This window comes from Pygocentrus nattereri, chromosome 8, assembly GCF_015220715.1.
Source record: "Pygocentrus nattereri isolate fPygNat1 chromosome 8, fPygNat1.pri, whole genome shotgun sequence".
Lineage (NCBI taxonomy): Eukaryota > Metazoa > Chordata > Actinopteri > Characiformes > Serrasalmidae > Pygocentrus > Pygocentrus nattereri.
Genome location: NC_051218.1, coordinates 22,306,487 through 22,450,665, shown reverse-complemented (window position 1 = coordinate 22,450,665; position 144,179 = coordinate 22,306,487). Strand labels below are relative to the sequence as shown.

The 144,179-nt window shown below is 39.2% G+C and overlaps 2 protein-coding genes across 22 annotated transcripts; one reads left to right on the top strand and one right to left on the bottom strand.

The window, feature by feature from the left end:
- Positions 1-8,046: 8,046 nt before the first annotated feature.
- sh3tc2 (SH3 domain and tetratricopeptide repeats 2) lies at positions 8,047-25,984 on the bottom strand. Of its 12 annotated transcripts, none has more exons than XM_037540631.1 (19): positions 25,782-25,798; positions 22,026-22,137; positions 21,355-21,453; positions 20,553-20,684; positions 20,058-20,185; positions 19,147-19,252; positions 18,919-19,062; positions 17,904-18,099; positions 17,695-17,768; positions 17,308-17,503; positions 16,939-17,072; positions 16,782-16,832; positions 14,846-16,564; positions 13,827-14,004; positions 13,416-13,566; positions 13,127-13,249; positions 12,848-12,998; positions 11,765-11,961; positions 8,047-8,907 (listed from the first exon to the last, which is right to left on the bottom strand). In XM_037540631.1, the coding sequence occupies exons 2-19, from the start codon at positions 22,048-22,050 to the stop codon at positions 8,383-8,385; spliced, it is 4,329 nt and encodes a 1,442-aa protein (XP_037396528.1). In that variant the 5' UTR covers positions 22,051-22,137; positions 25,782-25,798; the 3' UTR covers positions 8,047-8,382. The 12 variants fall into 12 exon arrangements, with proteins under 12 accessions (XP_037396528.1, XP_017553882.1, XP_017553888.1 ...); XM_017698393.2 differs by lacking the exon at positions 25,782-25,798 and adding an exon at positions 25,120-25,694; XM_017698399.2 differs by lacking the exon at positions 22,026-22,137 and having other exon boundaries at positions 25,782-25,984.
- Positions 25,985-35,352: 9,368 nt separating this feature from the next.
- ablim3 (actin binding LIM protein family, member 3) lies at positions 35,353-143,819 on the top strand. Of its 10 annotated transcripts, none has more exons than XM_017698383.2 (22): positions 35,353-35,869; positions 43,447-43,587; positions 75,833-76,016; positions 84,994-85,109; positions 88,653-88,779; positions 91,873-91,966; positions 104,841-104,928; positions 108,489-108,619; positions 115,222-115,377; positions 116,986-117,015; positions 117,332-117,461; positions 117,911-118,009; positions 119,253-119,303; positions 129,008-129,142; positions 129,601-129,671; positions 130,256-130,409; positions 137,875-137,904; positions 138,270-138,325; positions 138,428-138,485; positions 138,621-138,628; positions 140,797-140,877; positions 142,223-143,819. In XM_017698383.2, the coding sequence occupies exons 1-22, from the start codon at positions 35,857-35,859 to the stop codon at positions 142,334-142,336; spliced, it is 2,067 nt and encodes a 688-aa protein (XP_017553872.1). In that variant the 5' UTR covers positions 35,353-35,856; the 3' UTR covers positions 142,337-143,819. The 10 variants fall into 10 exon arrangements, with proteins under 10 accessions (XP_017553872.1, XP_017553870.1, XP_037396490.1 ...); XM_017698381.2 differs by having other exon boundaries at positions 138,425-138,485; XM_017698382.2 differs by having other exon boundaries at positions 35,354-35,869; positions 43,450-43,587; positions 138,425-138,485.
- Positions 143,820-144,179: the final 360 nt, after the last annotated feature.

Here is a 144,179-nt window from a genome sequence, read left to right as displayed (position 1 = left end):
GCAGGACAATAACGAGGAGCAAAATAAATTAAGAATCAATATTACATTTTTTAATTTAACCCCTTTGTTCTGTGTAAATAAATACATTACGATCCATTCCGCCTTTAAAATATATTTTCATGTAAGTGAATATTATATACACTAGAATATAATAAAATATGATATATTTGTTTGACATATTCTCTTACATTCCTACTAAACACTCACCATTCACTTTATTAGAAATGCAAATCTGGTAGGTTCACTTTGCTGCTTGTGAATAGTGCTTGTGAATTTACCGAAGCTCAGATAAATATAGTTGTTGACCAAGAATAAAATGGTATTATTGCAAATAAACATTCATTTAAATACAATCCCATGTCAAAGTTTGAGCACACCCTGGTCATATTACATGTTTTGTTGATTTTCTAAGTGAAAATAAGTTATCACATCCTCTACAGGGACCAAATGGTTTGTTTACTGCAAAATTTAGTGCACAATTTTTATTTAACATATTGTAAAAAATATTGAATGTGTAATTTTGCACAGGTGCTTTATTTGCTTTATTTTTCCCAATATGTTAAATTTAGCAAATAAACAGCAATTGTATATTACAATGTGTGTTCTCTGTAGAGATTATCACAACAAAACAATTTGACTGGTGAGCCCAAACTTTTGCACATGATTTTACAAAAAAAGCAAAAAAATGTACAAAAAGTACAAAAGGCCAACAGGAAAACAGGGCAAATGATAAATATCTTCAGCATTTTAAGCACAAAAAAATTACTTAAATTTACTTAAATAGATTCATAATAAAGAAAATTGGCAAGTAGTAAATATTCACCTTCAGCATTGCAAGAGCAGAAAAGCAGGCTGTACTGCAAGTACTGATGAAAGACAACAATAGAAATAAAAAATCACGTAGACATGTCAACATATCTACATTAATACACAATCTCACTCAGAAAGCCTTAACTAAACAGTAAAAGCTAGTACAGGACCAGGATAAACCAGATCTTAAAACCTTTAGAAAAAGAAAGCAGTTATGCCTTTATGCAAATTATATGTAAATGAGACACACTAACAGCTAACTGCTGAATCATCATTACAGGAAAAAGGTATTATGATGGTGACTCTGATTATTATTAATAAACTGTTATAATGGTGACTTTGATTACTCTTATAAAACTATTATGACAGCAACAAAGAATAATTCTTGCAACCAAGCACAATGTCATTGGTTAAGCACAGTCAGCAAAGATGACATCTACAAGGTCTCTGATGTACATCAAAGTGATATCTGAAACAGTCATGTCCAAGGCCCGGAATGGCTTAAAAAAGTACACAAAAGTATACACTGACTGGTCACTTCATCAAGTACACCTCCTTATTTCTACACTCTTTTTCCATTTTATCAGCTCCACTTATCATAGAGCTGCACTTTGTAGTTCTACACTTACAGACCCGAAGTTCATCTGTCTCTCTGCATAATTAGTTAGCATTCCATCACCCTGTTCTTCAGTGGTCAGGATCCTCACAGGACCACCACAGGGCAGGTATTATTTGGGTGGTATTACATGACTTAACAGGGTCTTGGTTGGGTTGGAATATTTCAAATGAGAAGTGGATGTATGTTCTATAATATGAGCACTCTCTTACAGTATAAAACACCTGAATGTTGCATAAAAAATGTGAACATGTGTTCTGTTTCAGTGTTTGAAATACCACAAGTAATCACGTGTTCACATTAGGTGTTTTTAGACACTTATTGACTAGGACTGTATATAATGTGATGATTAACACAGTGACCAGGATAGAAGACCTCAAAAAATACATATTTACACTAAAACTATGCCAAACGTATGTGGACACCTAACCATCACACCTATATGAGCTTGTTGGACATCTCATTCCAAAACCATGGGCATTGATTAGGAGTTGCCCCCAGCTCTTTCACCCTCTTTCTTGCCGCTATCGCAGCTTTCACTCCTCTGGGTAGGCTGTCTACAAGATTTTGGGCTGTGTCTATGGGAATTTGTGCCCATTTAATCAAAAGAACACTGCACATTGTGATCATATACTTGTTTGCAGCTGTTCAGCCATGGAAACCTATTTCATGAAGTTCACAATGCACAGTTCTTGAGCTAACATTGCTTCCAAAAGCAGTTTGGAAGGAGAGCCTAGCTGACAAATTGCACATTAAGGACTACAGTTTCTAACTGTACATTTAGATAGTGAATTTGTGGATGGACAAAAAAGCATCCAATGTATATACGAGATAGGTGTTTGTGATCATTTCAATGGTTTTTGTATTTATAAGTGGCTCTGAGGTTAGGCATAGACATTCCGAACTTTTACAGCTTCATACTTTGAACTTCTGCCTGCTTAGATGAAACAACTTGCTCAGGAATGTGAGATGTAAGGTGAGGTCAGGCTTTGTTAAACAGATGTATTAATGAAATTGCTTAGCCAATCACAGTGCTCTATTTGCCTTGGCTTTGACAGCTGTACATGGAGAGTATGAAGCAACAACAGTCACAGCTGGACCCTCGAATGGCCCTCCAATGTCAACATCCGAAGCATGTTTAAATTTCACTCATTAAAGTAGATCTGCCTGCCTGCAGTGAGTGAAATAGAAGCCATCAGGTGGTGATACAAGACTAATGTACTAGGCATAATGAGGGTTCAGACAAAGCTAAAAGTAGGAGCTACTCAGATGATATGATTAGCGTTCTCCTCTATGAAGACACAGGGCAGTCATTACTGCAGAAAAACACTACTGATTTCCCCAGAGGAGAGACAATGAGGAAAGCGATAATATGGTACCTGTTCTTTTTTCCCCTCACTTCCCCCCAAAGCATCACCAGGGACAGAATGTGATCAACATGTCATCTGCTTGTTTATAGCATAAAAGACACAAAAACATATAAGGCAATAATCGGGAGATCCGCTGGATGTTCAAGGGTCATGGCAGGTTAGGTATTGAATGATGGGCTGAGATAAAGGTTAAAAAACTAGTCTATAAAACATTCATAGTGCATGGAAAAAAAAGACAATGTTACAATTGTTGTTATAGGATTGGTTGGACCCCTTGTCTCCATCCTTTGTCCTGGAGAGCTACCTACCTACAGAAACTAGTTCCAACCACAGTTTGCTACACTTGCTCAACCTCTTCCCAAGTCCCTGATTTACTGGATCATATATATGTATTAGCGTTAAGGGGGGCAGCTTATTGTATACAGTTTATAACTAAACCCTTCAAGAAGGTAGATCTCCAGGACCAGGGTTGGAGACCTTGCACAGGGAGGACATGCCCCCTCCAGTTTTTGACATTACAATAAGATGTTTTGTGTGTCTTGAAATGGTTGTCAAAAAGGTATGTAGCTGAGTTGCAAAAGAGATCTTAGATATCAGTTATTATATAGCTGTCAAATTAAATCTCAATATTGAATATGTATAATTTTCCTATGGCAGGGGAGAGGGAGGCCTGGGGCTTTTTGCTTAGGCTGTTGCCCCCCCGCGATCTGGACACAGATAAGCGGATGACAATGGATGGATGGATGGAAAAATAAACAGTAATTGTGCATTACAGTGTACAGTTATTTATACAGGATTTTCACTTATTTTCATTTAGAAACACAAAAAATGTGATTTGACCTGGCTGGCCAAACTTTTGCATACGACTTTATATAAGAGCCTGAAAAATATGTTATTTTTAATGTACATTGATGTAACACAATGTTATTCCAGGTAAAATTTTGGCCCATTTCTAATATGGGTAGTCTGGGAAGTCCTTAAATCTGGACATTGAATTATGTTTTATGCTGGTAGGTCGGTAGGTGGCCAGTCAGTTAACTATCAGTGATTACAGCATACTGGACTGGATACTAAATTTAAGGTTCATATTTGTAGACCACTCATTAGAGCTTCAGTTCTGGGAGTTCAAAATTCACGTTTTCCCAGAGTGTATCCAGTCCATTTAAATGACTGTTCACTGCTCATGTTTCAGCACATGCTTCCCATAGTGGTGCAAGATGTGCTACTGCATTAGGGAGTGTTGGCCAAGCTTTTGGTAACTACAGTTGCTTTGGTAACAATGGTTGGAAAAATAAAACCACAGAGATTGTCCTATTGAGTAGAGATTTACAACACCATTAATTTTCCTTTAGTCTGATAACAAGTCTACGGCTAATCTCTTGATGCTAATGCTGACACTTTTATGTGTCTTTGGCACATGAAAATGAGAAAACCAGTAAATGTTGACATCATCATGAAAATGGTAGACATTACTGTTCAAAAGTTTGAAATCACAATTCAACAGTTTGGAATCACTTTTTTCAATAATATAAAACCTATTTCATTGCAGGTAGAAAAAACTAAAATCATTCTTCTATGATGCTAATATTTTACACATTTAGCTTTAGTCGTTTGCAAGAAGCAGTAAAAACTGAAAAACTAGATCTGTCCAGAATAATGAACAGAGCTATAGATGGAAAGGCTTAAGTTAAAGTAATTTCATATTATATGCTTTAAATCTGCAAAGTGGTCATCAAATTTTGAGGCAGATAACTTATCAAGAAATGACATTAAATAGAAAATAACATTGTGCTTTATTACCATTTAATAACTCCTTGTTGGTATCAATAACTGAGAAATCATTAAAACATCAAGAATTAAGTTATATTAAAACTAATATCCAGAATGCCAGATCACATATTCAGACTGATACTAATGAGTATATTATTCATCACTGAGTAACTTCTTGATGTCAAAAAAGATGACTATTGAACTGAAATTACTTTCTTGTGTATAATTTATAATATTTTAATCTACACATAAAAAATAACTTTTGGAATGTTTGGAATCACTTGGAACATAAAAAGCAGAAAATCAACTTCCAAGACTGATCTTTGGAGGTATGGAAAAATATCCCTGCAAATTTCTTTGGAAAACTGAAAGCAAGTCTCCCGAAAAGAATGAAATGGAAGCTGTAATACAGGCCAGTATGGACACACTAAATACTGAAAAATGGGGTATTGTACTTAGTTGAGGCTTTTGAGTAATATGTTTTTTTAAATAACGTTTTCTGAGGCTGAAATGTTAATGACTTGTATTTAATGGCTATTTTCACTGGAAATTAAATCAAAGGAGTTTGGTCTCTGACTTGTGCACAGTACTGTATGTATATAGTTTGCTTCATGTGAGAATCAGTTCCCTAAAAGATACACTAGGAAAGGAAGTATCGGTACTTCAGTATTGGTCCAGTATTGTTTCACCTCCATGAAGTGGAATGCAGCAGCATTGGAAAAGTGCCCAAACTGGCTGACCCACAACATGCAGGCACAGACTTTCAGCTGGACTGACCGGCAGCCAACTCACTTTAAATGCAGGTCATGTGTACCTTGCTGTTAGAGGCCCAGGCTCTATGAAACAGCAACTTTGAGGTTGAGGGCTGATACTGTAGCATGATTTCAAAACTAAAGACACCAGAGACACTTTCTTCTCATCCACTGTTTCTTGCTGAAGACTGAACCTCTAAATTAAGCAGAACTAATGGAAGTTAGTGTTTACTGATGTGAAACAGGGAATGCTTGATTGAGGTTTCATGCAGAATTACACTGAGGGCCTGCAGAGATTCACAAAGGAACACAACACTCCGGCTTACTTAAACATTTCTGTGGGAACACATCCAGGACCCATGCAATGACACTGGGATGGCTTTCCGTTCTAGATGCCCAAATAGGCATTGTTCATTGGCACAAAAGCATACAACTACATGTGTAAACATAAACACAAAGAAGAGAATGTTAGGATAAGCTCACTTTATACCAGTGACCAGTTTATACCAGTGTATACCAGTACATTTCAAGTGAAAGCTCCTCTTTTGGAAATTAGTCTGACATGCTGAACATAGTGTGGTTCATTCTACAGAGGATATACAGTTATTCTAGCTCTGATACTTTTTGTAGGTCATTTTTGATCTCGTTCTTCAATAAAAATGAACTTCCTGAGCTAAAGTCATCTTTGAAAGAAAAGTATGCAAATAATCCCAAAAAGTCCTAATTTGGAAATGCTGAACTGCATTGTTTTGGCCACACTCAAGAATTATAATTGTTTCATCAACCAAAGCAAAAGTCCCGAGTATGAGTGGAATGCAGAGGAGCTCCCAACAATTAAAATGTTGAAAGCATAAATGTATAAATTCAAGCAAGCATGAAGTTTGGTAATTTCGTTTATTTGGTAATTACTTTTTTGAAAAGGTGAAATTCACCTAAATTTGCTTGTATGTATTATGCAAATATACAACATTTGTAATCAATTCCCTAATGTAGTCTGAGGTATGAAAGTATCCTTGCTGACATTGACATTGATTTTAGGGAGCTGGGGGTTGTCTTATAACATAATATTCTTATGTTAAAGGCTAGGTTTAGTCACACAAAGGTCACTAATTATTGGCACATTATCTGTGAAAATAGTGCCAAAACCATGGGTCATCATAGTGGCTGTTATTATAGGCCTACCAATATATCAGCAGGGCCTAATGCATGCATAGTTACAGTACTTCACATGTCTTCTGAGTTTCTGCATGTAATGTTGATACTAATAAAATAGTGGTAAAACTGAAAAGTTCTGTTTTGTATTCCAGTGCCCTGCATATACTCCATTAGCATGTACCTAAAACCATCTCAAAACTCTTAGAACAATGTTTTGGGCATAGGGCAGTGTATTCATAACCACTTCCATCTAGTAACTTTCTAAGTGATGTAGCTTTTAGAGGCATGAAACGTTCAAGATGTCTGATTCCTACCACTTCCTATGAACAATTCTGACTCAGAAAGCTCCTCTAAAACAACTCAAATTACATCAAATCACTCTGAATGACTTGTTTACATTGAGACAATTTAATTATGCTGAAAAGGAAAATCAGTGGAATTCCGCTAGTGGTTACGCTACGATTGGATGCAGAGCTCAAGATTTTGTTAATTTGGTCAGAAAGCCGCATGTCTCTTGATGGTATAAACAAATACCAGCAGAAGACAGGAATAAACAAAGCAGCCAAAGTGGGCTTTAGATGGAGCAGCACAAAATAAGAAAAAGCTTGTTTAACATTATTAATGCTAACACTACTACTATTACAGCTAAGAGTAATCGTGTTAAAAATCCTGTTAATGCAATTTTTTCATACCATTTATGACATCTAACTTGCTTAATCTAATATAGTCCTATATATATTTTCTTTTTTTTTATTGAATAAAGTGTATCAATGTGCTAGTTTCCCTTTCATTCAAAGATTTATAATCAACACTGACCTCTAGTGGCATTTCTCAAGAAGTGACCTCAACCTCTTAATGAACTGACCCACTCTGTGGGTCATCATAATTCAATCATTATAACACATTTTCTGCCTTACCATCTGAGTGCATGAGCGCTCAATGATAAGTGGTGTGTTGGGAAGTGAAACTTGATGTTACTGGTTAATATTATTTTCCCTGCCTGGTGGTCCATGAAGACAACCAAAACACAAAAGATGTATCAGAGTGTGCAAAAGTCACTTCACTTCAATCAAAGATTACTGGTAAACAAGATAATACACTGTGATGTAGCATGATTATCATGAACTAACAAGGTAAAAAAGGAACATTGTGATTTCCGGTTGACTGTAAGTGACATTTAACACAAATAAGCGGAAGACAAAGTGTTTCAGTACAAAGTGAACACAGCCTATTAAAGTTTGTTCACTTCTGGTCAAATGACATGATTTGTTAGGTTTGTAAGTGAAAATAAGTAAACATCCTCTACAGAGAACACACTGGTGCACATTTTAATACACAGTTACTGTTTATTTGTTCAATTTAACATATTGGCAAGAAATGCAAAAGTTACACCTTTTTTGTTTTACAATATGTTAAATTCAACAAATAATGTGTTATTGTTAGTGTTAACTTCTTTTTTAGAATATCAACAAAGCATATCATTTGAACAGGATTTTTTTTTTCAAATCTTTGCATATTGAGAAAAATTAGCAAGGAGAAAAATGGTGGGAAAAAAAACAGAATTTGATCTGGATTTTAATTCTTGATGACTTTAATAAGTCTTGTTTGTTCTCCATTGAAAAGTAGAAAAAAGATAAAATCATCCATTTAACTTCAAAATTATAATACAGATGCAAAACTCACTATCATATTTACATATTATATATTATGCTACAAATGCCATTGCCCTGAAAAAAAATCATAGTACTTAAACAATAGAAAATATTTCCTCCTAAATTCAGAGGAGAAATCAAATATATCACTAAACAATACTTAACAATATTAAGATATTTAAAATTTCATTGTCATAAAGAAGTGCTTTTGGAAAGGTATTCTGAGACATCACTAACCTTTGATCAACTCACTTCGGTCAAAACTTCGTATTTAGCTCGCTAGCATCTCTGTGGTTTGTTTGATTAAAGTAGCTTGTTTCTGCATCTGTAAGGTGTGCAGGCCCAGAGTACATCTCTTCTGAGCAAGTGTCCGTATCCTCTTGGTGGCTGTAGTCAGCAACAGCAGCCTCGTTGTGGTCGGCCAGTCTCTGAGCAGTGATTGTATGGCTAGTGTCTGTGGTGGTAGAGCCTACGAGAGTACTACTACCACTGCTCCCTGAGTCTGCATTGGAATAGCCGACAGACTTAGCATCAGCACATTCAGGATTACCATGGTCCATATTTTCATGCTCTGCTTCACTAGAATCTGTGTGTCCAGTGAGCTCCCTCTTTAGGCTTTGCGCGCTGTCCATGTATCTCTGGCTCAGCTCTGCATCAGGCAGGTGGTTGGCATGGATCTCTGCGAGCTTCATGTAAATAATATACAGGGCTTGAGGGTTTCCTCTGTCCTCCAGAGCTGCTGCCAGGGCCAAGTGGAAATAGCCCACTGCATCAAATGCATCCTGAGGAGCAGGCACACGAAGCATTTATATGCTTTATATACATATACAGAGGCTTATTATAGCTTGATCTAGTTAAATAAATGCAAAAGGACCTTGTGGTCAAATATAAAGTGCAGAAGTTGAGACAATATGTGAAATACAAATAAAACAGAAAGCAATGATTGGTAAATCTACCTAACATGTATTTAATGTTTTACCTTATCGACTTCAATGTTTTTCATAAATATACACTCACTTTCAAAATGATGCCTGGAACACATTCCAAAAAAGTTGAGATAGCAACAATTTAAGACAATTTAAGGAATGTTGTAAAATGTCCAAAAACATCTTATACAAGTGACGCAATCATGCTTGAGTATAAATGGAGGCTTATTCCTTTATAAGCATTATAAGCTAAACTCATCACTAAGACCAAAAAAGTATCAGCAAATATTCCCACACAAGAACAACATTCCTCGATGAGTGACTGCAATGATTTTAGTCTTTTCACAGTCTATGGCTCATAGTATCATCCAAATCACAAATAAATGCCCATGACCTTCGGTTCTAAGACACCACATGGACTTAGAAACCATTTGAAGATCATGTCAATAAATACCGTTCAATCACTGCATCCCCAAATGTAAGTTATGTCTGCACAGTAGAAGCCATGTTTTCACAGTGCCGAGAAAAGCAGCTGAATTCTCTGGGCGTAAGCTCTGAAATGAATTGAGCCACAGTGGAAATGTTTCTTTGTTTAAGTCAGTATGTCAGATGGTTTATAGAAATAACGTCTTCTCCAGGCCAAAGATCAAAAAACCCATTCACACTGTTACAAGTATAAAGTCCGAAAGCCAGGGTCATTAGACCCCAAATGATTATTAAGTGTTGTTTAAAGGAAAGATGAGGTAAACATGCTCCTGTCCCAACTTATATGTAAAATATAAAATATCATGGTCATGTACTTTATTCATTACAATATATACATGTCAGCTAAAATGTACTAATCACCACTTCCTGTTTTTATAAGCACTCTACATACTGTCCAAACCTTTTTGGAATGTATGTGTGCTTGATAATAGTAGTCATGATTTAGTGCATTTGACATATGCAATTACTTTTATGTTTGGTAATTTATCTTGTATGAACAGTAACTAGGTTCCTAAATATTCCTTTGCTTGGACATAAAATTTAAGCCAAGAGTCATACAACCCCAATTCCAATGAAGTTGGGACGTTGTGTAAAACATAAATAAAAACTGAATACGATGATTGGCAAATCCTTTTCAACCTATATTCAATTGAATACACTACAAAGACAAGATATTTAAATGTTCAAACGGATAAACTTTATTGTTTTTTGCAAATATTCGCTCATTTTGAATTTGATGCCTGCAACATGCTCCAAAGAAGTTGGGACAGGTGCATGTTTACCACTGTGTTACATCACCTTTCCTTTTAATAACACTCAATAAGTGTTTGGAAACTGAGGACACTAATTGTTGAAGCTTTGTAGGTGGAATTCCTTCCCATTCTTGCTTGATGTACAACTTCAGTTGCTCAACAGTCCGGGGTCTCCGTTGTCGTATTTTGCGCTTCATAATGCGCCACACATTTTCAATGGGAGACAGGTCTGGACTGTAGGCAGGTCAGTCTAGTACCCGCACTCTTTTACTACGAAGCCACGTTGTTGTAACACTTGCAGAATGTGGCTTGGCATTGTCTTGCTGAAATAAGCAGTGATGTCCCTGAAAAAGATGTTGCTTGGATGGCAGCATATGTTGCTCCAAAACCTGTATGTACCTTTCAGCATTAATGGTGCCTTCACAGATGTGCAAGTTAACCATGCCATGGGCACTGACACACCCCCATACTTTCAGAGAAGCTGGCTGATGCTGGAGTGACGAACTGTGTTCACTGACAATGGCTGAAGTGTTCCTGAGCCCATGTGGTAATACCCGTTACAAAATGATGTCAGTTTTTAATGCAGTGCCGCCTGAGGGATCGAAGGTCACGGGCATTCAGTGTTGGTTTTCTGCCTTGCTGCTTACTTGCAGAGATTTCTCCAGATTCTCTGAATCTTTCGATGATATTATGGACTGTAGATGATGAAATCCCTAAATTCCTTGCATTTACACACAAACATTGTTCATTGTACACACAAACTGTTGGACTATTTGCTCACACAGTTGTTCACAAAGTGGTGAACCTTGCCCCATTCTTGCTTGTGAACGACTGAGCCTTTCAGGGATGCTTCCTTTATACCAATCATGACACTCACCTGTTTCCATTTAACCTGTTCACCTGTGGAATATTCCAAACATGATTTTGATTCCTCAACTTTCCCAGTCTTTTGCTGCCCCTGTCCCAACCTCTTTGGAACGTGTTGCAGGCATCAAATTCACAATGAGTGAATATTTGCAAAAAACAATAAAGCTTGTCCATTTGAACATTAAATATCTTGTCTTTGTAGTGTATTAAATTGAATATAGGTTGAAAAGGATTTGCAAATCATGGTATTTGGTTTTTATTTATGTTTTACATAACGTCTCAACTTCATTGGAATTGGGGTTGTATAATGGGTATATAATAATAATAAATAAAATTTATGAGGAGGTTCTTTGAACCTAAAAAAGGTTGTCCACATTTGTGAATCTCTACCAAAATAATTCCCACCCAATGAAAGCTTAATTAGGGAACCAAAAGTGCTTCTTCTATAACTTTACTCCAAATAACCTTTATGTAGTGCATGTGCAAAATCAGTTTGATTTGTCTGCATGTGTGCGAATAACGAAGGATGATAATAGCTCTTACTGTGGTATTTAAAGTCAGCCAAAGACTTTAAATATCACAAACTCTCAGCACTGGCTGTGTCTCACCTTAAGCTTGTGCAGTGTTAGCTCAGCAAGTCTGCAGTAAACTTTAACATAGTAGTGGGCCTCAGCAGTATTCTCCAGAACAGTGGGAGACAGAGACAAAGCTTTCAAGAAGTAGTTCTCTGCCATCTCATACTGCTCCAGACAGAAGTAGACTGATGCCAGGCGGTGGTAGGCTACCCTTTCATTCAGACGTACACCTAAAATAAGTGGAGAGTACTATATTACCAGAAGGATACAGATGAAGATTTTATACATTCCTGTGCAGTTAAAAAAACAACATAAAATGCATTTTTAGAGATGTTTTAGATTGTGTATTATGACAGATTGGAACTGTGAGACAGAATGATTTATTTTTGTACATTAGTAAGTTTGTTAAAGTGGGTGACTGTTATATGTCGGCATACATATTTATTTAGTGCTTAAATCTTATTTGGAAAAAAGAGAGAACAAAGGAAGAATGAAACTGAAGAATAAAGCTGTGGTTAATAGGCTGTGGATGATTCAAAAAATTTACTACACTCACTACCACACTCCAACAGAAATGCTACATTAGCAGCAGGGGGCGACATAGTGTTGAGTTTGCAAAATGAATGCAAGTCACAATGTGTCCAAAAGTATACAGGCACCTTTTTTAATCAGCAAATTCTGCGACTTTAAGGCACCCACTGCTGACACAATTTCGCACAGCCTCAATAATCTCTGTAGACAAGCAATGCCAATAGCACTGTGTACAGCTTACATAATCTTTATGGAAATGCATTGCCACTAGTCGTCAATAGATAAGCCTAAAGTCAGCTAGAGAGATATATAACTCCCTAGCAATGGTCCATGTAGTGATGAAGCACCATCGAACACTTTGATACTAATACTGTTCTGATACTCCAGAACTCCAAAAATTAACATCAGTAGCTGACCTCACCAATGCACTTGTGGTTGAATGCAACAAAATCCTCAAAGCAGTGCACCAAGCAATTAGTATAAAAACTTCACAGAAGAGTAGTGGCTGTTACTCCTGCAGTTTTCATGCTGAATGCCTGTCAGCATACCAGAAGTTCTGGTTGAGGAACTGTTTAGCTGTCTTACCAGTGTCAGTGCTACTCTGCACTGCAAGTGTAGCATATTGCAGAGCCTCTTCATACTGGTTTTCCTTCAGCAGCAGTTCAGAGAGTTTACTCAAGAGCCTGAACTCTGAGTGCACATCCTTAATGCTCCTTGCAAATGGCAGACTCCCATCCTGCACACACAGCAGATTTACTCTACCACTGCCCAGTTAGAGCTTTCAACTGAAAACAAACTGTCAAAGTTCAAACTGTACATGGAATTATAAATATTGTTTACAGTGAAACATGAGGTGATACATACTCTAAAAAATGGCATGGCAGCCAGTCGATTTCTGTGTCCTTTGAAGAAAACGTCTCCAGCCTCTTCATAAATGCTCATGGCGAAGCGCGGATCGTTCATTCTCAAGGCTGTTTTTACTGCTGCCTGTAAAAGGTTGTTCACAGAAGCTGTGATTATGGAATCAGATGACAATTATAATAATAACGGATGATAAACATGCTCCCGTTATGAAAATACACAGCAATATCTGGTACTTGCAATAATTATTATTTGAGGAGACATCCACACTTTTTCACTGCCTGTCCCTCACCTGAAGGTACATGTCTGCCAGCTCATCCTCATGGATCAAGTAGTAGATGCGACCCACTTGCAGCCATGTTTCTGACTCCTCCTGTCTTTTCCCTAGGTCTATGGAAATCCTCAAGCTTTGCTTAGTGTAGTCCAGAGACTTCCTAGAAGACCTACAAAATATCCAAAAAAAGTTGATATACTTTTATGATTCATATAATTGTTAATTTATTGTTTAATATGTATATGTACCTAATGAATTAGCATAACCTAAAAAACAATCAATTCAGCTCAATTTACTTCATGCACTTCAATTTGATAATGTAAATGTACAGTATAATGAGCAGTTAGGTGTATAACAAAAGTACTGAAATTCGACAACTTCAGCAGAAGAACAATACTAGCAGCATACATGTTAGAAAATCTGTCTTACTTCTCAGTATTGAGTGAGAGGTATAGACTGCTAAGAATCTCCAGGTACTCTCCCTCCAGACGTTTATCCTTGAGCTCTCTAGACAGCCCCACACAGTGCTCATAGTAAATGATGCACTGTCCATACAGTAGCAAATCAGCATACAGACGACTGAGCACCTTCGCCACAACCATCTGACCTGTAATAGAGAGTTGAATGGTACAGCTTTTTTTAGATCAAATGCGTGGTTTGCCTTTTTTATTGTTTTATGGGGTATTCCACTACAGAAAGTATGTTGCCTGATGCCTGAGACACACTTTTACAGTAGTTTTAAGGTAAATTTTTGGACTTAAATGTACTTATAGAAATCCATTTCTGTGCCTTCAATGTATGGTGGTACACTGTTACAAATAAAGGTAATGTGCATATGCATTACAAGGTACAAAGAAAGTAAATGTACCCTTAAAGGTACAACAGTATTTTATTGCGCATTTGTGTAAATTTTAGTCCAGGTGAAAAGTACATATTTGTACCTTTTCATATCCTTATATTTTAAAACAATAAAATAAACAGCCTGCAGACAAGACAGGATGTGTGGAGTCAATACAAATTTAAAAATATAATTTCAATGGATTTTGCATGCAATTATGTTTCCTGACTAAAGGTGACTAAGGGAGGGGATAGAACTCAGAGAACTTGGCCTGGAGTTCTGCCTAGTGCTAGAAGGCCGGACCCTTCCTTTTATGGATGGTGGTAGGAAAAGGGACTAAGGAACAGGGAGGAGATGTCATGGTAGTGGTGAGGTTTGCGAAAACTTTGTCACAGGGATCAGAAGGTATAGACTGCAATTTATAAGGTGTTAGATTGCAAGGAGGTTTCAGACATTTCATGGCAGAGAAGTACATTTAATGCTAAAAACTCCAAATGAGTTTTTTATATCACCAGTTGATTAAAAAAGTAAAAATGATAAAGAGCATCTGAACAACCCAAGGAATCATCATCCCATATCATCTCAAAATCAAAGCATTTCTTCCACTCACTGTGCAGGTTCTTGGCACTCATGGCAATCAGAAGTCCTATCTCATAGCACAGCCTGACCTCTTGACTCCCTCCCCTATCTTTGTAACTCCTGCCTAGCCACAGCAGAGCCTGAACATGCTCTTCATCAAAGGGACTCTCAGAGAGAAACTGAAAAAGATGTAGGGATCTTAGCAGGAAACTCTCTGCCAGGCACGGAGCTCCTACTGACAAAGCAAGGCAGCCCATGTTAGCGAGAGCTAGTGCTTCATTATGCTTGTTCCCATTCTCCTGTGAGATCTTGAGAGCACAATAAAAGTTCTTGGTTGCTTCTGTAACCCTGCACTGTTTGCGAAGGCAAAGAGCCAGTAGGTTATAGACAACGCCACGTTGTGTTGGACTGTCTGTTTCATTCAAAGACTTAAGGAGAGGTTGTAGAGTAGACTGGGCTGTTTCTGGTTCCCCTGTCAGAACCAGAAGCCAAGCCAGAAGTACTGATGCCTCAAAGCTCTCCTCCTCATTTATGTGGCTCCTTGTCTGCACAGCCTGGTGTGCAAAAGGCACTGCCTTATCTAAGGCTCCGTACTGTTGGTAGACACTGGCCAGACAGAGGCACAGGTCTCTCTGTGTCTTCAGGTCCTCTCCATGGCTGGCTATGGACAAGGCTTGCTGCAAGTAAACTACCACTTGGGCTGGAAGCAGACTGGTACCATCCCTCCACCGAGGATTCAATCGGACTGAGTTCTTGATGAACAGTTCTATCTTCTGGAAAGCATCTTCCAAGGAATGGTCCTGAGCTGAATCCAAACTGAGAGAGGCTAAAGCAAGGTAAGGCAGATACTTCTTGTGGTAAAGCCTGCAGAGTATCCAGTTAAGGTCCACTGGCCCCATAGGCCTGCCTTCCTCTGCAGAGAGAGTGACAGTCAGGAACTGGAGTCTCTCTACAAAAGGTAAGGCCTCTTCAATCTTCCTTTGCTGCAGAAACAGACAAAGGATGAGATAGCAAGTCCGTGCCTCAAGGTGCTTGTCGTTGTCAACGATAGCTTTGCGAACAATGGGTTTGAGCAACTCAAACTCATCCAGAGAGCAGAAGTTGTGGCAGGGAAGGCACAGGATAAGAGCACTAGCTTTCTCCAATGTATAAGGAAGCTTGTCTGTCATCTTCTGCTTAAGGTAAACAGCAGTGAGATTGGTGTACAAGGCGATCAGCAAAAGTTTGTCGTCAAAGCCATCTACAGGAACCTTCAAGGCTTCCTCAAAGTAGACTCGAGCCTGCGAATACTTGAGCTTTTTAGCACACAGCCTGCCAAGAAGGAAACAGGCTCGCCGGTGGGCCCACAGCATCCTGCCTTTCTTTGCCCCCTCTCGCACGTTCTCCAGATGCAGGAGCACCTCGTCCTCTGGAATACCACCAAACACTGTGTCCAGGAAGGAGTAGGAGATGTCATAAAGTGGCTGAAAAGTGTCCTGAAAGTGGTCCAGATTCAGCAGGGTCAATATGGGGTCAACAAACTCAGCCTCTTCGGTTTCCCAGATGTTGTCGTCAATGTAGTTGGGTGGATCCTCTTCATATTCATCCATCTCTCGGAAGGTGTCCTCCAAACTGAAGGAGAAAGCCTCATGCTCCCTCTCCAGGTGACTCTGAGAAGCATAGAAGGAAGGCCGAGGGGAGGAATGGTAGGGTGGGGTTTCACTCTTCTCTGATATAGTGCTTTTCCTTGCATCCACTGGATTTTTGTGTTCTGGGGGATCACGACAAAAGAATTTTAATTTTGTAACACATCACATAATAAAAAGTGGATGGGTATATGTATAAGTACTCTGCTTCCAGAAGAAAAAACATTTCTAGAAAAATATTTATATATATGTGTGTATATATATATATATATATATATATATATATATATATATATATATATATATATATATATATATATATATTTCTAGAAAAATATTTACCTTGCTTGGGTTGGTTTCTGATGTAGGTAAAATCTGAGTCATCCAATCTATCTGTCAAAAAGTAAATAATATATTCTTTAAGCCATGTAAACCAAAGCTGCCTCCTCTTTAACAGTGTTTGCATATAACCTGAACAAATTCTATCTGTGTTTCATACCTAATCTGTACACAGTGCTGATGTCAGTGGAGAAGAGTCTGTCCAATAAGCCAGTGTGGCACTGTTCATGGCAGGGGTTAAACTGTGAGAGAGCCACTCTCTCCTCTTCACTCAGAAAGACCAATTGTCTGCTGCTGTTAGGGACCAACAAAGGAGGCATTATCAACCGCATGACTTCTATTCTGACCTCTTCATCACATCACATAACTGTGCTCCCCTCTACCCCCTACCAATGTCCAGGGACATAGAAACAGATTCGCTTAATGTAAACTGAAAAATACAATAAGGTCAAATGTTTTATAGCATTTGATCTCAGAAAAATCAAAAGGGAAACTGTGAACAAGTTTGATTTGTTATATTTGTTCTTACAGTGCTTTTACATTCTCGGGTCTCACATGGGCCTTGTGGACAAATCCTATGTGTCCACTAGAGAGGTGTCTTCCTATGAACATGTTCAAGGAGCTTATGAACAAGCCATCCACCTCTATCAAATCTCCTTGACTGAAGTGCAATTCATCTTTAACCATCGGGTAATGGTCCACCACTGCCACACAGGTGCCTGTTACTGTAGAGAGAAAAATTGATACCACAGTATTTTCAATTGTGAATAAACCATCGGTGTACATTTTAGTGCCTAGTACATAACATTTCAATCTGCACTATGTAAGTTAATACGGAATAACAATGTAATATACCAAGCGATTCCAAACCTTTGAGCAGTACTGTGTATATTTGTATGTTTGGGAGGAACCTCACCCATGGGCTGGTCAAATAGACCTTTTTCAGATGAAATCCCTCCAGTGCTGCCAGGGTACTTCCTAAGAAACCACCTTTTAAAACACAATAGACCTGTTTTGTTATGCTAATAATATCCTCCTTACATTTCAGATCTTCCAAATGAACAGTCTAACAGTGTTTTAGTGCTGTCATGTTATGTCTATGTGAGGAAAGTCAATGTCACTCACTGGTAGAAAGGGTAGGGCAAAGGCTGCATGCTGTGAACAGGTACTAGGCCATGCTGACCAGTGGACAGCAGTGTTCCCTCCCATGTGCCCTCCTGTCCAATATCTTTGACCATAACCAGGTCATTCTTCTTGTAGGTTAATTCTTCCTCCTCTTCTGTGCACTCACTGTTAAGCAGGGCTTTGGCAAAGAATGAACCTGCAAACAAACACACAAAAACTAAATAAAGTTTCCCAATCTCTCTCTCTCCCTCTCTCTCTCTCTCATATATATATATATATATATATATATATATATATATATATATATATATATATATATATATATATATATATATATATTCATTCCTTGGCCTGTTATCTTTGTGTCCTCAGACTACCCTGTGGATTTTCTGCATCTTTTCTGCTTTTCTGTTCCTTGTTTCCTTTTTCTAAAGCAAAAAATGAAAAACAGATTTTTGTTGCATAAGTGTTGTTCCATTTAGGAAAATGCTATAACATGTTGGTTGTTCCCAAACAACTTAAGTAATATGTGTAACAGAAATCAAATTAAATGTTCTCTGAAATCTTTATTTTTGTCTTGGTCATGGTCTTTATTGACCATGCTTAGCAGTAGGCCTGGGGCAATGTTCTGTATGACCCTGACACACTTCAGTTTACACCTGCTTTTAGCAGATCCCCAAGTGGAGAAAATAAATTATTTAGAACTAATTCTGCAACTAATGAGCCTTAACACATAATGGCAAGACTTAGGCTGTTGCCAGTAATGATTCTAGGAAGAAAGACAGAGCCTTTTTTATTTATGTTTACACACAGCAGAGAGAGAAACATTTGTCTACCAACTGGACAAGCTAATCCCTCTTCTTAGCATAAGAGTTTGAAAAGTTGTTACTTTTGTAAACAACATTTTTGTAAACAATATTTATTTCTGAGAACCAGCTGGACAAAAAAGGAAGTTCAGTGAGGTTTTCTGTTCCTGTTGAAAGCTGAACTTCATTATGGTTGATGGGACTCTCACCCTCTTGCAGCAGGAGCCCCAGATAAAGGGTGGCCAGGTGTTCCTCATCCACATTCACACAGATCTCCACGTCACTGAGCAGCACGGGGTCCAGCCAGAAAGACTGGTCACACAGGAAGTTCTCCAGGCACCTTGCCACATATCCTGAGATGCATCATGAGGAAGATGGTAAATGTTTAAGAGTAGAACATTAAGGTAATACACTGTAACAGCTCTGTGATGTCTTACCTAGAGCCAGGTAAGTGGAGAACTTCCAAATTTCCTCCACAGTCTTAAAGGTAATGACAAAATGGTCTTTTTCGGCATGCACTGAAACCAAACGTGCAGACAGATCCTGGAGAGACAGCATTGCAAACAAGGGCTTTGAACAAACACAAGAAATTGTGATTTATTGCATTCAAGGTTTTGGCTTTACAGGGTGAAACTATCATGTAACTAGTTGCATGTTGTTAGTTGCCTACAACGTGCTATCAAACTTAAGAGTCAAAAAAAGCCATTAAAAAATTCAAGTTGTATGCAACACAAACATAAGAAGTCAGTGGTCAATGACCCCCAGCCGAATTCATACTGATGTCATGGTGTTTTAATACTGTTAAGAACTATGGCTAAATACTGATCTTGAAATTTTTCTGTACTTTCTGGCTACAAAACAATAAATGCTGGCACAAGCAGCCATTTAAACAGCTGTTACCATTAGTTAGCTAGTTAATGCAGCTTGTTACAAAAACGTTAGTTTTAAGAAACCCGTTAGTTTTGTTGTCATGGCTCAGGAAACTGACAAAATGAAAAACTAGCAACATTGAGTTAGTTGGGGTTCCTCCTATAAATCATTATCTGTTTTATTTTCTTGTACATTTATACAATAAAATCAGTCATTTTCAAGTATGTTGTCCAATGTGATGTGATCATGTGATGTGTTATTAGCTTCTTGATTGGCCATTTCTTGAATGTATCTGAACAAATCTTTTATAGAGTTGAGCCACCTGCAACTGTTGAGGCTGAGTTTCAATTGAGTTGCAGTTACACCTTATGCAACTCAGGTGCAATTTAGTTTCATGTAGGTTTCAAGCAACTAAAGTTGCATGGAGGTTTAACCGTGTAAAGCCAGCCTAACAGTGTGAACAGATTTAACATCTTACCTTAAATAATTGAATAACATCTTGGCTGTTGCTCTCGACAACCCTCAGTCTGGTGCGCAGCGCCTCCTGCAGCTTACTGTCAGGCTCTGCACTGGACCGCCTTCTCCCACTGAACAGCAGTATCACATCTGGACCATATAGATGTAATGAGGACAGTAAGAAGTCCTGACTAGGCAAGGCCCAATTGTTTATTTACATAGATGACTTTTGCAGGTAAGGCATTATGCAGAGCCTATAATATCTATTTTGAGCAACTATGCTTTGGACTTTTGGCCATGACAATTTAATGCATTGACAGTACACTTCCCTTTATGGGCACAAAATCTCTTATACACTGAGCTGCCTGTGAGATGATATTACTAGACTGAGTGGAGACCTTATGGCAGGCTGAAAAGGCATTAGCTCAGAGAGTTTGCTGAATCAGACAGGCCATTACTGTCCATTATGGAGATGATCGCACACAGGTCTATATGACAGAAGACTTGATGCACATACCTGAAGAGAAGCGCTCTCCCACAGCTAAGGAGACAGTGCTGGCCCTATTAAAGGCTTCCTTCCTTTTCCAGTAACTCTCGCCAGTGATGCCCTCTCCCTCCACCTCAGCCTCTGTCTCCACTTCCTCCTCTCCTGCACAAAACAGAGGAAACCTGTCTCAGTGCAACATGTCCAGAAACAGCCACACACATTTTCTGGACTCTATCTTCAGTGAACGTGACCACACCGTTGAAAGCTACCCAAGTTTTCTGTTACTCAATAGTGTACAAACATTGAAAGACTGACCATTATGAAACTGATGAAAGCTGAAAGTGTTAGGAGAAGGTAGATAGATGACTTCTCAATAGTGAGATCCTTCATTATTAAGTGTAACAACAAATAAATTGGTTCTAAAGTCAGCTCATGTGTGGGGACAATAATCATTTGCGTGTTTACAGTGTAGGCTAATCAGAACAGTAGTTGTTCTGAACTTCCTACTGAGCAAAAACAGGAAGTTATGGCCATATCATAGTGGTTCTATAAATATGTCATGTGGTCTAAATAATAGCATCGTTTCTGTTCAGGATGGATATGACCTTCCCAGTTTTGTGCATTGTATAAGGAGGATGTTCAAACATACAGTCTTTAAAGGGAATATTTAAGTAAAACATTGTACCATGATGTTAAGTTGCCTAGTCTGTTAAGAAATTAGTCCAACATAAGTACAATCCGCAACCCTATCTGGACTAGCGATGATGATGATGAGGTACTTTCCAACATGTTTTAGAGAAAATCTAATGCATTTCAAATGTGACACTCTTACCAGTGGCCATGACATCATTTCCTGGAAATAGCTCATTGGCTCCTGTTAACGTGTATGGAGGCTCGTTCCATAAGGCATCGAGCTCAGCAGTTGATATGTCTATTGAAAGGGGAGGGGAGGCATTAGTAAGGCGTTAATGCAGATTAACTGTGTGAATACTCAAGCAGCTTTGAGACACAGTTTTGAACAGAATGGAATTGGTGGAAAGGGTGATTTTATCATGCATCTGGACAATAACCATGATTGCATCACAGCCCTCTCAAGGGATGGATACACATTAGACACAATACATTGACAGAGGGTGCATGCACTCTGTGGGAAAACCCATTTAGCTCCATTAGCTTCCATCTTATCAGTGCAATCTGAACCTGGACTAAAATCGTTTTTTATCCTCCAATCACCCAATAATTTGGGATAAGCTCCACTGATATGATCTCTGCAGGCAGCCCAGGCTTCAGTCAAAAACCAATCAAACTGACTATGATTAATGCATCAGTTAAAAGAACCCCAAAAACAATGTAAGTTACATTAATCACAGAGACAACACCGGACTTTATTATGCTAGAGACTGCACAACACAAAATTAGTTACAATCACTGGGGAGATGAACAATACAAACAGCAGAACACAAACAGCAGCCTTAGCAAAGGTCAGATTGTAATGTGCATTACCTTCATGGGTAGGACTATTACCCATGTTTCACTGAAAAACACTGAAGAGTGCTTCTGTAAATTACTCTTCTTTCTCATGGCAAAAATCTATGAGAACCAGGACGGGACCAACCTGAAAGCAAGAAGCAGTTTCTCAGACACTGAAATGGACAGCAGCAACATGCCATGTTGCGGACGACAAAGTCCCTTACTCCTCCGAATCAATGGCCCCAGCTCGAAGAGGCATCTACAGGATATTAGCCACTGGACTTACTCTCTGTTTCTCTTTCTCTCTCTCTCTCTCTCTCTCTCTCTCTCTCTCTCTGTATGCCTTCCTGTCTCTCTTCCTTTCTTCTGCACACTCCCTCTTATTCCTTTGTCCCATGCATACACATCTTCGGCGTTAATGCCAAGTAATTCACTTGCCCTTCACATCTGTGCATTTCCCCCTCTCGCTCTCTAGCTGGTCTGTGAGTGTAATGGACAAAGAGCGTTTTGCTGTTGGCATGCTGGCGTGGGTTGGTCAGTGTCTGTGCATGCCGTTGGTTGTGGGGTGGGGTGGGGGGCTTCCATTAAGCAAGTGTTGTGGTCCTAGCTCTCACATTAACACAATAAAACAAAAAGCTACAACCAAACAAATGACTGCTTTATAAGCATACCTATCCTTGCACATTTTATGAGTAAACCAAGTTTCTCCTGTTTTTCTCATTGATTTGTCCTGTCTGGGTGGGCAGTATTTAAATCGACAGCTCCAGGCTGACCACGCCAGCCTGTCTGGCCATGCGGGAGGGCTCAGCACTCCTGATGCCAGCAGATCCTCTTTCCTTTCACCCAGTTTCCTCTGTAAACATTCTGCATAAGGGAAAACGTGGGAATCACCCAGCTCTCCAGCATCATCTAGAGGCTTCAGTTTGTGGTGGTGCACAAGATTTTTTCTGTGTTTTCATGTGTGTTTATGTTTATGGGTGGGCAGAGTTTCTAAGAGGATCCTCATAATGCTGTTTTGCAAAAGTGTGCAAATAAGACTACAGAACATGTATGAATCCACAAAAATCCAATGATGCCACTGCCTTCCATTACTAGAAGTGCAGTGGCATTTATCCACTGGTGAGTGTGGTATGCTATGGTACGCTTACAAATCCACAATAACTCATCATTTCCACTCATGTGGCCATATTGTACTTGACTACCCAAGCAGAATTTGGTTACCCATCTGGGGAATGTCAAAACATAGTATGTTGCTAGTAATGTTGCAAACCATTCACTGATCAAATGCAGCTGTCACAGAATCATCACACAGTGATACTGTAGTCATAAAAACAGTAAAAAAAAAAATAATAATAATAACTAGTCAGAATTTCTGTCTGCATCTTCACCTAAAACCAAATGCAAAGTAATAGGTAAGTTAGAATTGAAGCTTCTCCCTTGTTGCCAATGTTCTTTATGTTTACTGGTAATGTTAGCTGCGCCCTAGGTTAGCTTTTTTAACTGTACCATGCGCAGTACTGCGCAGTGACAGCATGGCTGGTCTTGCTATCTCTAGGTGGGTAGGGTGGCCTTTCTCTTGATTCATCACTTAACAGAATGGAAGCCAGGGTGGGTGTCTGTTAGCTGAATTCTGTGTTCCATGTAGGAACCCTTATTTTTAAGTCTGTAACCACAAATCTCCAGTTATTCTTAGTAGCACTCTTTCATTTCTTCTTAACATTTTTTCTTAACTGAACTGAATCTCTCTGTCACTTGTTCTCTCTTGTGTCTTTTTGCTGATTATGGCTAAACAAATTAACTTGAGTAGAGTGTAATGCTCCCCACTTGGTCGTGTTGTGTGTGTGAGCAGAATCTATAAAGTCTTAATTGAATTTGTGACAGTCTTGTGAGTCTGGCCAGCTGTAAACAGCCAGCAGGCATGCCTCAGCATATCTCTTGAAAGTCATATCACACTTGTCCCTCTGGTCAGTCAAACTGTATTTTGATTATCTCAATCTAATAATAGTCTTTGAATGGCCGTGAAAATGCAGCTGACAAAGTTGTTCATTATACATTCATAAAGTTATTGAAATTCCTAGATATCAGCAAGCTTGTGGATGGAAGTATGGCCACAACGGCTGTGTTAGAATTAATAGGCCACAGTGTACAATACAGTACTATAGTTCTGTTGTCAAATTGGTGTCGTTATGAATACAACGTTATTTGACTATAAATTTGTTCTATCAAACTATTAAATCCAGTACAACCAGATATGCTAACAGCTTTTCCCCCCAGGGCTGTAGCTTTATCGGCAGTGGTCACCTTGCACTTTAAATTTAAACTGATTTAAACAAATCTCCCTTATTTGATTACAGCACAGCTTCTCTGTAACATAATGCTTATTTGCACAGCTGTATAATTCTATAATATTCTGTATATAATAGTCACTATATTATACATCTGCCCAGATCTGCATATGCACAGATATTCATATCTATATGTACAGATTTCTCTTTATCTCCTTTCACAGCTGCTCTTTATTATTCTTTATTCTATTTTCATTTCATTTTCTCCTTGGGTAAATGTTTGTCTGTGTTTTAGTCTGGCGTGTCCAGTATGTTACATGTTATACAGACAAGTTTCCTGTATGTGTAACATGCTTGGTGAAATAAAGTGCATCTGATCCTGAAAGGAATCTCGAAAATCCACCACTGATAAGAACCTTTGGTTTGAGTAGAGCGGTGTGCCGCAATGACAGAGAGGGAAGCCTGTAACCCGAGCACGAGGAAGGGGCACTAAGTTTAGAAAATCTCCGTCCTGGGTCAAAGTGGTCTCCCCACTCGACAAGCTAGCAAGCAAGTACTGAGAGGCTAACGCGTCAAACTTAATAACAGCTGAGTAGAAAAACATGATCCGTATGAGACAGAGAAAGAGGCAGATATGAGAGTATGTAAATGGAAGCTAGACAGGAGAGACAAGAAAAAAACAAAGTGAAAGAGAAGACTGAAAGCTGTGCTAACTGCGAGGTTAGCACACTATACAACTCCGTGTCCTTTCTGCCGTAAAGTTAAAATAAAAAATGCTCAAACGGCAAGTAAAGAATCCTCACTCACAAAAGACCTTAATGACCACCTGTCAAACACTGTACCTCTGTCCTGCTGGCTCCCACCTGTGAGTTCGTCCCTCATGGGAATGCCTGTAAGTTCAGTGAGGCACTGAGGAGTTCCTCCAAAGTAGAGACACTCATGCTCCTTCGATAAGCCACGGTAGGACGGGGTGGGGGTGTGTATGTGTATGTGTGTGTGTGTGTGTGTCCCTGTCGCATGCGTGTTAAACAGAAGGCAGGCTCTGCGCTGAGGAAGTGTACAAACTCCACCTCTAAATCTCACCCACTCTCTCCCACTTCGCTCTCTTCCTTAGCTATACGTGTCTCTCTAAATCTTGTCTGTTCTCTCCCAGACTCTCTTTCTCTCTCCTTGTCACCCACCCGGCTGTACTGTAGGTCAAGTCATAAGGTCTAGTTTGAGCTCTCAAGATAGTAGGTAGTGCTTACTGTGGAGGAAAACAGACCAAATCTCTCATAACATTTATAACATTTTCAAACAAACAATAATTCTCTGCTCACACACAACGTTAGACCTTCCATATTCGTTCACTACAGCCCTTCCTATTCAAATTCAATCCCACGTCTCTAAAAATATACAGTATGGAAGGAAACAGCAAGCGTTTTCCTCAACAAATAGCAGCCAATCCATCTGGTTCTATATGTTCTCCATACATAATAACCAAAGGAACTGGAGGCACAAGCACCTTCAACATTACAGTCAGATAAGTGTTTCTTCTTGCTCACGTCATGTTCTTCGTGCTTCTCCGTCCAGACAGACACCTTATAATGTCAGCATTCCAGTCATGCTTCTGCTGAGGTCCATTAGATTTTTCTTTTAGTGATGTGTGAACGGATCTTTCTGTGACATTCAGAGCCTTTTTCCCCTTTGCACGTCACAATTATAAGATTCCTAGTGCTGTTCATTGGACAACTCCCTTTCAACAACTGACCTCTGCCTTGCAAATTCTTGTACTTTATGGCTCTATCTTTCTACCTACAGGGCAGATAATAGGCTGCGCTCTGGCACTGCTAAGGCCATTCCTTGCATTTCCCTGCTGGTTAAATATAAACCCTGGAACAGTTCACGTATTCTGAGGCTTCTTGGTAAGCCATTAGAAAAGTCACCCTTAGCAGAAATATGGAGTAAAGCATGTGACTAGTCTCTTGGCTGGAGAGAGCATGTAGTATCTGACCCTGCTGTGGACTGAATATCACAACTGTGTGGTTACTTCCACACACAGAGGGCTCAGATGAGCTTGGGAAAGGGATTATACAGCTCACCACTCATAAAGACACAATCTATCCATACCAAGGCCGCCTGCAAGCCTCATTCTCAAAGAATGAGCATTGACTTCACATGGAATGCAGCTGGGTCAGTACTAACCAGTTTCCTTAAAATATACACCTCATTGTTAAATCTACATCTTTTTAGTCATTGACAGTTCCGGAGTCTAGCTGCTAATTCTGTTACATCAGCTTGCAAGATACCTGTGTTGACTAGCAAGGCACTGAGTGATGGGGAGATTGAGGGTCATTCTACTCCCAGAGAGTGAATGAGGCCACTTATCTGGGACTAAGTGCCCTGCAAATAGAAAAGACCTTTAATAAAACTTCCTTCTCGTATACCTAGAAGCTTCCCTTCACTTACCTAATTTTTCCTATTAGCTATGTTTTTGACTGCTGTTTTGTGTGAGCTATGAGATGCTCCCATAGGAATGGCATGTTGTGCAGCTGAGACATATGACAGTCTGATTTTACTATAAAGGAAGTGAAATAAGCTGAGGAGTTTACCTCAGGGCAAGAGACATGAATGGTGTTCAGGGAAGTACTGGGAGAGAACATTCTGGTGCCCCTGTGCACTAATGCTCTCAGGAAGAACAGTTTCCTGTTGTTTTGGGCTCCACAATATTTCAGCACGATAGCAAACCCACTGCCCTGCAGAGCCACTCAGCCCATGATATCCTTCAAAAACATACAGAACATGCTGAATACTGACCGTTTCGGAGCTTGGGGCAGGTTTTAATGTGAGCAGTAGGGTGGATTATCAAAGGTGAAATTGGCCTTCATAAACCAATAAATCTGATATTCAATGCAATAAGTGTGCACACATACACATATAAACGAACAAAAACAGTTCATATGGATAGATGTTAGCTAGCGATAACACACTAGGCCCCATTTCAATTGTTTTTTAACTTCCCCTTGCCCACTTCAACTCAGCTTAGATGTGCATCACACTTACATTAGGGACAGTGAGAAGTGGATTATTCAAACTGAATGCACTCATCCTTAGCAGGTTAGCTTGTGAGATTGCTGGCTATTCATTACAGCCTTGTTTTTGTGATGTTTTAGCATATCGTATATGATATTAGTGAGTAGTTGCTTGGACTATAAGCTATATATATAAGTTTTTTTTTGCTAGCTGTGTCCAGTATTAATGTATAAAACATGGAGTAGTTACCTGAAGCCTATCAAATTGAATGTTATAATTTCAAAATATTCAGCTATGGCTTATATACAGCTTTGTCCACAAATATTTTCATGTTTGAAAGGTAAAATGCATTAGGTGGCAATGATTTCTGGGCAAGTTCTTCTGCTGCACGCAGTGCTCATGTTCACCCTATTCCTGCCGAAGACCCACAAAGCACCCTTCACAAAAACTAAAAAAAAAAGTAACGGAACGTCCCTAAAGATTCCGATGGGGATTCCCCGGAGGGGAAATTTAAGGCTGCATTGACCAGGGCTTGTTAAAAACTGGTATTGAAACAGGTAGCTAGAATCCCATAATGACGCTAAAAGAAATTAGAATTATTATAGACGTTGGGGGGGTTCCTCAGTTTTTGAGCAGGCTTTTGTCATTTATGGCCTAAAGTGAAGCCCAAGCTGTAATAGTAAAAGTTTGCCACTGATACATAAACAAGGTAAGAAAGTGTAGCTGTGGACAGAACAATGCTGAGCTCTACCACATCTGTGTCAGGCACTAACCGTGTGGCCCTGTCAAAAGATCAGGCTCTACTGTAGATGGGTAATGCATCGTCAGACACAGTGTGAATGAGAGAGAGAGTTAGTAGGGAGGGTTTCTCATATCCCTCCATTGTCCTGTTTCCTCCCTTCCAGAGGGCCTTTGTTTTCCTCAGGACTGCAGACACATCACAGAACAGAAAAGTCATAGGGGCCTTAGTATAACATGTACAGAAAGACAAGAGCCAGCAGAATAAGGGCTTCCTGTTTAAGGCAATCCCTGCAGTCTGTCTCTACAGGGAGGCACAGAATGAAGAAGAGATGCTAAGGCATAAATACTGTATAGTCTGATAATGCTCGGAAAAAGAAAAAAAAAGAACACTGAATATGATCATCATAAACATTCTATATTCAGGTTTAAGTGCATGCCACTGATACAACTTACTGACCATTTCAAAAGGCTTTTTTTAGATCATGCCAGCCTACTTGTTTCTCTACAAGCCATTTCTGCACTTGTTGACCTTGGTCTATAATCAAGTATGAGAAGGTTATGTTCCCTTTATGAAAAGAGAAAACAAAACTAGGAGGATTAGAGCTACACTGTAAAAAAATGATTATTTAAAAAAATTAAAGCAACAAGTGCCACGTGATATCATTGATTTTACTTACCTAAACTTTGATTAAAATGTATTGTGCCCACAAATATTGAGTAAATACAAATTAATTTAACAAGGAAAATTTTGTAATATTTAACAAGTGTCTGAGCAAAATTACTATATACTTACTCAGTATCTGGGGAAAATGTATTTACATGTTCTAAATGTCTGGTAAAAACTGGTTTATATTTACTACACTTTACCATAGCTGTGGTTGCAAGATCTTCACATTAAACATATATAGTGGAAAAGTACAAGACATCATGGTATGCTTTTTTGCCAACCATACATTTCTCTGTTAAGAACTGTTGATTGTTTATGGTTACTTAATGTGACAAAAGCATATATTGTAAATCTGTATACAGCAAATTGTTTTTAAAACAACAGATATACTATTAAGATACAGTTTATCAGTGATAAACACAATACAACTGTGTGACACATTACAGTATTTTATTACAAAAGTTCAACTTTACAGTAAACTAGCGGAAGCTATAGTTGCCAGAATTTCACTGCAAAAAATACAGTACAGATACTCACAAAGCTATGTTGAGATGACAAAAAAAAACAGTCCATATTTATATATAAAGGATAATACTCAGTGGAATGAATAAAGATCATGAAAAGACTTGCCCTGGCTGATCAAGAATAATGAGTCACTGAGTCTAGACTTGACTGAAGAAGGTGCTCAACATAGGATAGAGTCTCACACGAACATGATGTTGGATGATTACCGGAACTTGTGTACTGCCACCAGTTCTGCATGAGAACTCACGTTCTCCATCAGGAGTTCACTAGGGACCTGCACAACTCTCTCTGTAGCCAGAAAACAAAAACAGTTAGCTTGATGCTTTGCTTGAGCATGATGCACAAACAAAGATAAACGCAGGGCCTTCTGCTATTAAACTGAGCTCCAATCTAGTAAATATACGAGAAACCAGCATTCAGCAATACACGTTACTTTGGCCACATTTACACAGCATGTAAAAGTGGCCCAAATCCGATCTCTTTCCTCATATATGACACAGATGTGTTCTTTGTGTGGCAGTGTGAACAGCAAAAAACCCATTGAACCCAACATTTTCGATTCCAATTTGAGACGGTTTCATATGTGGTACTGAAATCCGATATGTACAGCCAGAACAAAATTCATGCAACTTTTACGTCAGTCCAACTAGTAGAATATGTTTGGGAGAGAGAATGAACATCTGAATCCTACCTGTTAAAAATACTCAGCTCTTGACAGATGTGCAGGTCTCTGTTCAATTTCTTTGTCACTTGCAGTTTGTGAAGATGGATTCCTCATGACTGCATGTAAATGGAGAAATAAGTGAGCAAAATTAGTAATAAATACTCACCATACAAAACAGAATCCTGAACAAACAGTAACCAGTATCAAAAATAAATCTAAGAAAAAAAACAAAGGTATATGCAAAGCAATACAAGAGCAGGTTACTGTGAACAACACTGTACTGTCTTTTACAATAGCACACAATCTTTAAAAATCTATTATTTTCATACACGTTTTGCAAAGTAAAATTCTGCTAAAAGACAAAATATTTAGCATAATATGTAATAATATTACAAAGAGCAATACCATAAGATACTATAAATGAAAGCGCCTGGGACAATTCCTGTTCAGCTAAGAACCAGAAGCAGCAGTGGAAGGATGGCTGTAAAAGATACAACATTTGGTAAAGGTTTAAAAGACTAGCTTCAACAACTGAAACAGATACAGGCACATTTATGTTGACCAACCACATTTGTATAAGCATTCAAGCCTCTCGAATCTAGTAAACATGCTGCTTTTATAGCTTACAGATATTTTTCTGCCTTATTCTGGAGTTGGTAAGACAGGTGTTGGTAATTTGAGTAAAAGCAGAAATCCTCTTGGTTAAATATTACTTGTGAAAAGGTATTCAGTCAACATCTGAACTTGAGTCAACATGCACCCTCCATGAGAAAATATTTAAAAACGTCACAAAACTGTTTTTTCCCTAAGGTTCTTACAATCAGTCAACAGTCAGTCGTGAGAAGCACAGACATACTAATAACCATTACGTTTTAAACACTGACGTCAATTAAAGACACACATATTCATCTTAGACGATTACAAATGTAGAAAATGAGTGTAAACAAACCAGCAACAAAGAAGTTCCGTTGACCTTATTAAACTAATGTTTTATCTGTACCAGTCACTCCACATCTCTCCCTCAGATTTCTGCGTTTAACCTCTAAACTCCTGTGAGAGAAGCATCGAACAGGCTGTGGTGTGTGAGCCCGTTAGCTTGCTGGCCAACAGCCCAACACATCACAGCCTGTAGTTATATAACTCTAACTAGGTAAGCGAACTAACTAGCTAGTTTCTGCTTTTCTTTCATTCTAACACGAGTCAGTCTCTCGACATCTCCTATTCAGATTTAAGCCCATTATGGTCAGCACAGGTCAGCCGGAGTGAACGGGTCGTCCAGCAGAGATATTAACTTAGCCTAAGCTCGCGCAAACGTAACTAGCTAGGTTATTTAGTTAACTTATTCGCTAGCTAGTCACTCGCACAAGTGTACACACTAGTTTATTAAACCATAAATTCGACACCGTCTCACTTTAAAATTGTAATTTATCTAAAAATGTGCCTCCTATTTTGTGAGAGCAGTCATCTAAAAGAGGTGACTCGTTAGCGAACTAGTTCATATGTCGTTTTGACATATGAAGAGGTCAGCGTTCACAAATTACAGACTTATGTTTGAATAAATATTCGAAAAGCCGCTGCTACGTCAAACAAACCAATAATTTCTTCACCAAACGCATTTTGAATCCTTCCGAAGTTTCCAGAAGCGGCTCTAGGCGCGCAGTTATCTCTGGTGAAACGTTGGTGACTGCTTGGAGCTCAATACGGCTGGAATCGCCTCTCCTCAATACGGGTGGAATCTCCTCTCCTCAATACGAGTAGAATCTTCCCGTATGTTTTTTTTCCCGACACATCGGAGAGCCTCACCTTTATCCGTACCTCAACAGCAAATTCTGTAATTTCTATGCTAATCAAAAGTAAAATGCATTAGCTAGCTGCTAGCTTAATTTTGAAATTTAAATTTGACTTACCACACAGAAATTTCGACATATTTAGCCAGCTGCAGTAACTTAAAAGAATGAGGAACTGCTACAGCAACGTACTTGGAAATTGTTTCCTAGGAATAATTAAAAAGGTTTCTCTAAAAAGGTCGTGTAGTCACGGGCGTCCATGTGGCACAAAATGCATTAGGTGGAAGTGTGAGGTGATTAAAACCAGTGACCTCCCAATGAGTAAAATCTATTCATTTTCTGCATCGTTGTTGTTCCTGAAAAAACATAAGTAAATTCTACTCAGTGGTTCATAGCTAATTTTATTCAACGAAAACTGTGTAAAATGCAGTTAATAAAATTTGATTAAAGTGTGATTTCTAACTGAATAGTCTTTTTTATTATGTAGAGGTTACTAATAGTTATTTAGTAAATATTAATTAACACCAGTCCCACTTTTTACAGTGTAGGTCAGCTCACGCAGAAACCATGGACCTATACAAGCTGTCCTTCAAATGAAAAGTAATGAAACAGCGACCTCTGGCGTGCTTTGAAAGTAAGTGAAATAGGAGCTTTTTGTTGGATTGAATGAATTCGAAAAATAAATCAATTTATTTCAAGACATATGCAGTATGTACAACAGTGAAAAGACCGAAAGCTTCTTTATCAACACGTGAAACGAGGCTCACTAGACACTTTATTCGCCACACCTACCTTGCAGCTAGCAGTAACGCATTTTATATTAGTTTTACCTTTTATGTTAAATATTAAGATAATCCCCGTAGACTGTAAACCACAATTTTCAGTGTTCTCAGGTTCAGTCTCTCCCCGCTTCCTCGTACCTGTTTTTCTTAAGGAAAGTTCACAGATCTTACTCTATTTTTAGCAGTCCCAACGGCGGGGAGGGTCGCCAGATCAAATGTTTTCAAATGACTTTCAAACTATTTAAAAAGTAGCCCAATTTGGCGGGAAACCGACCTGACTGCAGGTGCGCAGACACTCCTATGGCAAGCCATCTGTAAATTCAGTTCATTTCTGCTTGTGAGACACGTGGTTGCGTAAACTAAGCGCCTGCTGCCGGCAGAAGAAAACACTTAAACGCCGCTCTGCTTAGCGTCTTTAAACATAACACGCTCTTTATACGCCGTCAAAACCCTGATGAATTCTGATCCTCTTGCTTTGCCATGTCTGCCGGCAGCAGGCGCTTAGTTAACGCCACCACGCGTCTCATAAGCAGAAATGAATTGAATTTACAGACCCCCTCCTTCCCCAACAGGTTCAGCCCTGGCTTCAGGGGGAGTGTCATACTGAGAGTCATAGTGAGTGCCATATACATAACTTATGTAAGAGCTCGTCCTGATCATAACTTGACATGGAGGGGGTTTATGTGGTACTTTATATTGGAAGGTGGCTGTCCCACAGCATAACCCCTAAATTATTATTATTATTATTTTATTTCTTTGTTAAGAAGTTTTTAAGATCTTTGTGATTTCCTTTAAAGAGAAACTGACAAATTTCTACATGCCCTACCAGTCATACGTTTGGACACAGCTGATTGTATTTATGTTCATTTTCTAGTGTATTCTTGGTTTAAAGTCTTGTCTTTAAATGTTTCAGAATTGAATATTGATTGCATAGCATAGTTCAATGCTACAGCCGTCCGTGGCTGGAAAACCAAGACAGCAGAGTTGTCCTGGCTCTCTCTGGGTGGGTGGAATTACACATTACCATATTACAGAGGAAATTGGAAAGAATTCTCAAAAAATAAAATTCAATGAAAAAATCAATGCCTATATGTGCATTTGTAGCCAAAATCAAACAAACAAGTAAAAATGTAAACCCTGCTTTGTAAAAAGTTTTAATTTAGGACTTCATCCCACCAATTCTCTCATGTAGAATAATCGTATGTGTTTCTCGTTAGAAGTTAATTATTGGAAATGTCTGTCCTTATTAATCCATTTCAGCAGCGGTCAGTGGTGCTGAGATGGGTTGAAGACTTGGTTTAAGTAGACGTATTTGATAAAAGACTAATATTTTCGATGCTATTAGCTCCAAATAAACTGTTAAGCACAGCACAGTGGGTCTGTCGTCTCACAGCAAGAAATCGCCTGGGTTCGATTCCCCGACTGAGTGGCCAGGGTCCTTTCTGTGTGGAATTTGCTTATTGTCTGTGTGGGTTTCCTCCCACAGCAGAAAATACTTGCATTCAGGTCAATTCTCCTGGGAGGCACTCCGGCGACTCAGGAGGATAAGTGGCTTAAATGATGAATGAATAGTGTATATTATTTTTATTATTAGTTTATTTTAAAAAAAACCTGTCTAATGTTTTTGTCACCATTGAAACACAAAGTTTTATTCCATAGGTGGAGCCTTAGTTTAGCCACACCACTGCATTTTACTCATGGCCACATGGTGAGCAGTCATCCATTTTTTGAGTTTGAAGTAAATGTGTCTGAAAATCAGTTTGTAACTTTAAGAATTGTCACCACCAAAACATATTTTCTGCAATTAAATTAATTTTTTGTTTGTTTGGTTTTGGCTTTCTAGTTGTTTGTGTCTGTCTTTTTTGAGTTATGCTCAAAATGAACTAAAATTGTCACTACCAAAACAAAGACACACACATTTGGTGAAGCTCAAGTAGTGTTATTATTGTTTGGCTGAGTAGTGACTAAATGAAATGTTCAATCATTTATTTAAATAAAATAAACAGAAGTGAAGTAAAGGGTCACTCAAAGCAGAACGACAATCTAAAGTCCAGGTAAAAGTCTGAAATGTGTTTTTAACTTTGAACAATTCAGTAGAATGAGCCATGACATTCATACTTATTTGTACAGTCTGCTCTTTTCACTGAGTATGACAACTGAGAAATAAGAGTTACTAAACCTATTAAGTCTTGATGTATCTTGACATTAATGAATCAGACAAAATACTACAAGCTAATCTATCCATACTTTTCCTATAAATTGTCATAAAAAAACATAATCCAAAGATTGACCTATTTGGGAACAAATTTGTTTTTAGTCTAAACAATGAAGTCCTTAATTTCACTGAAAGACAATTATACCATGTTGTTGATATTGGATTACAGTAGTGTAAAACAAAAATAAAATCTGATTGTTGGCCCCAAAGAGACGTAACTTGCTAAAAACAGTAAACATGTTGCTGTACATTACTGCATATAATAAATGTGAATAAATGTGATTTGGAGGTAGGTATAGGGTTAGTCCTACATAAATCTACAATACACTCTTACTTTCGGTGCGAGTGTGGGATTAGGGTCATTCTCTGTTGCCAAATCAAATGTCAAATCAAATGGTCACTGGGACATAACAGTCGCAGAAGGGTTCCTTCTAACTTACTGACTACCTAAAATAAATAAACAAATAAATGACAGGGGCCCAACTTTTAAATAAATAAATTAATGAATCAATAAACAAACGGCAGTTGTCCACCTAAATAAGTTGTTAAGTATATAAACAAACCCTCTTTAGCTGGGATTTTAGGCTGCATGTGTTTGTTCCGGACAGGGCAACAGGGGGCGCTGCACGCCTGGTTGATAGCTAAGCCCGTTGTAGTGAGTGAGGCAGTGAAAAACCCAGCCCTCTGTACTCGTCTGCTTTCCTTCTGCCGTTGACCCGAGGAAACTCGCTGCTCGGCGCTCTCTCGGTTGCCACTTCGCTGCGTGACGTCACTTCTCCGGTCGCCGCTCTGTCAGTGTAAAGCCTCGGCCACTGTGGGCACCGGCTGGGGTCTCTCAGCAGTCTCTCCCCTGAGGGAGGCACATCCACTAAAGCACGGAATGTGACTAGGTAACACTGCACCTTAAAACGCGGCCCTTTATTGAGCGCACGTTCAGCTGACACTGTCACACGAGGCGCAGCGCTGGTAATCGCCTCAGTGAGCGGGAACACCCCGCCGTCTCCACACCGAGTCCACGGCTTTTGGCAGTGCCAGCTTTGCTGAGGGGATTTTTATTTCTACTGATACTGATTTGAGTGATTCACATCACTTGAGGTGCTTTTCCAAGTTCCATCCGCAAGGACAATTCTGCTGAAACAACGCTGGCTCCAGGTTCTCTCGGATGTAGGCTAATTCTCTCAGCATCATGAGCGCGAGCGGTGAGTAAACGCTTTCCTTTCACCTGAGGTGAGGCTGTGCTGGGGCCGTTAACTTTAATGAATACGACAGAAGCAGACTGTAAGATGATGCAAAATAAGCGATGAAAAGTGTCCTTTAAACTCGTCTCGCCTATAAAAACGAAGAGGCTCACGTTCTGAGTCTTCCACGGTTTTGACCTTCCTTTTCGATATTGAAGAAGACCGCGCTCACTCAGCCTGCCTGTACTTTTTAGATGTGGCTTCGCATTTCTTTGCCATTTTAGTTTTGGGCAACAGAATAACTTCTCAGCACGTATACTTTATGAGTATAACTGGCAACTGTGTGCACATTGAGGTTTTTATGAATTTCACCTTTGGTCAGAGCTTTGCCTAAACACAGTGTATTTTTGATAAACTCTATGTAGATCATGGCGTATCAAATGTAATCAAATGAATACTTATGTCAGTTTGTGAGGCTGACATTAGTCACTGCTTTACTGTGATAAAGGGCTGGGCAATATGGCAGTTGGGGCAGTTTGATTTAAGCAGACATTATTAGTCTTGACTAACTGGATTTAGTGCTGCTTAGTATATCAAATATTGACTATAAATGACTGAATTTATCAAACAGTCAAAGTGTTTGATAGTATTTTTTTCTAAATTGTGGCCCTATTTTGTTCCAAAACAAGTATTATGACTTATCATGAATCGTATCGTGTAGTTTTGGAATCATCATGATTCTACATCTGTGCCATATTGCCAAGCTGTAGTATGATATCTATATGAATTCTCAAGGATAGCTGCTGCTTAATCATCTTGTTCAGCTTGATTTTAGTGCTGTCACGTTATATGCATTGACTTCTGCATTGGCAGTAATGATTTTACACACACACACACACACACACAGAGAGAGAGAGAGAGAGAGAGAGAGAGAGAGAGAGAGAGAGCGAGCATGCACAATCAAGTAATCTTTAGTGACCTACTCTCCAAAGATTGGTTCATGTGCTTCAGTCAGCTGATGTTGTCACTTGCCCAAAGGCAAGGGCACTTTCGCTTTATCTGATAATCAGTATTTTGTTCGGAAATTCTTTCCGCACTGCCTCAAAAAGCGCACTCTCTTGTTGGAAAGGCTGCGGCAGAATCAATAAGGAAATGACCTCACATCTGTAATTTTACTGAATGATGCTATTCATTCCCCTGTTTTCTCCCTGCTACCTTGGCTGCTTTCACATCAAATGTCTAACATTCCTATGTTAAGCTGCTGAATTCCATTCTCAGCTGATGAGGGCATGGCCTGGACATGCCCACGTGTGTGGGGCTGTCACATTCACACAAATGCGTGCCACTGTCCGAATAAAGTGCACCAGATTTGCGCAAACCTGCCATATTCACTCTCTCAAAGGCATTCACCTCTCAGCTGGAGCTGTGGCTGTCACCGGTCTGCAGCCGTATGGATAGCCCAGTGTCCTCAGCTTCAGACAGATGGCAAAAGGTACATGTGTCTGTGCTGTGGTTTGTGGCAAAAAGGCTAGCATAGAATATTCCAATAAACGAACAGTTCTACCCGGACCAGGAGAGGCTAGGATTGCTTTGTTCACCCCCTTGCGGAACATATTGCATGGCTAATGGAATAATAAAACAACACAAGGGCTTCACAGGGAGCCAATCAAGCTGAAGATGGACCTGAAAATACAAATTAAACATTTAGAAATGACCACTCAATTATACTGTAATATGTCATCATGTGTTTCTGCAAGATTCTATTTTCTATTGTTTTTATGATATCTTTTCTTAAGAAAGTAGTGCTCCTATGTTGCAGCCACTCTAAATTAGCCCCATCCGCCACAGCAGCAGGCAGTCTTTACCCAATTATGCGGATGACATGAGGTCTCAAACTTACCTGCCGCTCAGCCAGGTAGCCGCATGGCATTTCAGTGGAGCTGCTGTCTGCTCTGCTGCAATACTTTACACTACATTGGTCACGAATGCCTGGAGGCAACAGAAACACAGTGCAATTACACTGAGGTCATTTTGTCTTTCTTCATTTACTGCTCTCTCCATTTCTTATGGTCAGTGCCAAATCAGCTACCTCCTATTTTCTGCACCACTGCGAGAACAGCTGAGCAGAGAATTTCTCTTTTCTGCCTCTTTCGTTTTTCTGTCTTTACCATTGACAGATAGAGTTGTTTGCACAAGGGAAAGGTGGTAGAGGTGTTTTGTGGTGATACCATGATTTCATAGCTGCACATAAAATGTTGACTAGAAATGGAAATGTCTTTGGTAGACTGAGATGTAGCAGCTTGTAGTATCAAATCTTAGGAATGCATGTGGTTTATTTACACCAGTGAATGTTCACACAGGCAGTTGGTGAAATTGGTGGAATTCCAAACTAGTTTGAATAAAATCACACAAATTTTGTCATGTTTCACCACTGTGGCCTAATAAGGCTTCTTCCCTCTTTTGTGCGGTAACTTCTCATACTCAGTAGCTTCTCAGACAGTTCAAGTGGGTCAGCACTTGCCACTCAGCTCATGCACAGTCCACTGTGCTCCCTTGTACCTGAGCTTTCTAGACCTGTCTCGGTCCAATAGAGAACAGCTGTATACAGCATTTAGTGATTGCATTTTTGGCCTTGTACATCAATGACACTGTGATGTTTATGGAGGGAGCAGGGAACAGGGCCATACTTGGTGCAGCCAAGAAATGTAAGCCTGAAACATTGTCATGTTAGAAAACGAACACTGCTGATTTGTCATGGCATATTTGGCAAGTGTTAAATCCAAGAGAGTGACAGCCAGTACTCACTGTAGGCATTTCAGTCAGGCAGCCATAGGTGTGATAACAGGTTAAAAAAGAACATCAGTTTGATGCTTAGCCTATTCGTCTTCTATGTATTAGCACTTTTCTTTGACCTCTAGTTGGACTTCATGGTTATTCAAATTAAAATGGCTGTTTTGACCTTCACAATTAATGAGGCCTACAATTAATAAATTTCATTTAATATAATGCCCACTCCATCACAGTCCATCATTTCTGCTTAAGATCATCTCTACTAATGAAATGAGACCACATGATTGCACATATTCCCTTTAGATGTTCTGGTACAGCGTAATGCAGTTCAGTGTAGCTGTATATTATATATTATATATAAAGGACAATATTACACTGGAGTTTTCATACAGTAAACAGTCCTATCTGATAAGGCCCAAAACTGCCTTTTGCTGTTGAGTCAGTTTGAGGAGACACAGACTCACTGTGGCACTGGGGACATCTGGAGAGCAGTGCAGACCAGCTCTAGCACCCATTCATCTTCCCTGCAGCCCACCGTTGTGATTTAGCAGTGCTATGAACAAAAGAGAGAGGGAGAAGCATGTTGGCGCAATAACACCTGTCACCACGTTGTCTTCTGCAGATCCATTGTAAATATAGTGCCTACTCTACAAAGGAGCTGCTCCAAGACACACATGAAATTATATCCACTTCCCCCTGAAATTCCCCTCTTTAGTATATACAGGACATGCATGGAGCTATTTCTTTTGGACAAGATTGGGTGGGCAGTGACAGTGCCATCTGATGAAGCCTTAAGGTTGTTGTGATTGTTTTTTTCCCCTTCTTTTAGTCTGATTATTATGTCCCATGGGGATTGTGAATTTAAAGTAGCAGGTGTTTACTTTCAGTTTGATACAAGTAAAATATGCTCCTTGAGAGCACTTTTGCCTATTAACATTGCGTGCTACATTGTTTTCTACTTATAAAAATGCCAGACTGCATTTTATGGCTCTGTAATGAGCAGCGTTATTTATTTCTTTTATTGTTTCTCTCTGTTTTTATATAAGAAGGACCATGTCTCTTGTTAAGCCAGATAGAAACTTAAATTGGTCAGTTAGATATATCATACGAGCACTGAGTCTTCCAGCTCATTGGAAAATGCTTGAATCAGTTTTTCTGATACAAAAATGTGTACTGAAGCTTAACAATGCTTCTGCTTGCTTGGGGAATATGCTGTTCCTCCTGTGAGATCCCATGGGCATAGAACACATCGCTTATAAAGACAGGCTAATTTGTGCTTACAGTATATACGTGGAGCAGAACTAGAGCACTTGTCTAATCCTAGTTTCATAATACACACTCCATATGGCACCCACAGGATCACGACTCAGAAGGGTCTTTATATGACAAAGAGCCAGTCGCATTCATAGGCTATGAACAAAGAGTCTCCTGTGGAGAAGAGCTTGTGCTAAGAGTTTGATGTAGTCATGTACATCTTCAGCCATGCCTGATTGTGACTGGAGAGTAAAGATCATCTGTCAATAGCTTTGTAGTGAATCATCCCATCAAACATGTGTCTCAAACCTTATCAGCTGAAATACCAAACCATTAATAATCCTGAGTGTGGGCCGAAGGCTGGCCAGAGTCCTTGAGGGCTAACAGGTCACATCTTATTTGATCTGACCTTGAATTTCGTTGGTTTGAGCGATTGTTGAGACAGCAGGGCCAGTTTGGCTCTTGTCACCACAGCAACACAGGCTCTGATGTAAGTATAAGCATATATCACCTCTGGAAGGGTTCTCTGTAGGTACTGGCAGCAAAGTGAATACTCAGGGCCTGACTCAGAATAGATAAGTTCTTCAATAGACTGAGGGATGGTGCACTTAAAATAAGGGAGCTAGAGTTTATAGTTCTAATGTCATTCTAAATGCCTTTTGGACTGTAGCAGGTCCAACTGTAAGTTCTGGTCCTGGAGGTCTGGTGTCCAGTACAGTTTGGTGATTTCTTTTCTGCTCTAACACACCAACTAAACAGCTCAACCTTTTCTTTTTATTATCTATTCTACATTTCCTGGTTCAGAATTCTACTCAAGATTGACTACTTAAAGCCCACCTTAGCTCACATTTTAATGTATTTGTTGGTACTCAGTGAACTTAAGTCTTAATAAAAATAAGAACCAAGAAACACTCATTTCAGGCCATTTTTTCCATTTTATTTTAGCCATATAGGTGGGCTCTGTTCAGCCACTCTTGTTTACACCTCACTCTCTCCTCTTTGGCTATGAAGCAGCCTTGTCATCTCCACTCTCATACAATCCTCTGTGACTGTAATCCCTTTGGAGGCTTCTCAGCCCATGGCAGAAATAGCCTCAGCCCCTTAGGCCCAGTGGTTATCACCTTACACCTTGAGCCGGATGTCACTGGCTCTGCGCTAAATATTGCTCTTCATTGCCAGAAAGTCAGAAGCAAACTGACCTAAACTGTGTGCACTCTTCCGTTATTCTGTTTGCAAACATTATAAGTTATGATAAGGGCTTGATGTAGATCCAGCTAATTTTTTAAATTATTAAATTAGTGTGTTTTGTTAATGTGTCACTGTGAAGCTCTATGTATGTTCATTATAGGTAGTTTGAATAGGACATTTTCCTATTCAAACCTTATGCAAATGTATCTCTCCTTGTTGAGTTCTTCTGCTAAGTGTTATGCAGTAGCTTTCACTGGTTTATGAATGAAAGAAGTCTGCTTGGGAATTTGGGGAAAACTCATTTAGGTGCCTTGTGGGATTAAAAACCTTAATCCTGAATCTCTCTCTCTCTCTCTCTCTCTCTCTCTCTCTCTCTCTCTCTCTCTCTCTCTCTCTCTCTTACACATATCCAGAAATGCATTCATTGTTTCTTTGGGTGTAATAGTGCAGCTATGAGGGAACAGTGGGAGAATGTATCCTCTGTTGGTTATCAGGGATTACACAACCTCTCAGCCAGAGGCCCTGCACACACATCCTGCACACTTGCACTTGGCAATGACAGAAGAATGATGTCTATAAAACTGTATTTTATATGCCACACTTATTTATCTGAGCAGTTAAATCTTAGAGATTGTTAAATGTTTATCGGTCTCTGTTAATCAATGAAAAAGTCAGTTATTTGAAGAGGCTTGAAAGAGGCTGTTCAGTAGTCACATCCACATTTTTGTTTATGTTGCAAAAATGTACAGTTTGAAACCTAGCCTGTCTGTCTGAGTACATGGTTTGTTTGTGCTCAGAGAGATGTAGAACATACTGACTTTTATCTGCACCCTCTCTTGCATGTACATTCTGTTTGTGCGTAACTGAGAGCCAAAGCCTTTTACACATAGGTGACAGGCCGCACACATAATTCAGAAAACAATGTGGGCAGGTGTCCAGGTCAGGAGCAGATTCGCCAGAGGAATAAATGCTTACAATATTGCCAGTGTGAGCATGAGCCTGTGGGAGAATAGCCATGTTAATGGGTCATTGTACTTTGGCTTTGGAAGGATGAGAAGTCAATGGAACAGTGTTTTCCAGAAGACTTGAAAATTTGTAAAATGATTTGTTGAGCACAAGACATGGGTTGTTTCAGTGACAGCTCTGAAGGAGGAATTGTGGACTGGACGGCACTCTTCAGTTCTTAGATTGGAGTGTAGGGATTTCAAGAATGCTAAGCAACTTTATATCGTTGTCACAGACACTTGAGAATGTACATGGTAGTCTTAAACTGACCTGCTTTACTTGTAGAGATTATACAAGCTGTGTGCCTGCAAAAACACCAGTGTGAGCAATAGTTGCAGCTTAATGTAGTTGAATTCACTAATCATAAAAGGACATGTGGTTACTTTTGGACAAATATTGTGCCTTCGCCACCTGTGATAGAGTAAAGGGGACTAAATAAGACAGAGAAGAAGGCATGAAAAATCGGACCCAGCAAGCCAATTTCCCACTTCATTTTATCATATCAGTATCCTTCAAGCCAACACTTTAGTTGTTTATGTTTCTCTCATTCAAACCACAAAACTCTTATTAAGATGTTTGTACACACAATTTTTAAGCCCAGACACACTTTTTGTTTTTTCTGGCTTTCTTTCAGGATGCTGTGAAAACGTTGTTTAAGTGAGCTTTTTAGTGGGTACAGTGGTTCTGGTGTTGCCAGCATTGTAGCTGTAACAATGAGGCTCATATTAAAAGAATAAGGCTCCTTGAAGTCTGCAGAAGTGCCAGAGAAAATTACCGGTGTGCCCAAAGCACACATTTAAACCTTTGGGATAATTGATGGGAATCTTTTCTGGAGTTTAAACTAGAACATAGAGTTTAGGTAAGGATGGTCACTTTTCTATATTGAGTAAAACACCAGGTCACAAGTGATTGTGGCACGATAGAGACATTTTCTTTGGACCCTACAATGACTTCCTCCTTAGAATCGTTTGAAAATGTTTGTACTGCATGCCCTCACTTTTTCAGATAATTACCCAGTTAAATCCATTTAAAATTAAGAGTGGAAAAACACTTTCTGCAGTGGTTTCACAGTGATTGATTCACTTGCTGGCAGAATGTTTGAGTGAGTCTGATGCATCTTTAATAGGATAGAGATTAGTACAGAACTCTCAACCATCAATATAGTCAGCAGAGAGAGGGAAAGAGGCAGAGACACTAAAGGTTTAGATTGCAGGCTCTTGCCTCAAGCTCCATGTGTCACACACTGTGTATGTCATAAGGTGACAACAACACAAGTAGTTCCTTTTTCACCCAGTCACTATGGTTATTTACCCTTAATTACTGCTTAATGTTTCTTAGATGGCCGTCTCTCTTGTTCCCAGCAGTACCTTATCAGCACAGCTCCTCTGGCAACGATCGAAGCTCTGGACCAATCTACTGCTTCCGCTGCAGAGAACTGTGTAAAGGGGAGGTTGTACGAGTGCAAAGCATCCACTTCCATGTGAAGTGCTTCACTTGTCAAGGTAAGGCCTTCTAGTTCATGTATTTTACTAATACACTAAGCCTGCTCTTTGCCCGCAAATAAAACCTTCTAACTTCATTTCATTTGAACATTTGGAACATTTACTTATTCTTTTACATTTTGTAAATGTTTCATGATGAAAGGATCGATATAAATTCCTCAGAATTACTTATCTTCTTTTTTCATCTTTAATAAAGTTTCAAACCATTTTGGGTATGAAGGATATTATATTACATTGGTGATATTATTTTATGTTGTATTATATTTAAAAATCAGATAATTTAAGGCTTATTACATAATAAGGCTTATTATTCAGCAACGACTTCAGTGCAAACTGGCTGAGCTGACTTAGGTTATAGAAGTGTGTAATAAAACTTTGGGCCTGCCAGTGTGCCATGGCCATTTAAGGGGTTAATTTCAAAATGGCAATTAAATACAAGTTTTTCATTTTTGAGTAGATATAAGATAATCTAGTTATGTAAGGAAGGAGAAAATCAAAGGAAAATAAGTTTAAAAAACAGGAGCTTCTTCCAAAACTGGAGTTAAAAAATTATGAAAAGATATACAGAAAATGAGATTCCCAACAACTCCTGTGTAAGACCTGCTAGACCTGCCAAAATTGTCCCAATTAGATAATGTCACGCCTACTGGCCGTTCCTCCATCCAGAGATCAGCTTCTCCGGAGTATTGAGAGGCTGACTCCTCCAAACACACACACCTGCCTACAATCCACTCATCAGCACCCTTTATAACCCGGACTCTCACTCTGCCTCCTTGTGAGGTATTGCTACTCTCCATGTCACTACCGAGCTACCTTCACTGTGTTTTGGTTATTCCTGCTTTTTCTTGGTCTCTTTGCCTGTTAATTAGCTGTTTCTGATCTAGAGACTTTGTTTATTAAAGACTCTCTGCATGTGCATCTGACAACCCTGTCTGAGTGTTACAGATAAAACACTACTTAAAGCTCCACTCTTTCTTCAGAAAAATTTCACAGCTGTTACCATCAATCCTTTCACTGTGAAAGGACAATGCTTTGTGTCTGAAAGGACACGTAGCTCATTACTGAATCATTAATGTGAACAGGAAATTAATTAAATCAATGAGAAAAGAAGAAAATTTGCAAATTAGCCACAGAAGCTACTGGTGTTCTCAGAACTATTTGGGGCTGTCCAAGAGCCCAAACCCTCACATCATTGAGTGTGTTTATTCAATATTTAATTGGATTCTTAGAACCAGAAAATGTAACCAACTCCTACTGAACTCTGAAGGTGTTTACTAGAAGCATTGAAAAATATCTCTGCATGGCTATGTGATAAGGGCAAGGAGTTGACACACTAAATTCTGAAAAAAAGAAAATATGTTTAGCTGTTGAAGTGTCTGTGTATTTTTCTTCCTGAAGCTAAAAAATGAACTTAATGGCTTTTGACTGGAGATTAAATTAAGGGTGGTCTCTGACATTTGCAAAATAATGTGTAAAGTAAGGAGATCAGTTAATTGCTGCAGTACCTTTTAGTGGTTAAAGTTTTTTTGGCTCATGCAATAGAAGGAAAAATGGCTTTGCTGGCAGATTCTACTATTTAGCTCTTAATTTAGACGATGGGACAGTTCCTTGGAGCACAGTGCCATATTTTAAAATACCTTATTTTCAACCTAATAGCTGTTTCTATTTAGAGGGTAGCAGTGAACTGGATGTTTGAAGGATTCTGGCTGTGCTCTTGGGACCTTTTGGGAGTGTTTGTTTGCATCTGTCTCCCAGGCTGTCTGAAGCAGAGACCTATTGCAAAATAAGTTTATCTAGTCTTGCATCATACAAACTCAGGCTGAGTGACACTCCATGATCTCAGCGATGTCTGGTAACTTTCTCTATTTTTGCAGCAACACAAGTTTATATAGGTAAAACTCTGGTACCCAAACATGTTGCATGTTATGTATTTACAACCCCAATTCCAATGAAGTTGGAACAGAATACAATGATTTGCAAATCCTTTTTAACCTATATTCAATTGAATACACTACAAAGACAAGATATTTAATGTTCAAACAGATAAACTTTATTGTTTTTTGCAAATATTCACTCATTTTGAATTTGATGCCTGCAACATGTTCCAAAGAAGTTGGGACAGGGGGAACAAAAGACTGGGAAAGTTGAGGAATGCTCAAAAAACATTTGGAACATTCCACAGGTGAATGGGTAAATTGTGACAGTAACAGGTGAGTGTCATGATTGGGTATAAAGGGAGCATCCCTGAAAGGCTCAGTCTTTAACAAGCAAGGGTGGGGCGAGGTTCACCACTTTGTGAACAACTGCATGAGCAAATAGTCCAACAGTTTAAGAACAACGTTTCTCAACATGCAATTGCAAGAAATTTAGGGATTTCATCATCTACAGTCCATAATATCATCAAAGGATTCAGAGAATCTGGAGAAATCTCTGCAAGTAAGCGGCAAGGCAGAAAACCAACATTGAATGCCTGTGACCTTCGATCCCTCAGGTGGCACTGCATTAAAAATCGACATCATTCTGTAACGGATATTCCCACATGGGCTCAGGAACACTTCAGAAAACCATTGTCAGTGAACGCAGTTCGTCACTCCATCTACAAGTGCAAGTTAAAACTCTGCCATGCAAAGCGAAAGCCATATATCAACAACACCCAGTAATGCTGCCAGCTTCTCTGGGCCTGAGCTCATCTGAGATGGACTGACACAAAGTGGAAAAGTGTCCTGTGGTCTGACGAGTCCACATTTCAAATTGTTTTTGGAAATCATGGATGTCGTGTCCTCCGGGCCAAAGAGGAAAAGGACTGTCTGGATTGTTATCAGTGCAAAGTTCAAAAGCCAGCATCTCTGATGGTGTGGGGGTGTGTTAGTGCCCATGGCATGGGTCACTGACACATCTGTGAAGGCACCATTAATGCTGAAAGGTACATACAGGTTTTGGAGCAACATATGCTGCCATCCAACATTTGCTGCCATCTTTTTCAGGGACATCACTGCTTATTTCAGCAAGACAATGCCAAGCCACATTCTGCAAGTGTTACAACAGCATGGCTTCCTAGTGCAGGCATCAAATTCAAAATGAGTGAATATTTGCAAAAAACAATAAAGTTTATCTGTTTGAACATTAAATATCTTGTCTTTGTAGTCTATTCAATTGAATATAGGTTGAAAAGGATTTGCAAATCATTGTATTCTGTTTTTTTTTTTATGTTTTACACAACGTCCCAACTTTATTGGAATTGGGGTTGTAGTATATTGTGTAGGATTTAATATGTTGGGATATATTGTGTTTTTTTAATCCATTTTTAGTAAAATCATCATAGTATTAAAAAAACTTCACGATATGCATAAAATCTGAGTACAAGAAAAAATGTTTATTTTTATGCAGTCAGAACAGGAAGACCATTTGCACTTATCACAATCACTGCAGCTTCCAACATCATAGCACAATTTTTTGTGCCTTTGGAACAAAGATGGGGCAGTCATGGGCTGGAGGTTAGGGATCCAGCCTCGTGACCGGAAGGTCGCCGGTTCGATCCCCAGAGCCGACAGTACATGACTGAGGTGTCCTTGAGCAAGACACCTAACCCCTAACTGCTCCCCGGGTGCTGCGGATTGGGCTGCCCACCGCTCCGGGCAAGTGTGCTCACTGCCCCCTAGTGTGTGTGTGCTCACTAGTGTGTATGTGGTGGTTCACTTCACGGATGGGTTAAATGCAGAGGTGAAATTTCCCCGTTGTGGGACTAAATCTTAATCTTAACTGTAAAAAGATGAACAAAACCACCTGGCTGACAAAAAATGAGCAATGGATAAATGAATGAATGAATGAATGAATAACCAGGCCAAGTAATTATATCAATTATACAATTTTGAAATCTTTTTAAAAAAATGACATATTCTCCTGGGCCTTTGACTGGCCATCTCAAATATTGTATGGGAAAAAACTCTTGTATTCATCCACTTAGTCCATAGAATTGTTAGTGATCTAGCTTCAAAAAAAAAAAAAGCTTCATCATCGATGGACCATGAGCAGGAGAGAATGGACAAACTAGTAGTTTCGCTTTAGTAGACAGGTATAGTGAAGAGAAACAGGGTCAGAGAGCAACTATGCTTTAATAATAACTGTACGACTATACAGAAAAATAAGCCCAAAATCTCTTAGAATGAGCAGATTACAACACTTGCATGTAGTGGTTGGGGTTTTAAACACAATTAAAAATGAACTACGGTCTTCCACAAATCTTTGCATGTAGATCAGTACAGTGTTTTTGAGAAATGATACGGTATCACAAAACATAATACTGTGATACTCAAGTGTATCAATGTTATCTTACACTCCTATAAATGTCAGTGAATTATTCACACCAATATTTTTTAAACTTAGAGACCAACTCTGAATGAGCTAAGCTGTTCTAATTTTGTGTTGTATTAGGGCCTCTTACCATGAAGTTACACATCAGTAACAGGTTGTCCACCTTAAATTGGACACAGCTGAATTACACAGTTGGGGCTTTGCAAACACTTGTACTATAGCTTTGTTAGTTGCGTTCATGTGGTTTGCCTTGTTTTCCTGTTCTGTGGTTGTCTCCAAACTGCTGTTTCCACATGGTGCCTGCACTGCATTTGAGGGGTTGCTGTGGTAACTGTGTGAAGGGGCACCCTACCACTGGTTGGTGGTTATTCTCAGCAACACTATCAAACCAGCAGCCAATTGGAGCATTCCATTTCTAAACCGAGGGCACAAGTAGGGGGTGGAGGGGAGGGACATAGAGAGAGAGAGAGAGAGAGAGAGAGAGAGAGAGAGAAAGGTGGGGGCATAGTACCTCCCCATTGTTATTACATCAGGAGTTGCCTTGGATAGCAAGAACTTGCTCAGCAATAATATTTACTCCCCTTGTTTTTTTTTCACTCTCTCTCCCTCCCCTAATATTTTCCTACTTGAAGATTTCCTTTAGTAAATTGTATTTAACATCTTAGCCATCTTACCCGGTAAGTCTTTACAACTATAGTCCTTGCTTTAACCTTTACAGTTGCATAATTCTTACTTTTATTACATTGTTTTGTTGTCAAGAAATGACAAAACATTGTAAAAATATAAAGCATGCAAAGCAGCAATAGCCTGATGTAAATGTAAACTAATGTAAATCATAATAACACATCTCCTGTTCTATTTACGAATGCAAGTATGATTGAATTACAGTTCACAGTCTACATTTAATACAGAACTTATCATTATAACTTACAATTATTCTACTTTTGTTAAACTTATAACTAAGACTCCTAGGAGTGCTATGTACTGAGACAGTTTATATAGAGTTAGCTAGATGTCATATGGTGGTTTGTATATAGTTGCCAAACCCAACAGGTTTTCAGTCTCCGTCTGCCTCAGAACTGCAGTGACTGACAGTTTTGATTTAGTTTGTGGCATGTGCTGGTTGACTGGTGGAGCAGAACATGCTGATTCAAATAGAGGCTGCAGGGCTGTGGAGCTCAGCTAATTGGATAGAGATGCCACTCTTGTTCTAGAAGCATCCGCTCTCACCCAGTGTGTCCAGTCAAAGGTCAGTGATGCTACAGTGTGACCACAGATGCTTGCTTTCCTACATGCACTGCACTTTCAGACTCTTTGTGACAGCCTGCCTGACATGCAGATTGTTCCTCTCACAAACTCACATGTATGATCTTTATCACTTACTCATTCTTTCTCATTCAATTTGTTTTGTTTATGTTAGCATTCTGTAGTTGTGCATGGACTGAACTGAATTGATCAGTGTGTTTTGTGATTAGAGGATTAGATTGTGTTTACAATTTATGACATTTAGGGGCAATTTCCCAGTCAAGATTAGGGAAACTGGTTAGATGTATGTAAGGATAACTCCAAGGAGGATAATCAGCCCCGATTGTGTAATTTAGGCTTATCTTTGTCCCAGATTTATGTCTGGTCTCTTTTGGACCTTTGAATTACACTATATTGAAGTAAATAGTAAAAGTTGGTAGACACCTTGTTATCCAACTTTTCCTCTGAAATGTAGGTTATAAATAGGGAGTACCAGCAACACAAGCACTAATCACGAGGTCAGGTATTGATTTGGGATGATTAGTTATAGATCACATATGCCATTTCAACTCATCCCAAAGATAAGCCCAATACTGGGGAGACTTATATCTGTCTCTCTGTTGCTTGGCATGATGCATGGTAACCTAAGGCTCATGTGTGGCTGCTCCAGAGAATCTCAGTCTGTTGGGAGTCCTTTTCTATGGAGATCAAGCAAGCTGTGTCTGTGCAGTTGAACAGTGCCAGCAATTTGTGTGGTTTAAAGAAGCTGAATTCATTAATTATAAGGAGCTTTGGACAAACAGGGACTAGTACTAGTACTAGTACATGGGCCTAATGTAGTTTTAACCATGGGAATGGAAAAATGCATAAAACATTTATCTCCCTTATTAATATGTGTTGGAGGTAGGATGACGCATCAAGACATGACTGAAGATTATTCTGCTTGATACACTAAAGTTTTACCACCTGGCAACTAGGGCTGTTTTCAAACTAACAAGAAGGCAATATATCGTGTAGAAGCTTGTGGTGCTACAAATATCAATACAGTGGTGGCTTTATCAATATTTCTACATTTACAGATGCTGCATTCATGTCTGAGAGCATAACTTTTTACCAGTGCATGGTAAATATATGTCCTGATAGTTAGCTCTCTATTCACTCATTTGTATAGAAAGCTATGTTTATGAAAGAAAGCTGGTCTGGTCCAGCCCAGTTTCACACGTTCTAGAGAAACAGAGCACAAGGTGAAGTTTATTCAGTATTATTATTGTTTATTTTGTAGCTTTACTAAAAGCATGTTTGAGTTAGCTTCACCTTGACAGACATGATTTACTTTGCACTTGTAGTGAATTAATACTTTTAAGCTTACTTAAAGTTAGTGCTTAGCATTTTATTTTTGCACTTGTAGAGTTGTTGCATGTTGCCAGCCTTAGCAGTGCATGAATTTGCGTTTATTTTTCTCCACCTATTAAAAACAGGCATACGTTTGCATTGTCTTAAACTGTGTTGTTAGGAGAATTCTAAATAGCAGCACTCATATCTATGAAGGCACAAGTCTTGAAAACATACAGAAAGAATATTTGCCATCAAAATGACGAAAAAAACACTATTTTAATTCTACGAGCAGATGTGTATATGTGGGAAAAAGCACAAAATACACCATGATGTAGCTGCAATACGTGCTTTTCTTTGTATTCCTCAAATACACTGCTCAAAAAAATAAAGGGAACACTTAAACAACACAATATAACTCCAAGTAAATCAAACTTCTGTGAAATCAAACTGTCCACTTAGGAAGCAACACTGATTGACAATCAATTTCACTGCTGTTGTGCAAATGGAATAGACAACAGGTGCAAATCATTAGCGATTAGCACGACACACTCAATAAAGGAGTGGTTCTGCAGGTGGGGACCACAGACCACTTCTCAGTGTCACTTTTGAATGTTGAAATGATATATTTGTCAAGCAGTTGATTATCCTCGTCTGACTCAGACAAGGCTGCTGTATGAGTAGACATTAGCTTCAGGGCAGCCAATATCAGTATGTGAATTTGTGAAGGAATATGACTGGGATTTAGAGAAAGGACTGTTATTTTCTCTCCTTATCTGCTCTGTTTCTCTCCTGCTTCTTATCTTACACTCATCTCTCCATTATATTCCAGTACTTATTTGCTGTAGATGAAGGCATTGGATTTAAATTAATTCATTTTTCATGCATTAGTGGTTGAAAGGCTTGAGAATTAATCACTGTGATTAACCTCCTATTTAGAACCATTAAAAGCAGGTAATTAGAGTGCTTCAAAAAAGCATTGTAATTACAGTCCAAAAGGATAAGAAAATGGGCATGAGAAATGTACCATAATAAGCTTCTGTATAAAAGTGGCAGGCAAATTAAAGATCAGTGGGAAGATGTAGCATTTTGTGAAAGCATTCTCTTCTTGAAATGTAATCAGACCCTGAATTCGGGGTCTGTTATACTATCGTTTCTCCATGACACAAAATGACAGTCTGATTTTCTTGGCTTACTTTTTTCTCTCCAAACATACCCCATCTTTACTTTACCATGACTTATGATTCTTTGCAATCTAGATAATAGTAGGTCTACAGTGTTTTCTCCTAGTTCTCAAGTATATAGTTTGTTCATCTGTGCTTTTGCCACATCATGAAGAGCTCTTTTGACTTCACATGATTCTTTTATTTCCAATTCCTACATAGTTTTGCTTTTAGAAAGGAGAACCAGCAATTTGAGAATCTGGCCTGACTGAAGATTGAACTGGGGTGAAATGGAGCCGTAGTGGTTGTAGAAAATGTTCCGATCTGCTGTCCTAATGACATAATAACCACATTTTCCCTCTCTGATTCTGAGGTTTTGCTCCTGGTTTCAACAAGGAGCATCCGATGTTCCAGATGGACTGCTGGTTCATTCACATGATATGGAGACCAATAGTAATCCATGCTTATCCAATAAATCTCTCCGCTATGTGTCTCACTGTTCAGCAAACTAGCAATGTGCTTTATGTCTTAAGACTAGTCATTTCTCTAGGACTATCAAAGGATATTCTCTGTTGGCTCCTAAAAGAGTCTGCCTATAAATGGAACCTTCCATTGTTTGTACAACAGCTGTACTCCATAATCAATCAAGTCTGTGCCTGCCATATGGTAAATAAATCAGAAAATATGTGAATTTCAACTCACAAATAATTAATTTACATAGAATTACTTAACTTTGTAAGTCACAGCCTGGGTTTGTGGTGTGGGCTGCTGGAGCCTATCCCAGCGGTCATCGGGTGGAAGGCACGATACACCTCGGACAGGTCGCCAGTCCATCGCAGGACAGACAGACAGACATGCATAATCACACACACACACACACACACACACACACACACACACACACACACACACACCTAGGGGCAATGTAGCATGTCCAGTTGGCCTAACTGCATGTCTTTGGACTGCGGGAGGAAACCGGAGAACATGGAGGAAGTGCTAACATCATTGGATACTTTAAAACTTGTAACTTTTCTTTCAGACTTGTAACTTTTCTTTGACACTGCAGCTTTATTCTCCTACAGCTCTGTTTGGCCATTTCTTTCAAAATCTTTTCACACACGGAGGTGTTCTGGATAAGTCTTTTCTAATTTTTGTACAGAAATATCACCCCAAACGTTTATTAACAGCACAAAATTATGATGAATGTGGATTGACATAAAAGTCGTGTGAATTCTGATCTGGCTGTTGAGATGATTTACATTAAGATATGCAGAGCATATTTCCAGTACAGACTTTGTCAGTGAACTATGAGGGCAAAAAAACAATTCATTATTCAATATTCAAACATATACAAATTGATATTCATTTGGAGACATATTGCTGCAAATCAGATTATGCATTATACAACAGTTGGGCACTCTCTTATAGGTTGAGAAGCATTCTGTATGTGCTGTCATTTGTGATAGCATTTCTTTCACAATAACTATCATTTCACTAAGCACCAGTGGTGGCAGTAACTAAGTAAATGTAATTCGTTAATGTACTTAAGTAGTTTTTTCGGGTCTCTGTACTTTACTGAAGTATTTCCATTTTGGGTGACTTTTTATTTTCACTCCACTACATTTTAAAGTCAGTCTTTTTATTCCACTACATTGTTTTGCGAAATCTGTTGTTCCTTTTGGTTTATGTGTGTATAAACACCTAACATGTCAAAACAAAAGAAGCATGAAGGAAGCACACCAATCAGGGCACAGAGCGCACTTCGTTTTGAGCTTGTTTTTTGTTTTTTGTTGGACATACCGACCCAGTGCAAGCATACAGTTTAATGCTAGTACCTATTCAACAGAAATGATGGAACTAACCTAACTTTGTGTAAATATCAAATAGACCACAGTATAGAAATATCTACACATATGCAGTTTTGGCATGGTTTTGTTTTTTCTGAATTTATACAAACACTACTGCATTGTATAGTAAATTTCTTTTTGCTAGTTTATGAGACCTACAGATGCAATATAGTAAAGGTAAACACAATTGTGAACCTGTGTTTGAAGTTTTTATTAAATGTAAAGTTGTAACTAAGTTGCAATGAAATCTTTGCTTGTTTGCATTGGTTTATTGGTTTGCTTGTTTATCAATATTGGTTTACCAAGAGTGACACTCAAGTATATTCACCTAAAATAAGTTCATCAAGCAAGAGTCTTGTTACAAAAATGGTAATAGCACATTAGAGCCATTTTTACTTTTACTTTCGATACTTAAGTACATTTGAAGGCGAATCCTTTTGTACTTTTACTCAAGTGGAGGTCTAAAGGGAGGAACTTCTACTTTTACTGGAGTAATATTTTACCTTGGGTATCTCTACTTTAACTCAAGTACATGATTGTGTACTTCGTCCACCATTGCTAAGTAGTCTCAGTCTATGCTTCATCTAACTATTAATACATTTTACAATACGGACACATTGTGGCACATACAAAATACAAAAACTGAAAATTGCTACATTATATAATGTTTCTAGAATAATATTTGACCTATAGCCTTGCTGGTCAGATTCTGAAGAGTGTGATGACTAGAGACAAAAATTCTTTGCTGAAAGTGAAACAACAAAAAGTTTGAGAAATTCTGAGCCAAAAAAATAAAACCAGAAAAAGGAGACAATAAATTAAAACAAATAAAATAATCTTACTAAAATGATTACAGTATGTAGGCCATAGTATCCATGAAATCCATTGCCCTCAACAACAGAGAACATTTAGTCATCTAAGACAATGAATTAAAGTATTTTTATTTATACTTTGCACTTTGGCATTTTTAAAGCTACAGATGGGGTTAGCATGCTAGCAGGGACTTACATTTGTGCTTTTGTGCTTTTGTTGTTTTTCTGTATTCTACACATTGAGTGAGACATTATAAATGCCTTTTCTAATGTCCTTTGTACAAACCATGAAATAGTTCCACGCAACCAACATTTTCACTCTTTATCTGCTGATGCTGAATGCATGTGCATTGTCCAGTGCAAAAGAGTGAATGGAACAAATGGCACTTTTGATCACTATTTCTCATTTTCCTTGCTATAAACAAAACTTCTGAAGTCATAGATTTTGACACTTTATTGTAGGCCTGTTTAATCTTTATTATTTTTGACAGAAAAATTTTAGTGGCTGAAATTTCAGTCCATCCATAGTTAAATGGAGAACAGGACTACAAATTCCAAAAGTGTAATTACCTCTAAGTGAGCTTTTCAGGCAGCAGCTGTGATGGTGGAACAACTAAGAAAACTGGATTTACCCAGAAACAGAATACAGTTGAATAAACAAGATGGGCTAGTGCTGTGAAATGCTTTACAGACTGGCTGAAACAAAATGCTATGTGTATCAGAAAAGCTGAGCTCAACTGGATTTTGTGGCAGTTTTATGGTTCTGTTGGCAATGAAAAAGGGAACCGCTCCTTTTTGGTGGAAGGAATTGTAAATATTAAAGCACACTTGATGCAGTGTTTGGGGTTTCTTAAATAGCCCATCTCTTTTTGTGTTCTACTGCTGAAATAATGACTCTCTTTTTTGGAAGAGGCAGAGGTCACACAAACAAAAACAAGCCCTTGGCACAGTAGTAGGAATGTTATGCCTTTGAAAAATTGTGACTATAAAATTTTACTTTTTTCATCTTGCCATCGCTTCTTCCATGTGTTGTTGCTTTTTTGGTTGCTTTTTAGACGTACACCAGCAGCAACTACTGGTTTCAGGTCAGAGCTCCTGACACAGCCAGAACTTCTTTGGTCACAAACACATAATATCAAGCATGCCATGATAAGCTAGTACTGCCAAATGTGACCAATTTTCTCACAATTCTTTCTCAAATAATTTTTTCACAAATATTTGTGACAAATTGTAAATTGTTGACTGTAAACCTGCCTTTAAACAACAAGACCCAGAGTACACAGAGTTCTGCTTATCGGTTTTCATCAGCAGTGTAGCCTACTGGCAGTTACTTTCCTTTGTAAGAGTGAATGAAAGAATGCAGCTAATTTAGTAGATAAAGTTCTTCAGCAGAGGTGAGACAACTTGAGGAGTGGCAGCTTGTTAAGATGCCTGTCAGCAAGGAGGCCTCTGAGAAAGCTTAAAGTTAATTGTGTGTGTAAAATGACCCATTCCGCTGAGCATGTGCAGCTGCCAGGCGTGATACTTACGCTTTACTGGCCAGCCAGCTTTAGGTGCCAATCAAAAGAAAAATGCCCAAAATATGTCCTGCTCACTGTGTCTGTTGTGCTTTGTTTAAATATTGTTCCACTTATGCTGAAATGCATGAAATTGAGTAACTAATGAATGCTGACATCAGAAGAATCACTGGTGTGATGAGGGCCATTTCACTTGCACTCGAACCACGTTTTCTGGGTTTTACTTTACAAACTGTACTTATGTATACATTTTCTATTGTTGCTGAGCACGCCTAGACTTGTGGTAGGGAAAAAGGAAAAAAAAATAAAACAATAGCAAGCTTTTGGTCCATTCTGCAGACCCTGTATGAAAGGCATTTTTGCGTGTTCATGTTCAGTAAGCTTATACAGTGAGGAGACAGGAACATCCCTGGGTGCAATATGGAGAATGCTTTTTTTTTTTTTTGACTTGTCTGGCACTGTGGTGAAAAAGGCAGAGGGAACATGATGGGAGCTTCCAGTAGCTATGGCAACACGTGCTTGTCCAATCATTAAGCCCATGCAATGGTTGCTGGGGAGACATTCTCCCACAGATGAGGGACTCGGCAGAACGGCAGCATCAATGTGGTAGACGCAAAATTCCCTCAGTGTCTGCTGAGATGTTTGGGAGAGGTGTCGGGGATTAGCTCACTGCTTGCTAGCCTTGAAGGTTCCTGACTCTTAAGTGTTTTTTGGGTTTGATGCAAAGTTCTAGGAAAACATTTAACTGGTATAATACCAGTTACATTATGTGGGGGTTCCTTAAACTTTAAGATGGTTCTTTGCGCTTTCATGTCTCATTTATAAAATGGCCATTTGTTGAAAGGTTGTTTAGGAAACTAAAAGTTGTTATTCAATGGCAGCATTGCAGACAATCCTTTTAGCATCATTAATTGATATTTGAGCATGTGGTTTCAGTCAGTTTTGCACTGCATTGATACTCCATTAGATTCAGGAGGATCAGATATTGAAATGAAATGGTAGCCTGTGTAATCTAACATGTAACAATCTTGTATCATGACTGTGCAGAAAGATTTGTTGTGACACCATAGTCTTGTGTAGTCATTTACACTTAGTTTTCCTCCATTGACTCAACCTTGAGATCACTTAGATTTGGAGGTTGTTTGCAGGGGGGGGGTTATTATTGTCCATTAGAGTTTCTCCTTCTCACTGTTTTAAATGCAGAAGAGCTGCACCGTTAGATCGGAACAGGAAGGGGTTAATGAAACACAAGAAAGGACAGGGATGGTTTGATGGAATTCTAAACAGGTAAATGTCTACTGACAATAATGCATGACTTCATTTATAATCCCAATAAGTATAGAATATCTAAATTAATATTTGTATTTATTTAGCCTTACAGCACTTAAAAAAATAATTCTCCAAGCTAGTCAAAAGACATCTTCTAGGAAGATGAAACAAGAAACCTCAAGAAACAAGCATCAAGCCTAAGCAGGTGTAGTTTTTGCTGGCAGTAATTAAAACATGGTGTAATTTGATTAGGTCTGAAAGAAGTGTAGAAATTCTGTCAATAGTGCAGATTCAATCGATAGCACACTTGTGTTTATTAGTAAAAGAGAAGATATTATATTGTCATTTGGATTTGATTAAAAAAGTTGTTTTATGGAGTATTATTTGAAAAAAGAAAAAAAAAACATTTTACATTTTTATCAGATTTTTATCACTGAAAAAGTGCAGACTCATTCCTGTCAATGCAGAGTGCAAACCCAGTGAAAATATAATTAATTGTTTTCATTTTTGTAATTACATTTGAATAGTCTAGTATAATGAAAGTGCCTTGACTGAAGGTTAAATCAAGTGTGCTGTTTCAAAATTAGTGGGGCCAGAGGAAATGTTTTACTTCATCTTTTTCACTCCTGAATGAGCCCCTAACACCTTTTCATCTGACTTCTTTGAAGTGCCTCTATTTTCTGTTCTTGACCCTTTCTTTTGTGAAGTTCCAGTGGCTTCCATGAGAGACCATCTGGTGGCTTAGTGGATGGCCATGTAAGAGCCTGGGGAGGGTAATTGCTTAGTTAGTTGGTCCTTTTTTTCCGTTGACACCCCCCACCACCCCGGCCCCCAATCTTTTGGCTCTGTCTAAACAGCAAATTAATTACAGATGATGAGTACCTCATTAGTACCAGTGTGTTGCTAGCAGAGTGGGCAGGCAGTGCGATGGAGGGAAAGTACTACAGAGGCGCTGACAGATGTGGGCCTGAGGACGAAAGCACATCGACCCAGTGTATCGTGTCACTGACTTTTGTCATATGGTGTTTTCCCTTCATGAGCAAATGGCCTTGTCAAAAAACAGCAACCTGAGCAGTAGATGATGGATTAGCTGTTGACAGCTGTTGTTATATACTGCACTGGATAACGTTTAGCAATGCAGAGCTGTAAAGTGACTGTGACTTTCTTTTGATTTAAGTTAAATGAATACCCTTCTGGATGCAATCAGTTGTGGGGTAATATACTTTCAAAGTTTACAAAACCTTTTTGTTTTATTAAAAGCCTTCTTTTGTAGTTTTAGGATATTTGTACCATTTGTTATTCATATATAGCATGCCAGGAAATGAGATCCACAGTAGGTAGCTGTGGAACAGTGAGCATTTTTAATGATGCACTATGGTATAAAACTAGTATCAAAGTTAAAGTGTTAGTAGTGCCACTTTTTCAAACCCTCCGTAGTTCCAACCTTAAGTCAAGCTACCTGTGCACTGTTCCTGTGACTCCAAGACTGTGCTCCTCCTAATCAAATACAGCTTTTTAATAGCAAGTTCCACTGATGGCTCTGGTAAGAAAACCCCATTCATTTCCAGCTACTGCTGTGATGAATTTGTCTCACGCTGAAGCAGTCAAGTCAAAGTAACAAAGCACAGTGCTGATGCAGCAATATGAGTAATCTCTATGCTCTCACTAGGTGTCGGTAATTAAAACTAGATATTCACCCTATGTTCTTGTTAAGGGTGATATGTTCATGTATGATATGATATTCAGTAATAATGACAATGCATACAGTAAATATAATGAAAATAATGTTACAATGAAATTCTAGAATGAACTATAATGTTATAATATAATGCTATTTTATAATGAAGAGTGTTGTTGATATTTTTATGTTACACAATAAAGAAATACATTGAAGAAATACTGAATAAAAGATGCTCAATAAAAAAAATATTTCAATATATTATTTTTATTGACAGTGGTAAAACAGTGGTAATTTTGGTAGCTGATATCATGACAGACCTTCCCATCTCTAGCTGACTGATGAGAAAAAAGATTGAGTCAGCTCCAGAAGTAGCACTTTTTACATTTTGACTCTTTTCCAGCTCTTGTGAAATGACACGGTTACTGTTAGGGTCTGTTAGCTTTTTGATGTGATCTGATTTGTTCATTGGCTGTTATATGTGTTAAAAATGGTTTGCTTTTTCTAACAGAGTAATGTTGCTAACTAACTGATGGAAGTAAAATGAAATACAACATTAAAGGCTTCACAGAAATAGGCTAATAATGCTCTGATAGACTAAAGAGACCTGTTATGAAGAATCCCTGCATCACATGTATTCCAACAAATCAGGAAGGCTCTGTAGGTAGAGATGTGTCAAACCCTGTGCACTGGCACCACAGGAAGCAATCTGCAATCAAATCCCAACAGAAGAGCCACCTTTCTGCATCTTTCTAATTGGGGACAAGAAAGGAATATCAAGTTGTACATACGTGAGAAACGGAAATTGTGCATGGAAAAAACAGATCTTGCAAAGCATGTCTAAAGGTACTATGTGTGGCTTTCAGTTGAAATAGCTTGACAGTGTGTGCAGAAGGATTTACAAAGCTGTTGATGTAATTAAAATGACTGAGAATTAAGTAAATAAAAGTAACACACAGAAGACCTCATTTTTCAAAAGACATCAATTTTGTGTGCACATACAGTTTATTCTTCAGTGTCAGGAAAAAGCAGAAAATATATTTAACAGAATAATTACACAGAAGCCTCAGCAACTAAATGTAATAACATTTCTTTAGCATTTAGTAGTTTAGAGGTTTGTTTAGTTTTTTATTCTTTCAGTTTCAGTTAGTCTTAAAGATGCATTAATAGTTTTAGTTTAGTTGTTATTTTCTGAAAAGTAATTGTTTAGTCTTTATGTGTTTGCAGGTATTTGATAAGGATAGAATAAAATGAGCACAACAGTAAACTGAGCTCAGCTTGGCTCCAGCTTTCCTTAAAGACAGCCAAACACAGATGGGATCTGCTTGTGAATTCTCAGTGAAGTATTTATTGTAATGTATAGTACTGCAATTATGTATTGTATTGTATTGTATTGCACTACTATGTGTTCAACTCTGTTCCTTTTTCTCTGGGTATCAACAATGACTTTTTGTTTCTAGCAGTATCTGAGCTCAGGACTAGCTTTCTCTCTAACCTCTTGGTAACTAGCAAAGATACTTTCTCTAGATAGATACAAAGCGCTCTGGATAAGAGGATCTGCTAAATGCTGTAAATGTAAGTGTAAACTTGACATTTTGCATTTCCTCTTGTTTTTCTTTGACTTTCCCTTTCCTTGATACATTGAAATTTATTTGAATAGATAATACTTTATAGATGTTTGTCATGTAATAATTTCTTGCTTATAAAAAAACATTGAAACATTGAATGAAGCATCTCAAAATACCTTCTACCATCTAGGACTGGGCAATGAAACCATAACGATAATTTTATATATATATATATATATATATATATATATATATATATATATATATTTATTTATATATATATATATATAGAGAGAGAGAGAGAGAGATAATACTTTATATATGTTTGTATAGCTATATATAGCTATATAACTCTCCTCGATACAATTATAAGAAATGTTAGACACATTTTTCAATATAATATACAATCTCACACTTCCACATTCTAGTGACAGCCATAGTGATGTTTGAGTTTGACTCACATGAGTTTTTTGACAAGATTGGCGAGGGAGAGTGTTTCATCCTGTAAACAGACTGTTTTTGTAACTGTGTCTTCAATATTGATATACGACAAATTGACTTAACTAACTTTTTATTTTTCATTATTTTATATTTAAATTATTTTCCAGTGATATGGGCCCTTTTAGAGCACATGACAGTGGATTTTTAACATGCTAATAACAGGACAGGATAAGTGCAGTGCAGGCAGGGTACAGCATCATCAGGGAAGAAGTGTTTTCAGTAAGCTAAGGATGTGCAATGAGCTATGAACAAGTTTTCTTTGCTAAACATTTGTCTGTCTAAATTCTTGTAGTGTTGTCCCAGTGAATGGTTGTTATTCTTTTCATCTGATAATGCAAAAGTGGAAAAAAAAAAAAAAACATCTTATGTTGGCTACAAGTTTACAGGTCATTTCATCTATTAGCCAGAGTTGTTTTAACCAATGTTAATGTCTTGTATGCTGTAGCATCTACAGAAGCTGTACAAGGAGCTGCGGGCTGTACAGCAGCAGAAAGGGGAAGCCGATATTTGGATCAGAGATCCTGCTGAGCTACAGCATCTGGATTAGGGCACAGAGAAAGAGTGAGAGACACATAGACAGAGAAAGAGAGTGAGAGAGAGCGCGAGCGAGAGAGAGAGAGAGAAAGAGAGAAACGCCTGCATGTCTCTTTCAGGCCTGCATTAGTAGTCCACAAAGAGTTCTGTACATAAAGATGATAAAAAGTAATTGTGCCACTTGCTGAGAGGAAAAGTGGGATTTTAGGATCTTAGGGAAAAAATGGGAAGCAGAGGATCAGTTGCAGGGTGAAGGCAAGGAGAGGGAGAGGGAAGAGGGAGGGGAAGAAAGGAGAGGAGGGGTTCTTGGGGTACCGAGAAGTCCTACAAAAGGGAATTTTAATTGCGTCTGTTGGCTGCTGATAAATACATAATCAGCCATACCCCCTGCTGTGCTCTAATCAGTTCTATTTTAATGACCCCAGTGCTGAACTGCAGATGCTTAGAGAGAGAGAGAGAGAGAGAGAGAGAGAGAGAGAGAAAGTGTGCAGGCCACTCAATACACATGATTTATGTGGCTAAACAGGTAGGTGTGGCAGCATCACTTGATGACACTTGTTTCAGGAGTTTTAAAATACCTGTGAAAGTATTTTGGGACACATTAATGATAATGCATATTTTAAATTCTCGTACTGCTCTCTCATATTGTAAGAAATCCAACTTTCTGGACACACCCAGTATGTTGCTTTGATTGCTTTCAAATGTTTATTCGATTTTTTGAGGGTTCCCAGTTTTGGATCTCCAGGCATAGTTTATTATTGTTAATGACCACAAGTGAAGAATAAAAAGGTCAAAAGGCCCAAAGTAACATTAGGTTGTAAGATTACGCTCCGTTTTATAACACTGGTGTTAGGAGGCTAAAAATTCAGCAGCACATCAGAGGTCAACTGAGTAATTGAAGCTGCCTCTTCAGATGAACAGCAACCCAGTATTGATGAGGACTTTTCCTGTTCTACTCAATGTATTTTCCCCTCAGTGGACAGTCAGAGATATATATGTTCATTGTTTCTGGACCTAACTAACATCAGTAATAATAGAAAAGCCACACTGCAGCCACCTTCTCAGTCACATCAGTGTTCACGTTAAGTTACTTGTGAATTGTAGTAGCAAAGCATGACATAGTATACTTATGCACTCACAAATATGAACAATTCTATCACATTTTGCAGTCTTGTTAAAATATCTTAAAAATATAATCTCCATTTTCATTATTTGACCTTCTTTAAAAAGTCTGATTACTAAATTAACTATCAAAGTCATTTATTGTTTGATTACTAATGTAATTAATAGTAGCAGTCCTAATATTTATTGTTAATAGTAGCAGTCCTAATATTATGGTTTGTATGGTTGTATTCATTTAAAAAGGGCTGAACCTGCCTAAATGTGGTATTGAGCTGCGTAGGCATGGTTATTTCAAAGCTCATAGACAGGTTTGGAAGCCTTTTTCACAAGCAATGATCCCTGCTGCTTAATCTGAACCAGACCAAGCACATCTCTATTGCTGCCACTAAAACAGCAGCTAGAGAAGAGGTTCATGGTGAACTTCAGTGGTTTGTCAGGTTGTCTGGCTGTTATGCATATGAGCAGACAAGGTGTACATATTTTCACTCATAGGCTGTCATTCACTTTGCAAGGCTTGTTTAAGTGACTTTGACAAACACACAAATAACCAATCCTGTACCTCAGGCTTTTGTATGGGACCCTGCTGTCTCTAGGGCAACTGTGGAAGGTTCAGGATTCCTATGGCAACTGTGAAAGAGGTTGTCCCTCCCCGGCAGCCTTTCAGCCAATGGACTGCTTTTCAGAAACACTACTATCAACAGAGAAACACTTTCCTTAATTATAGTACTATAGCGCATTTAAAATGTGAATTATGTGTTTCGTCCTATCCCTTTTACTTAATTGGAAGTGCATTAGCTAAACACAAAATGTAAAATGCATTCTTTCCTCTTTGCTTCTAAGAAGATGGTATCAGATGAAATCCACATGTAATGCTGAGGGTGAAACTTGGTTCACACAACTTACACACAGTATCTGCTGTAGATGTTTTATATATATTTGCTAATAGATAATTGTCTGCAAATCTGTTGCTGCCTACACATTTCACATAATGGGCTAAAGGTCACTTGCCAAACTGATACTACTGGTTCTATATGAGATTATCATTCATAGCCCAAAGCAAAAAGTGATTCAAATCAGTGTCTTGTAACAGTCCTGCACAGTTTGCACTAAAGCTTTCTCTGCTAACTATCAAGCTACTAATGAACTGGGTTTGGTGTGTTGGCTAAGGAATAGCTAAACCTACTGATGCCCTGAAATGAAAATTCTTGACCAAAAGCGAAGTTTAGGACATATTCAGCCAAATATCAAAACATGAACATAATCGTACTGACAATACATCAAGGGCAAAAATTGCTGTATTTGGAAAAAGAACTGAAAAAGATCGAAAGAGGGTTAACTTAATAGTAAACCTTTACTAAATAATAGTTAAATAACATTAATATGAACATGTAATGTTTTGTTTCTTTTTTACTGTTTAAGCAATAGATTATCACAGGGCATTAAAAAGCCATTAGTCTCCACTGCTCAAAGTGCGGCAGACTGTCTGAGGTAAATTCTCAGCATTTCCTGATCCTTTAAAATGTCTCGATGGCTCAGAACAGTAGTAACACTTTGAAATGAAAATACTTAATTTCCCACAGGCATCTACAGCTGAATTCCTCAGTACTCCGTTGTAATGATGGCAATTCCACATTTTTTGTAATATGTAAAGTACATGTGATTTCAGGACGCTGATGTGTGACAGTCTCTCTGGTAGCATGCTCTACTATCAGCATGCAAGTCACCTTTGTGTGCATCATTTAAAGTGAAGAACTCCATGAGCGCATGTATGCAATAAAAACTTTGAAAACAAGAGGTGAGATTATTTTCTAAAGACATTTTGTTACACATTGTTGTGTTATTTAATATGTGATTTACATTAAAGATTTTCATTAAATCAAAAAAGTATGTAAGCTGAAGACCGAATAAAATGTAGGTCTAAGTTGCTGAAGACCATGTTGTGTTTATATCATTGTTAATTTGTTGTTGTCCGTGCTGTTAAGCTCAAGAGAGCAAGAGGGAAAAACAGCTGTTTTAATCGCTATTTCTAATTGATCTCATTCAATCTTTAACTCATTTCTCCTTATCATTCAAATCATTTGTTAAGTGATTTTGACCGTTTTTTTCTCCATTGTCACTGTCAACCATTTTCAAACTGCATTTTATTGCGTCCCTAGTCGAAACCTTGTAGTGCAGTGGGTCAGTGGGACTTGAGTTGAGGACCACTGTACTACAGGTGAACTTTGCTTCTATTGCACAGAGTAGAAGTGATGTGTAAGACACTATGAGCAAAGCTTCCACCAAAGCATCTTCGTGTTAGCTTATATATAAGGGTTCTTTTTTGTTACAAGCTTTGGTGCTTGTTGTTGGTACTGCATAGAACTCCTTTCAAAAATGTTCTTTTACTAAAGAACCCTTGAAGAACCATCTTTTTTAACCATCTTCCTTTCTGACTTTCATGCTTTTTCTTCACATCATGCCCCAGTAGTGACAGGCATCAAGAGAATTTGATCCATGTCATGACACTAATATGCCACTCGATGTTTAATTCCATGACCTTCCCCATCTTGATCAAATGGTTGACCAAGTGACTGAGAGCTAGCTTTGGTTCTTAGTCCAAAAGTGATGGCATTTTTCAGTCTCCAGTGAGATTTCCACTCTAAAAAGTTCTGGTTTTGCTGCAGTACGAAGACATGTTTGGGAACATTTGTTCTTAGTAAGCTGTGCAAGCATTTGAGCTTATATTCTCTGCCCTTTAGGACCAGTCAAATAGGAATCATGACTGAGTCATGCTCTTTTGAAGCAATGCTTGTTATAATGACCATGAAGAACCTTAGAGAGTTTGATAATCTTAATCCATTGTGTCAAACTCAGTACTGCCCTGTGGTATAGGAGAATGAGACAGTAGCTGCAGCTCTAGACCAGATCACATGACCCACTGGGTCTTTGTATCCACGCTGGAGGGGCAAGAGTAACCTCTGCTTGTCTCTCCCTTTTGGCCTTTTGTTATTTGCTGTGTCCGACCCATAAGCTGCCTGCGGCTCCAAATCTGTGACACAGCTCATCCACAGTCTCAGAGCAGCATGCTCAGCAGGCCGGCCTGTTGAACTGCAGCAACCAAACAGGACACTACCGAGAATCATCAGCCAACAACAGCCAGTCTGAGAGTTCTGAGGCAAAATGTTGAAAATGTCTGTGTTTTCTATGAAGACAAAGAAAGGGCAGCAAAGCTGAGCATACTGATCTCAGTAAGAAATGTAGAGTCGTTGTTTTCACTATTTGTCATCTGTTATCTGACAGCTGCAGAAATACAGTCATTGTATCACTGAAATAATGCACTACTTTGCCATTCCGATCCCAGTAATTCTGTCTGAATATGCAGTAAATTATTCCAAGGAATCTGGGTAGTTTTATTTGTTAGAAGCCATTGATCGTGTGTGAAAGGAAAACTTATCACTGTCTTTTCTAAGAGTTAGAGGGACTGAAATGTCTCTGAAATGAGGCAAACGGCTGTTATCCATTTTTCCTATGAACTCTGAAAGTCACATGCCTCAGAGTTTTCTGGTTTTCTTTCAGGGCTTCAGTACAGTTGGACCATTTGAAGCACTGTGCCATTGTTTTGTGGTTTATAAAATGTGGTTGGCATAGAATCAATCACACATGACTGCATATAGACAGACGCTCACACGCCTGCAGGCTTGAAATTTCCTTGCACATGTGGCCACATTGCCAAAGACCATAAAGACCTTTGGGAAAGTCTTAATTTTGTTAATTTTAGAACCAATACAGAGCTGTGAAAATTGTGTTCTCCAAATGTGACTTGCTCATGTATCAGTCATTGTGCCTATTTGCAATATGGTTATTGTGCCTTGCTCTTTTTGTGACTTGCAAGATGGAGAAGTTGCCAGGACATTTCCTCCAACTGCCAACTCACAGTCTTCCCCACTTCAGCACCAGTTTGATCTATCATGATGAAATTCATTCCTCCAGTACATCACTTTATCATTTCACATTCTGTAATCATTTACATTGACATTCGTGTTTATCAAACTTGCTCTTTCGGTTCTCTCTTTTGAGTATATGACATTGTTGCTCATTAAAACATAGCATTGATCTTTTATTATGCAGTAAAGTCAATAGTTCTCAGTTGTATAAACCGGTCTGGATTTAATTAGTCTCAGTGAAATGTGTGTTGCTTGCCAATGAAAAGCTTCATTAAATCTGTGAAGACTGGATGACAAGCAGACACCAGCATTTTGGTGCTGTATTTGAAGCATCGACTTAAAACTGTTATGACATGGCAATGATTGTGTCCACCATATTTGTGAATATTTTAATTTGTTCAGATGTGCTTCATTGGCATATAATACTGCATTAAACTGAATCAAAACTCAGTGCTTAACCTAGCACTGCGTTCATAAATGTTTTTCACATACAAGTATGGTACAGTTTAAATGGCCTGATCATGCCTACCAAGTGAACTGTACCATACATGAGTACCCATGCTGAATTTAGTTGCCCTTAATTATTACATAATCACCTGATCACAATTATTTACGCAGGCTGCCATTATTTTCACAGTTGTTAGCTTTTACAGTTATAATGAAGGGTGTATTTTCATCCACTGATTTGGAGCAAGAAAGCAGAAAGTACTTTTAATGCAACACATTGTGGTTCTTACTAAAAGTTCAAACAAAGAGAATTGCTGAGTACCGTTTGTTTATTTGAGCTGAGGCTTTGTCTGTCATCAGTTAGGAGCTACTAAGTATCAACAGCTAGAAAGCAGGATAGTCAGCCAGTCTGCCTGCTTTAGTACTGTACTGTAATAGTTGCAAACAATGAACAATGAAATTGCAATTATTTATTTGGCATTTAATTTCATGATTGTGACAGGATTGCATACCTTTCTTGGTCTTAAACATGCTGTGCTGGAACAGATGGATTGAGCTAGAAATGGTGCAGATTATTGATTGACTAAGTGCAAATTATTACACAATCGTCATGCAACAATTTCTTTGAAAAAAAACACTAGCTAGCTTGAATCACTGTCTGTGACTCTACATAAATCAAACACAGAGTAAAAGGTAAGTCAGAGCTTAAAACTGCTCCGCTGCTTTTATTTGTGCTTATTAGAGTGCTTGAAAAAGCACTCTATCGTTATCTCTCATAACTCTTCATCTTCATCTTTCACACTTCTCTGCGATTAATACAGCCCAAACCGCTTAACGTACGGACTCTGTTCAAACTGCGTTTCAAAGGTCTCCGCGCTGAAACTTGTGTTATGTATTTTTGGAGTCGATTGGATTGGTAGTTTTCAATAAAATTAAGTTTAAAAATTAAAAACCTCCCATAGGAATGAATGGCGGAATGTTCAGAACTTCACATTCTTACTGACATCGATGATGTCACAGCAGGCCACTCAGTCTCACAGTCACAGCTGTCACACAGGGAATCTGCTGTAAAATCCTTAAACTTTCACCTAGAAACTCCAGTTCAGTTTTAAATGTTAGAGAATCTTGTCCTTTCTGAAACTCAAATTCTCAAATTATCTCATAATTTTATCAATTAGCTTTAGAGTTATGAGCATTTCTTTGGCACTAGGCACAGAAAACTGCCCCATTCACTCCCATGTAAATTTCTCAAAATCAGAATCTTATTTCAAGGTTTTCTGTGTTTAACTTGTCATAACTCAGACATTTTCTTCTCAATACAAATACAATTCGCAAATCAATACAATTCAAATTGAAATCATGTGTGCCTGATCAGGTCTAATGATTAGAACATTCTCAATACACTTCTCAATACACACAACATTACACCAAAATAATCCTCACGGGGTCTTATCGCACACCATCAAGCCGGTTAAGTAAACATTTCCTAAGTTATGACTGTTTGTTCGGAGGGTGCAAATCGGGGTCAAACAAGGCTTCTCCACTAAGGGCTGCATAATAACAGAGTGACAGTTAATTTGAATGACTCCACCCCCCCTCACATACATCTCTCCCTCTCACACACACCACACACACACACAAAAACAGACACATACATAAGGAGGTGTTGTTCACCTACACAGAAACTCACACAAACACACACAGACTTGCAGCTCTTTTCAAGCACTCTTGCAGTTCCTTCATGAAATGCACATCTAGTTGTTAACACTATTGTCACGTTAGAAATCATATGACCACTACACTACCACTACAGAACACTTCAATGGTGTGCTGTGCATTCAGAGTTCTTTTGTTCAGTGGGAAATGGACACATAGTTCTGGGTTTGGGTTAGTAACTGTACCATGTTAGAAACAGCCCTACAACAGCCAAAAAAACAGCACCACTGTAGTAGTATGTCAGCACTACTGTAGTAATGCTCTTTGACACAAAAGGTATTTAGTAATTTAGATACAGTAATGTAAAGAAGTAAGTACACTCCGTTAAAAAAAAAAAAACTTTTTCAACATATTTGGAGAGACAGATATCAGATTTTCATTTAAACAGTGATGATAGATAAAGGTGATATAAAGTAAAAAGTGACACCTAAAATTAACATTATCGCATGCTTTAAATAATTGAAATGAACAAAAATGCAATTTTCTATGTGGAAAAAGTAAATACACCCCTAATTATATCACTAATTCAGATGTATCAAATTGAAATCATGTGTGCCTGATCAGGTCTAATGATTAGAACATTACTGGAGAATATCTTGGAGGAACTTGTCTTGTTTAAACCTCAGAAATCTGGCCTAGTTTGGCTTTTTGTTATTGGAGTATGTGGTATCATCCTGCCCATATCAGAATAGCTCTTTGAGTCCTTCAAAAAGGAAGTTGTAGTTTCCTGTGAATCTGGGAAGTGGTTTAAGAAGATATTCAAAATTGCACTGTCCGGAAGATCATCTACACATAGAAAAGATTTAAAACCACTGTCAACTTGTCCAGGCCAGGCTGCCCCAACAAATGTAACCTAAAAGCAAACCAAACCATGCTAAAATAAGTCACTAAGAGTCCTAGAATTTCGTCACAGTATCTGCAGGAAGCTCTTGCCGTAGATGAGTGCATGCATCTATCATTAGAAAAAGATTTGACATACGTTGGGTTTCACCAATAGAAAGCCTGTGCAGCCTAAAGGCAACATCGGGGCAAGACTGAAGTTTGCTGAAGAATATCTAAGCAAGGACCAGGATGTCTAGAACAATGTACTATGGATAGACAGTTGTCAGGCCATAGTACCAGAGGCTATGTTTGGCAAAAACAAAACAGCATTTGATCAGAAGAACCTCACACCAACTGTAAAGCATGGTGGTGAAAATGTTATAGTTTGGGGCAGCTTTGCTGCCTCAGGGCCTGGCCAACTTGCAATCATAGTATCATCTATGAATTCTCTTTCATACCAGAGAGTGCTTGAGAAGAATGTGAGACCGTGTGTAAAAAAGTTCAAGATAAAGAAGTGGGCCTTCCAACAGAATAAAGATCCCAATCGCACAAACAAATCCACCAAGGAATAGCCCAAAAGGAATATGTGGATGGTTGTGGGATGGTGTAGTCAAAGCCCAGATCCAATCCCAATAAAAGGCTGGGGGGATTTAAAATGGGCTGTACAAGCAAGTAACCCCTCAAACATTACAACGTTGAATGAATTGTTCATGGAGTAATGAACAGAAATGTCTCCCAGTAGATATCAGGCACTTGTAGACAGTTATAGGAAATATAACCTACAGAAAGGTTGTTTCTGCAGATGGGAGCTGTATCAGTTACTGAAGCTGGGGTGAATTTAGTTTTTCAACAAAAAAATGACATCTCACTTCTTTTTTTTTTCTTCTTTTTTTTAAATAAATGATTGCAAAGTCCTTCATTGTTATTTGTTTTATTGCATACCATTTATGTGCACACTTTAACTAAAGAGCAAATTCTGATAGGTCAATTTATATCAACAAAAAAGAAACATTTAATGAGGTGTATTTAGTTCTACATATGATTGTGTAAACTGAGATTGAACTTTTTTTAAATTCTTGCCTAGTACACCTTTAATATCAGGTGTAGAAATAGAATTAAGACTTTATTATTTCTTCCTTTGGTTGGTTTCAACCTTCTTAATGATTTTCTCCCACCTGTTTTAATCGTTAAGCATCAAGAACAGTTTCATCTTGTTTTATTTCCTGTGACTGCCTTTATTGTCCCTAATGGGCTGTTTATGTTTTGCAGGTGCAGCCCACACAAAGCAGCCGCATAGTCTTCATTTACAGTGTCTTAGTCGGTACCAAAATGAATTACGAGTGTAGGTGGCTTTGAATGAATGATTTACAGTGACACATTTTTCATAAGACAATCATGCCCAATTCTCTAGGCCAATAATAGCTGTCGGTGCTGGAATGATAGATGAAGGTGTGGGATATGTGGGTGTGTGTGTGCGTGTGTGTGTGAGAGAGCAGTATGCCAACATTATGTTGAGGGAGTACAGCTGAACTGAATGCAGAAAGAGATTTAAGGACATGATCACCAACCTGTTGAAATGTTGCTCATGTTAGACCTGTTCAGCACAAGGCAGGACTGTTGCCAGAGTTCTGGTTTTGTGTTTTCAAACAAAAGTGTACAAATTCATACAACATTCAAAATATTTGTATGTTTAGCAGATGCTTTTACACCTACCTTGTTTGGTGTGGACCTATCAAACAAGTCTTTAGTTTGGTTAGACCTCTACTCTGGTCCTCAATGAAGAATTGCACTGCAGTCTGGTAGAAATTGTGGGTTTTGATCTGCTCTCAAGTGATCCCTGGTTCAGTTCGCTGCTGGTGGGAAGACCTTTTGACAGAAGCCTATATCATTGTTTCAGCACAAGCTGCTGGTAATAACAACAGACAAGCAGCAAAATAATAGCGAAGGTATAAGATGGATTTTGACACATGGATCGCAGAGCATATTTTAAGCTTCAGACCTGGTTGGTTAAAAATCTGTCGTAAAGAAACATATTAAGTGAGATGTATTACTATTACTTTAATTGTGATACACAGAGACATTAAGCGTCTATGTGTTCCTTTTTATATTTTCATGGTGAGACTAACAGAGCGCTTGTATTTCTGGAAAATGTCTGACCAGTAAACGCCCACATGTATAATTTAGTGCAATTTAGTCGTTGCAGTGTGAAGAAAAAAAAAAAACAAATTAAAAAGATACAATGTCAGAAAAGCCCAAACTCTGGCATGGACAGCAACATTCTTTCCTATTTCGTTACTTTTATAATTAAAGTACTAAAACCAAAGAACTAAAATCATTTTCACTCAAAATATTGCAATACTATGTTCTATTGTTTTCCTACAAGCATCATTGTACTCTGCTAATGTCCATATGTACAATATGTAAATTCAGGCTATAGTGTACAATCAAATTAGGACCCATTGGCAGACCTCTGTGAGTATCTTGTTTTTCACAGAGCTTGATGATTGCTAAGTGTCTTTAAAGCAGATTATGCAATCACAGCACTTTCTCTGGCTTTCTCTTTCCATCTTGCACTCTCTTTATGCATCTCAATGCTGCGCTGAGTCACAAAGTCAGACTGGATATATTTGGCTCACTGCAGACTAAGGGCTCTTCGTGTGTGCATGTGTGAACTATGCATGTGTATGTGGATGGAATCTTACGTCAGCACAGGTTGGGTTTCTTTGAAAGTCAAGTACAGCAGGCTACTGCCACTAGTATTCTGGGTGAACTAGCCAGAAGGCAGTAGACAATGTTGTGAGACAGATTTACCTGCTCATGTGCTTTATTAGTTATACAGAACTTAGCCTCAGCGATAGGGTGATGTAATGGGATATCAGCAAGGACTGATAAGTAAGTCGATGGTGATGCTTTAAAGGTGAAGATCGGCATGTTGGGAAGGAGAACCGACAGAGAATTAGAGAGGACAGATTTAACTTTAAACAGCTTAATTAGTGTTAATATGTATTTTATTCCCTTTTCCTGTTAAAACAATGGGTTATTAGCAGAGCTTTCGATTTCCTTTGTACCTGTTTTCTTTTAATGTGTAACGTTAGTCAGTGTCCTGATATGTTGTCTGGCTTTCCAATATTGTGTGGCAATGCAGTGCGTGGGAAAGCTGCGGTGGATATCGATTAAGATGATCTTGGAGGGAAAACAGAAGGTGTTTTTGTTTTAAGCAATCCTCCTGCTTGCCTATGAAAAGGTTTCCAAAAAGAAGTTTTGCTTTTTAATGCCTGAATGTACATCTCTGGATTTTAAAAATACATTGAAGTCAAAACTTTATTGTGTGGTTGGTTAGTGTAGTAGGTAACACTTCTGCCTTCTACGCTGTAGACTGGGGTTCAATCCCCACCTGGGTAAACTCCCTATACCATACCAATAAGAGTCCTTGGGCAAGACTCCTAACACCACCTTCGCCTACCTGTGTATAAATGATCAAACTGTAAGTCGCTCTGGATAAGAGCATCTGCCAAATGCCATAAATGTAAATGTAAATCTTAAAGCAATGTCTCAGGCATCAGGCAGCATGGAGTACTAACTTTCTGTGTGGTAGCTTTTAGAGCCATTAAACTCTACTAAGAACTACCACTGTGAACAATTCTGATTTGGTAAATTTTGTTTAATTTTACATTAAACCACTCTGGATGACTTTCCTTACAACACAACAGGTTCAATATGAAGAAATGAAAAAAATAATTTCCATGTAATGTTAGTAGATATGGGGGAGGGTGCCAAAATTCTTAATTTTCCCAATTATTTAACAAGAAAATATTGTGTTCAGTGTGTGAGTGACTGTCTGTGTCTGTCTGTCTGCCCTGCGATGGACTGGCGACCTGTCCAGGGTGTATCCTGCTTTCCGCCCGAAGACTGCTGGGATAGGCTCCAGCATCCCCCCGCGACCCTGACGGAGAAGCGGCTTAGAAAATGGATGGATGGATGGATGGATATTGTGTTCATTATTTTAGGCCTATATAAAACATTATCATAGTATTTGAGTATTCGTCCCTGTACATTGCTACCGTTATAAGCGAAAAATGACAGAGCCCATCTTTCCGTTTTGAATTAGCCGTTAGCCAATTTCATACTTTTGGGGACTTTTTCTCCTTTGAATATGCTGAGGTGTTCAGTACTGTTTGTTTTGTTAGTTGATAGTTTAAAGAGAAAACAGTTGTCGCAGACATGATTGAGAAAGGGAAAAAGCCAAATGGAGGAACATCATTAGCTCCTAATGAGAAAGTGCAGCATGAGTCCTGTGCTGTTTCTTTTTGCTCAGATGAATTTTCCAGCGATTACATTCGCATCAGCACGAACTGACACATCTGCACTTCTCAGCTTTACTGGTAATGAACACTCCTCCATGTTTGAAAAACATTGTTTATGTTTTGCTTGTAATTCAAAGCGGATGCACTGTCTGCCTGACTTCACAGCAGAATCTAATCACGGCCAGAGCACAAAGGAGAGAGAGGCCTTCATAAAATATAATTGGTTCTACAACTGTTTACTGTCTGTGTGAAAGCAGTTTGCCTTGACATAAGGGCAAATGGTTGAAAATAACAGAACGCTATTTATTTTTATTTTGCCCATCTACATTACCATTTTATGATGTACTGTACTGTGCAAGAGACCGACTTTCACTTATTTCATTTCCAGTCAAAAAATCCTTTAAGTACAAATGTTTTATTTTTGAGTCTCAGAAAAAAAGCAGATTTAACAGAAAATTACAAATTCCCAAAATTCTAAATATAATATCAAATTGGTGTTTAATGTTTTCATTGTTTACTCTTCTGCAGCTATGCCAAAACTATTTCATCCTTCTAATTATAAAACCAGTGACCTCCCAACAACGGCTGTTCCTAAAAGTGTCACATTATTTTTGCTTTTAGAGAGACATTAAGCAACTACCCAAACACACCTTAGCTGCCTTGCACATTTCTTTCTCATGAGAATCTAAAATAGCTAGAGAATACACTTATGAGAATACACTTATCTGGGGATTAAAAAGTAATTAAATTGAAAAATTGAAAATGGGACTCCTAACTATGTGCAAGACCTGGTAGGCTACCAAAAGTACCACTATCAAATAAACAGTACTTAAAGTTTTCATTTGTGAGAGAGAGGAGAAAATTTAGCTGAACTGTTGCTTCAGATCTACAAAAGTCCACAAGTGTCTGTCCATCCTGTGAGAAGAGAACTGAACACGACACTCTCAGGAAAAAAAGGTACAGAGCTGTCACTGGGGTAGTACCCCTGTTGTCAGTGGGGTTCCCTCAAGGGAACATCTCAGTACCTTTAGTCAGGGAACATAACTGTGCAGTAATCCATTGACATTGTATTTTCTAAGTTGTATTGACTCAACACACCCCAACTAATTAACATGCTTTTTTATTTTATTCTTCTGTTTAAAAAAACATAAATATGTACTTTTCCTCTGGCAAAAACTAATTTAAGGTGCATAATTGGGCCTAACAAACACTGTTGATGACTATAATAAGGGAAAACATTGCACATGCTAGATACTAAAAAAAAAAGAAATTTCTATTTTGTTGCAGATTTTTTTTGCTTTTTTTTTTGGAAAATGAATAACTTTTACTCAATGGTTGTTTAGACTGGAAATGACATGGTGGAAATGAAAGGGTGGTCTCTGACTTTTCCCCAGTACTATACATAATACCACAGTGAACTACGTTCACTGTTATTAAATGCTGAGGGTGCTCGGTTAATCGACAACGAACAATTTATAGTACTAGATTGGGCTGGGTATCAAAATTTGATGCTTTATTGGACTGACTGATTTTTTTTTTGTCGATACTCCAAAATCTCAAATTTCATTCAATTCCAAATTTCAGTTGTTTATCATATCAGCATCTATAGGCCAATAGGCTTGCTTGTTTCAAAACCTACACTGGTGACTGGCTGTCTGTTTTACATTCTTTAAGCATGTTAATAATGTCAGTAAAAAAATAAATCAGTAAACAAAACCACTTCCAGCACCTCACATTCATTAGTGGTTTAAGCTCCACCTACTTTTGGTTGCATCAAAGTATCAAAGACATTGCTCAGGAATTTGTTTTAATGTCTTAGTATTGGTATTTTGATCGATCCCCAGCTCCTACTGCTGAGCAGTATGCTGTCTTTTCCGGTGTGTCACACAACAAAACTATTTTTAATTTTAGCATTACCAATAAATAAAACTTCATTGCAGTAAATTGCAGTGTGCGCCCTTTGTTGAGTGCACAAGCTTGTGTGGTTCATGTGAGTGAATTAATTTAATCTGCTAAGAATAAATTAATAAAGTTGTTGTTTTTGTTGCTCTCAAAAACATTAAAAATCTTTATTGGGACACCCCTAATTTACACAGTCCTGAATAGTGAAGCTCTGCTCCATCTCTCTCCACAGTGTGTGGCTGTGATCTGGCTCGTTCGGGATTCTTCCAGAAGAACGGCGAGTACATCTGCACGACAGACTACCAGCGGCTGTATGGTACGAAGTGCGACAGCTGTGGGGATTTTATCACAGGAGAGGTGGTCTCAGCGCTGGGCCGTGCATACCACCCAAAGTGCTTTGTCTGCAGTGTCTGCAGGTGAGTTTTTATGCCAAGGAGAGATTTCTTTACAAAATCACAATTAAAAAATCTTACACATGTGAAGTTGATCAGCCAAAACATGTCCCTTCTTTAGTTTTGCTCTGGAGCGATGAGGCTAATGTAGCTAGCAATTAATGGAGACAAACTGCATACCTAAATCATACCACACTGGTCTTAAACTGCAAAATGTTAGGTAAAATCACAGACTAGCTTATGCGTTTTTTTTTGTTTTTTTTTATACGGTAATTGTAAAAATGGTCAAAAGTACCTTGCATACTTAAAAACAGTAGTAGCAACCATCTTAAAGGGGAACTCCTATGATTTTTCTAAAACCTCTGCATAATTCAATGGTTGAGTCCATCAGAGTGGTTAGATGTGGTTTAAAATTTGTCTGTAAAAACTTATGGACTTGGATTTCTTTACAGTCGTAATGACAGAAACCAGACACAATACTTACAACACAAATATATACAACAAGAGATTCTTAAAGAATCTCTCTCTCTCTCTCACTCTCTCTCTCTCTCTCTCTCTCTCTCTCTCACTCACACAATTTCCCAACATGCTTTATAAGCTGTTTAACAGTAAATTAGTCCTCTCTAAATCTCTCTGTTCATTTCCCAAAAACAGCAATTATCACCTTTTTCGACATAGCTGTTGGGTTGTCTTTGTTTATATCAAAATCATTTATTTATTCAATAACTTTTCAAATTGGTGGAATTTTGTTTTTTCTCTTTAAAAGCTGAATATTTTCTGTAAATTTTCTGCATACCAAATGTCTTGGCTGACTTACTGTGTCTGGGTATGTTTATAGATTTTTCATTGAACAGTCCCTTTAATGGCCTTTTAACATGCAAGAGTGGATATCTACTAGTCATTCGTACCCGTGAATGAAAATGCAGCAGAACAAATTGAACCACACCATGTTTCTCATGAGGAATAGAAGCATTTTTCATGTCATTTATTTTAAGTTTAATTATGTTTTCTTGACTTCACACATTTGAAGTATTTAGAGGGATTTGTTAGTACTATCATTAACATCATTTGACTGGATCCGATTTCTGCTGTAAACATTATTAATCATGGGCATATAGTAGATTCTTCTGTGTACTGCAGAAAAGACGGTAAAGAATCATTAGAGAAAGTGTTCCTAAGGAACATTAAGAGTGAGGAAGGGCTAAAAGAGAGGAAAAGTTCAGTGAGCTGTTCAAAGTTCTGCAGTTGTACAGTGAATTCTAGGATAATGTCTGGTACTCATTAACACATAGACCTCTGAGCCCTTTATTGTTAATACTCTACATCTTGCAGTGCATCAGATAGCTTTGTCAGAATGCAAAACAAGGCCTGAAAGCAGAAGCGATGTAGGTTTTGATGTTCTGCTCGGTTTGAGGTTAAAAGGGTTCTGTCCTCTAGGAATGTTTCCAGTGGAACGTTTGAAATTAGAGGATTTGATGGAGCATGTCTACAGAGTAGCAAAGAAAAAGCAAAGCCTTGCTTTCCATGCCACTTTCTGTTGCTCTCTTGCTTCTGGGCAGTGTATTAGGGCAGGGTATTAGGAACTACTTTTAGCAGCATTTTAGCTGTCTTCCTCTGTCAAAGGTTATGTCCCAGGTTATGTGTGAGAAACACAAAATATGCCTGTTTTTAGGTGAGATTAGTGAAAGGATTGTTCTCCTTTACAGTGTCTTTTTCTCTGTCTCTCCTTCATATACAACCCCAATTCCAATTAAGTTGGGATGTTGTGTAAAACATAAATAAAAACATAATACGATGATTTGCAAATCCTTTTCAACCTATATTCAATTGACTTTATTGTTTTTTGCAAATATTTACTCATTTTGAATCTGATGCCTGCAACACATTCCAAAGATGCTGGGACAGGGGCGTGTTTACCACTGTGTTACATCACCTCTCCTTTTAGCAACACTCAATAAGCATTTGGGAACTGAGGACACTAATTGTTGAATTCTTTCCCATTCTTGCTTGATGTACAACTTCAGTTGCTCAACAGTCCGGGGTCTCCATTGTCGTATTTTGCACTTCATAATGCACCACACATTTTCAATGGGAGACAGGTCTGGACTGCAGGCAGGCCAGTCTAGTACCCGCACTCTTTTACTACGAAGCCACGTTGTTGTAACACGTGCAGAATGTGGCTTGGCATTGTCTTGCTCAAATAAGCAGGGACTTCCCTGAAAAAGACATTGCTTGGATGGCAGCATATGTTGCTCCAAATCCTGTATGTACCTTTCAGCATTAATGGTGCCTTCACAGATGTGCAAGTTACCCATGCCATGGGCACTGACACACCCCCATACCATCAGATATGCTGAAGTCTGGACAGTCCTTTTCCTCTTTGGCCCGGAGGACATGACGTCCATGATTTCCAAAAGCAATTTGAAATGTGGACTCGTCAGACCACAGGACACTTTTCCACTTTGCGTCAGTCCATCTCAGAGGAGCTCGGGCCCAGAGAAGCCGGCGGCGTTTCTGGTTGTTGTTGATATATGGCTTTCGCTTTGCATGGCAGAGATTTAACTTGCACTTGTAGATGGAGCAACAAACTGTGTTCACTGACAGTGGTTTTCTGAAGTGTTTCTGAGCCCATGTGGTAATATCCATTACAGAATGATGTCGGTTATTATTACAGTGCCGCCTGAGGGATCGAAGGCCACGGGCATTCAGTGTTGGTTTTCTGCCTTGCCGCTTACTTGCAGAGATTTCTCCAGATTCTCTGAATCTTTTGATGATATTATGGACTGTAGATGATGAAATCCCTAAATTCCTTGCAATTGCACACTGAGAAACATTGTTCTTAAACTGTTGGACTATTTGCTCACGCAGTTGTTCACAAAGTGGTGAACCTCGCCCCATCCTTGCTTGTGAACGACTGAGCCTTTCAGGGATGCTCCCTTTATACCCAATCATGACATTCACCTGTTTCAATTAACCTGTTCACCTGTGGAATGTTCCAAACAGGTGTTTTTTGAGCATTCCTCAACTTTCCCAGTCTTTTGTTGCCCCGGTCCCAACTTCTTTGGAACATGTTACAGGCATCAAATTCAAAATGAGTGAATATTTGCAAAGAACAATAAAGTTTGACGGTTTGAACATTTAATATCTTGTCTTTGTAGTGTATTCAATTGAATATAGGTTGAAAAGGTATTTGCAAATCGTCATATTCAGTTTTTATTTATATTTTACACAACGTCCCAACTTCATTGGAATTGGGGTTGTACTCACACATGAAGTCACAGCCATGTACACAAACTTGTTTTTGAGTCTGAATGTATAGCTTCACTCCTTCTAAGAGACAATCCTCTTGAAAGCACACAGACCCCCCCACTCTCATGCTGGCTCAGCAGAGACTGTGCTTGGAGCAGGAGAGAACAGCAGGAAGATCAGATTGCATGGAAAGAGGAAGAGAAGACACCACAAAAAGTCACTTAAGGATGAGGAGTGGAGAACAAGGAAGAGAGAGGGACTAGAACAGGAAGAGGACATCATCGTTTTTCAAGCTTATCTCTGTTTGTCACTTTTGTGCTATGCTGTCAGTGAGAACAGAAGAGTTCACAAAATTTTTAAAAGGAATAGAGAAAATGGAACTCTTAATAACTGCACAAGAACTGGGAGGCTACCCAGTCACCATCACATAGACAGCATTTAATGCTTTCATCTTTAAGGAAAATGCACTATTTTTAGTTGTTGAGGTTTTGGATTTTTTTCCGCTAATATTCTTTTAAATATTCTGGTAAGAATTTTCACCTTTTTTCTGTCACTGAAAATTTTTAAACTTTTGCTTAATGGTCATTTTAATGAAGTAAAATGAAGGGCGGTCTCTGACTTTTGCACAGTGCTGAAGGGCTTAGGATAGGCAGACATGTCAGAATGTCCAAATAAAACGTATGTTCTCATGATGTTTTATGCAGTTTTTAGACTGGAGCAGCATGCTGAAAAAGCAGTTCAGGTTATTTTCTCTTTTTCCTCAATTTTCATGTGCAGTCAGTCATGATCATGTCCATTCTCCATTCACAGCATTCCTTTGCTGACATATTACCATTGCTCTGGAAAACTAGTCTCTGAACAATTAATTCATGCAGATTTACAGCTTAATTTTAAGTACCTTTGACTGAAGAACATTTTCTACAAAAATGTGGTTCATATTACATGTTATGGAGTTTAGCTGATGCTCATTGAGCATTCAATACTAAGAAAAATGTGTTTTGAGTCAAACAGGTTTTCTGTTCTTTACTAAGTACAGGGAAATGTGTCAAAATAATTGTTTATATTATAAATGTGGCAGGCAGTTTAGGTCAGAAATGTTTAGGCCAAGAAACACTGGAGTACACCTTTAGGGGAAGATGTAAGAGTAGCTAAGCTGGAGAGGTAAAAGTGGGCAGAGACTGAATCTGACTTGATTTTGTTCACTGTGAGAGATGGGTGAAGGTAGAGCACAGCTGTGTTCTGATGGACCTCCTCTCTTTCTGAGCCACAGTCACTCTGACAGAAGAATGAGGAGCACACTCAGAGATTCCCTTGTAGGGAGCACTCTGTGTCTTTGCTCGTCTGCTCCATTACCTGCCTGCCAAACACTGAAGCACTATTACTCAAATCTGATTGCATCTTGCAGAATGGCCATTTCCTTTGAGAGGAGGGAAACAGACCTAATCTAACTGGATATTGAGCTACATTGATAGCTTCTGCTCTTCATATGCAAAGCCTATTTCCAAGGCTTTTTGGCTGACTTGCTTTGGCAGATAACCTTCAGTGACTGTATTTTCTCTTTCTCTCTTGCTGTTCCTCCATGCGTTCTCAGAAATGTTACAAACCTGAATGCTTCTCCCTGGGCTCTGGCAGTTTTGAACCAGTTAATGTGGGTCTATTATCTTCCTGTTGTAGTTACAGTGTATGCTTTCAGCCTAGTTCTGCAGGAAATTAGTTCCACTAAATAGCCCCCCCCCCTTCTTTATGCTTCCTCCCATTAGCAAACAGGGAAAAATTAGCATTTGATGAATGTACTCGGAGAGGAAAATCCATTTGCCAAGAGGGGGCTGGGATTGCTTTACAGAAGCAGTTGCCACTGGGCACTAAAGAGCTCAATGGGGTGTTCCTGGCAGGAGTAGCCTACAAAACTCTTATCAGCCAGACCATGCAGTAACAAGCAGCGGGACGGCTAGCTAGCGGTAAGCTTCTGAACCATGAGGACCCAAATAAAGCTGCTTCTTCAGAAACGCTACTGCAGGCCTAGTATGATGTTTTGACATGGCTACTGCTCGTGTTGTTTTTTTAATACACCAGCATTTGTTTTAATATGCATAAATTGGGTCCTGGTGCTTTTAAGAGACCACTCTTTTTTAGACACTGGAATACACTGGCATTCTCCTATGTTAGGATATTTTTCATAAAGGTTTTTGATGTATGTGGCTATGAGAGACTGAAGCAGTGTGGCATTTGTGGACAGAAAGAGTCAGTGTCCATTAAAAATGAAAACAGAGTAAATTTTTAAAATGAAGAAAAAGCTGACATTGCAGAATGTGTCTAAGGGGAGCCTCACATGGCAGGTAATGAAAAGGTCACCTAAGGAACACATACACACATATGTAAACCGCCTGTCCAAAACAAGTGCATGCATAAACGTGTAACACCTGTTGTGCAAAAGAAAATGAACTCTTGTTATATACACTACCAGCAAAAAGGTATTTTTACACCAGAAGGTATTTTGACATGTTCTCTGTAACAGTAGGTTTTGGGCCATCAAGAACATAGCTGTTGAGACTCATGGTTTACCACTGAGATTCATATTTTTGCATGTATTCCTGTGAATGTAAAATGTTTTTCTCTTTCTTTCTTTAAAATAAATAAATAAATAAGTGCCACACACTGCCCAGTGCTTTTGGTCAAAAAGCCCTGTCAAAACAGAGAGCACATACCACATTTAAACAGGCTAATATTACTAATGAAGGCTCAACCAGCATTCAAACACCCATATAACAGGAAATTCAATCTCACTTTATTTGGCTAGTCCACTACAGTCGCCTGTAGAGTGTCTACAGATCTTCAAATTGTTTGTCAAAATCTGCTGAGAAAATCTGTTGAACAGTGGGGTTAGGGTTAGGATTTGGACAAGGGTTAGGACTAAGACCAGGGTGAGGATTGATTTTAGGTTTTGGTTTTGGATTTAGGTTTTGGGTTAAGGTTATGGTTAGGGTTTGGATTAAAGCCAGGTTTAGAGATAAAGAAAATTGTGAATGTATCTTGAATGTAAATTAAGTATCTACAAAGCATTTAAAGTGGACTGTCCAAATACAGTGTTACCAGAAATTCTCCTGAATGGAGTGTTGTAATTGCATTGAGAAGTCAAAGCCAGAGGATAAATATGCATTATGTGAAGTGTGTAGACATGAAATTTCTACATTTTTTTAACACTTCCTACAGATTAGTTGAAAACTCTGAATTTTCAGAGTTGTAGCATGTTAATTCCAAAAGATTTTATACATACCTGCAACCAAACTGGTTTTGAATAATTGAAAACAATGATTTTATTAAAATTACAAGAAAATCACAGTCATTTGGGTGTATCATTTTCTTAACAAATAAGCTATAATGGAGTAGGCTAGTTGGTGTGTGTCATCCTCTCTCAATGGTTCTGTTTTAATGTTTGTTAGTTGGCCTCACAACCTGTAATCCCTAAAATGAAATTCTGGCTTCACCACTGAGGAGTGTATGTGTGTTCATGCGGGGTGCTGGTGCACGTGTGCTCATCCTTAAGTTTGTGTTATGGTAATGGTTTAAATGTGCAGTCATGCCTAACACTACCATGTGGCTCCAGATGTGCTATGTGCCTTTGGCATCTTGTGCTGTGTGTGTGCATGCCAATTGACTTTTCAAATTAGGGACAATTGCAGAAGAACAGGGCCATTACTGGACATTTCATTTAAAGGAGCTGAAGAGAGTAATCCTGCTTCAAGGTCTGAGCTGATGTGATGCTCAGGTCATGGTTGAGTGTAAACGGATTGCTTTATAATTGCAGACTTGCTGTAGGAGTGGGTTCCTCTAATAGGATTTGTCTCCAGTGAAGAAGCTTCCAGTCAGCCTGATTACTGTGTAGATGGAGGTGGACGTGCTGGATTATTATAGCCTCTTTAATTACCCAGGCAAACAGGTGCTTATGCACTGCTCTAAGAAAGGATAGCTGAAGTGGATTGGAAAAAAAGAAGGCATTGAAATCAGACCGTTAAACATCTGTGCTACATCGTCTTTTGCTGGTCGCTTGGCTAAATCTCATAAACCCAGTGGCTTTTGTGCAAGTACAGGCCAACCCTGGGGACACTCAGTGTGTGTGTGTGTGTGTGTGTGTGTGTGTGTGTGTGTGTGTGTGTGTGTGTGTGTGTGTGTGTGTGTGTGTGTGTGTGTGTGTGTGTGTGTGTGTGTGTGTGTGTGTGTGTGTGTGTGTTTTTTGGCAGGCATAGACAGCAAAAGCAGCAAAACCAGCAGCAGTAAATGGCTGCCATGCTGCCAAGCCATTAGCACTTACATGTTTTTCAACTGGTCTCACTTAGAAGGGGCAAGTGAGGAGGCCATTGGGCTACTGTGCGCAAGGTTATTTTTAGATCCAATCTGCTGTCTTCAAAGAATACTCCATTTTTCACATTGGTAGAATACAGTCCACAGACAATAATTTCATCATATTTCTGTATACTCTAACCCTACAAAAAATAATTTGAATCACAGATATAAAAGAAGCTAGTGTGCATATGCTAAATTTATTACTTGTTGGCACATATTATAAGTGTGTTTTTGAGTCAGCAGGTTCTCTGAGACACATTGCAAAATTATTGTTGCTACAGATGTGGCAAATAGAGATTCCTGTTGTATCTGCTGTATACTGGAGGCCCACTGAGGGTCAGGCAACCGCACATGCAGAAACAGGGCTATAGAAAGCCTCAACTATTCTAGGTTAAATGTCACCTGACCCTCAGTGGGCCTCCAGCAATAATCACATGACCAGGCTTCTGCTCCTAAAGAGACCCTACTGGGCTTGCTGCTACCGCTGAACTCGACATTATCTCTCATCTGCCTGCTGGTGTGTGCAGACTTTTCATTTGATTAAATTGCTCTGTTCACTTGCTCATCTCATTTTTTCATGCAGTTATTATTTGACTTTGCCTTGACATATTTTAGCATCAGAGCTATTAAGTGAAAATAGTTCAGGATACATTTTTCTGCCTCAAATGTACAAATCAAAGTAAAAATCTTATATATATATATATATATAAGGAAATATATATATATATATATATATAAGTTCTCTTCAAAAGCCCCACTGTAACAAGAATCCACAAGCTGTATGAACAAGAATGAGAGGGAGAGGATACAAGCAAGGTATTGAAACAGCTGACTGCACATGTGATTTATACACTAATTGGTTGGAACTTGCAGCCCCTCGTTCTATGACTGGATGTTGGTGATGGACTGGAAACCATGTTCATCTTATGGACATCATATGATTTTCATGTTCAGGTTCATCTGTTGTGTTCACACAATGAAAATGAATGTTGAATCTGTTGCAAGTAATAAATGCAGTCACACAGCTAAAATGCACTGCTTTTTACATGGAAAAAAATCTTTAGGGTGAGACTCGAACATATAAAATAAATGTGAATACTCTCAATTAACCCCACAAAACACTATTAATAATTTTAATCATTTGACACCCATGGTATGTATGATTTCGAATGAATTGCACATTAGAGCTCATCAAAAAACATAACATGGATATTTCAAACTGTAGTTATAGAAATACATGCATGTGCCCTAATAGATGTTTTTAAAACTGATGCTGTTTCCAGAGTATTACCAGGACTACAATACCACGAGTATCAAGACAGTTATACTGTTAAGGAAGTATGTGCCTAATGTAAACCTATTGATGGAACTTTACTTTCTCAGTCATTTTCTCTCTTTCTTCTCTTTGTAGAAAACCCTTTCCTATTGGAGACAGGGTGACATTCAGTGGCAAAGAGTGTGTCTGTCAACAGTGCTCTCACAAGCTTGTCTCTTCAAATGAGCCGATCAAGATTCATGGGCCAAGTCGTAAGTCCTCCTCAAAACATTGGAATGTTTTATGAATGAAGTGACATTTACAGTCCCAGGGAGTTTATTCTGCATTTATTGTTGCATGTATTGCACAATGTGCTGATCCTTTGGGTTCTATAAATTTACCATACACATTCAGACACACACTCACACAGCCTCAGATCTCCCTGATAAGGCACCTCTCCTCTAAATCATGCAGTCAGTTTAGAGGAGGCTCACTCTGATCAATGGAGAACTGATCATTATATGAGAGAGTTCAGTCACTATGTGTGTGTATATGTATGTGTGTTTAATAGACAGTGAAGAGGATTGACAGGTGTATGAATTTGACTGCTAACTTGCTCTTGTCTTTATTTTAGTGTTTAGAGTGCCTTGTATATTGCTCTGTATTTTTCTCTCTGAAATATTCTCCTAAAACAGCATATCAAGGCGTTTATTGCCATAGCAACAGAGGCAAAATCCTAATTATCTATTTATTGTAGATCATTTGTGGTTACTCCCCAACAAGGTGAAATTGCAAAAATCAACAGTGAAAAGGTCATATTTTGTCTGTTTGTCTGTGCAGTGCACTGTGATGAATATATCAGTAATGTAGTTTATGAATTTGTGGATATTTCCTTGAGGGCTGTATTGTTGTTTGTGCTTGTATGGCATTTGTGTATGTCTGAGGGGAGAGGATAGCAGGTGTCATGTCTTATGCTAACTCAGGGCTAAGGGGGCTGGAGCATCTCTGAAAGCAGTATGTGGGTGGAGAGAGAGAGAGAGAGAGAGAGAGAGAGAGAGAGAGAGAGAGAGAGAGAGAGAGAGAGAGAGAGAGAGAGAGAGAGAGAGAGAGAGATGAGGAAAGTCTATTGTCTACTGTCTTGTATGAAAGTGCCTTCATGAAATGATTAAAGAGCGAAGTGGGAGTTGCTGTGAGTAATATGAACAAAGTTAAGAGAATATAGAAAGAATATTAAAAGAATGACCTAATCTAATTTTCTGAATCTGTAGCATAAGGTTAATTACTACAGACAATAATTTGTGTTTCACTGTGCTTAGAAAAAAAGATTAGCTGACTTGATCCCTATAAATTCATAATAGAAGCCAAAGGACAGATCAAAATACTATAACTGCTATATTTAAGCAGTACAGGTCTTAGGATGAAACAGACATGAGGATGTCTTACCAAAGCTGTTGTAGGAACTTTTATTTAGCTTTAACAGAAACCAAGAAAGCAATTCAAGCAATTTTGCTTTTCTAAATTTTTTTAAAATTGTGTGATCACGCAGGAGCCAGTGAAAACACCACCCACATCACTATACTGGTAATTCAGCAACAGCCTAGTGGCTTCAATTATAAAGCAGCTTTAAGTCAACAGATGTTTTTTTTTTCTTTTCTCTATTTTCCATTGTGTACAATCCACTTTATGCTACAGATACAGCTTATTATCATCACCATCACAATCATCATCATCGTTAACCGCTAGTCCAGATAGGGTCGCGGTAGCAGTTGAGAGAGCAGAGAATCCTAGACGACCCTGTCCCCCGCAACTTCCTCCAGCTCATTTCCGGGGACCCCAAGCCGCTCCCAGGCCAACTTGGAGATGTAATCCCTCCAGCGGGTCCTAGGACGACCCCAGGGTCTTGTCCCAGTAGGCGTGCCTGGTACACCCCCACTGGGAGACGTTCAGGGTGCATCTGGATCAGATGCCCGAACCACCTCAGCTGGCTCATCTCAATGTGGAGGAGTAGCAGCTCTACTCTGAGCTCCTCCTGGATGACCGAGCTCCTCACTCTATCAAATAGAGCGTAGCCCGCCACCCTACGAAGAAAGCTTATTTCCGCCGCTTGTATTCGCGATCTCATTCTTTCGGTCATTACCCACGGCTCATGACCATTGGTGAGCGTCGGGATGTAGTCCGACTGATAAACAGAGAGCTTCACCTTTCATCTCAGCTCTCTCTTCGCCACTACAGTCTGGTACAGCAACCGCATTACTGCTGCCGCCTGTCCCAGTCTGCGGCCGATCTCACGATCCCTCTTCCCATCACTCGTGAACAAGTCCCCAAGATACTTAAACTCCTCCATCTGGGGCAGGTCCTTTCCCCTTACCTGGAGTGGACATGCCATTTACATAGAAAATCGTGTACCCTGCCTGGGAGAGGCTCACTGGACCTACCCGTGGATCCAGGCGTGGTGGTAGCATTCTTCGGCAAGCACCTGGTGGCTGGGCAGCCCACGTAACCCGGCCGGGCTCAGCCCGAAGAGGCAATGTAGGGAGACCATGTGGGCCCACCACCCGCATGGTCCAGCATGGGGGAGCGGTGCAGTGCCGTATAGGCAGTGGGAGATTGCAGGGAGGCCCTTAATACAGTTTATAATACTTAATACTTGATACAGCTTAATGTGTGGGAATTTTTTCACCAATATTGCAAGTACAGTTAACATGTTTATTTCTTTAATTTAAGCCTCAGGCCATTTCTTTGGCCAAGAAGATCAGCATGTCCATTTTTTGTGCTTATGGGTTTTCCCAACTTTATTACTTCTACCAGACTATCTTTATCACTTAGAATGGCTCAGGCTGTTTTTGTTACTGTGCCTTGATATATACTGATATGTGTATTTGTGCTGTCTTCTGATTGGCTGTCCTGTATTGTCTTTGATACAAAAACAGTCTGAACTAAAAACACTCCTTATAACTTTAGTGCAAATAGGGGGCTAAACTACTCTACAGAGATACATGTAAATGCATTGGTTTTTGTGACATCAGGACATAATTTCATATATAATTTTTCAAGGCACAGTGACAAAAACAGCCTATATTTGCAGCTTAGTTTCTACATATGGACTGTGTATACTGGGGAATGAGTGGTAATTTTTGATCCTTTAACAATGATTACATACCACATCAGACTCTTTTATTCAAAAATGAGAGGAAATGTAAATTTTCCATGATGTTAGCCCTTTAACATATGTCAGTGACTGAGGGCTACTATGAAAAATCTAGAACAGGTCACTGTGCAGGGTGAATATAGCTAAACATAGCTGCACACAGCCCGTATGTAAACAAACGATCAACTGACCTTTCAGTACACCAGGGCCTGCTGCAGTCATGCATCAAACGCCAGCCTGGATTCAGACCTCTTTCCACCTCACGCACATAGTATGTGTATGTGTGCATAAGTGTTAATAACTACTACAGGATTTTATGTCTGTCAGTTTTCATGATTAATGCTGTAATTCACAGCTTGACTCAAGCTTATTTCCATTGCTTAGTCTGACACAAGGTTCATGCAGCTGTAGATTCACTACCAACATAACAGAAAAACATCCATAAACTTCAAATTTATTTCCAGACAGATGTAAGCAACAATGGAAGAATTGTCAACTAATGAATCTCTCTCTCTCTCTCTCTCTCACACACACACACACACTCTCTCACTCTCTCTCTCTCTCTCTCTCTCTCTCTCTCTCTCTCTCTCTCACACACACACTCTCACTCTCACTCTCTCTCCCCCTCTTTCTTGCTTTCTCGAACTTGCTCTGATTCTCTTTGTAGACTGTGCAGGCTGTAAGGAAGAGATCAAGCAGGGCCAGTCTCTCCTGGCATTGGAGAAACAGTGGCATGTCAGCTGCTTTAAGTGCCAGACCTGCGGAATGGTTCTCACCGGAGAGTACATCAGCAAGTGAGCACACAGACATCTGACCCATCCTGTTAAATGTATTTGGGTTTGAGAATATGAGACCGAACCCCTTTTAACCTTATTCCAATAATGCCTACACCCTACCCTACTGAGTGTTACTGCACTGTAGAGCAGTATCAAGAATCAAAGCCACAATTCTTGCATTAAACCAAGGCCGATTTTACAAACAAGGCTGTGGTTTTGGTTTGTCTTGTTACTTTAGCACAAGATGCCTTAAGACTACAGATAGCATAATCCTCTTTCAGTACTGATATTAAAACCATGAGGGATGGCTGATGCCACTACCTATGCATTCAACTTTTTACATTTTTTAACTAAAGCACTTTACTTGATCATCTAAATGAAGGATATCATGCTCAAACTATTCAAACATTGTACTTCCCCACAGGAAGCAACACACAGCTAACAACACATTATATCAGGCTAGATTTGGCTTGTTTTTTCCCTTCAGTATCCGATGTAGCATGTTCTGATGATACCACTACCCAGCGATACTGATATGCCATCTCTACCAAAAAACATATTGATAGGCTTCTATTCTTATCATTCTATACAGGTGGAAAGTATGACTTGAAGTTTATATCTCAATTTTTCCAGTATCCAGACAATACCACTAATAACACATATCATTGTTACAAATAACAGTGACACAAACTAATAGCAACCACATGCAACCATGTCATCAAATGCATGCAGGGCTGGGAAAGTATGATCATGCAGAATAATTTTTAATATACATTGAATAAATATACATGTGAATTCTCTGAGTTCTGTGTTACATTTATTTTGAAGAGGTGCAGTTAGGCCAACTCTAGATAATGCTTGAAGAGCTAGATTTTTCTAGCTACAGCTCATCTCTGTCACACACTGATCTATGATCAGATATGTGCTGTACCTTGGATCTAAATTTAATAATAAAAATAATAATAATAATTTCAGTTCATGAGGTACATTTTACTGACCCAGTGTTGCCTTGTGAACCAAAAAATGTATAACATCAGGTGAAGAGCAGAGATGGAAAGATTGAAATAAGCTTACATAAGGCCATAAACAGTGACCAGTGTGAATTTAGGGCCCATTGTTAGAAGACCTGAGAGTGCAAACAGGGGTGTAAAGATTAAGAACCTTAAATAAATAAATCAGCGCTAAGCCATGTAAGGCTTTATTAGTTAATTAATGTGTCTTTACATGTAAAAATGGGCTGAGAGTTTTATTTTGGCCAAAACATGAGCACATATCACATAAAAACTGAATGCTGTTAAGCAAACGTTAGTCTGAAGTTACATCCTAATGTCTGAATCTCATCTGAGCTAGGTGGCGCTTAATGGTAGGCAAAACACTGCTGCTGTATCATTATTATACCAGCATACACGGTATTGCCAAAAGAATTCGCTCATCTGATTTCACATGCATAAGAGCTTGAGTGATCCCATCCTTAATCCATAGGGTTTAATATGATGTCAGCCCACCCTTTGCAGCTGTAACAGTTTCCATTTTTCTGGGAAGGCTTTTCACAAGGTTTAGGCATATGTTTATGGGAATTTTTGACCATTCTTCTAGAAGCGCATTTTTGAGGTCATCTGGCTTGCAGTCTCCACTCTAATTCCTCCCAAAGGTATTATCTCAGGTTGAGGTCAGGACTCTGTGCAGACCATGGATCTTGGATCTTTATGGATCTTGCTTTGTGCACTGGTGCACAGTCATGTTGGATCAGGAAGGGGTCATCCCCAAACTGTTCCCACAAAGTTGGGAGAATTAAATTGTCCAAAATCTCTTGGTCTGCTGAAGCATTAAAAGTTCCTTTCACTGGAACTAAGGGTCCGAGCCCAACTCCTGAAAAACAACCCCACACCAAACTTTACACTTGGCACAATGCAGTCAGACAAGTACTGTTCTCCTGCCAACGGCCAAACCCAGACTCATCCATCAGATTGCTAGATGGAGAAGTGTGATTCATCACTCAAGAGAACACATCTCCACTCCTCCAGTCCAGTGGCGGCGCTTTACTCCACTGCATTCAACGCTTTGCATGGCGCTTGGTGATGTAAGGCTTGGATGCAGCTGCTCAGCCATGGAAACCCATTCCATGAAGCTCTCTACACACTGTTCTTCAGCTAATCTGAAGGCCACATGAAGTTTGGACGTGTTGTAAATCTTTGGTCTTGCCATGGAAGAGATTCAGGAGACCAGGGTTTTCAGAAATAATGTTGGTTTTATTAAAAAGAGAGCGCTCTGTATACCTGCCATAGTCTCAACCCAATCTGAACAGCAGCTCAGACACCTGCTATGCAACTGACCCCCCACACCCAACAGAGTCATACAGAAGTGAGTGGGACATTTGAATCCTGTCATAAATACCTTAATGTATTCTGCCCCAGGACATCCTCTTTAGGGGGTGCTGGTAATTTGGTGTAATTGTTCAAACCAAGAGAATAGAAATGGAGGTGGCTTCTCAAACCCTAAATAACACCTCAAACAATAAATAACAATTAAAGCAAAGGGAAAAAAAAACAGAAAACTAGAAAGTACATCAAAATAAAACAATTTCCAACAGAGGTTTGTAGCAATCAACTCTGCAGAAAGTTGGCAACCTCTGCTCACTATGCGCTTCAGCATCTGCCAACCTCGCTTTGTCATTTTAGATGGCCTACCACTTTGGGCCTGAGTTGCTGTCGGTACCAATCGCTTACCACTGACAGTTGACTGGAATATTTAGTAGTGAGGAAATTTCACGACTGGACTTGTTGCACAGGTGGCGTCCTATCACGGTACCATGCTGGAATTCAGTGAAGTCAGCTCCTGAGAGCGACCCATTCTTTCACAAATGTTTGTAGAAGCAGTCTGCATGCCTAGGTGCTTGGTTTCATACACTTGTGACCATGGAAGTGATTAGAACATGTGAATTCAATCATTTGGATGTGTAAGTGAATACTTTGGCAATATAGTGTACCTCCCAGCCGTAACTGACTAAAAACTCACTGAATAACTATTGATCTTGTGATGTCTTTGAAGAATGTCACTGCGTCTGCTTTTTGTATGAAAAATGATTCTGTGTGTTTATTGCTTGTTCTTCAGAGATGGTATTCCTTACTGTGAATCAGACTACCATGCCCAGTTTGGAATAAAATGTGAAACCTGCAACAGATATATCAGCGGACGAGTACTGGAGGTGAGTGTGTTGGTTTGCTATGACCACTCAGCCAAGTGGCTGCTGTCCATCTATTAATGTAATACTCCTCAAGAGAAGTGGAGCTGAAGTATCTCAGCCAAGTCATAAATGAGTGGTCCAGTTTATTTTGTCGTAGCCATAGTATGCGCTCAAACATTTGTTTGCTATTGTTTTCCTGCTGTTTATATATGTTTTGGTGTCGGGGAAATCACAGAGATTTTTCCATACATAAACATTTCCTGTTTGTTGCGCCTGCTTTTGCTGACTGAGCAGAGTATTGCATCATGTTACCACTCACTTGTACCTGTGTACATTCAGGGTAAGCAATAGCGTTGAAACGGACCTGGACTGATGTGTGAGGCAGGAAGCTCCGGCTATAAAAAGATCAAAGGCTAAAATATAAGGAGATGGATGAGAGAGCCCAGAGAGACAGCAGGATGAAAACTGGCTTTTGAAGCACGGCTCTCAAACATGCTCTCAACAGGCGTTCGCTGGCATTACCATGAACATAGAGCAAAGAATATGGCTCAGGGGAGGGGAGTCAAGAAAGGAGAACAGAAAGAGCCAGAGAGAATCAGTTAGTGAGACAGAGAGAGGAGATGAGGAAGGGATAGAGTAGGTCAGCAGGTGAAAGGAGAGAGCAATGAGGGAAATGAAATGCTGCATAAGGGGGGAATTATTGTATTGTTGCTGTAGTGATCTTTATGTCTCCAGCTACAAGGGGTCTTTTAGATGTTTTGGGGTAATACAGCATGTTTTAAAGACTTAGAGGTTGCATGAATAGTAAAGCAAAGAACAAAAATAATAGTTCTTAGCTTCACAGTGCAAATATCCTTTCATTTTATAATTTTCCCTGGATATCCACTCATAATGTGTGGTTTGATGTACCAAAAACAGTCACGATTCATTTATACATAAGCATTTTTGTCCTCTTAATCACTTAAAATTGAACAGGCTGTTTTGTTACTGCACCTTTGACTAATGTAAATTAGCTCGGTTCTGATTGGCTAAAACACTCCTTATTACTTCAGTATGAACAGAAAGGGCTAAACTGCTGTAGGCTGAATAGGTTGATATATGTAAATATGTACAGTTTTGTGACAACACAAAAACAGTGAATTCAGAAGGGCTGTATTTGATGCTAGGTTTCAATGTATGTACTGTATAAAGAGCAAATGGTATCATTGAAAACCAAAGTTGTTTATCTGATACATAAAAGTCTTCTATTTAAAAAAGAATTGATGAAAATATAGTTTTCCACAATATCGGCCCTTTAAAGTGTTGACATAATTCAGGCACCTCCAGCTTTGCTCTTGTTGTCCATGTGTTTGACCTCACTGCCATAATGAGAAACTGAGGGAAAGTACAAAGTGGGAAAGGTTTTGAGGAACCACAGAGGCAAGAAGAGAGAGATAAACAGAGCAGGGAGATGAGAGAGGGAGAGACAGAAAGGAAGAGAGCGGGAGAAACTGTGTGTGACAGTCACAGAGGGAGAGCAACATGATGAGGTAGTTTACATACAAATGAGGGAAGAGATCATTTGACAGCAGAAACAGTTCCAAGCTAATGAAGCCTAACAGTAACACGTACCCTCAAACAAATCCAAATACACTTTCGCAGATACATATGTATGTAAGTGTATGTGCACACACACATGCTGCTCTCCTGTGTGTGTGCTTTTGTGGCTGTCTAAGTGGTTGGTGTGAAGTGCTGTGTGTTCTAGTGGGAGATTTTTACTGGGTTATTTATAGCTAGTGGGCCACAGGCTGATTTATCTTTATCCTGCCTGTTTGATTTGCACTCAGTCCCCCCTGGGAGGCTCCTAGTGATACAGCATGCCTCAGAGCACCAGCAGACTGACAGCCCTCTAATTCCTCAAGCAGAGAAAGCATAAGCTCCTGTTGCTCCAACCTACCTTTAGCCATCTACTATCCACATACTTTTTGGTTGTCCTGCACCCTCTTATCGTAACTCAGCCTCATATCTTTAAAATGGAAGGAAAAGGGTTTATCCTTAATGTGGTTTTAAAGTAATATTCTTGTGTCCACTATATCTGCTTTATCTCTAACATATGGGTAATTACCAACAGTTGTGGACAGTAACTATTAAAAGGAATTAGTTACTGTACTTAAATTTTTTTTTTTTTTTCGTATATGTGTACTTTACTTAAGTATTTCCATTTTGGGTGACTTTTTATTTTCACTCCACTACATTTCAGTGTCAAATATCATACTTTTTACTCCACTACATTTTGCGAAATCTGTCGTTCCTTTTGGCTTATGTGTTGTGCATAAAAACATAATGTGAAAATGAAAGAAGAGTGAAGCAAGAACACCAATCAGGGTACAGTGCGCACTGTTTTGAGCTTGTTTTGACCTTTTGGACACACTGACCCATGTCAGTGAACCAGCGTAAAATTAAAAAAATTTAAAACCTAAATAATGGAACTAACCTAACTTGGTGTAAAGTAAGTGAGATGCAAATAAATCTTATGATAATTTCAATAGATATCAGCATCAGACTAATTAATGACATTCTATTAAAATATTGGTTTACCAAGAGTGAAACTAGAGTATTTTCAGCTAATGAGTTAATGAAGCACAAGTCTTTTTACAAAAATGGTAATAGGACATTAGAGTCATAATTAATCTTTTAGTACTTTTACTTTTGATACTTAAGTACATTTGAAGGCAAACTTTTGAAGGCAAACTTTTGTGCTTTTACTCAAGTGGATTTCTAAATGGAGGACATCTACCTTTACTGGAGTAATATTTTACCTTGGGTGTCTCTACTTTAACTCAAGTACATGATCTGTGTACTTTGTCTCGTATTGATTAAGTTGATTCATAATTTCCATGTACGGAAAATTCTTTGACTTTAAATACAATAAAAACTAGAATTTAATGGGCAGGTGCTGACTCTCATTAAAGTTTAGGTTGAAAAATGCTTTTTTCCTTCTCAATTGCATATTAACTAGAGATGTCATGATGCCATTTACTGTTTTCTGGTATCAAAACCAATACAGAATGTTTTCCTTGTTTCCTTGTTTCTTTAATTGAAAAGAGTTTGATTTCATTACATTGAAACCCTATACAGTCTATATATGGACAATGAGATGCAAATACAGCTTGGTTTGAATTCATTGCCTTGTTCATTGAATTCATTGCCTTTGAAATAGTTTACATATATCAGCGAAAAGCAGTTTACCTCTGCCCGTTCATGCTGAAGAGATAAGGAGTCGGCCTGGATTGCTTTTGAATTAGGCTTGATAACAAGGCAACCAATCACAATAGAGGTTGTTTACATAGGCCAGTTTTAAAGGCACAGTAGAAAGACAGCCTGTTTTATTCTAAAGGATGAAGAGAGCTTTGAAATTTGTCTTTTAAAAATGTATTGTACATGGATTTGGGACATAAAACCACACACATGTTGTGGACATCCAGCAAAAAAATAAAAACAAGAAAAACAGATTACGAGCCCTTTAAGTTAATATACCCTTAAAGGAATACTCTAGTGTTTTTCAACTTAATGTCTGTCTGACACATCTAGGGTTTTTTTAACTCATTCACTCGTAACATTTTAACTCTTTCAAATCTGCAGCAAAAAGGATCCATGTTGAGTAAGGTCAAATTAGTGAGGATGTAGAATTGGAACTTTCTGTGCTCTACTGTGTTCCCCATCACTGTGTAAAAGAAGCAGGAAGCATCCCTTGTTGTTGGGTGCACTACATTTTTCCCAAGTGATTGCAAGTTTATTCAGATCAGTATCGGTGCTAAGCATTTTTGGTTTAATCAGAGTAGCAAAACGTGACTTTTCTGTGACTTGTATAGTCCTACGCATGCGGTACAAAGCTGTGAACCTTTGGCTTTGTTCATCAGTATCATGTACTTATCAAACAAATGCAGCAACAGCATTGAGAAATTACATTATTAAAAGGGAAGAACAGAGTAAACAGCAGATATTGGCAGGTTTTTACATTTGCCTTAAAAGGTTAAATGAGTGACAGAATTTCATTACTTAAGTATTAGTAATTAAGTGTATTTGGACCATTTTCGGTGTAATGTTCATACGGTGTAAAAGACATTTGTCATGTTTGAGTGCTCAAAAAAATGGATGTATTTATCTCAAAACCAAAAATTTTCCTTTCTGGGAAATCCTTATTCTTTAAGCATCATTGGGAGCTAGAGCACAAGAGCTTTCAGCTGAAGTAAAAGGTTCTTCATACTCGAATGCATTTCTTCCGAAAGAGTAATGAGGTGTTGTGAAGATGCAGGAGCAGTAGGGCATGCCTTACTGTTTCAGCTGATATAATTAAGCAGAGGAAGAGGAGTCATGCTGTAATGTTAAAGATAATCATGGCTTTTGTTGAGTCCACAGGCAGTAAACAGGGTGGCCTGAGAGAACTTGAGAGGGGAAACTCCAAGTTTCCAGAACCCATTAGCCATCAGGCAGTGGTTACAGTTTACACATTTGAGCTTCACTATGGGACAGCTGTACAGCAGAACACAGTGGATATATAGCCGTATGCAAACATTAAGGCACCACTAGTAAAATTGATTTTCTAAGTGAAAATAGCTTACATCCTCTACAGAGAATATACTTCTGCAGCTTTTAATGCACAATTACTGTTCATTTGCTGAATTTAACATTAGGGCTGTCAAATGATTTAAAAATTTAATGGCAATTAATCTCAGAATTTCATATAGTTAATCACGATTAATCACATTTTTTAAAATCTGGGTAAATATAGAAAATAAGGATTTTTAAGTGAAATGTTACAATTAAAATGGTGAACACATTTTATGCTAAATGTACTTATGTTAAAAGCTGCTGGGAAAAGAGAAAACTTATTCACTCACATACTAGGCAGTAATACTGAACCTACAAAACACAAAATTGGATTTGTAATAGATTAGGGAGCTGTAGTCTCAAATATAAGACATGTAGTCACATACTACTGTATCTCAGTTCAGATATGTGTAACAAAAGAAAATAAAAGCTAAATAAAACTTCAATTGTGCTGAAGTTGTATTCAGTCACACCCTGTAGGTCTTCACAGTACTGCGCAAACAAAAACAAATTACACAAAGTTGGACTTGTAAGACATGTAGTGTCATACCACAGTGCTACAGCATTGTAAACAGCATGTAAATGTGGCTACTCACCTCTACTCTTAATGAGAGATGCTGCGCACGGACAAGCCTCAACATGAACTACGGATGACTCACAGGGCCAAATAGAATTTGCGTTAACGGTACTATTATTTTAAATTGTGTTAAATAGAGATTGCATTAATGCATTATTATCCCGTTAACTTCAACAGCCCTAATACACACACACACAGTATCTCACAAAAGTGAGCATACCCCTCACATTTCTGCAAATATTTTATATCTTTTCATGGGACAACATTAACACTGCCTTAACTACCAGAGCTGCACAGGTTGCTACTGGAAACCTCTTCCACTCCTCCATGTTAGACACCTTGCACTCCTCCTCCTTCCACTTGAGGATGCCCCACAAGTACTCAATTGGGTTTAGGTCTGGAGACATACTTGGCCAGTCCATCACCTTTACCTTTAGCAAGGCAGTTGTCATCTTGGAGGTGTGTTTGTGGTTGTTATTGAGTTGTAAAACTGCAATGCGGTGCAATTTCTGAAAGGAGAGGCTCATGCTCTGCTTCAGAATGTCACAGTACATGCTGGAGTTCATGTTTTCCTCAATGAACCACAGCTCCCCAGTACTGGCAGCACTCATGCAGCTCCAGACCATGATTCTACCACCAGCATGCTTGACTGTAAGCAAGAGACTGTTGTCTTGGTACTCCTCACCAGGGCACCACCACACATGCTGGACACCATCTGAGCCAAACAAATTTATCTTTGTCTCATCAGACCACAGGACATGGTTCCAGTATTCCATATTTTTGAACTGCTTGTCTTCAGCAAACTGTTTACGGCTTTCTTGTGCATCAGCTTTAGAAGAGGCTTCCTTGTAGGACAACAGCCATGCAGATCAAGTTAATGCATTGTGCGGCGCATGGTCTGAGCACTGACAGGCTGACCTCCCACTTCTTCAACCTCTGTAGCAATGCTAACAATACACATGAGTCTATTTTTTGAAGCCAACCTCTGGATATGCTGAACATGTGGACTCAACTTCTTTGCTCGACCCTGGCGAGGCCTGTTCTGAGTAGAAACTGTCCTGAAAAACTGCTGTATGACCTTGGCCACCATGCTATAGCTCAGTTTCAGGGTGTTAGCAATCTTCTTATAGCCTAGGCCATCTTTGTGGAGAGCAACAGCTATTTCTCACATCTTCAGAGAGTTCTTTGCCATGAGGTGCCATGTTGAATATCCATTGGCCAGTATGAGTGAATTGTACCCAAAACACCAAATTTAACAGCCCCCATTCACACCTGGAACCTTGTAACTCTAATGAGTCTTATGACACCAGGGAGGTACAATGATATATATATATATATATATATATATATATATATATATATATATATATATATATATATATATATATAAGAGAGAGTGAGATAAGAGAGAGAGAGAGAGAGAGAGAGAGAGAGGGAGAGAGAGACTCTTCTCACTGAATCAGCCATTTGCAGAGCCCTGCTAGTGACATCCTGTATAAATAAAACTAACGTGTAGCCACAACTTAATTAATTCCCACTCCTTACTAAATTGCCTTATTAATAATAATAATAATAATGATAATAATATTTTTTATTTATATGAGAATGTTACCAGTAGGGCTCAGTAGTAATGAGTATTTGGCATTTAGCACATTTTATACATTAATGATAATGTACATTTTAAATACTCCTACTGGTCTTTCTTACAGTAACAGACAGAGCCTGATGGAGACACTAATTTAAATGCATTCATTTGCTGCATAGTGTTTTTATGTATTTTTATTGAAGTCTTTTAATGAAACTTTCTGGTTCATCTTTTGGAATCTTTTAAATCGTAGTTTGTTAATATTCTTTAAGGTTCCATTTTTGTTAGACATCTCTTTTAAATTTTTGCCAAAAATTCAGTAGATTACATGATTTCTAATATAAAGTGTAGTGACAGTCCAGATTTAATTGGCTTAATAGAGTTAATAGAGTCAGGTGACTTACTGCGAACAGTTAAAATAGCTCATGAGCAAGAATGTTTTTATTTTATGTTGTTATGTATTTATTTATTTTTTTAATTCTTTATTTTTATTTTGAGGCAGCAAAAACAGAGAAAGTTACAGAGGAGAACAGGAATAATATTTGTCCATTTGCTGTCCTTTTTTTTGTTTACAAATTAAATATTTTGAACAATTAGGGAGGAAAAAAAAAAAAAACTGCATAACACAATATACAGATTATCTACATTACCTAGGACGTGAGTGTAGAGGACAAATGAGATAAAGACATAGTAAACAAAAAACAAGGCCCACATGATCATTAATTCAATACTTCTACAAAGTCTGGCTTTAAGGGCTTTATGTATCTGACCCATTTAACCCACAGATTAATAAATTTACTTTTCTTAAGGCGAATAGCAAAGGTAATTGCTTCCATTATATAGATCTCATTAACAATGTCTATCCAGGCTGAGACTGTGGGAGGCTCGGGAAGCATCCAACATCTTGTGAGTGCTTTTTTACAAGCAGATGTAAAGATGGCAAATAGGTACTTACCTGCAGGTCTGGACAGGAAATCACAATTCCCCAAAAATAAGTGAAAAAACTGTAATGGTATTTTATTATTGAGTATAGTGGTTAGAATTCTGTGAATCTCTGCCCAAAATGGTTTTATTTTCAGACATTCCCAAAATACATGCCAGTGATCGGCTTCGCAAGAACCACACAACCTCCAACACTTAACACCTACTGGGTCAAAATGTGCTTTCTGCTTTGGTGTTGTTGTTATGTATTTATAATACAGATTATAACTTAAATTAACCAAGTTTTATAGAAGCCAATATTGAAACTACATTAGTGAGCCAGGTATAAATTATAACTGGCTATTTTATTGTTCACTTTTGGGCCAAACAGCAGAACATTATAAAAACAGCTTAAATTAAACATCCCTCATAGAAACTTGTGCTGAATCTGCATTACCTTTAGTGAACCAGGCACACATGACCAGTTCTTTCATTGTCCACATTTTGTCTGTGAGAACAAATGTCCCTCTGCTGGTCATTTGCAGTAGTATTACACACGGAAAACGCCAGCCCTCAGTATGTACCACGGTCATTACTACTGAGCAGGTGAAAGTAAAGACATGTCCAAGAAAAGGCAGATGAAATGTCATCAAGGCTAGAAGTGCGGTGAAGACATAAGAATGGTTCACAGGGTCAGGCTGTTTGAAGCAAATCTTCTCTTAATGCCGTTGAATGAGATTAAGTGTGCAGTTTAGGTTCTCAGCGAGTCGACCTGCACGTTGAACCACCTGGACTTTTACAGAAAGCTCAAACTCATTGAGGTCACAGATTACTTTTAGAAGCTTTCTTAGAAGTTGGTAGAGATGTACTGTGTGTAAGGCTGAAGTGAGTGCAGTTTCTTTGGTGACTGTTTTTACAGCATGAAAGCCATGTCAGAAGATGTCGTGAGGCCTTGGTTGGAAACAGGTTGCTCTTGTGTATGTGAGGACAGCAAGGGATATAATCTTGATGTCATCTTATTTGTACAGTGTGCTCAGAATTATCACTGCCCTTGATAAAGATGAATAAACCAATGTCTTTGTTGTTGACGAGCTTGAACATGCCGAAACGTTTCTAACGTTTGAGTGAGATTCATACACATTCATACATGTCTTGCTATACTTGTGATGACTTCCATAGGTTTCTGTTGATTTTTGTATTACTGTAGCCAAATAGTACTACACATACACCTAAACCTAACCTTAACTTCAGTGTCCAAAGGTGATTTTTCTGCTCATTTATTATTGCTGCCCAAAAATTTAATTCTTATACCATTTTACCAAATTGCTTCAAAGTAATACTTTTAACTCACTTTGACTTTATGGTAAAAAGAAAATCACACTGAGTGATGCTATGACTAAATTATGTTTATTTTATTAAAATAGATGATTGAACTTTACTAGCTGTACCTGTTGATACTGGCCATTTTGGTAGTTTTTAATAACTCAAAGGTTTACTTACTGCTGAAAATATCAACACATTGTTTTTATATGTGTATTGAACATATTCAACACCGATGTGTGTGTGTGTGTGTGAATATATATATATATATATATACTGCTCAAAAAAATAAAGGGAACACTCAAATAACACATCCTAGATCTGAAGGAATGAAATATTCTCATTGAATACTTTGTTCTGTACAAAGTTGAATGTGCTGACAACAAAATCACACAAAAATCATCAATGGAAATCAAATTTATTAACCAATGGAGGCCTGGATTTGGAGTCACACACAAAATTAAAGTGGAAAAACACACTGATCCAACTTTGATATAATGTTCTTAAAACAAGTTAAAATGAGGCTCAGTATTGTGTGTGGCCTCCACATGCCTGTATGACCTCCCTACAACGCCTGGGCATGCTCCTGATGAGGTGGCAGATGGTCCCCTGAGGGATCTCCTCCCAAACCTGGACTGTGGTGCAACGTGGCGTTGGTGGATGAAGCGAGACATGATGTGCCAGATATGCTCAATCGGATTCAGGTCTGGGGAACGGGCGGGCCAGTCCATAGCTTCAGTGCCTTCATCTTGCAGGAACTGCTGACACTAGCATTGTCCTGCATTAGGAGGAACCCAGGGCCAACCGCACCAGCATATGGTCTCACAAGTTGTCTGAGGATCTCATCTTGGTCCCTAATGGCAGTCAGGCTACCTCTGGCGAGCACATGGAGGGCTGTGCGGCCCTCCAAAGAAATGCCACCCCACACCATTACTGACCCACTGCCAAACCGGTCATGCTAAAGGATGTTGCAGGCAACAGATCACTCTCCACAGCGTCTCTGTCACGTCTGTCACATATGCTCAGTGTGAACCTGCTTTCATCTGTGAAGAGCACAGGGTGCCAGTGGAGAATTTGCCAATCCTGGTGTTCTCTGACAAATGCCAAGCATCCTGCACGGTGTTGGGCTGTGAGAACAACCCCCATCTGTGGATGCCGGGCCCTCATACCATCCTCATGGAGTCGGTTTCTAACCGTTTGTGCAGACACGTGCACATTTGTGGCCTGCTGGAGGTCATTTTGCAGGGTTCTGGCAGTGCTCCTCCTGTTCCTTCATGCACAAAGGCGAAGGTAGCGGTCCTGCTGCTGGCTTGTGGCCCTCCTACGGCCTCCTCCACGTCTCCTGGTATACTGGCCTGTCTCCTGGTAGCACCTCCAGCCTCTGGACACTACGCTGACAGACACAGCAAACCTTCTTGCCACAGCTTGCATTGATGTGCCATCCTGGATGAGCTGCACTACCTGAGCCACTTGTGTGGGTTGTAGTGCTATCACACTTATGCTACCACGAGTGTGATAGCACCACCAACATTCAAAAAAAAAAAAAATTCACTAATCGCCAATGATTTCCACCTCTTGTCTATTCCATTTGCACAACAGCATGTGAAATTGATTGTCAATCAGTGTTGCTTCCTAAGTGGACAGTTTGATTTCACAGAAGTTTGATTTTCTTGGAGTTATATTGTGTTGTTTAAGTGTTCCCTTTATTTTTTTTGAGCAGTGTATATCAGAATGTCACAGTACATGTTGGAATTCACATTTCCCTGAATGAACCGCAGCTCCCCAGTGCCGGCAGCACTCATGCAGCTCTACTACCAGCATGCTTGACTGTAGGCAAGAGACAGTTGTCTTGGTACTCCACACCAGGGTGCCACCACACATGCTGGATGCCATCTGAGACAAACAAGTTTATCTTGATCTCTTCAGATCACAGGACATGGTTCCAGTATTCCGTATTCTTGGACTGCTTGTCTTCAGCAAACTGTTTGTGGGCTTTCTTGTGTGTCAGCTTCAGAAGAGGCTTCCTTCTGTGAGGATGGCCATGCAGACCAAGTTGATTCATTGTGTGGTGTATGGTCTGAGCAATGACAGGCTGACCTCCCACTTCTTCATCCACTGCAGCAATGCTGGCAGCACTCATGCCAAACTCTGGATATAACGCTGAATACATGGACTCAGCTTCTTTGGTTGACCCTGGCAAGGCCTGTTCTGAGTGGAACCTGTCTTGGAAAAACCGTTATATGACCTTGGCCACCATGCTATAGCTCAGTTCCGGGGTAATAGCAGTTTTCTTATAGCCTAGGCCATCTTTGTGGAGAGCAACAATTCTATTTCTCACATCCTCAAATAGTTCTTTTCCATGAGGTTCCATGTTGAATATCCATTGGCCAGTATGAGCGAATTGTACCCAAAATACCAAATTTAACAGCCCTGCTCCCCATTCACACCTTGAACCTTGTAACTCTAATAAGTCACATGACACCAGAGAGGGAGGATGACACAATTGGGCACAATTTGGACATGTTCACTGTGAGGTGTACTCACTTGTGTTGCCAGCTATTTAGACATTAATGGATGTGTGTTGAATTATTTTCAGAGGACAGTAAATCTGTACTACTATACAAGCTGCACACTGACAACTTTAGGTTATATCCAAGTTTAATTTCTATAGTGTTGTCCCATGAAAAGATATGATAAAATAAAAATAGAAAATGTGAGTGTTGTACTCACATTTGTGACATACTGTATATAGACCACCTCCTTGTTTCTACGCTCATTGTCCATGTTATCAGCATCACTAACTATATAGGAGCACTTTGTAATTCTATATTTACAGACTGTAGTCCATCTGTTTCTCTGCATACTTTGTTAGCCCCCTTTTACCCTGTTCTTAAGTGGTCAGGACCCCCATGAACCCTCACAGAGCAGGTACTATTTGGGTGGTTGATCATTCTGAGCACTACAGTAACACAGTAACACCGTTAATATGTGTTGTTCTGGTCTGAGTGGATCAAAAACATCAGTGCTGGAGTTTTAAACACCTCAGTGTCACTTCTGGACTGAGAATAATCCACCAACCAAAAATATCCAGCCAACTCCGTCCTGTGGGCAGCATCCTGTAACCACTGCTGAAGGACTACAGGATGACCAACACAAACTGTGCAGCAGCAGATGACCTATTGTCTCTGACTTTATATCTACAACGGCAAGATAGAAGTATCTAATAGAGTGGACAGTGAATGGACACAAAAAAACTCCAACAGTTCTGCTGTGTCTGATCCACTTGTACCAGCACACACTAACACGCCATCACATCAGTGTTACTGCAGTGCTGAGAATGATCCACCACCCAATAGTACCTGCTCTGTAAGTGTCCATAATATATTTACAAAATCATCACATGCCTCTAAACAAGACCAGAAAGCTGTGAAAGTGTCCAATGTTTTATTCGAGCATTCAACACAAGATCATGAGACAGTGGAGTAAACTCATGAGCAGAGTTTCGCTGCTGTGTTCGCTGAGCTCAGAGTCATCAGCAGGCTCATAGGAATAGTTCCCTCAATTACTGACGCCTAGCAATTAAGAGTCGTGGAGATGCTCAAGTGCAGCCTACGATGATCAAGAGGGTTGTTAAGCATGGCTGTGGTGGTGAAGTCTCTGCTGCTGAAAAAACAGTGTTAGAGGAAAACTGGAGCTTAATGCTCTGCTGCTTTATACAAAGTCAGCTGCTGAAACGTGCTCCCTGCTCACTGCACTTTATTGCAGCCATTATAGCACTTATCATTACTGGTTTAACAAGTGGAAGAGGGGAGTTTATTTCCTGCCTGTTCATGACTGAGGTCTTCCTAGATGGATTACTTACAAACAATACTCACTATCCCTTCCTCTCTTTCTGTCTCCAGGCTGGAGGAAAACACTACCATCCTACCTGTGCTCGCTGTGCCCGGTGTCAGATGATGTTTACGGAGGGAGAAGAGATGTACTTGACAGGTGAGTAAGGTCAGACTCAGCAACCACAGGCACAATCAGTTCAGCAGAAGACTCCAAAGAGCTGGAAAGCATGAACCAGTATACATTTTAGTAGTGCATAGGATGTTCATGAACCATTGTCTTTACTAAAACACTTGGAGAACCATATTTTTTAAGAGTGAGTATCTGACAAAATGGTCATTAATATAATATGGTATTTTGTTTTTAATCAAACAGACTTAGGGTATAGTGCCTCTTCCACATTATCATCAAGGCACAGAGCTGGAGGATGCCTACAGTATTTTGGACACTGTAGATTTATTACCTTGGAGGATATGACTTGGAGGAAAAAGCTTTACATTGTCACATTATGTGACAACATAATGATGGATTTACATCATTAGAAATAGCATATATTTATTAAGACCAAAAAAAGACATGTAAAATAAAAAAATAAATGTGGTAGTTTACACTTCTATATACTCCTATAACTATACTTCTAATATATGCATACTTCTATAGACTCCTATGTGCTATATCCTTATTCTACCTTATTTGGCTTATTTTTTCTTGCTGGTGCCTGCTAGGCAGTCACATTCTCAACCAGCACGTGTGTGTGTGTGTGTCTTGTCTCACACACCCAGGCTGAGATGATGAGAAAGCAGCGTTAGTGCTAGTCAACATGCCCTGGGGTGAAAGCATTTAAGAGTCAACTCAGCCAACAGCAGCTTTCAGCAGTATTTATGTGGAGAGAGTGAGAGGAGAGAGACAGAGAGAGAGAAAGAGAGAGATAGGGTGAGTAAGATGTGTAAAAATGTTAATAAAGTTAAATATTCAGCCAGTTGCCAAAACTGAACTGCACTACTGAAATGCACTTGGTTGAAGTAACTGCTGATTGTAAACTGGCAGAGATCCCAGCACAGGAAGCTCAAGAGAAACATCAATGACTAGCTGCACTAACCTATTTAACTCAAACAGAAGTGAGGGATTCAGGGAGAAATGTGGGAGCACACCGTGACATTTTGAAACTGATCTAAAAGCAGCATCACTTTGATGACAGTAGGGCTACGATGGTTATTTTTGTAGTCAATAAATCAGTCCATTTTGATTTGGATTAACTGTTCCTCATCCTAATTAATTTAGAAAAAGTTAGGGTTAATCAAATGAATCACATTTATTGTCACATCACATTTACACAGGTGGAAAGTGAGTGAAAATCTTAGGTGCGTAGCCCCCTTATAGAATTTAAATACAAATAAATAAATAAATATATTAAAGAAGAAAAAGAAATATATTTATACACCGACTCAGAATATACACATATTCACAATATCGCACTATTCCAACAAACAGTTGTACAGTAATAAGTTATGAAATAAAACTTTGAAATGTGCTGTTGTACACATTCTGTATATGCAGTTAGTTTGAGGTAGATAATAAATGAAATGCAGGCACACAGGGGATAGAATACTGATATAGAAATCTTCCAAATTGTACAGGTATGGATAGAAGATGTACAGATGTCAATCTATATGTGTAAGTACAGATTTGCTAGATTGAAGGTGCAGAGGATCAGAGTGAGTCTGATGAGATGTGGGTGAAGTGGTGATTGTCCATGGAGATGATGACTCGCCTATAGACTGATACACCAGCACTACTGGCTGTTCAGCATGATGGCCCAGGGAAAGAAACTGTCTCAGAACTGGCTGGTTCTGGACTTTATGTTTCTGTACCTCCTCCTACTCAGCAGCTGTGAGAACAGACAAAGGCTTGGGTGGGTGGAGTCCTCCTGGTATTCCTCAGGCAGCGGCTGGTGTATAAATCCAAAAGATTTGGGAGCTGGACCCTGGCACCTGGACCTGTGTGCACCACCCTCTGCAGAACTTTCCTCTCAATGAAAGTGCAGTTCCCATACCAGGTGGTGATGGAGCCTGTTAGAACGCTCTCCACAGTGCATGTATAGAATGTTCTGAGGATGCGGAAACATGCCAAACCTCTTCAGCCCCCTGAGGTGGAAAAGGCATTGTTGTGCCTTCGTTACCACCCATGTGGTGTGTTCAGTTCCTCTGAGATGTGAACACAGAGGAACTGACATGGACATGGACTTGAAGCTGCTGACCCTCTCTACCATGGCTCCATTGACGCTGATGGGGGTGTGTGCTCTCTCTTGCTTCCTCAAGTCCACTATGAGCTCCTTGGTCTTGTTGACATTGAGAGAGAGGTTGTTCTCCTGACACCCAGAGTGTCAGAAAGCTGACCTCTTCTCTGTAGGCCTCCTCATTGTCATTGGAGATCAGGACAATAATTGTGTCATCTGCAAATCAGGAAGTTCAGGATCCAGCTGCACAGAGAAATGTTCAGACCCAGATCACGAAGCTTAATGTCGAACCTTGAGGCATGATGGTATTGAATGCTGGTCTGTAGTCCACAAACAGCGTTCTTCTTGTGTTCTTCTTGTCCAGGTGGGAGAGTCAGGTGTGTAGAGTCAGGGCTATTGCGTCATCAGTGGATCTGTTCTGTCTGTAGGCAAACTGCAGTGGGTCCAGAGTAGCAGGTAATGAGGAGCAGATAAAGTCTCTGACCAGCTTCTTAAAGCACTTGTTTATGATGGAGGTCAGAGCAACCGGCTGGCAGTCATTTAGAGTATTAACCCTGGCTGACTTTGTAACTGGCACAATGTTGGCCAGTTTGAGGCATGCGGGAACAACTGAAAATAAGAGAGAGGTTAAAGATGTCTGTAAATATTCCTGCCAGCTGATGTGCAAAGGCTTTGAGGGCGCGTGCAGGGATCCCGTCAGGCCTGGCTGCCTTGCGGATATTAACGTGCTTGAAGGCTCTGCGCACGTCAGCTATGGAGACGGAGGCAGGGTGTTGACTCGGCAGTAGCAGGGACGGGGACTCTTTCCGCGTGTGCGGTGTGATTTACCTCGAAACAGGCGTAGAAAGCATTCAGCTCTTCTGGAAGCACAGCACTGATGTTATTCACAGAAGGAATTTCCCTCTTAAAGGTTTAGGGTTAGGGTTCGGTCCTGAAGATTGATGCATTGCGTGATGTTGTTTAAAAAGATTTTACATGTGCACAATACATAGAAAAAAGAGCAAACCCTGCAGAATGTTTTCCAAAAGATCTGTTTCCAGTAACCTAAAACACTGTTTTTGTCTGGTTGGGAGGATAAAAAGCGAAAACGCTACTTTGTCAAAAATGTAACTCTGGTAATGAAACAGCATGCTTTAGACTTAACCAAAAAGCACTAGACTAGATGCTATTTTTTAATTTTGACTATGTTTTAGCATCTTAGTTACCTACCATAGTCTGTTTCATACAATTTATAGGAGACAATCTTTTTTAGATAAAATGTGCTACAGTCTTCAGTGTGTCTTTTAATCAAAAGACATTAGGCAAGTGTAAGTAATGATATGGTTTGTTACCAACTTTTTTCATTATCAATGTCATCAATTAATCAGTTTGTTGTTGAAACTCTAACTTGGTAGCTAAATGAGGAGCAGGTTCTTTTGATCAAGTATTTAATTGTATCAAGTGTGCATATAAGCCAGGATGTGATCTCACGTCTTTCTCTCAGGTTCTGAGGTGTGGCATCCCGTGTGTAAGCAGGCAGCTAGGGCAGAGAGGAAGCTGCGAGTACGTCGTATGTCTGAAACTTCCATCTCACCTCCAGGCTCCAGCATCAGCTCCCCCAGCCGAGTCATCTGTGTGAGTAACCAGCCACTGCAAGTTCCTTTTACCTTCAGAAGGATATAAAGGCAGTGTTAAGACAGAGGCTCTATTGAAAATTCAGTTTTAAGGCAATGATGTAGGACCATTGTTCCCAAGAGTACATAGAGCAGTGATTTAAATCTTGGAGGTCACAGTTGCCTCCAGCAATAACAAAAACATGGTGTAATTCGATATTAATGATTTCTTACTTGCAGTTTATTAAAGCATGGCGAGGAATTGTGTGGAAAATCTAGTGCATTTAGTGTTGTTTTCTGAGAGGACAAATAACATCCTTTACATCATTGCCATGCTTTGAATAGGGATTTGCAATAGATTGTTGGCGTAACTTTTCAAGTGACAGCACTGGTGTTGCACAAATATTAGTGGCATACAGAAGTTTCCATTTGAGAACATGATTAGACAAAGGAAATGGGTGGGTTATCATTTTGGATGAGTAATATTAGGTGCCTCATATGGGCTAACACTTCAGCTACCCATTACAACACTGGATGCTAATGAGGACTTGTGAATGATGTGCCAAGCTAACATAAGCTAGAGTACTTAGCCCAGTTAGTAATAAAGTCTTGCTACCACAGGCCTTCTCAGTCACGTTCCTAACAAAGTACTCACATTTAAGGGACGTGTGGTGCAACAAAGTACAGTATACAAATTCAAGCGAACCCACCACGTCATACAGTTCTGTTAAAACATAAAATTGATATTCAGTACTCAATTATTGTATGTATTTCTCTGTTTCTTCAAAAGAATAGCCAGGTAATGATTTCAGTGTTCAAATACTGTAACCTTAAATGCTGAATCGAGTACTCAAGTACCCAGGCACATGCCCAATTTTGTCATTGTCCGACAATGAAACAAACAGAAAAAAGTCAGAAGGACAGACTCAAAGATGATGATACAATGTAAATTGAATGTAAAAGTAATTCATTGGGTATCTCACTGCATAATTCAGTACATAATTACGTCCTAATCCTAAGTGAATAATGTAGCAAAATTAAGTAACATGAATAACTCTCACCTTCTAATCATTAAATAAAACTGAAAAATCCTGAGTAATCTCTTTATACAATGCATGCGTATCCGTGTGTTTACCAGCACATACTTGTGGGCTGTGTTTGCGAGTGTGTATTTGTGCCAGCATCACTGTGCACATGTAAATAGGAGTGTGTGATTGATGTGCTGAGTGACCTTTGTGTTGAGTGTAAGATTGATGTCCTGAAAACGCAGTATAAGCATGTACACTGTCCTGTGGCACTGGCCCAAACCCAGCTATGCTGAAGGTCAGCTCTAGAATCTTCAGAGCACATCAGGCATGTGATGAAAATTAACTTCATGAGAATGAAAGCAGGACTGCAGAATTGAACCATGTATTGGAAAACATGAAATGTAACACATCTGAACATTTCTCACCTCTATGTAAGAGGTAAGCATTACTTACCACATTCAGGACATCACTTGGTATACATTACCAATGAAATGCATTCATACTCATTAGAAATGGCACACAACCACTTCTTCTTTTCCAGTACTAATATTGAAACCTTCAGTGTCAGCCAGTACTGACCCAGTGTTTTCCTTCTTTGAAAACTTAATAAGGTTTAAAATTTAAATTTAAGTAATTACTGAATTACTTAAGATGGTATTTAAAAGTAAGCGATCATGCTCACACTACTCATACACTCTACTACTCCACATGACGAAAATACTTAGTTGACAACATTATATCAAACGAAGTGAGTTTGTGCTGTTTCAGGTTAGATGCTTGATATAGCCTTTACCATCTTTAGTACTCAAAGAAGGATTTTCCTTATTTGTACTGTTTGATACAGTACTGTGTGAAAGTCTTTGGTATTTAAGCAAATTTTAGAACAATTTACCTCAGCAGTGAGTTTATCACAATATACATTAGAATAAAGTCATATTCATAATAAAAATAGACATGCGTCCAGGAGGCATCCTAACCAGATTCCCGAACCACCTCAGCTGGCTCCTCTCAACGTGGAGAAGCAGCGGCTCTACTCCGAGTCCCTCCCGAATGATCAAACTTCTCACCCTATCTCTAAGGAGTCCAGACACCCTGTGGAGGAAACTCATTTTGGCCGCTTGTATTCGCAATCTCATTCTTTCGGTCATTACCCCAAGCTCATTACCATAGGTGAGGGTGGGAATGTAGATCGACTGGTAAATCGAGAGCCTTGCCTTATGGCTCATCTCTTTCTTTGCCACAACAGCCCAGTAAAGAGCTTACATCACTGCTGACCCAGCACCAATCCACCTGTCAATCTCCCGCTCCTTTTTACCATCATTCGTGAACAAGACCCCAAGATACTTAAACTCCTCCACTTGAGGCAAGAGCCTATCCCCAACCCAGAGAGGGCTCTCCTTCCTTTTCCGCCAGAGAACCATGACCTCGGATTTGGAGGTACTGATTCTCATTCCGGCCGCTTTACACTCGGCTGCACCTAGAAATTCTATCCATGAAAATTATGAATAGAATCGGTGACAAAGAGCAGCCCTGACGGAATCCAACTCTCACTGGGAACGAGTCTGACTTACTGCTGGCCATGCGAACCAAACTCCTGCTTTCTTTGTACAGGGCCTGAATGGCTCGTGGCAAAGAGCCATGTACCCTGTACTCCTGAAGCACTCCCGAAGAAAAGGGAGTAATGACGTCCAATGACGTCCAATGACGTCTTCAGTCTAAGTCAACAGCACACCATCTCCACTATATACAGCGCTGGTGGTACACTGCTTTCCCCTTCTGAGTCGCCTGACGGTTTGCCAGAATCTTTTCAGAGCCGACTTTAAGTCACTTTCCAAGGCCTCACCAAACTCCTCCCACACCCGGGTTTTTGCCTTGGCGACGCCTGAAGTCGCAGATCGCTTGGCCTGTCGATACCTGCCAGCTGCCTCTGGTGTCCCACAAGCCAACCATGCCCAGTAGGACTCCTTCTTCAGCTTGACGGCATCTCTCACCTGGGGTGTCCACCACCGGGTTCGAGGATTACTGCCCCGACAGGCACAAACTACCTTGTGGCCACAGCTACTGTCAGCCGCTTCAACAATGGAGGAGCGGAACGTGGCCCATTCTCAGTCAACGTCCCTCACCTCCCCCAATATCTGGTCAAAGTTCTGATGGAGGTGCGAGTTGAAGATCAATCTGACAGGTTCTTCTGCCAGACGTTCCCAGCAAACCCTCACTATACGTTTGGGTTTGCCTGGTCTGACCGGCATCTTCCCCCACCACCTGATCCAACTCACCACCAGTTGGTTATCAGTTGACAGCTCAGCTCCTCTCTTTACCTGAGTGTCCAAAACACATGGCCGCAAGTCTGATGGCACAACTACAAAGACAACCATTGAACTGCGGCCTAGGGTGTCCTGGTGCCATGTGCACTTATGGACATCCTTGTGTTCAAACATGGTGTAATGGACAAACTGTGGTTTGCACAGAAGTCCAAAAACTGAACACCATTCGGGTTCAGATCAGAGAGACCATTCCTCCCAATCACACACCTCCAGGTCTCACTGTCATTGCCCACGTGAGCGTTGAAAGTGCTTGAAAGTGCTCCTCCTGGAGACTCTATTGTCCTACTGGGGGGTAGGACAATAGAGTCTCCAAGAGGAGCACTTTCAAGCACACTTCCCAAGGACTCTAAGAAGGCTGGGTAGTCTGAACTGCTGTTCGGTGCATTAGCACAGACAACAGTCAGGACCCGTTCACCAGCCCGAAGGCGTAGGGAAGCTACCCTCTTGTCCACCGGAGAAAACCCCAACATACAGGCGCCGAGTTGAGGGGCTATGAGAAAGCCCACACCTGCCCGCCACCTCTCACCATGGGCAACTCCAGCAAAGAATAAAGTCCAGCCCCTCTCAAGGAGATTGGACCCAGAGCCCAAGCTGTGTGTTGAGGTGAGCCCGACTATATCTAGCTGGTATCTCTCAACCTCGTGCACCAACTCAGGCTCCACCAACCATCAGTGAGGTAACATTCCGAGTTCCTAAAGCCAGTTTCAGCAACCGAAGATCAGAACGCCAAGGCCCACACCTTCGGACACTGCCCGACCCACAAAGCACCGAACCCCTACTACTGCCCCTCCCATCAGTGGTTGGTCGATGGGAGGGGGGACTCATGTCCTGCGGGGTGGGCCCGGCCGGGCACCATGAGTAAATGCCCAGCCACCAGACGCTCGCTTTTTTTTGAGCAGTGTATATGCACTGTCCACTTAGGAAGCAACACTGATTGACAATCAATTTCACACGCTGTTGTGCAAATGGAATATACAACAGGTGGAAATTATTGGCAGTTAGCAAGACACACTCAATAAAGGAGTGGTTCTGCAGGTGGGGACCACAGACCACTTCTCCGTACCTGTGCTTTCTGGCTGATGTTTTGGTCACTTTTGAATGTTGGTGGTGCTTTCACACTCATGGTAGAATGAGATGGACTCTACAACCCACACAAGTGGCTCAGGTAGTGCAGCTCATCCAGGATGGCACATCAATGCAAGCTGTGGCAAGAAGGTTTGCTGTGTCTGTCAGCGTAGTGTCCAAAGGCTGGAGGCGCTACCAGGAGACAGGCCAGTATACCAGGAGACGTGGAGGAGGCCGTAGGAGGGCAACAACCCAGCAGCAGGACCGCTACCTCCGCCTTTGTACAAGGAGGAACAGGAGGAGCACTGCCAGAGCCCTGCAAAATGACCTCCAGCAGGTCACAAATATGCATGTGTTTGCACAAATGGTTAGAAACCGACTCCATGAGGATGGTATGAGGGCCCGACGTCCACAGATGGAGGTTGTGCTCACAGCCCAACACCGTGCAGGACGCTTGGCATTTGCCAGAGAACACCAGGATTGGCAAATTCGCCACTGGCACCCTGTGCTCTTCACATATAAAAGCAGGTTTACACTGAGCACATGTGACAGACGTCACAGAGTCTGGAGACACCGTGGAGAGCGAGCTGCTGCCTGCAACATCCTTCAGCATGACCGGTTTCGTAGTGGGTCAGTAATGGTGTGGGGTGGCATTTCTTTGGAGGGCCGCACAGCCCTCCATGTCCTCGCCAGAGGTAGCCTGACTGCCATTAGGTACCAAGATGAGATCCTCAGACCCCTTGTGAGATCATATGCTGGTGCGATTGGCCCTGGGTTCCTCATAATACAGGACAGTGCTAGACCTCATGTGGCTGGAGTGTGTCAGCAGTTCCTGCAAGATGAAGGCATTGAAGCTATGGACTGGCCCGCCCGTTCCCTAGACCTGAATCCGATTGAGTACATCTGGGACATCATGTCTCGCTCCATCCACCAACACCACGTTGCACCACAGACTGTCCAGGAGTTGGCGGATGATTTAGTCCAGGTCTGGGAGGAGATCCCTCAGGAGACCACCCATCACCTCATCAGGAGCATGCCCAGGCGTTGTAGGGAGGTCATACAGGCACGTGGAGGCCACACACAATACTGAGCCTCATTTTGACTTGTTTTAAGGACATTACATCAAAGTTGGATCAGCCTGTATTGTGTTTTTCCACTTTAATTTTGTGTGTGACTCCAACACTTTTCTCAGCAAATAAACACATACTACACAAATACTACACAAAAAAAGATTTTGAAAATGTGTCTTGGGTGCCTAAGACTTTCGCTCAGTACTGTACATTGGAGCCTATCCCAGCAGTCATCGGGCATAAGGCTTGTTTAAAATATATTTTTGTAAATGATGTATATTTTGTTTTAAAAATAATTGTTAAATTTTTAAATTTCCTATTTATATTTGCCTTTTTCAAGCATGTAAGTATAAAGTTGTTGGCCACTTTATTAGGTATCTACATGTCTACACACATTTCACTTATTGTATAAATCCACGTTGTAGTTTTGGAATGAAAAGAGTTTCATTCCAAAATTCTGTATATTTATTTGTATTTCTGGTATAACACATTTTTGGAAAGAAAAATATGTATTATGAAAAACACTTATGATATTTCTTCTATGTGTTAAACCCAAACCAAAAATGAATCCATCACCCAAATAATACCTGCTTAGTGATGGTCCTGGGTGATGGAATGGGGTAAAAGGGGCGCTAAAATACTATGCAGAGAAACAGAAGGATCATACCTACATGTGTAGGCGTCATTAAATGGACAGTTGGTATAGATACAAGGAATGTGTGCCTAAAAATGTTGCCAGTCAGTGTATATATGTTCAGTTAGTTGTGTACAAAATTTTATTTAACTGGTATTGTATATCTGGTGGGATGGTTTGGTCCTGCTAAACAAAAACCAGGTTTGAGCCTGGCACTTGATGTGTATAGGTATTTTATGCTGTTTTGCTCTGTAGTGAAAAAAACATTGATTAGCACATTGATTAGAAAGAAACACAAAGATTAGCTGCCTCAATAAGCAACAATGATACAACTCACAGACTCGCTCCCAGGATGACACAATATGTTATTGTTGTTATTGTTAAAATTACATTCATTTTGTCAGTGTGTTTATCCATTTGTGTTTTTAGGCCTGCCCATCATGTTTCATTGCATTTTGACACACGTGTGTGAGTGTATGTTTGTCCCATGTCCCTTTCCTCAGGCCAGAGTGGAGAACGAGGTCCTAGAGTACAAAGATCTGGCTGCGCTGCCTAAGGTTAAGGCCATTTACGATCTGCAGAGGCCTGATCTCTTATCCTATGAGCCCTATCACAGATACTACTCCGACGACAGGCTAGAGCGCCTCAGCTACGGGGAGGTACTGCCATAGGGGGACTTTAAAGCCACACTGTGTACCTTCCTAGCATGTCACTCGTAGCCCTTAGACAAGCTGACTTGACCTAGCCTAGCTTAGCAGAGTCTGGCCTTGTGTTCCCAACATGCCTTTGTCTGTTTAATGTCCATGTGTTTGTTCAACGCTTGCTGAATGCTGAATTTGTAAAGTTGTTAAATGCATGTGTTCCTTTCACACATATTGCATCTGTGTGTAGTGATCTGATGTCTTTCTGTAGAAACTTCTCTCTATGAAGCATGTAACCTTGTTAGGGATGCATATGAAATTTAAGGCTTGACTGATGTATGGTTTACGATCAATGCTGACTGTTCAAGGTTCCATGAATTTATCAGTATCGGTAATGAGCAGTATTTAGTGGTCAGTTTTATAGGGATGTGTGATCACCAGATTATTTGCTTCAAACACACAGCCAATCGGCCATTTATTTTGTTTATTTTGTGTTGTTTAGTTTTTGTGGACAGTCTGTGTTGCAGTTTTATAACATAACAGGAACCAGGTTAGTGTATTTGTGCTGTGTTTGAATGCTTATGTAGCATTAGCTACAGTAACATTACTCAGGAGAAAAAACACACTAAAATATGGTGTCCGTCTATAAACCCTGAACAGCCTCAAATGATAATATAAAAGTCAGAGGTGTTGGGTCAGATTTGGCAGGAGATTTTCATACAATATCATGCTATGCATCTTTACTTATTACCATCACACGCACAGGCTCAAAAAGAAGGTCCAGCTCAATGTTTAGGTGAAGATCTCTTTACAGTAGTCAAATGCATTTTAAATAACTTTAACTGTGGCTGTATGCTTAATTGTCGTTAAATAAGTCATTGCCAGTTTTAAATTTTATACATTTCTTAAATCATTCATCTAATAATCTGAAATCATTGATCTAATATTGAATGATGCATAGCACTGAATTCTTGATTCATTGTACATAATACTTTTTAATTCTGATATCAGTCAATATTGTAGCTAAAATCAATTGCTCATGCTGTTATATTAGAATGCATCCCTAAATTGTCATGCTTGCTGTCACTACCTTTTAAAGCACTGATATTTCACTCCGACTTTTCCTAAGTGGGCTTGCAGCATTTGGTTGTGCATTTTACATTTCTAAATGATTGTGAAGTTAGACAAATTGCAGCCATGCTTGTGAGCCACACATTCACAGCAGAAGCATTTCAGTGTGCTGTTCATATGTTGCATAATAAACACTGCTATCAGCAGCCTTCACTGCTCACAGGCTGCCATTACATGAATGAATGTCCCTTCTGTGTATTTTGTTCCCACCACTTAAGTGGTCTCTGATGTGAGTGAGAAATTGATTGTACTCTTATCAAAGTGCAAGAAACAACTGTGCTACTAAATCATGATGGTATAAAGAGGTTAGTATTAACGTGGTAGCCCCTTTGCTATTCACTTCTCCTCACACGTCACGTAAAGAAATGGAAAGTTAAACCTTTGGCAAACCTGTTAATCTGATTCTCGCTCTCTCTCTCTCTCTCTCTCTCTCTCTCTCTCACTCTCTCTCTCTCTCTCTCTCTCTCTCTCTCTCTCTCTCTCTCACTTCCACAGTCTCTGGGAACACTCTCTCCTTATTCTCAGGTAATAATGCATGCCTCAGAGGTTTTTTGTTAGTCAGCTGATTAATATACGTCAGAGACATATGACATACATATCCCATATTGAAAGCAGTGACACCCCAGAATCAAAATTCTTCGTCGAAAACTAAAGTGAAATTAATAATTTCCTGGTCTGAAGATCAAATCTAAAAAGCCAACTTTGCCCATAAATGGTAAAAAACACAAAACAACAAGTGTTTCCCTAATTGAAAGAGAGTAACGGTCACGAAATGACACTGTCTGACAGCCTTTGTTTTGTGTGTGTGTGTGTGCGTGTGTCTTTGTGTATCTGTGTGTAGGACATGTATGACAGTGTGGACCTAAGGCAGCGGCGCTCCTCTAGCCCCGGCTATATTGACTCACCCACCTACAGCAGACAGGGCATGTCGCCCATCCTGCCCCGCTCGCCTCAGCACTACTACAGATATGGTGAGTGTGTACACAGATCACATAAACAAGCAACATACTGCACTTATACACGCTGCATAATGAATAGATCATGCTTGACATGTTCTTGGCAGGAAGCAAGATAAGCCTGTTAAATGTTTCTAGTGGACTTATAATCTCAGGAAATGAATTGAATTCAGTCTCTGTAGATAAGTAGGTAGCCTCTAAAACAAATCATATTAACTTTCCATGGCTTGTCATTTTTTATTTACATTTGTTTATTTATTTATTTTTGCTATACTTGGCACAGTATGGCTTTCCTGCTTTCACTGAAATGCATACTGTGCCTGGCTAATTTGCGAGCAAAAGGATTGTCCCTTCTGATTTGGGTTTTGACTGAGAATGATTTGTGCTGCAACCAGAACTGGGAAGATCCTTCTTTCATGCTCTGCTTTTGTCACTGTCATTAACTGGGGGGGGGCTTGGCGCAGGCTCTGAGAGTGGCAGGAGCTCGCCATATTACCCACAGCTGGAGGCCAGGTCCAGCACACCCACCACCAACCAAGCACCCAAGCATTTCCATGTGCCAGGTAGGCCACACCTCCGCTTCCTGTCCATTTGCTGCTCTACCCTTCATCCTTACGGCCAAAATGCACCAAACAGACAAACACGATCAAACATGAAGAAACACAAATGCCTGCTTGGTGTGACAAACTTGCGTTAGATAGTTGAAAGACTCTTCAATTGCTCATGTCAGTTCTTTTTTCTGGACATACTAAGGACATGTCCAAACATTAGAATGTTCATGTTTTGTTTGTGTTTGTCCAGTTTGTGTACTCCCTTACCCAAAATGGTATTTGATAGGGCCTGACTAATATCAGTTGACCGTTGTTGGGGTTTCACAGGTTTTTCTGCTAAAACCATGCTGATAAAGTACCAGTATTTAGTGACTTTTTTAATTAAGCAATCAACCATGAAAATTAGTATTTTATCGCAAGTAAAGGACAACCTCAGGTGAGGTTTGCTTTTATTGCTTATATTGCTTTTATACAGCAAATTCTGCAAAAACTAGAGCAAAGCTTCAAATCCCATTGCATCAAGTGTGTTTTAATATTGGGAGTTGATACTGAAAAAGTGTATTAGCCTTTTTCATTATGGATAGGGCCATAAAAAAAAAATATATAATATCACGTTCAGTTCAGCTCTTCAAGTTTGTCTGATTAACCCGAATTCCGCTTTATTTCAGCCAATATATTTCACATTTGTTTGGTGAATTCTGTCTCGTTTGGTGTATGCTATTAGTTCCTGGCTAATTCCATGTTTAGTTGTGCTGTCACAGCTGCCCACTGAAAAGCTTGCTTGAGCTGCAGCTCTACGCCAAGTAGCGCATAACTGAAGGAATTGTGCTGTTATTCCAAATCACAGCACGGGTGAATATTTCTCAGTCAGTCAGATTATTCTATGTTCTTATTATATGTTCTGTTGGAACTAACTTTTGTATAAAATACAGTGAACAAACACATCTTATGACTCTCTATTCAGCTCTAGTGACTTAAAGGTCCAGCTTTTTGAAATGTTTACACTATGACTTATCCTACAGCATGGATTCCTCTGTTCTTTCCTAAGCTTCACTTGCTCTCATCTCCGTTTCAGTCTGCCAGTACTGCTCCACCACCCCCCATACACACACAATCCCAGCACATCCTGATTGAAAACACAGAATACACAGAGGAAGTAGAATTATACATGACTTAAGATCCTGCTTCTTCTCCTTCTCTCTCATCACTGCGCTGTCCTTCATGTCTCACCATTCACCTTTCTTTCTTTTCTCAGCAACAGCGGAGCCCAACATCTACCGGAAGCCTCCCATCTATAAGAGACATGGTAGAGTGTGCTTGGCCTGTCCTTGCTCCTCTCTCCCCTGTCCTGAGGCTCTTTGTGCCTCTGGGAAAGATGTGGTGTTGACAGTGTTAGATATTCTTTAGCAAAGCTAAAAAAAAAAATAGTAAAGAAGTGTTATAGTAGTGGTTTGCACTGACCTACCCATTTAGCTGCAGTCCTAATGGGTCTCAGCTCTAGCTTCTCTGCTTTGACTTGCCTCATTTAGTTCATTACAGAAATAGTTCCAAAATGTTTAAGCAACAATTCATAAAAATTCCCCATACCCCAAAAAATGTTCCCTGTACCCCACATGTAGATCTATCATATATGTTTGGTGTCCCAAGTTCCATTTATATGTTTTGCACTGAAGCTTAAAAGCTTGTTTAAAAATGTTTAAAAATAGCTAGTAACGGAAGCTTTCCCACTTTACACATTGTGGGTTACTAAGGAGTTTCAAGTAGATTTTATTATGTGGTTTCTGACTGATTGACAGTGTGATCTACAACCCCAACTCCAAAAAAACAGGACACTTTCCACTTCGCCTCCATTTTAAATGAGCTTGGGCCCAGAGAAGTTGGCGGCGTTTCTGGATGATGTTTATATATGGATTCTTCTTTGCATGATACAGCTTTCACTTGCATTTCTGGATTGTACAGATTCCTGAGCCCATGCAGTGATTTCCAGTACAGAATCATGACTGTTTTCAATGACGATCATGAGCATTCAGTATTGATCATTGGCCTTGTCCCTTGTGCACAGGGATTTCTCCAGATTCTGGGAATCTTTTGGCGTTTCTGCCATCAAGTTCTAAACGAGTTATTATTTTTCATAAAATGGTAAAATGTCTCACTGTCAACATCTGACTTGTGTTTTATGTTATATTATAAATAAAATATGGGTCTATGAGATTTGCAAATTCTTTTATATGGGTCTATGAGATTACATTCTTTTACATTTTACATAGTGTCCCAACTTTTTTGGAATTGGGTTGTATAAAAACGTAACAAAGAAATGCTGCATAGCTAACAACAACAGCAACAGCCATGCAGAATTTTATTTGTACTTGTGTCCATTTTTATAAGTGTATGTCAGACTCTGTCAGAAACAAGTCTATTTGAGATTACCTAACAACTTGATGCAGTTCAAGGCAAGTGTATGACTTAAGCATGCAGTGTGCATCATGCTAATAGGTGGAGTCTATTGGTGTAAGGGCATATAAATTACATTGAGTTTATGTGATTTGATAACAGTAAACTATATAGTTCTCCAAAACTTTACACAAAACATCCGGGCAATGAATTTGGTACGTGTAATCAGTAGGGCAGTAATGGTTGAATGAGCATTTAGTGCAAAGTAGAGATGGCACTCAGCATCTTACTGTTGTTACACTATAATATCACTATATTAAACCCAGATTACAATTCCATAGTAGGTGATGTTTACCTAGAAACTTACATCAATAAAGGCAGCCAATCTGAAGTCTTTAAGATACATAAACACGATAATGGCCTGTTTTAACTGCAGATAAATATAGTCACATCTTACAACTTACAGTTGGAAACCTTTTAGTTGAAACTATAACATTTTAGTTTGAAAACAAATGTTCATCAAGAGATAGTTAGCTGAGAGTTAAATGTACAAAGTGATGTTGATAGTTTTATCCTGTTAAATCTGTTTGAATAGAGTGTAAAATGAGCTTGAGGTTCTTGCGCTTTTTGTGCTTTTCTGCGATGCTTCCTCTGTGCCATAACTGTGCTTTATATATGCTGCACGGCATGATGCTATGGCAGTGTGCCATAGAGAACCTCATTTGGTGTGTGGTAGTCTTTGGCCGACTGTTTCTGTGAGGAAAATAGATTAAAACCTACAACCAAATCGTAAAATGCAGGCTCATACATTTCATGACTGTTCAATATCAGAATGTGTAACTTTAGAGAGAAGCTAATTTACATATCAAAAACCCAATTTACTGTTAGAGTTTTAAACTTTCATGACAATTTGATTATTAGACAACTGTGTCTCATTCCTACTAGAATTACAATACTTTTTATATTTCCGAATCCACTTTTGCATACATTTTGCAAATTTTTTGTATGGCTTTGTTTTTTTGGTCAGTTGAACTGAAAATAGCTGTGTATAAGTCATTCTGTCATCTGATACTGTAGAATAAAGGAGCGAGTGTGTGAACAGTTTAAGTATGGCACTTTCAGAGTGAACCGGCCATCTTAAGTGAGGTGCTTCTACTAAGACAGCTCTTTGGTGTAGTGGTATTGTGCCATCACTATTGCAGAGTAGAAATGAGCAGCAGAGTCCTGTCAGTAATAAAATTGGAAGAATATAACAACTTGAGTATACCAAATGAAAGTCAGCTCCGCTTGCCTATGTATAGGAATGTGGCCCTCATTCCTTATCTCTACTGCTTGCATGACATGAGGACGCAGTGCTGGTGCAGCCCCTTGCCCTTTTCACTCAGGTAGGGGATGAAAAAAGAATGAGGTTCATTGAAGCATGGTGAAACCCAATGTTTGGCGGCCATGCCTCTCCCTGATTTTCATCGACTGGGAAGTGTCCACGTTATATGCTACAAAGCCCCCTGCACAAAGCTAATTAAACACTATCCTGCACTTGTGCAATATGGCCTACTCTTTCTTCAGTCTTGATTGCCATTAGGTTTTTACACATAAAACTGTTTGAGCTTAGTGGACAAGCTATTTATTTTCAGCGTACACAGTTTAAGTAGCCTACTTTAATAAATAATGTGGTTTATCTAGTAGGGATATGTGAGCTGGATGAATATTTCTGTGGAAGATAAATGTCAGACAGTATTCAGCCTGAGTGGCATTAATTAGGGCCCTCTCGAAGAGTCATGAATTTGAGCACATCTCCTTTCAACAGCAGTAATAGTGCATCTTTCCCTCTTAAGTGCATGCCAGAGTGAGGAATATGTGTGTATCTTTGTGTGTATGTTTGTGTAGTAGATTTTCACTTAATTTTTTTTGTATTTTAAAATTAACAGTACTGTGCAAAGGTCAGAGATCACCCTTTTTTAATTAAATTTCTGGTACAAATATTCAGTTTTAGGAGGTATTTCTGAGGAGATTAGATATAAGATAAACCACTTGCATATGAAAAACAGTTTCTAGAACTGGAAGTTGAATAATTTTGTGAAAACATCTGGAGAAAATAGGATTCCTGACAACCGAGCAAGACCTACTAGACCATCAAAACTGCCAACATAAGATACACAGTGTTCATATTTGAAAGTTACAAGAAAATCAAGCTCCACTCTTGCTTCAGATCTGAAAAAATCCACAGACGTTTCTGTCCATCCTTCGACTGTGAGAAGACAATGCTGTGAATGTGCACTAGATCACCAAAACTGGACATCTGAGACATGAAATGATATTTGAAGGACTAATGAGGTGAATTCTCATGCTGATTGTCATGAGAAACAGAAAATGCAATAAATTTCTAAGACTGAACCTAGACTGGAGATCTTTACATGGAAGCATGCAAATATATTCCTCTAGATTTTCTTTTTAGAAAACTAAAAGCAGGTCCCAGAAAAGAATGGAAGCCAGAAGACAAAGGTTGACACCAAATACTGAAAAAACATTTAATTTTTGAGGCTTTCATGGCATTTTCTGTTCAATATGTGTTTTCTGCTTTTTTTTTCATTTTTCATGCTGGAAAATGAAAAACTATAACTATTCTCTGGCTATTGCACAGTACTGTATGTGTGCATTACAGGCTTGTGAAATCTGAACAGCAACAAGTACAGAAATATTTATACAGTATACCACCAGAATGGCATCATATTCCAGAGTGCACTTCCTGTTAGTTTGAGAATGGAGCACAGAGTTCAGAATCCCTCTTCATGCTTTATATATAATGTATAATATAGCATACAATTTTCTAGCAAGAGAGGGATGTATTGTTCTCAGTGCCCATACAGCACACTGTGTGGGGAAGACCTTATCACAGGCCAGCTGATATTGCATTTGACCTGAGTTTTATCACAGGTCAGTTGAGATTGTATTTCTCCTGAGTCAAAAGGCTTATATACTCTCTTTGCGGCATGATGGCCTCTGTAGATGCTGCAGTGAGGATAGAGAGGTTTTTTGTTGTGGTAGTGTGACTCCTATGACAGTGTACCTTGTGCTGACATGCACCAGTCTATATCTGTCATTCCAAGAAACAACGCACCAGCTGCTACCTGGATGTAATTTTAATCTTAACCTTGGGAATCTTGCCCTCAAAAACATTAATCACATAAACGTAATTATGCCATACATTTCCAGTCTTTCAGATATATAAAAGTCAGCATATACAAATTTTGTTACCTCAATATAAAGTATGCCTGCAGTTAATGGCAACAAATCTTCAGTTTGCAAGTTTGAATCACACTTTCAACATATGGTTGTAAGATGAGAAGATACTGTATGACTAGGAGAGGAAAAAAACTAAACTGGGTTTCTGGGGGTGCTTCTGCTTTATTTTTAATTGGAATTATAAAACAAATATATTGGCACCAGTAATATCTACTTTTTTACAGTGCTGATATTGTATTTGTGCTTTCATGTGCACGCACAGCTGTCTGTGTTTCAGTTTTGCCATGTTATGTGGTACAACATGTAAATAAATAATCACGTGACAAAATCTAGCTAGTTTCCCGTAGCAATGTTCATGCATGCTGTTACATACAACCCCAATTCCAGTGAAGTTGGGACGTTGTGTAAAACATAAATAAAAACAGAATACGATGATTTGCCAATCCTTTTCAATCTATATTCAATTTAATACACTACAAAGACAAGATATTTAATGTTCAAATGAATAAACTTTATTGTTTTTTGCAAATATTCATTCATTTTGAATTTGATGCCTGCAACACATTCCAAAGGGCATGTTTACTGCTGCGTTTGGGAACTGAGGACACTAATTTTTGAAGCTTTGTAGGTGGAATTCTTTCCCATTCTTCCTTGATGTACAACTTCAGTTGCTCAACAGTCCGGGGTCTCTGTTGTCGTATTTTGCACTTCATGAGGCGGCACACATTTTTAATGGGAGACATGTCTGGACTGCAGGCAGGCCAGTCTACTACCCGCACTCTTTTACTACAAAGCTGTTGTAACACGTGCAGAATGTGGCTTGGCGTTGTCTTGCTGAAATAAGCAGTGATGTCTCTGAAAAAGACGTTGCTTGGATGGCAGCATATGTTGCTCCAAAACCTGTATGTACCTTTCAGCATTAATGGTGCCTTCACAGATGTGTCAGTGACCCATGCCATGGGCACTAACACACCCCCACACCATCAGAGATGCTGGCTTTTGAACTTTGCACTGATAACAATCCAGACAGTCCTTTTCCTCTTTGGCCCGAATGACACAACGTGCATGATTTCCAAAAACAATTTGAAATGTGGACTCGTCAGACCACAGGACACTTTTCCACTTTGCGTCAGTCCATCTCAGATGAGCTCGGGCCCAGAGAAGCCGGCGGCATTGTTGATATATGGCTTTCACTTTGCATGGCAGAGTTTTAACTTGTACTTGTAGGTGGAGCAACGAACTGTGCTCACTGACAATGGTTTTCTGAAGTGTTCCTGAGCCCATGTGGGAATATCCGTTACAGAATGATGTCGATTTTTAATGCAGTGCCACCTGAGGGATCGAAGGTCACGGGCATTCAATGTTGGTTTTCTGCCTTGCCGCTTACTTGCAGAGATTTCTCCAGATTCTCTGAATCTTTTGATGATATTATGGACTGTAGATGATGAAATCCCTAAATTTCTTGCAATTGCATGTTGAGAAACGTTGTTCTTAAACTGTTGGACTATTTGCTCACACAGTTGTTCACATCCTTGCTTGTGAACGACTGAGCCTTTCAGGGATGCTCCCTTTATGCCCAATCATGACACTCACCTGTTTCAATTAACCTGTTCACCTGTGGAATGTTCCAAACAGATGTATTTTTGAGCATTCTTCAACTTTCCCAGTCTTTTGTTGCCCCTGTCCCAACTTCTTTGGAACGTGTTGCAGGCATCAAAATGAGTAAATATTTGCAAAAAAAAAAAAAAGTTTATCTGTTTGAACATTAAATATCTTGTCTTTGTAGTGTATTCAATTTAATATAGGTTGGAAAGGATTAGCAAATCATCGTATTCTGTTTTTATTTATGTTTTACACAACGTCCCAACTTCATTGGAATTGGGGTTGTAGTTAATAGAATAATTACACTAAATGCCTTCAGGATTGGAATATGAAAACATGTAAAATGAATTCAAAGGGTTAAGAACAACAAAACAGCAAAAATAAAAAAAACTCTGATCTAAGCCAACTGCCGTGTTAATATTCCTTATATAGGAATATTGTTCAGTAATTACTGAAGTGTTTCTGCACTGAAGTGTTTCTGCACAATAGTTCATCATAGTCTAGGACTGAAGAACAGTGAGAAGGTGGGAAGATGGTGGAGTGTGAAAACTTTGTCACAGGAATTGTCAAGGAAGTTAGATATTGAAATTTCTAGGAAGTTAGATAGGAATGAGGATGTGCATCAGACGTGGTCCCACTCCCAAACTTTTATATTTCATAACTTCATTATGTGAACCAACCAAAACAACTAATGTTATATTTTAAAGATCTAAAAACCAAAACACCTGGACATTCATGATGACCTGTCTTGACTTTTAAAAAGGATGAATGATAAGTGATTGATGAGCATAGGGATGAGTTCATTCACATATCACAAGCCTGTAATGAATTCTTCACAAGGATTTTTTTTTTGCTACTCAAATGGAGGAGTGGCATGTATAACTAAAAGATCTTGTGATGTAGTGAGTGTGTTTGCTATGCTTTATATGCAGAGATCATGCTGCTTTCAGCTCATTTGATTCTCCTCCATGTGGGTACCAAACTTAAATCTCTCCAACTGCTCCTTTTGAGATGCAAATAATTCCACTCTTTTCTTTTTCCCCCCTTGCACTTTTTTGTATCACATTAATTAAATTCCCACCACACTTCTGCTGTACTTTCCCTGACCAACCACTCACTCTGTAAGTATTCCCTTCTCCCCACAACCTTGCACATTTGTCTCTCTGTCCCTGTCTCTGTCTGTGCATTTGTCTGTCCATCTTCCTGCCTTTCTACTCATCCCTATGATGCCTATGATGCCTTTTTTGTTAGGGGCTATTGTCAGTGTACTGTGAGGTTTGCTGTTGTAATTGTAGTGTTTGGCTGTCAGTGGGCTGCTTCATGCTGATGGTAGTTCAGTGGATTTGTAATTAGTTTTGAAATAATGCTTAAAGAGCAGTTCACTGTGTTTTTATGTTCATTATCTGACCATGTGCAGAACTCATGCTGGATGATTTGTTGCATTCTTCAAGAACGGCTTGAACTGTGGTTAATTTTGCTAAATGCACTGCTTTATTATTTATGAAAAGTGAGTCAGTTGACATTTTGCTTTGAGCCATTGCTCCGGAGTGAATGAGGCCATCAGTTGTAGTGACCATGGTGTACCTTCCTTCTGTCCATGTGTCTAAGTGTACTCTTATCTGTGAGGTTCAAGAACACTCTGTTCTGCAGATAGGGAAGGGCAACCTTGAAGGAATGCTCCAGCATTTTTCAGCCAAATCTCTAACACATCTGGATTGAGTCAGTTACCACAGACAGTAATCTGGCAAGTGTCCCTGCACTTAGCAAAATAACAGAAAACCACATTCAGTATCCACCCATGAGCTTCTCTTAGAGATTAAATTTCCTTTAAAGGAATGCAGTAGCACAGGGGTGTCCAAACGTTTAGTTTTGGGGGACAAAGCACAATGTTTGTGGTGGGTTGAGGGCCAAGACGACAGAACACTGTAAAGTACTGTGCAAAAGTCAGAGACCGCCCTTTCTTTCTTTTTTTTTTGTCAAAATGGTCATTAAGTACCTATTAAGTACTAAGTTATTTATATTCCATCATTATTAAAGACAGCAGAAAATATGTATTTCAAAGAGTTACACAGAAGCATCAACAACTGAAAAATTGTAAAATTATTCACTATGTAGCGTGTCCATTCTTCACAGAATACATGTTTTCAGTGTTTCACAGAAATCGGCAGGGATATTTTTCCACATCTGCAAAGTTCAGTCTTAGAAGATGATTTCATTTTCTGCTTCTACCTATCCAAGTAATCCTAAACACATTCAGTAATGTTCAGGTATGGACCCTGGGCTGACCAGTCCATTACTCTAAGAACACAAGCAGCTTCTCTGCTAAATTTGCAAACTCTTGTACTCATTTGCCTTTTTTGGCTTCTTGACAGCTGTATATCCTTTCACACCAATAGACCAAATCTATCAAATCCAAAAGCAAGTGGATTATATAATTTCTCTAATCCATCTACTCTCTTTAAACATACCTTTATTAAATTATATTAAATTAATAAATATATTTAATAAATGAATGACTCTTACTTAATGGCCATTTTGGCTGGAAATTAAAGAAATGGAGGATGATCTTTGACTTTTGTACTGTAGTTGTACTTTGACTATTGTAAAAATAAACAAGGTATAACGTGTGACAGGGGTGCGGAGACAGCGGTACGAACGCGGAGGGACAGGCAAATCAGGTTTAATATCCGAAGGCAAAGAGAATGGTCAAAAAACAGGCTAGGGTTGGTATCTCAAATCACAACAAACACAAATCATACAGTATCTCAGGAATACACAGAATTCGTGATCTACAAGTTCCAAGTCTAAACACGGAAAAGCCAAAAACTGCCATCAAAAGTACAAGAGGTTGAAACTAAAGAGAAAGACGGTATAAACAAGAAAAAAGGGTCATAACATGCAATCATAAGAAATGCAGATAACCGCTCAGTATGTTCTTGGTAAACAATACCTCGCACCGAACATTACTATAGCCCAGTCTTAAGTAGGTCAACCTACACAGGTGCGTCTGTTCAATAATCATGGGACTGTGAGCGCTGGTAGTGACGCGGGCGCTTGTCCTGAGTCATGTGATATCCCGATACAGTCTGGGAGATGGAGTCTGCATCTGAGTCCGCCTATATATATAAATATAAATATTAACGAGTAGAACATTAAAATGATTAAAATAAGAATTGAACAAGTTTTATATATATAGTGTGAAAACATGCTGTTCTCTTATTGGGTGAGAGGGTGAGGTTAGGGCAACTTTGTGGGCCAGCTCAGATGTTGTCACAGCTCAGATGATGTCACATCTTTAGTTCATGGGTCACACTTTGGGCAGCCCTGCACATTTTTCAGCCTAATTACTGGACTGCAGCAGTTGCCCATTGACATCCATTATAAGTGGCCCATACTCTGTAGCAGGTGCCCATTGACGTCAATTATAAGTGCATTGTCACTCAGTGGGTTTTCTGTTCTGTTAAAACGAGTTACTTATAAGGTTTTGAAAGGGCCATCCCGTTCCCTTGAATGTTCATTGAAGTTACTTCCTTCGGGACAGATTTTCTGAGCTCCCATAATTGAGAAAACCTGTTTTAAGAATTCTTTTGTACCAAAAGGGGATTATCCATCCTTTAGATCGACAACAAAGTGAATTTTAAATCTTTAGTCTTTAATCAAAATTACTGTCTGTGTTTACTGACCACATAAAAAATGCTGGGATAATCCTTTAAGGTTGTCCTGGTGTTTTGTCTCAGCCACAATGTGTTCCCCTTCCCTCCTCTCTTCATGCAGACAATCACAACACAGCCACCAAAAGCAAGACGAGTGAAGATCTCCTCCAGTCCTCCAAGTTGTCAACAGCCTTTTCACCTGAACACTACCAGCACTCACAATCTGAATACTACCAGTACACCAGCTCTCCTAAATGTAGGTGACAAATGCTTGGCTGGTGTAATACAAACACTGCATTCCATTTACTCAAATCCATTTTGTGTAAATGTGGAAAAGGCTGGGCAGATATGAATGGTAATTGTGGTAACTATACTGTGTAGCTTAGCATCAGATCACTTTGATCTTCTCCAGCTGTGCTGAACAAAACCTCAAAGGATGCAGGCTTTTAAATAATACTGTAATAGTGATGCTCAAAAAGATTTTTTATGTTTCATGGTATGTTTGTTTAGAAGTCACTGACTCTGGAGTCACATATGACAGATGAAGCTACTGATTTAAACTTCAATAGATGGTTGCTTGTTTTGTCTTCTGCAGAGGTGTCTAGACACACTGGGCTTTTCTCTGTCACCTAAAGCAATTCTGTTTGATACTTCTTGCATCATTCATCTAGTATTCACTATTTTTCTCTCTTTCGATCTATCTTCCCTGCACAGCATTACGGGTTCCTCGGAGAAGATTCTCATCAGGAGGCGAGGAAGATGGTTGGAATTATGGCCTTCAAAGAGTATGTCACTAGATCACTCTTTCACTCTCTTCAGAACAGCCTTTGTATTAGAAGTTGCTGATTTTAGAGCCAGGAAAATGTATATTTAAAAGAAAATTATTTAAAAGCCTCAGCATCTAAATATATTATCATTTTTTTTGTATTTAGTGCAGCACTGCTGTGTCTGATCCACATGTACCAGCGCAACACACACTAACACACCTCCACTATGTCATAGTCACTGCAGTGCTGAGAATGATCCATTACCCAGTTAATGCTTGTTCTGGGGTGGTACCAAAGGGGTCTTGACCACTGAAGAACAGGGTAAAGGGACTAACAAAGTATATAGAGAAACAGTCTAAAATTGTAGAATTACAAAAGTGCATCTATATGTTAAGTGGAGCTGATCAAATGGACAATATTTACAATTATTCATGTTGGCTCTGATATGAGTGAAACAAAGATTTTAAATCCACTATAGCGACAGTCTCTGATTGATCTTACCATTGTGTGTACTGAAGGCATTCTGCCCCACTTTCTGTCTCTCTACTAACTCTACTCATCCACACACAGACCAACTCACTCTTTCTCTCTCTCACCCTCAGATTCAGGGTGGAATCGGCAGGATGATCCTGAAGGAGGAGATGAAAGCCCGCTCCGGTTCCTATGACAACGACCCCTGGGGCAGCGCAAGGAACTCCCGCAGCGGCAGCAAGGAGACGCTGCACAGCATGACTTACAACAACACCATCAATGGCTGTGAGTGCTGCGCCACAGGGGAAGGAGGCAGGGCCACTGTGCTTTGCTGTGTCATCAGAGGCTGCATAAACATGGACAGGGGCAGGGGCAGGGGCATGATATAGGCTGCTGTTATCACCCTAACCAAACTCGAGTGCAAAACATCTTTGTTGTGAGAAAACCTCATATCTCTGAAATGGTGACTTAATCCATATTTCTTACTTCTGTAAGTCCATATTAAGTCCATATAAAGAAGTAATACATTTTAGTGTTCTGAGTTTGTCACACCACAAAAAAAACGTGTTATTAACCACCCAGCCAGATTTTAATTACTGAAAAAATAAGCAAGTATAAATAAATTATATTTCAAAATCGGGAAAAAATAAGCAGTATTCTCTGCTCTGAAACACTGGGGTGTGTCAGCTGAAGGTGCTGAACCATGTCCAATCGCAGGAAAGGTGCAGCCTCTCTCAAAAGTCAAATACCACAACAACCTGAAAAATGGATTTTCTGTCTAGCAGTTTTATTGGACTTACATACAGACAGCCATCCATGTTTGAGCCACCAGAGCAAAAGGACACTGACCAACCTGAGAATCAACCTCATTCTTCTCAGTCTGCACTGGAATGTTAATTTTATTCTCCCATTCTTGCAAGGCATAGCTATCGTAAGATAACAGAGAAGTAGTGGCCTGTTAGCCCTGCTCTGTAACTTATCACAACACTCTTACCTCACATGATCTTAGACTGGATAGGCTTCGCTACTCAAAGTACCACATAGCTGATAGTGCCATTAGCCTAGTTGAAGTTAGTGAAGCTGGCGCTGTCTAAGGAGGGCCAGTGAGCTGTAACGAGAGCCCTGTGATGTGTAGCCACTGGGCACTAACTTAGCTCAAACAGCCTTAAGAGGCTAGAGTAGGCAAAAGTTAGAGAGGCTAGTACAATATTTTTTATAAAGTCACAGTTTTGGGGTGGGGGGTCATGCTAAATTGGGCTCCAGAGCATGATCAAGCCATGATTTCTGATCTGCCTAAAAATCCTGAACAAAATGATAAAAGAAAGTTCAACAGTCTAACTCCACAATTCAATACTACATAGTTCACAGTCTTTTCACATATTTTCAGCATTTTTGTAACATGTAGAATGTGTTTAGAAACAAATTTTTGAATTTTCTGTACATGGACTTTAAACGCTAATGGCTCCACACTTAATTTCCTTAGATACTAGTGTCAGTTAAGTACAGTATGTGTATCAGCAGCAGACAATACCAAAACCACAAAGCAATTTCTGCTTAATTCAGTAGTAATTTAGCTAAATTATGTAAACAAAGTCATTCAGAGGAGACTGATGTGAAATGGTGGTGATAGGAACCAGAAGTGACAATGTCCACAACATACACATATATCCATTTTATGTACTATCAAATATCACCAGTGTCCTTGAGGTTTTTTATGGAATAAGCTTTCTTTAGAGACTATTTTTGCCTTACAACACCTTGCATGTACCTCTCTGCCATGAATAGATTTTAGGCCAAAATCGTCTCAATTATATAATGAAAAAATGCACTGGGCAGCATATTCATACCCATTTTATATGAGATGGCTTTTTTTTTGAGGTAGCTTTTAGAGGCATTTAGCTCTTCAGATATCTGGTTCCTATTACCACCACTGCGAATGGACTTGGTAAGTTTCTCTAGAACAGATGAATTCACATCAAACCACTCTGAATGACTTTGTTTGTATCTTAAACATTTAATTATGCAGAAAAGTTGAAGAATCAGTGGAATTCTCCTTCAGTTGGCTGCAGAGCCGGTTCTGACCTCCCTGGGGCTTTCAGCAAAATTCTGCACAGGGGCCCTCCTACCTGACCCATGGGCCATGTAAACCATTTGCACTTTCCACACAGTCACACGTGACACCTTAGTGCTCCCACTACAATCCTCCCTCCTTCACTCTCCTGGTGTTTTTTTTTTCTTTTTTCTGACCAGATGGATAGTTCTGTTTCATCCTCTAATCAAAGTTGTAAATTAAAAGCAGCTTTGTCATGAGAAGGAGGTGGCGCCCTTGCATAATTTGCATGGCCCTACGCAATGCACGTAGTAAATGTATAAGGCTGCCCCGCTCTGACTCGCTGAACAGTGTTTGAAGCCATTTTAAAAGACCATATTCTCATAGGGCTACACAAATTCTCTATTATTTTGTTAAGATATTAAAGATTGTAGTGAGTATGGAATGTTTGACCCTTGGCAACTAAAGCCTGCTTTTAGCAAATTAAATTAGTTATTGAGGTAGTTAATTAATTAATATTGGGGTATATTTTCATATTATATTTTCTAGCCATTTTATAAAAGCGTAAAGCCACTCAAAGGAGTGATTGTAGTATTGTCAGGAGGGCTTTAGGTACTCTGCTTCACACTGTGGTTAACAATACTCTTTAACCATGGGAAACTCACAGTAACACAGTGTCTAGTGGCTTATTGCTTTAAAAGCCTTAATAACTGAATAATAAGCCTAGAGTTTAAGGGAGTAACTTTTTCATTAGGTTTTTTCAGCATTTTCAAACGTGTTAGAGTTATCTGGTTTTCCTATAACAGCAACAAAAAAGATGCTGGCTTGCTAACAGATTGCCACGCCACCCTTATTTCATGATGTTTGTGAGTCGCAGCCATGGAGCTGATTTTCTGTTGTGGAAAATCTCCCCTCCCACCACCCCCCTTTAAAGTTTTTGTCCCCCCAACTGGCATACTCAGGGGAAAAGCAGCAAGAAGATAACAGGTGCAGTGTGGTTTTACCTCAGCGTGTGGGTGATTCAGAGTGTAGTTCAGCTATAATGATGATTGTAGCATATCTGCTGTTTCACTCACATTCGGAATGCAGTTGAAGGTACTGCTGTCGATGGAGGCTTGGCTCTAAGCCAACTTATTAAGCTCAGTGAAGCCTCAGCATACTTTACAGTAAACTGCAGGATGACATCAACAGAGTTACTGATTATGAGGCAAGTAAACAGAGTAAATTCACCGGCTCTTCTACAAGCCAGTGTTCACAAAGACTTAAACAGCAGTACTTTAGTGAATACATAGCTCTCCCATTCATTCTGTCTATCTCTGTCTCACTGCACACTCTCCGTTACACACATATAGTGAAGTAGGGAGAGTAGGGCTGAAAGATTGATCGTTTTTATATCTGCATTGCAATTTTAAAGAGTACAGTTTTCATATCACAAGAGCTGTGATTTTATAATAGCCTACATTATCCATGATGTTGTCTTACCAAGTGGGGAAATTTAACCCAATAGCTCATAAACTGCCTTCTGACCAGTAAGAAGTGACCAAAGGCCCATGTGTTATGACATCATGACCACAACTAACTGGCAGTCTGGAGCACTACATACAGCATTCTAACATCAAGCTGGTGGGTTTGTTGATGTTCTTGTCCAGAAAAGAGGCCTCGACCTTAATTTGTGGAAAATAATCACAATTCAAATCACAATCACAGTATTAGGAAGAAAAATCACAGTTATTTTCTACAAATTGTCCTGGGGGAGACAGACAGAGATAGTAGTAATAGTTTTGACTGTGATTTTCTTTCTAGTACAGCAGCTAATTCTGTGAAGGGCTCTGACCAATTTATAGATCAATTTCTGTTTTCCCCTAATACTTTTTGGCTTATATTTGACTGTATATATTCTGGTTTGCTTACTGTTTGTTTTTTTTGTTTGTTTTTTTTAACTCTGATCTTCTCGCAGTTTTACTCTCACTCTTTCTCCTTGCACGTGTGCGGGCTGCTCTCCTCATTTCTATTTCGGTGTCTCTCATGGGGAGGTGCACAAAGCAGCTGGAATTTTTCCCACTCTCCGTTCTTCTCTCTCGCACTCTCGCACTCTCTCTCTCTCGCACTCTCTCGCTCTCCCTTTCTTTCTCTGTTGTCCTCCCTTTCCAGCATCACTGTGGTACTGCACTCGCCATGTTTCCCTCCTCTCCACGACCGTGCCTCCCGATGCGTGGAACAGCCACCCAGTGTTCCTGTCCTCTTTTATTCATGAGTAGTAAGAGGAGGAGAGCTTTTTTCATGTATCACAGTGAATCAAAGGTCTGCATATGTGAAGTGGAAAACAGAGCGGGTCTCATGAAGCGTGTTATTGACACATGAGGATAGGTAGCATAAAGTACAGAGTGAGGACAGTACAGTGAGTGTGAGGGACAGGTGATTTACATTTATTAAGTAAACCTACCTTGTGCTTAGATTTATTGGACATTTTAACAGATGCTTCTGCAGTACTCAGCAAGTCAGAGACCATCCTTCATTTGTTAAATTTCCTGTTAAAAAGGCTTAAAGAAATTATTTGTTTTTCAGCATCACTATGAAAAATATACATTTAACAGAAAACTACACAAAAAGTTTCTAGTTTCTGCTGCTCATAATCCCAATAATCCCAGTCACACTCAGTGATGTTGAGCTCTGGGCTCTGTGGTGGTCAGTCCATCATTCAGACCACCAGCAGATTCTTTGTTTGATTTACAAATTTTCTGTTCTCAGTGAAGGCGTCCTGAGAGCTACACAGCCTTTCATAGCATTGAGTTGTCTTCTCACAGTGGAGGGATGGAAAGACACACTTGATTACTTTTACATCTGAAGCAAGAGTGGAGCTTGATCTTTTCTCATCTCTTATACAAATGTACTGTTTATCCCATAGTGAAAGTGTTGGTGGTCTACCAGGTCATGCATGGTTATCAGCAGTCTCCTTTTTTCTTTGCCCTTTTAATCATCGTCAATTTCTAGAAATTCCTGCTTTTTCAGTTATTTTCCTTTGACTTTAGCCTCCCTTGTGCAAGTTGTTTATATTATATCTATATCTCTTCAGAAAGGTCTCTTGAAAATTTTGTAACTTGTACTTAGCTGTTTTGACTGGAAATTAAATAACATCAAATAACATAGTGAAATAACATAATGGAAAGTGGCCACCGCAGAACCACTGCTCATTAAATTTTTGGTTTGTGGGACATGCAGTCTGTCCTGCAGTAATACCATCAAGGCAGTGGCATTTAGTGGGTACACTGCTACAAGTGATCAGGCACAGAAGTGTTAGCTGGAGTTTTACTCACTACTTTTAACACAAATACCTTGTTGGTCCACCTTGTAGGTGTACAGTTAGAGCAGCAGTTCCCAACCCTGGTCCTTGAGCACCCCCTGCCCTGGATATTTTGGTGTTTTTCTTGTTCCAGCACACACAATGTATGCAGGGTAGCAGGTACTTCAGGACTAAGACTGAGAACTTGTGAGTTAGAGACCAGAGATTTATTTTTTATATACACACTTTCATTACTCATCGTGGAATCTAGGTTTATTCAATTTCAAATCTTGAATCAAATTTCCATCCTTGGATTTCCTGTAGAGGATGTGTTAACTTATTTTGTTATGTAGAAAAAAGCGAACCAGGGACATTAAATTGGCAGCACCAACATATCCTAGAGCAGTGTTTCTCAATTCTGGTCCTTGAGCACACTGCCCTGTGCTTTTTAGGGGTCTCCCTTCTCCCAACACACCTGATCCAACGATTCATCTTGTTAACATCCCATTATGGAGTTAATGTAGGTGAGTTAAAGCACACTTCAGGACCAGGTTGAGCAACACTTTGCTAAAGATTTGGCAAAACTACAGCTAAACAAGCAGCTTCCAACAAAGGATGTGCTTGAGAATATGAGCGTCTAGTTTCATACAGAAGAAGAGGAATCTCATTTGCGTTTTCTCATAGCCAGGAGAAGGAGGAGGAGATGCTAAAGGAGTGGTTCTGTTTTTTCTTAATTTGAGAAAAAAAAAGAGCTGAAGACTTACTAATCAGAAAATGAATCAGTTTTAAGTGCCATCTGGTGATCAAAGCCAGGCCTATTTTATTAATGAGATTAGGGGGGGGGGGAGAAAGACATCATTTAATACATTAGATTTCATTTGAAGCTGCATTTTTATGAGATCCCATCGTTTACTAATTCTGTTTTATATAAATTTTCTTCAGAATGACAAAAGAGTTTCCAAACCACTGTGTAATAATATTTATATAACTTGACTGACGTACCTGACCCTAATCCTAAAATCCATTCCCTGTAGTTTTTTGCCCCTTGAATTTTTTATGTAATTAATTTGTAATTGAGTAATTGTGTGTTTCCATTGAATAATGTGTTAGTCATGCTGTACTGTTGTTTGCCTGCGTCTCTGCTTTTCTCCTCTCTTTCCCTCCGTTTGTGTTTTTTTCCTCTTGTTGGACAGTTTTAAGGCTCATTGAGTGCTTTGATGTGTGGTGTTCATGGGACTGGTAGGCTGCTTGCTTCCAGCTATGATTGCTTACGCACATTCCTGTAAGACTCTGTGAATTTCTCTCTTCTGCCACTTAGCTGTCAGGGCCCAGTCTTGTTCAGTAGTACAAGACTACAGAATTTGCAGATAGATATAGCATTTACAGAGCAACCTGCTGAAAGTCTTAAAGTTTTCTTCTTAGAATGTATTATACATGTATGCCTCAAACAAGCACAGATAATGCAGCGTAAATACAGTGTATAAAATACACTAAGGTTAGCCCGCTTAGCTGAATTGAAACAGAAAGAAATATGTAAAGAGGCAGCTAGTACTAGCTGTACTTCTGTTTCCTCTCACACCACCTGCAGTACCATCTTCCTCATTCAGCTGCATCTGACTACTCTTCGGTCTAAGGGCCTGATCCTTGCTTCATGCTGCAGTGGTGTCTGACGGCACAAGTTTATGGGACACGAACAAAAATGAAATTTGGACATGAACCAAACATTCAGTATCTTACACATACACATGCAAAATATTTTAAATGGACTTCATTTGTAAAATATTGTTCATATTAAATGTGTGTAATAAGTCACTGTTTACCTACAAAATAAGTGTATTTATGTATCTAAAATGAAACTGACAAAAATTTTAGTTATACTGTGATATACATTTTTGCACATACAGTGCACTATTCTCTATTAGAATAGACGCTTCATAGAAATTTATGTAGGTCTGTCTCAAAGTCACACTAGCCCATGGACTACAGCCCATCCCAGCAGTCATTGGGTGGAAGGCAAGGTGCCGCCCTGACATTGAAAACAATTCTGATGTTTTTTTGTGGGTGGGGGAAAATTTTACATTTAAAAATTACCTGAGAATTTTAATTCTAACTAATAATTGCAGTCAGATTGATGAATTGATGCATTTTACCAACAAAACACTTCTGAGACGCCCTGAGATTTGCTCCAGTTCCATCAGCCAAACCATATGAATAACCTGCTGCCTTTTCTCCCTGCTGCACTCTCCAATTATTACACCCTGTTTGGAGTTTGCTAAATGTGTCTCAAATTACTTTCTTTTGGCTATAAACTTTGTCTGCACCAATACTGTATGATCCTGATTAAGAGAATAACATATTGATGTAGACACTGTGTTGAAGCATCAGATTTCATTTTTTCATATTTCTGTATTCTTTTTCAGCTCCCCAGGTGCCCTATCCAGCTGAAAATGGTGAGTGCCTCCTCATCTCTACACTCTTTTGAACAGATAAGGCAAGAAGTGAAGAAGTGGGAGGATTTAGTGGGGGAGTGATAGCATTAGAAGGAAAGCAGGTCATGTTTGTTCACCTGGTGGTATGCACAATTCAGTTGGGGATTTACACTAGCATGGGGCATTAAAACACTCTTTGGGAAAAGTAGGAGCTGTAAGCTCAATTCAATGTTTGGTGGCAGAGCTCTGAGCTGTTAGCTGTATGAGCAGCGCCCTCTACTGTTCACTATTGCATTTAATTGCTGATACACTGAAACAAATGTGCTGATCTGTGTGACATTTGACTGTCTGTCTCTAATCAGTGCAATGTTCTTGTTCATTTTAAGACTACATATCTAAATCAGCCTCTTTACCAGGGTATGGCAGGAATGGGATTCACAGGGTAAGCTATATAACAACAGTTAAATAAATACAACTGCCATTTAGTGTGTATGATATTTAAAACTTATAGTCAACTTAACCATAATTGTTTGTTTTCCAGCAGCAAAATACAGACTACTTTCAGTATGACAGCGGCAATGAAGTCAACTGGGGAATCAGAGGTTTGTTGTAGCAGCTTTGTTGTGGCATTAGCTGTGGTGCAAAATGATACTAATTTTCTTGTAATGTTAGGGTGGATAATTGCCCTCATAAACAGCAGCTTACCGAAAATGTGTTTGTGTTTTTTTCTCTTGCAGAATACAAGGTGAGCGTGACTGAATGTGAAACCATCCTGAAACACACTAAAGCCACTAAAGGCTGGCTTTACACAATTAAATTTTCATGTATGTTGTGAGTTGCCTGCAACATATTTTCTGTGCAACTTGTCAGTCACATGAAACAATTAAAAAATAATCAAAGTTGCATGCAAGACATTCGATTAGCTCATGAGGTATTTATAATTAGCAACTAATTTTTGATGCACTGAATCATTCTAGTTATTACGTCTGCAAGATTACATATGTGCATATGCTCTATATCTATGTCATTCATCTGTCTGTCTGAGGTTCTTATCTGTTCTGTGTATGTTAAGCCTTTGAAAATTAGTGTCTAAGTAACCTTTACGGTTGCATCGATGTCTCTTTCATTCGGTCCTAAAAGCACTGAAAGTTCATTGAGGAGTGTATCTCAGTCTCCTCTTCTGTAATAACTTTTAGCATTTGGATCCCAGATGAATCTGAGTTCTGTGTAAAATTAGCAAGTATCAAGAAAGGGAGAACACTAATTATCTGGCTCCTATGATTATAGTAACAGCAAAAGTTAAAGAGGAATAAAAGCAGCTGTTTAAACAGCCATTAGCGTTAACTGGCTGGTAAACACAGCTGGTTACAGAAATGTTAGTTTGTGAAACTTGTTGATTTGTTGTTTTGTTCAGGAAACTGACAAAATGAAAAACTACCAACCTTTCATGAAGTCTATAAGCAGAGTCTCCTTTTTAACAATCCAATATTCATCTTCTGCTTTATTTTCTTGGACTTGAGCTGGTAAAATCAGTTGCTTGAAATGAGGTCATTTGATATGTGAAACATTATCATTGTTTTAATTGGCTTCATGATTCATGAAATTTGTTTCAGGTGAACTGCAGGACATTTTAAACTATGTAACTCAAGTGCAGTTTAGTTTCATGTTGGTTTCAAGCAACTAAAGTTGCATTAAAGCTTCACAGCCTGCCAAAGCTCTGGTCAGCAGCTGAGGATTTACAGTATTTCAACACAAACTCTGTGGGGTCAAAGCAGCGTCCTGTTGGACTGAAGAGACATAAACCAGAGAGAGGAGAAATCAGTGCTTCCAGGTCATAAGGCCACAGGAAGCTCCCCTGGCTGGGTCCCCAGAGTTGGGGGACTGCCAGGGGGGTCACAGCAGGGGCAGGGGTCTGTATGACCTCAAGGCGAGAATGTAACTGTCTAGCCTCAGGCAGCTTCCTGTCTTTGTCACAGCTACTGTGTCAGAGGCTTGCAGAGAGACTGTGAGGTGATTTTGCTTCATTTTCCATGAGCGGAAGAAGGGGATCCAGCGAGGGTTCCACTTCCTGAGAACAATGCCCAGCTTTCCATAGTGCCACAAACATGGACATTCACCATACATTTACCCTGTACAGTACATTTGCACTGTCACAATCAATTTATCAATATTAGTCATAGACAAATAAACCAATTATTTTGCCAATTAATTGAACAAAGCCAAACAAAAAAGCATGCTTTACTAAACAATAACAGACTATGCCTAAAGATTAAAATATTATAAAATAAATTGTTGGAAAAAAAGATAAACGAGAAGGCCTGTAAGACATTTCTTTTAAATCATCTACATGAAAACTAAAAAAGCATATAAGCATGAGTGTCTGTCAGGCACTGTATCTCACTGTAAGAAAGACAAGTAAGATCATTTAAAATATGAGCTTTTCTGCCAACTGATCACTGCTGATTGATCAAGAACAATTTAATCCATTTTTATGACCAAGTTTAAAAGATTAATCATGGCAGCCCTGCTGTATACTGAGTATAGATTCAGTTTAGTCTTTAGCACAATAGTTACAGCCAGAAGTTCTGAGCTAACTCTACAAAGATGTAGAGTTATATTCCCTGTGCTGATAGCAGGCAAGAAACACTATGCTTTAGGCCAGAACTTGGCTAAGATGACAGGTGTGAAATAAATCAGCACATGCTTCTTATTCTATCTACCCACTTTTTGTTTTCAGCAGTGTACTTTATCAGTGCAGCTTGGCTGACCATGTGCTCAGAGCTTTTTCCTCTGGCAGAAAGTGAATATAAATGCATGTGGGAAGAGTTATATGAAAATGATTTCATGATAATGATCTTCCCTTATCATAGATCCACTGCTCATTACTACCTGTTTAATTGGCTTTTCCTACAGGTTTACCCCTATGAGGCTCTGATTGTGACCACCAGAGGGCGAAATCGTTTACCAAAGGATGTGGACAGAACCAGACTGGAGGTGAGTCAGCCCACTATCTTCTTAACATATCATCCAAAATTGTGCAACGTTTTGTGAAGCTCAGTGGGTATTTTTCAAAGTTAGATCATTTTTCCAGTCTGATCTGGATGCACATTTAAATAAATGCATTGTTGCAAATAAAGACAATTCCATTTCAAAATTTTGTTTCAGAAATTTTTTGATAATTTTCAGATCTGTAATTGTAATTGGCCTCATTGTTCAGAAAACTGACAAACTGAAACTACCAAACCGTCATGAAGATAACCAGTTTTTCTTAAAGTAATTGGCTTGCGATACATTTGAGATATTTGGAAATAGTCTCATCTGGAATGGACTGAACATATAAAATGATTTAATTCTGAGAGCTCTCTTTATATTTAGAATTATATCTCTCTGTGTAAATAAATCCAATCTGCAATGCAAACTTCACCACATCTTACATACCATATGCTGTCAAGAGTTGCAGTGACAGATTTTATTAAAAAATAAAAGTGTCTTGATACCAATGACAGCTAGCTACGGTACACAAAAAATCTTATTACTAGTAATGGTCACATAACACAGTTATATTACTTTGCAATATCTGTCATGACAGCATATGACGTCTGCCATGAAATGTTTATGGTGTGGTTATGTCAGTGTTAAGTCTAAAAGCTAATTTTACTAGTGTCATGTTTTCAAAAAATGTCAACACTAGTACAAATCAATGCTGAAAGATTCTCAGTGTAAACAAAAATGTCAAATAAATTCTAAGCGTATGAAATGTAGAACAGTCAAACATGGTTGGTGTATGATGTTTACTTCTTTAGTTTTGCACTGTAGCTAGGAGGCTTAGGTGGATTACAAGTAACCACCATTGTATTGTTCATACTGCATACCTTGGTCATCACACTTGCCTCAAACTGTATTCTATATGTGGTTTCTGTCACTGTATAATGGACAAAGGTACATCACATAGCTAACAGCATTTGTGTAGTCCAGCAGCTGTCTTGAAACCTGAATTTTGTAGGATGTTGTTCATTTTTATAGATAATACTGTCAGAATCATACAGTGTCAGAAACCACATAAATAAGACTTTTAAATTTCTCAATAACTTGACACAGTTTGAAGTAAGTATGTGGTAATTTAGGCATGCAGTTTGCACAATGCTACCAGTGTGGTAAATAAGTTTCCTTTACCTGTTAGCTACATTAGACTTGCAACTCCAGTGCAAAACCAAAGTAGCTAGCTTTACTCCAAAACATGTCCTAGCTGATTGACAATGTTTGGGGTAAAGGAAATTGTGTACATTTTGGCTGAACCATTGCTTGAATGCCTCCACTTCTTATCATATGTCCTTTCCAGAGGCACCTCTCTCCTGAGGAGTTCTACCAGGTATTTGGCATGACCATGGCTGAGTTTGACCGACTGGCACTGTGGAAGAGGAATGAAATGAAGAAGCAAGCCAGGCTGTTCTAGTGTTCCTGCTCTACATGCAGAAACAGAGCTACGTATCTGTCCAAATCCAGCAAAACAAATACTGCCTCTTCACTATACATTCAACCCCAACTGAACAACAGACACACTGTGCCACTGGACATGTGACAGGCACATACTTAGTATTACACGGACCAGGATCTGTGAGAGGAGGAATGAGAAAAAGAGAGTAATGAGAGTAATATTTGGCTCTTTGTTTTAAGTGTTGCTTTAATAGGTTGTTTTTTTTTCATTTATGAATGGCAAGAATAAGGACATGTAAAGATTTGGGATTTTGCCTTATATTTTTGGTTAACTTGCACCAGCAGAGTGACTAGAATGTAGAGACTGTGTTAATAAGAGGTTTTGTTTTGTTGTTCATCGCTTAGGTAAACACATTGATATCTTTTCTTAGCATTTGTTTCTCTTTATGGACCATTTTGCAGCTTAAAACAGGGGCACACAGCAGAACTAAAGCAAAATAATAGGTTAGACTGATGGAAATGTGCAGCTTTTGCATGACCATGGAAACCAAAGGTTGACTGTCGTGTTCGATGTAAAGAATAAACAAAATGTAGGGAATGAGCACTACTCCTGCTATTGTGAGTACTGAATGTAAATTTTCTCCACAAAAAAAGAGGATTATTAGACACAGTCTGAAGAATGTGTTGAGCCATCCATAGAGTTTTGTGATGGTAGGGGTAGGCATCAGTGGCTAGTTATTATTTCTTGCAATTTTAAAGAAAAATCTCTAAGAATATCTACACCGACAGCTGATGCGGAGCATTAAACAAGAAATATAAGAGGGCCGTGGTGCATTTTTTTTCCCAAGATGCTATATTGCATTAATGCTTCTGTTTTACTTATATTTAGAGTTATCACTGTTGGGATGGAGCTTTGATTTTATTTTAAATTATTTTGTTTTATCTTCAGCAATCTGTTTTGGACATGTTCCATTTTGGCTTATGGCATTAAGTTAATACTCATATGTTATGTCACATTTGCTCTTTGTTTATATCGCAAGCGTGTTTATGGATTGATTGATTGGACAATCAGAAAGGCGTCCACTACGATGTGTAATTTTACTAGAGTGTACATCAAACTATTGCAACAAATAACAGAACTGACCACTATTGCACTTAATTAGGACCTAAGAGTGACGTCCTTAATGCCAAGGGATAATTATGTGCGTTGTGTATAATTATATTAGTTTTGGACCTCACAAACAAACAGGTAAAACAGGTCTCTGGTTTTTTTTTGTTCTGCCTTTGCGTGTAGTGTTTACTGCCTGTTTGCCATTAGAATGTTATGAAGTGTTCTACCAGCTTCATAGTCAGGTGGGAGGTTGAAGTTAGAACATATTTTTGATTCTCCCTTTTTTTAAACAGTACAGCTACCTGTCTAGCTAACTTTATTTATCTGTCATTACAGTTTCAGCAAAACTATGTACATCTTATATTTAAATAAAAAGGTTGTTTCTTGTGTAGGAGTGTTCTATGTGTGTGTGCTGTTAACACTACTAACACTACTATGCCATCTAAACCAGTGTTTAACACCTAAACATAGAAGAGGCAAGAATAAAGAGGCCAAAACAGGTTCTTTGCGTGATGCCATAAAAAACGCCCTTTTGGTTCTCTAAAAATCTTTCATGTAATCAAATGTATGGTTCTAAAAGAACCATTTGTGTATATGAGATGTGTGAGTGTGAAGGACATCATAATGTAAAGGTTCTAGAAAGAACCCTTAAATTAGTATAGAACCCTGACAACCATTACAAAAAGATACGTGAATTTCACATGTGATAAACGTGGGTTTTATACACTACACATTCACACAGCTGTGTGAA

What these genes read in the sequence shown, in the direction of transcription:
- sh3tc2 (XM_017698390.2), bottom strand. Translation starts at nt 22,192, where the DNA reads ATGGCATGTTGCTGCTGTCCATTTCAGTGTCTGAGAAACTGCTTCTTG. An exon ending in GAGTGCCAAGAACCTGCACA is followed by an intron (nt 14,005 to 14,845) that starts GTGAGTGGAAGA and finishes TCTCTATTACAG; the next exon opens with GTCAGATGGTTGTGGCGAAG. An exon ending in GCAGAGTAGCACTGACACTG is followed by an intron (nt 11,962 to 12,847) that starts GTAAGACAGCTA and finishes CACTTATTTTAG; the next exon opens with GTGTACGTCTGAATGAAAGG.
- ablim3 (XM_017698381.2), top strand. An exon ending in GTACACCAGCTCTCCTAAAT is followed by an intron (nt 129,143 to 129,600) that starts GTAGGTGACAAA and finishes TTCCCTGCACAG; the next exon opens with CATTACGGGTTCCTCGGAGA. An exon ending in GCAGGAATGGGATTCACAGG is followed by an intron (nt 138,326 to 138,424) that starts GTAAGCTATATA and finishes TTTGTTTTCCAG; the next exon opens with CAGCAAAATACAGACTACTT.